The following is a 144,179-nucleotide window of genomic DNA, read 5'->3' as shown; positions in this document are numbered from 1 at the left end:
GTCTGCTTGTGTGTCCATGAAACAGGGCGCTCAGAGCTGTTCAGACCTAAGGAGCGAGGGACCTTGACCGCCAAGAGGGCCTGTGAACAGGCCTTACTCATCTTCCCAGAGGAGAGAAACATGGAAAATTAAACGTGGTCTAGAGAGGAGAATTAACATCTGCTGGGCTTCTACTCTGTCGGCACTGCGTGGTTTCTTAGAATTTGAAGAGGAAGAAGACGAGAAGTCTACTGTCTAGGAGGCAGACAAGTTGCTTAGTTTTTAGAATTTTTTTTTTTTTATGTCTGTCTCCTCCAACTGGAATATTTGCTGCAGGAGAATGGCGATTTCCTGCATCCTGTTCACAAGATGTCCTCTGGAATTGGCAGTGTCCCTTGCACGTGGCAAACAGTCACTAAATATTGATTAATTGAATGGAACAATTGACAATATTTCAGAGTAAGACCGGAAGTGTGATCAAGGTTCTGGGAGAATAGTGGAGAAGGCACAAGCGTGAGAGGTGACAGCTGGACTGACTTTTGAAGAGTTAATAATAGTGGTTCATCAGGGTATGAATGTAACAAAAGGTTGTTTGTTTGTTTTTTCAGTTAGATTTCATGATAAACTTTCTATTGATGATGTTTATGAGCCCCTTAACGTTATGACAGGAGGTGAAGGTGTGAGCCGTAGAGAAATTAGAATAAATGTCTTGAGGTTGCCACAGTGGGGAAAAGAAATTAATAGCATGCCTTTTCTGTGCCCAGTGCTATGCCAGGCACTTAATGCCTGATATCTTGCTTCTTCTAACCCTCCCATGAGGTAGGCATTTGACAAACGGGAGTGCGGGCTCCGGGGGCTTTAGTAACTCACTCTGGGTCTCAGCGCTCACTAGGGCTGGAGGCTGGATGAGACCTAGGGGCTTTCTACCTCCCAGAGCTCCTATTCTTTCCTGGGAAGGCTGGCCCTCCTTCAGAGCAGAGGACCTGGTCATCTTAACCACGGGGTAAATATATCAAATGACCCTCCAGAATTAAAGCCTTGTCTGAAAGCTCTAGGCCCCAAGGCCAGACCTTGAAAATAAACTCTAAGGCTTTGTCATTAAAAAGTTTTTTTGAGCCTGTGGCCTTTCTGCTCTGATCTCTCCCAGGCCACTCCTTTGCCCCCACTGTCTGCCCACCAGCGCAAGGTCTCAGAAACACTCAGAAGCTCCATGAGGAGGCTGGAGAAGCCCCATCCATCAAGACCTTGAAAGGCCCCAGGCAGGTCTGGGGGGGGGGGGGGGAGGCAGGGAGGAGAGAAGGTCGGGTGAGCCTAGTTGTTCCAGAAGGGAATCACAGCCTGGAGGTCCCTAGCCCCATTTCCCTGGAGGGGAGGGCCTAAAGTGTGGGGGTGGAAAGGGAGAGAGGGGCAGAGGAGGAGAGAAGATAAGCCAGTGATCATTTGTCTTTTTAATTGGCTCAAATGCTCAGAGGAGAGCTGTGTTGTTATCCGGGCTGGACCAGGTCCAAGCGCCAGGCTTTGGCCGGCCCGGCGCAGTGCGGAGCCGCAGAGGGAGGCCCTGGTCTGCCCTTTACCCAGGAGGGGCCCCTCGGGCAAGACGGTACAGGAGACAGGGTGGGAGGCAGCAACACGTGGTCAGAGGCGGCTTTTGCTTCTCCGGCATTTCAGAAATTTAAAACAGTAATTCAGTGACTGAAATAGACATATTTTGAAGAATCCATGGCATCTGAAGGCCCCTCCTAATTCACTCTTCTGCCTGTGGATGAAGCCTGTCAGCCAGCTAGATGTCCACGGGAGAGTTTTGGAGCTGGTTGGAACTTAGAGCTTTCTGTTCATAACAATATGACACTGTTAAAGCACCAAGGATAATAAGAGTGCTCCCTCGTATTTGCCAGCTGATTTATGATCGGCACTGCCCTGTGACATTTGTCATCCCATTTGGGTCTCTGACACCGTCTGGGGAGAAAGGCAGGACAGGTACACTGTTTCCTGTGTCCTGATTGAGGGAAGGAACTATAGCTCTGAGTGGCTAGGTGACATATGCAGGGTGGTTCAGCATTGTGGCTGGGACTCAAACACAGGTCATCTAATTCTGTGTCTGGGGGAGGGGCCCCTCAAAGCTGTCCACACCCCAGAGGAACTGCATCGGTGGATGCCTGGTGTGCTGTGATGGTCCCCGATGGTGGTTGTTGGTATAGCCTCTAGGGGATAGATGGCTTGGTTCAAATGTCCGCTCAGAGCACATGTTGGGCATTGTGGCAGAAGGAAGGATGCCCCCAATGCAGGAGGGAAGGGTTCCCGGGAGCATGATTGGTCCGGGGGGGGGGGGGGGGGGGACATGGGCAGGGAGGGGAGGGGGAAGATGGCATGGTCCCAGTTAGTATCAGGGTATTCAGAGACCTGAGATAGCAGATTTAGCTGGGCCTGAGCGGGTGTTTGTGGGTGAGGGCCCTCTGGAAGCTGGAGCCTGCTGTGATACCGGGTCATTCAAGATCTTCCTTCAAGGAGATGCGTTAACCTTCTCTGGTTAACACATACATCCATTGCCTCAATACATATAGGCCCAACGCACCCAGTTCAAATCTTTGAATCCAAAGCAAAGAAGACACTTTTACCTTCACAAGGGCTCCCAGACCCTTGTGAAAAGGTAGCTAAGCTTCAGAATCCTCCAGCTGGTGAGCCGGCAGCTTCAGTGCCTTTGCCCTCTGGTCCCAGCCTCGGCTGGTCTGCCATCACCTGAACAAAACTCCTCCTGACTCCTCTTTTCTTACTGGTCATTGGCTTCCTGCTCCTGCACCTCACCCTCCAGGGCACTGGGTGGGGGCCAGGGGGAGGTGGCTCTCATCTCGCAAGTAGGAAAGTATGTCCCCAGGGAGTGGCCTGGCCCAATAGAGGGCAGGCCGATGCCTTCTGCCCCCAGGGTTCGGGGGGACTGGAGAAGGAGTGAGGAGTGGGAGGAAGCCAGTGGTGAGATGGTCTACACCAGCCTGTTCTCGCCCACGAGGCTCCGAGAGGAGCTGGTGAGGTAGGGAGGGTGACATCATAAGGGCCTGTTCTGCTTCTTGTGGTGCTGTGGGAGGGGCCACCTCTCAGGGTACTGACTGAGGAGCCAGCATGGAGAAGCCACATCAGAGAAAAGCCTCCGGTGGCAGGGATGGTAGTGCAGAGAGGCTCTGGGTTAGTCCTGGGTGGCATGGAAAGGACCCAGACTGGGGGTCAGCTGAAAGCCCTGCTGGGTGGGCCTCTGGAGGTGGCCAGGCTGAGGCTGAGGAAGTGACCCATTAGGTGGATCACTCGGGCAGCACTGAATGGGAGTCAGAGGCAGAGGTGGGGCCACATCAAGCCCTGGCCAAGTCCAAGAACTGATGGCCAGTTTGTCAGCCCCGGATCAACTTCCAGTGTGGACGGGACTCACCAGATCTCACCTCTGTGGTTTCCAATCCAAGGCTGGACCTGACCAGTGCAGACCCGTGTGGAGATAGAGAACCCAGAGGGTTCCAGCCCCTCCTGTAGGTTCAAGGGCCCAGTGCTGTCTCCAGGATGCCACGTGCAAGACACCTCTCTGTGGCCCCTCTGTACTCCTCCCCTCTCCACCTGGCCTGCTCCAGGAGCGGACCTGCGTGCACATTGGCCACCTCTGTGCCCTCAGGCTTCTGATGGGCTAGGATTATGAGGGAAAGTTGCCCACGTCAGGCAAAGTTGTTTGAGAGTTCAGTAGCAGTACAAGGGCAAGATAGGTGCTGAGCAGACCCCACTTCTGTCCTATCTTATTTGCCCTCAATTCCATGCCTTTGCTCCCTCTGAACAGGCCCACTCCATTCCCGTTTTCTCTGGATCTTTCTGGTTCCTGGGCTCCAGGAACATGTCTTCCTCCTCGACCCCCCAGGTGCAGGGTAGTGTCTTCCTGCACTGCTCAGCTCCGGGGACCTTGCTGCCCTTTGTCAGGCTTGTTGCCAATTCCATCATCTGATTAACCAAATCTTCAGTGTAGAAACCCATGGGGCACCTGGGTGGCTCAGTCAGTTAAGTGTCCAGCTCTTGATTTCAGCTCAGGTCATGATCTCAATGGGGATGGAGCCCTGCTGTCAGCGTGGAGCCTGCTTGGGATTCTCTCTCCCTCTCTCTCTGTCTCTCCCCTGCTCACACATGCACTCTCTCTCAAAACAAATAAAGAAACTTAAAAAAAAAGTCCCATGGCTTTAAGTCTCAGAACAGATTTCTTTTTCCAGGTTGGACCCCGACTGATGCATTTCCCGAGGGCAGTTAATGTTGACCCCACCTTACAGATGAGATTAGCCTAAGCTGCGGTGTCCAGTGACTTGATCAAGGTCCCATAACCAGTTGTGGAGAAGTTGGGATTTGAACCTGGATCTGGTGAGTGTGCAGCCCAAGTCCTTGTCATCACAGCCACCAGCAGTGGTTTCATTGCCACCGCTTCACGCTCCTGTGGCTTAGAAGGCTGACAGAGGCTGTTCCACTTGGTCCTCATCGACAGCGAGTGGGCAGGGATTAGCATTGCCACACTCTGCTGAGGACAAGGCAGAGGTGTAGACACGTGGGGTGACTTTCTCTAGGTAAATGCTTGTACCGAGGATTTCAAACTCTGTTTCCGGTACGGACCAGAGAGATGCTTTGTGCCTTTGCTGCACCTCCTGAGTGCTGCCACCACTGGCCTCCAATCTCCAAATACACCTAACTTTTAAAAGAAACCGTGGTGGGGCGCCTGGGTGGCTCAGTCGGTTGAGCGTCCGACTTCGGCTCAGGTCACGATCTCGCGGTCCGTGAGTTCGAGCCCTGCGTCGGGCTCTGTGCTGACAGCTCAGAGCCTGGAGCCTGTTTCAGATTCTGTAGCTCCCTCTCTCTCTGCCCCCTCCCCTGTTCATGCTCTGTCTCTCTCTGTCTCAAAAATAAATAAATGTTAAAAAAAAAAAACTTTAAAAAATAAAAATAAAAAAAAAGAAACCGTGGTAAAATATACATGATCTAAAATGTACCATCTTGATTCTTGTTGAGTGTACAATTCAGTGGCCTGAAGTGCATTTATAGTGTTGTGCAATCATCACCACCATCCATCTCCAGAACTATTTCATCATCCCAAACTGAAACTCTGCACCCATTGAGTGCTAACTCCCCTGTCTGCTTCCCCCGGGCCTCTGGGAACCCCCAATCTACTTTCTGTCTCTCTGAAGTTGACTCATGTGAATCATACAGTGTTTGTTCCTTTGTGCCTGGCTTCTTTCCCTTAGCAAATGTCCTCAAAGTTCATTCATCTTGAGGCACGTGTCAGAATTTCCTTCCTTTTTAAGGCTGAATAATATTCCATTATATGGGTAGACCACCTCTGGTTTATCCACTCGTCTGTTCATGGTACCTCGGATTGCTTTCGCTTCTGCAAATCTACCTACCTTTCGTGGCCCAGCTCAAATGTCATCTCCACGAAAGTGCACTGCACAGAGTTGCTGAAGACGTGCGGGACTGGAGAATGAGAGCACTGGGCAGGCAAGCCCTCTCTCACCCAGCATCCCCAGGTGGCCTGAACAGGATAGACAACAAAGGTCTGCATGTTGTCCAAAGCTTGTGGCTAATCGGGGCATGGTACTGTATTCTTGGCACTGACGGTCATTTCTTTTTTTTTTTTTTTTTTTCAACGTTTATTTATTTTTGGGACAGAGAGAGACAGAGCATGAACGGGGGAGGGTCAGAGAGAGAGAGGGAGACACAGAATCGGAAACAGGCTCCAGGCTCTGAGCCATCAGCCCAGAGCCTGACGCGGGGCTCGAACTCACGGACCGTGAGATTGTGACCTGGTTGAAGTCGGACGCTTAACCGACTGCGCCACCCAGGCGCCCCATTGACGGTCATTTCTTGAAAGCAACTGAATAAATCAGACTGATAGAGTGGCCTTTTCTCCCAAGAAGGAAATGTCTGTATCGAGTCCAGGTCAGATACTCTACTGGGTTGGAAACTACTGGAGGATGGGATTAGGCCTCTTGTCTATACCACATGGATCCCCTGATCAGCCCTTAGAGCCTGAGGGAGTGAGGATGACTGAGTTTCTCTCTCCGGATTGTCCCTCATGGCTCAGGGTTAGAGATTGGTAAAGCTGGCTTATTCTTCAGCAAGATCCATAATTCATTATCTCACCCTCTCCATTCAATCCTGAACGAGGCAGCCGGGGTTCGGGCCCTGGGAATGAGGCATCAGCATAGGAAAGAAGATGAAAAAGGCAGAGTCAAGAAAGCAAAAGGGGGTAAGAACAGAGGCTAAAAGTATCTGGAACTGTGAGATGCTTTCTGAAATTTAGGAGGATTGATCTAGATGCTTCAGAATTTTTTGTTTGTTCTTATAAAATAAATTCAAGAAATCACTTTGGCTTTAGCTTACACATCACCAACCCCCTTTCTGTGCTGAGACTCCTGAGACTTCTTTCTTCTCACATCCCATAGCAAATGGAAGAAAATAGAGAGCCACAGTGCTGTGGGCTGGCAGGAGCAGGGTCCCCAGGAAGTGGGGCGCAGTTCTGTCCACCACACAGGAGCTTGGTGTCGTCTTCCAGCAGGTGGCGGTAATGAGTCTTGGAGAGAGCCGCCACTTTCTAACTCACACAAAGGCCTTGTACGGGTTGGTGGGTGTACCGGGGTTGGGTGAGGGGCAGGACTCAGCATTACCTAATTTTCCTTTGCCATTTGACAGGTGTGGAGTATGACCTGCCAGTGGGTTAGAGACTACTTCACACAGGATTGTGGAGGTAGGTCGCCCTCGTTCCACTCGGCCTCAGAGACAAGGAGGAAGACCAGGGAGTGGATGGTAAGGGAAAGCAAACTTTGGTCCAACACAGAAAGAGCTTTACAATAGTCAAGATTTGTGGTAGTGAGGTGCCCATCACCAGATGTATTCAAGCAGATGATTCTTTCCTAGGGATATTGTAGAAGATCCTCAAACTTTACATAAGGATGGATTCGACAGTCTTTCAGGATCTCTTCCAACCCAGAGAGCCTACACAGTTATTTCACTGAGAAGAAAATGATGACAAAATCTTGAGCTCATTGAAGGAAGGAATGTGCCTTATTCGTCATGGACTCACTATCCCTAGAACATATGGGCACATATAATAAATATGTCAGTAGATACAGTAGCCTTATTCAACAAATGAGGGTCAGAGAATCAGGATTGGGCTGCTGCTTGCTCAGGTGAGCCACATATGAGGTCCCCAGTCACCTGGCTGATCTAGTTAATGAGGCCCCACCCCATCTCTCTGCTGGTTAGTTACCCTATCTATGTTGCCACCTTGAAACTTTGGGTGTGCATTCAAAGAACCCCCACCTCCAAACAGTGGCCCCCAGCATCCACTGGACAAAAGATGGTCAGGGCGACAGTCCCCAGACGCTCTATCGCCCTTCCTTTCTCTCTCAGAGATGGGGCAAAGCAGGAGTGACATTGAGACTTCATAACAGTCTGAAGAGCTGGCCTAAATCTAGCCATGGGCTCCAAGTGTCCTAAAAATACCAGTCCCCAGCCCAGGGTCCCAGCCCGGCCCCCACGTCCGGAAGTCCTGACAGTGACCATATGCCACCGCGGGGTCAGTCAAAGCAACCTTGGCAAATGTCAGCCACAGCTGCTTGTAATCTCCAGGGAGGTAAGGCGGTGCCAGAAGTGATCGGTTTCTTTATCCACATCACCCAGATATAAACAATATCGGGGAATCATGACAGGGAGATCCTTCTAGGCCAGTCTCCCTAAACCATTTCTTCCTGAGTGAAGTTACCCTGTAGCTCAGGGCCCTAATGGCTCCCGGGGATTGCAGCCTGTCGCTCTTATCTGCCGGAGGCAAAAGCACCTCAGTGAAAGACATTTTTGGTGCCCTGTTCTGGATGTCTCGGTAATCCTCTCATTTATGTATGCAGACAAGGAGATCAAAGCCCCCCGGGGGTGCATAAAACATGTCAGGGCTGGGAGTTGTACATCCATTAAAGCTGACAAATGCTTTGTCCAGCTGATGGGCGGCCAGATAGCCACCCTGGGGGACAGGAGAGCGGCAAGCGGTGAAGCAGAGGGTGGCATCCTGTGGGGCGGGGTGTGGTGGGGGGGACAGGGACCAGGAGAGACAGGGGCTGAGAGGACCAGAGCCGAGCTGCGCCAGGACAAGCAGGGGATGCAGATGCCCCAATCTCCACAGGTACCCGCAGGCTCTGAAGCAGCCTTATAAAAAGAACTGTGCGGAAAGTCGGGTTCAAGGTGCCATTCCAAGAACCCAGAGACCCTTCTATGTGGACATTCCAGAATCAACAGGCATGGAATAGGGATGGGAAATCCTGAGTGAAGGGAGGGTAGAGAAAAGAAACAAGAAAGAAAAGATCAGGAAAAAAAACAAAAAACAAAACAACGTCATCGATACTCTTTTTTACAAATCACAAGACCGCAGAGTTCACCTGTCGTCACGCGTGTCACTATTGTAGTCGCCGTCCTGTGCTCTGGTTCTTCCACGGCGGGGCGAGAGTGTGCTCTCTGCAGCCCCGCCGAGAAGAGACTTTCAACTGGCATTGGTTTTCTGGGAGGTCACTCTATGAATGCAGGGGCAGAGTGTCCCTGGGGTGGCTTGTAGCTCTTCTGGCCTTTGGGAGGACACAGGTCACCACCTTCAAGCCCCAAATGAGAGGTCCTAGGTGAGAATATGCTCGCATGCATATGTGTGTGAGTGTGTGTGTGTGTGTGTGTGTGCATGTGAGAGAGACAGAAACAGATATAGACACAGGGACAGACAGGCGGACATTGGCACCCTGCTCCTGCTCTCCCAGGACCAGGAACACAGAAGATGAAATTCATAGTTTTGGGAAACTGCAGTTGGAGCTGCTGAGCTGTACCGGTGCCTGCAAACATTATTCTGGTTTCCTAACTCGTGTGCCTTCCAGGGGAGCCTCCTGGGAACTGCACGGTCTCTTCCGGCTAACCAGACCCGGCTTCCCGCTGCACCTCTCACTTGAAAGTCCCACCTGTGGCCGTGCCTTGCCTTTTGTTCTGAAGCTGCTCTGCCCAGGATGTGAAGACAGCCCAAGTCACTGGGAGAGCAGCCGGTTTTCACAATTGCTCTGGCTTTGCCCTCAGCCCCTGGCTCCCTTTGTCCAGCACGGGTCTTGTGGTAGTATTTCTAGAAAGAGAAGTTCAATCACCGAGTTCTCTGTCTTCTTCATGTGAAGCGGTCAGGATCTGCGGTCCCCCTTGTACCTCCAGCTATCCCCGCAGACCTTGTCTCAACCGCAAAGCTAGTGGAGCGATGGCACAGGCAGCCCCTGCTTTTGGGTGGCTTTATCTGCAAATCGTGACACGCCTCCCTGTAAAAACAACGTAATACTTCCCATCCTCCCAACCCCCTGAATCTATTAAATCCAGGGCCTCAAAGGCCGTATATCTGCAATGAAAAGTGAATGCTATCGCAAATTCATAATTTAAGTGAACAAAAGAACAAGTTTGATAAAGTGGTCAGTTTCCTTCCCCAAATGCTAGTTCCCGAGGAGAGAGAGATTTAATCCGAGGTGGAGACATAGATGGGGCAGTCCTCTGAGGGGGCTTCTGAGCACCAATTAGTGCTGTGCTATGAAGATGGATGACATTGTTCTGTTTTTTAAAATTGTGCTTAGCTTCAAACCTAATACGTTTTCCTTCCATTAATACAGACCCTTCGCTATCTGTTCCCAATTACGATTGGGGTCATTTAAGACAATCTCCTTCTGTCCCAAAACAAAATTCAGAAAAGCACAAGAGAAAACAAGATCAGACATGGGGGAGGGAGCTTTCCTCTGAGATAATTGGGTGAGAGCTAAGGCCGAGATGCAGGAGCTAAGAGAGGATGTGTGTATATGTGAGCATGTGTCTGATCGGGAATGTGCTAAGCTCTGGACGCAGAAACAAAGAACATTGCAAAGAGGTGAGGGCAGAGTGTATGCGTTCCTTCAAGAGAGAAGCGGGAGATGGCCGCCCTGGAGATCTGGTCTCCCAGTTTTTATTGCCAACCACCAGGTGGCAGCATAGACCAGAACAGTTTTGTTGCTTTCTCATCGGCTTGTGGAGGCAAGGTGCAGCTCCTGTCAGGACCTGCCTGCTCTCCAGCTTTCATGAAGCTCCTCCACCTCCCCGCTAAGGCCACTCAATCACTACCTGCACCCTAGGCTTTGAAGCCAGTCTTGATCTTAGTTACCAGAGTTTTAAGGAGCCCTGGTTTTCATGCTTACCCTCTGATCTTACTACTATATCCCCAAAGCTTTTGATTTGTGTCCTTGATACTAACTTCTCATCCCAGTTCCCACCACCCTCTTTTGCCTCTTAACTGCTACTTCCTCTTCTTAAAAAAGCTTCCCTAGGTTACTGTTGTATCTCCATCTCATCTCTCCTCGCTACCCTCAGGACTGGAGTCTTGTCCCCCAGTCTCATGCCGCGGGCCTTACACCTGGTACCAGAACTTCCTGAATGCCACTGCCTATGTAAAGAATGCCATCCATTGTTGATTCCTCTGATGAAAACTGCTTATCTGGATACTGCTCTTGACCAAGATGGTAGGTCTTGTCTGAAATCTCTCCCATCCCCTGTGCTAGGACTGTCTCTTTAGCACCTGTTCTTCCTGATCTGCCCCCCATGCTATTGCAGTTAAAACTCTTGTGCTGGTAATATTGTGAGGCGTGACTGTCGCATGCTTGGAGCCTTGTTGGTGCCACATCGCTTTTAGGATGAAGGACGCACTCTAAGGAATGGAGATGGTAGATTCCACGATCTTTCCGCATCTTCTTCTCCAGCCATCCTTCTCCTCATTCCTTTATGCACTTTGCTCTAGTCATACAGAAACTCCTTTCCATCTCCTGGGTAAGTTCTTTTTGCTTGTGTTTCTGAGTCCTTCATAAGTGTTTCCTTCTTTCTAGGACATTCTCCCAATATAAACCTGGCTAGTTCCTCTACTTGACTGCAGAGCTCAGCTCAAGCAGCACGTTTAACAGGAAGCCTTCCCTAATTGCTTACCTGGCGTAGGTGTCTTCCTCCTTCCTGTGTGTCTCCAGCACCCTATGCTATCCTCTATTCCAACTCCTATTGGACTGTTTTGTGGAATTACACAGCCCCTGCTAAACCAACTGCCCATAGCATCTCTTATGTGGTGTGTTTTCTGGTGGACAAGGACTGCCTCTTCTGCATTTCTGCATTCCTTGTGTCTGGACAGCACAGTCCATCTTTCTGAGTAGGCATCAACTGTTTAATGAATCATGGGGTGTGTTAAGGATATTTGAATGATATACTTAAGCATTTTCCGAAATATATTCCAAGAAATTCTATTTCCATAGAATGATAGATATTGGTAGACAGAGGTTTTTGTATTTATAGAAAATTATTTATAGAAATATTTAGAATTATTTATAGAAAATTATTTATAGAAAATGCTACATCAGGCAAAGTACTTGGGTTAGATTACTTCTTTACTGAAGTCTTTTTCACATTTTAAAATATGCTAATATGTATTGTTCTTTCAAGAGGTTTCATTATATAGGGCTGTAGAGCACATCCTTTGGGAACATCTGACATAATTCCTGTATCAATTCTCACATGAAGCACATTGAGTGGAAGACAACAGTGTGATTATTTTTGTGGGAAAAGTCACATGGCCATAGTGACGTTTATTCTGCTGAAATGTTTAATTAACCATGTGTCCTCTACACATACTGTCGTCATCGTCTTCTTCTCCTTCTCCTCCTCCTCCTCCTTCTTCTTCTTTTTAAAAATATTTTTTAGTGTTTTATTTATTTTTGAGAAACAGAGAGAGACAGAACACGAGTGGGGGAGGCGCAGAGAGAGAGGGAGACACAGAATCTGATTCAGGCTCCAGGCTCTGAGCTGTCAGCACAGAGCCTGACGCAGGGCTCGAACCCACAAACTGAGATCATGACCTAAGCCGAATTCAGACACATACTGACTGAGCCACCCCGGAACCCCTGTCTTCTTATTCTTTTTAATATTTGTTTATTTTTGAGAGAGAAAGAGAGCACACATGAGTGCGCATGAGCGGGGACAGGACAGAGAGAGAAGGGGACAGAGGATCCGAAGCGGGCTCTGCACTGACAGCAGAGAACCTGATTTAGGGCTCAAACTCAGGAGCCCTGAGATTATGACCTGAGCCAAAAATGGACACTTAACAGACTGAGCCACCCAGGTGCCCTTCTTACTGTCTTCTCATACTAGTAATACTGGTTATTCATAATCTTTAAGATCTATGGAAAAGTGATTAAATTTCAAATAAGGTAAGAGAACATTGGGAGATCAGGCCATCTCATCATTTCCTTATATTTTCAACCAGGCCATTGCCTTAGTCAGGGACCTTCTTCCTTCTTGTTGCCAGATATAAATCATTTGCTTAAGTTGTGAGTTTTGACATTACTTGTTTATATTTTCCCGTGGTGCCCTTTTGCTGTACAATTATTTCTCTGGGTTTTCAGTGAGACTCAGCAATCACTAATTGGCCTCCCTTTGGCTCCTGGAAACACACTTATCGGAGAGAGTCTCCAAAATGGCAGCTCACACAAACTGGGGGTCTTCAAAGGTGGCCTCATTTGGCCTCACAGACTCTGAGGGAATTCCATGACGTGGTAAGGGAACTTCCTGAGGCCGTGCAATCCATCTCCAGCCCCAGGGGAGACCTCACCAACCCTCATAACATTTTGTCTGGGCTGATAGTACTTAAAAGGTGGCTGAGTCCTATTCTTATCCAATATCCTCCCTTAGCCAAGCGTGGCACTCCCCTCCCCCACCCCCAACCTGTTTCTTCCAGGAGCCTCTCACGTCTCTTCATCTCTTCAGGGGTATGGGAGGTTTATATCAGAGCAAAAAAAAAAAAAAAAAAAAAAAGTGGAAGAATGTCCCATCAATCAAAGAGTGTTTAAAACATGACCCCGGGGATTAGAGTGACCTCTTCCTTGGAGGCCTTCAAGAACATAGACATTGATTGTCTGAAACATTTATTCCTAGAGGAAGGAGCATGAACAAATGACTTCTGACAGTCCCCTCCACATGGGTCATCAAAACCAAGTCGGCTGACCACCAGTCTCTGACGAGGATGGGGAAAGGAAGGTAGTGGGTGGAGCGGGAGGTAGGAATGAAGGCACACAAGGTTTCCACTACAGCATTCATGCATGCATTCATTGATTCATTCACTATTTGCTGAGGGCCTGCCATGTGCCAGGCATTGCTTAAGGCCCAGAGAATATTTCAGTGAGCATTTTGGCTGGCTCTCTCCAAACATCTGGAGGGCTGTTCCAGATTCTGAAACAAAGATAACTTGTCCGACAAAAATTTTTAGGGCTATTATTTACCAAGTTGGATGCCAACTTTAATTTTCTTTAGCTTTTTTTTTTTTTTACATTGTGGCAAAATACACATAATGTAAAATTTGCCATTTTAACCATTATGGAGTGCACAGTTCTGTGGCATTCACATTTCTGTGCAGTCATCACCACCACCCATCTCCAGAACTCTTCACCATCCCAAACTGCAATTCTGTCCCCATTAAATAGTAACTTCCCGATCGCCCTCCCCCAGCCACTAGAAATCACAGGTACTTTCTGTCTCCAGGGATTTGACGACTACAGGTGGAATTATATATTATTTGTCTTTTTGTGACTGACTCCTTTCACTTCGCATAATGTTCTCAAGGCTCATTCATGCTGTAGCATGTATCAGAATTTCTTTTTTTTTTTTTTTTAAAGGTTGAATGTATCCCACTGTATGGATATACCACATTTTGTTTATCCATTTATCTGTTGATGGACCTCTGGGTCGTTTCCACCTTTTGGCTATTGTGAATAATGCTTTGGTGAACAGGGTGTCCAGCCAACTTTAATTTTACTGTGATGACATAGGCATGCCCCACTTCCATGAAGAGCAAGGGGAAAAGACAGCCTCCTTGAATCACACGAGGCAAATGAGGATGTCATGTATCAAAGCTTCAGTCTCATGCCGGCAGAACTGAGAGGCAGGAAATAGAAGATAAGAGACTTCAAGGCAGATTCTGAACTCCTCTGAAGTGGGTCTTGCAAGTTTTGGTGAAGAGGTGGCCTGAGGAAGGAACTGTGAAACAGAACACGAAATTAGCTTGAGCGTCCCCATATCCCCTCAAGGTGAGCGAGGCCAGATGAGCACAATAAAGAATATGAGCTGACGGGCAAGTGCAAGACCTTCCTTGGAGAGCGTTCTGTAACTGGACAGGCTGAAGAAATGGAACGTCAAGTTTCACCGGGCTCCAGAGTTCTTATATACGACAGTCCACAAACCTACTAGAACAGTCGTTGTGAGTACTGGAAACTCAGTCCTGATTGTTAGTTGGGGATTTTCCAGACCTCCGGTTTTCCCATCCTAGCGTCTCTTGCCACCCCTTTGCTACTTACTCTAAGACATGTGCAGAGGAAAAGAAATGAGGGGAAAAGTAAATCTTTTAACAGAGATTCTTAGGAACAGTTAAAAAATTTTTTTTAATATTTATTTACTTTTGAGAGAGAAAGAGACAAGTGTGAGTGGGGGAAGGGCAGAAAGAGAGAGGGAGACAGAATCTGAAGCAGGTTCTAGGCTCTGAGCTGTCAGCATAGAACCCAACGCCTGGGTTCGAACTCACTAACTGTGAGATCATGACCTGAGCCAAAGTCAGACACTTACCTGACTGAGCCACCCAGGCACCCCTCTTATGAACAGTTTTGACCAAGGTGAATTGATTGAAATAAAAAAGATTGAATTGAGCATGTGAAGATTTTGATTTGTTAAACGATCACTAGAATTCTTTCCTGACTCTCTATCCTCTCAAACAGGAGGAGTCTCGGTCAGTGAACCTGGGATTCTGGGTCTGTACAGGGGACGTTTCAAGGCAGGAGGCAGGAAGCATGAAGCATGAAGAACCCCAGGAAAGCAGGCTAGGCAATGGGGAGAAAGGAGAAGACAAAGTCTGGAGAAAGTCCTTGAGCCACAGGGACCCAGAACAAACATGGCGGAGGGAAACAGGCATAAAGAGTTACAAATTTATTCATTTAGCAAGTATTTGCTGAGAACTTACTATGTGCCAAGCCCTGTTCTAGGCCAGGGAACAAAACCAGCTGCTCTCGCAGAGCTTACATTCAGGTAGCTTGTAAATGTTTAGAAAATGTGTGGTGATTTCTGGAAGCCAAGACGGGTTCCCTCAGACCTCATGGGTCAGAACCTTTCCCTTCCTCCCTCCTTCTCTTTCATGTGTTAACTGTCAACTAGTTAATTGTGGAGTTGTTAAGTAGGTAGAGAAGGGGAATTGTTTCCTCCGTGACACCACTGATTTCCTGTGGGAATTGGAAGGAGAGGCTAGGAATCGAGGAGGCACTGTATTTGGAGAAGGACACTCAGTGGGGGCTGGAGATTGAGCCTCTTTGTCGCCACCAGGACTCTGATCTGGCTCGCCTAGGGCATGGCTGACATGGCATGATTGTTCAGAAGTAAACCCAAGCAGCCTTACTCTGAAAAGACGGTTCAACATTGGTGGTTTAAAAGGAAACAGGGCAAGATTATACAGAGGGCCGGAAAGAATGGCTTAAAGTTTTAGAATCACAAGAGGCTGGAAGATGTGCATGGAACAGAGGCTTAATCCACGGGACTAAGGAGACGGGAAGAGTATTTAGAAAAATGGTAGAAAAAAGGGCAAGAATTCTGAAACCAGAAAGACCCACGCTGTGGTCCCATCTCAACTGATTGTCGGTCTAATTAGTCCTCAGTTTTCTCATCTGTAAAATGGGGATAAGAATCGGCCCCATTGCCAAAGAGCAGAATGAGGTCATAAGACCAACCTTGAGGGGTGTAGTGAGCACTCAAAAACTGGCAGTGACCATCATTTTTGTGGTCACGATTGTGATGAAGTCATATTCTCCTGGTGGGCAGGGTCGTGCCTGACTATGTGTGTGTCCCTTAGCACAACACAATACCCGGCATGTGAGGCACACAGGAAGGCTGGAAGGGAAGTCAGGGCATCTGCATCTTGGGGATGGCGGGAGAAGGACGGATTCACCGGGAAGGTGCAGGGCCTGCACGCAGGATGCAGGCCCCACATGTCAGCTGTTAGTACTGAATTAGGAGCAGCAACGATGGAGCCTGGCTTCGACCCCAGGACTGCACAGCCCAGATCCCCGCACTGGCCACCCCGCCATTTCTGTGGGCCAGGGAAGGGAGGAGGCACGAAGGTCGGGCTGGGGAAGTCTGATCCCAAGCTAAGTTGGGGGAGCACTTAGCTACTTGAACCCCAGAAAACAACACAAATAACTAGTAGGAACTTTAAATTTACGAGGCATTTCCTTTTACCTCATCTCATTTATGTGAGATTGGCAATGCAGACCTTGTTATTACCCCCGAAGTGGAGACAAGGACCCTGGGGCTCGGAGGCTGAGTGCCTGCTTGAAGTCCATACAACTTAAAATCGCAGATCCGACCTGAGCCAGGGGACCTTCATAAAGTAGAAAGATGTGACTGGGCCAGCCCAGCTCTGCAGGGCCTTTCAGCATGAACATTCTGAAATGCCATCATGTTCTCTTTGCTGAGAGACATCACAGGCCAGGCTGCCTCTGTGGCCCATCCCAGGGATCTTAACAACTTGGGAAAGGACTTTTGGAGAGGGCAGAAGCCCCAACAGGAAGGTACTGAATGCTTCTCTGTGCTGGGGACTGCACTGTCCGTGCTTACCGTCACCCCCGGCTAAGTAGAGAGGACACAGTAGCCCCCATTCACAGAAGAAGAGACTGAAGTTCACAGTGGTCCCACAGAATTCAAAGGAGTATAACAGGGAATTTCAGGAGTAAGTGAGCCAGAGGGGCAGTATTTTGGGAAAGGAGGCTTTGGAGACTATCCCTTCACCCACCTTGGGCACACTTGTGGGACACTGGGTCCTTGGCACAGGTGCTCCTGTGCTGGGAGGCTGCCATTCTTGGCCAGGATCTCCTCCCCCTGGCGCCTGTGGCTTCCACCAGAGGGAGAGGTGCTTCCTGGTTCATTCAGATTTGCTGCGGGTGCTGTCGTGTCCCTCTCAGTGTTTACAACGTTGTCTCTGAGACGAGAGCCTCAAGCCTCCAGCACGGTCCCCCAGGAGCAGGGAGCAAGGAGACATCGACGATGCCTGACCAGCTGCTGGCCCCAGGCTGACCCCCATGACCCCAGAGTTATCACAGGGAGACAGTCCTGTGGTGGGCCCAGGACCACCAACGATGCAGCCAGGACAAGGGCAGTGATGGAGCCAAGGGGGAAACTAGGGGAGGATCCCTCAGGCCCTCGGTCCCAGTCCTGGCTCCACACAGGTGCTGAATAAATAAATGCCCACTGCGGTCATGCGCGGTAACCCAGACACTGGCTACCATCTGCCGAGCACTTTACAAATGTTTCCCCACTTATCCTCTCTACAGCTCTTGAGGTAGTTACCTTTACCAGCCAGGTTCTGTGGCTGAGGAAACTGAGGCATGCAGCGGAGGGACCGTTAATACTCCCTGTCACCTGGGAAGTGACAGCAGCAGGATGGTGATCCAGGTGGGCTGGCCTTCAGAGTGCTTATCTCACTCTGCTGCCCTGGACTGAAGCCCACCCGCATTCCCGCCGTGACTTTATTTATATCAGTGTCTGGGGTCAGGAATCCTTGTGGGACACAAGAAACACAGAGAGACAAGTGAGGTAAGGATTGAGTGTTTCCAGCGTTGGTGAGTAGATCACCCCCCAGTGTTCCCACCCCGGCTCCACTCTCCCGTGGGCATCACCATCAACCCACGGCACATTAGCATTAGGGCTCTTCCAGCCACGGGGGAAGGAACTTGCCCAAGACCGGGCACCGCCTCCTCGAGGTGGGGTGGTAATGGTGTAGGCGGTATCTCTTGAGGCCCAGCCATCGTTTCAGCAAGGCTGATCATAATTGCGATTAAACTCCAGGGACAAATCATAGAATCCTTGAGCTGGACAGAGGTCTTTCTTTCCAGTCCCTGTCTCTGTCCTTTTTTTTTTTTTTGCACAATTTTCCCAACTACTATTGGGTGGATCCACATGAAATTGCTAATATTCAATTATTTTTGACCAACAAAAAATGGCAGTTTCATATGGCCCAACTTAATACCTGAGAGAGTCACACTGATCCAAAAAATTTTTTCTGGAAAGCCCCTGATTGGAAGTCTGAAATCAGACTCTACTCTGAGTCTTTGCTCACCCAACTGACTTCTTGACACAGTGTTCTCCAGAGCCAATTGTGTTGTGAGTAGCTGGGTCACGGTCCTAAAGTGGGTACAAGACTGGAAGTCTAAAGCCACAGTGGACAATTCACCCAACCTTCCTGAACCTCAGTTTCTTCATCTGTGCCTTCTCATAGGGTTTCTGTACCATTACGCACAATGAGACATGTGAAGCATCTGGCTCCATGCCAGGCTCCCGGTGAGTGCTCTTCAAGGGTGTGTTGGGTGAATCTGAGTCACCACGAACAATGTTCAACTCAGAAGATGCATGCCCCAGAATGGACATATTGGCATCGATCACCGCCACCCCAACTCTCCAGCTGGGGGACACCTGCAGGTTCCTGAAGCGATTGCTGGTTACTGCCTGTGTCCACTCTAGCCTTTCTCCATCCATCTCCTTTGCCCACTCCGATCTCTTCTACCAGCCTGCATGGATGTCTTGCCAGAGGCCTCACAAACATGTCTGACCTCTGGTGGGGGCTCCAGGTTGAGGAGACTGATGCCCTCTAAGACACACCCCCACGACCCACCCAACCTTCCCTAACGTCCCCCCAAACATCCCCACACCAAGACACCTACACCTCCAACACACCCATCCCTCCATGAGACTCCACTCCCCAAAGCCCACCATGTGCCCATGACACACCCGCCACTCTTTGATCTTCTTCCTGAACCCTGGGACAGGGTTCCCAGCACTTTCAGTCGCCTTGGGAAATGATCCCAGCGGAACGGAGCACAGTCACCAAAGGCCTCTGGGAGAGCCAAGGAGTCGTCCATGTTTCCTCAATCAGTTCCTCTGTCTTGATCGGCATCCTCAGCAGCTAGGGGGCGCTAGGTAAGGACTTTCTCCATGCCGGCCTTGCACTCAGCATTCCCAGTAACCTCAGGAGATGGAGTGGCTACAATTTGCACAAGAGGAAACTGAGGCACAGAGAATCTAGGTAAGTTGCCGGCGATTGCTTGGAGGTTGGGCCCAGGCACAAGAGATTAGGGGAACTCCGCCTTTCCAGCTCTGACGGTCTAAAGGCCCCCTCTATGCTGAAGCCTGCAACAACTTTCCCCATCTGCAAATGACATCACAACCTGTAAGAAAGCTGTAGTTTCATGACCAGGTAGGGATGGAGCTAGGAACAGGGGTCAAGTTTCTGAAAATCCAGGTAACTTTTCCAAATTCCTGCCCCCTGAGCCCATGAAGGGGTTTTGTCCAGAATTTTCCAAAAATTTCCAAAGCTCCCTAAATCCCAAGCTCCCTCACATTTCCCCTAGACACCACACAACAGACTCCTTCTCCTGTTCAGTTATGCCAACCCTTTCTAGTGGGGTAAAGTGAGCTTGACTCACAAAAGCTCTGTGGTGGGAAGTTGATCTTAAAAGTAAGATTTTCCCAGGGCGCCTGGGTGGTTCAGTCGGTTGAGTGTCTGACTTTGACTCGGGTCATGTTAGGCTCTGTGCTGACAGCTCAGAACCTGGAGCTTGCTTCGGATTCTGTGTCTCCCTCTCTCTCTGCCCCACCCTGGCTCTCGCTCTGTCTGTCTCGCTCTCAAAAATGAATTAAAAAAAAAAATAAGTAAGATTGTCCTGATACTTTCAGGGATATAAAGTCACTTGAGGAAGGAGGCTAATGGAATTGCCAGGCAATTGCTTTCCAAGTAGAAAGCACGTTCTACAGTTTTCCAGAGGTTCTTGGAAGACTTAGGCAAGTTGTTGCCTCAAATACTCAAAAGTATCTCCCCTGCAGTCTCGTTACTCTGGTTTGGCCAATCCTATTTTTTTCAAAGAAGGTACCAAAGAAACTTCACCTTGGCTGGCCATGATTATAAATATAGTTGGGAGAACCCTAAAAGATCATCTAACCTTTCCTCTTGACTTTACAAATGAGAAAACTGAGGCTCAGAGATTGGCACAAATGAGGGTGGTAGCGATGGTGGTGATGATGATGATACCACAGTTCTTGACACCCATTTACTTGACACCTAAGGGCATGATGTACATCGATTCCTCCTTTACTCCCACAGGAACTTTTATTATACCTATTTTACAGATGGAAAAACCGAGGCTGGCAAACGGCACGGCTGAGGTTCAGGGAGGCCTGTCAGGTCTCTGATCCTGGGAAGTGTTCTTTTCACCCCCGTCACTCCCTCAAAAATTCTCAATTAGCTGGGCTAAGTTTAATGACATTTGTGTGAGCCACCCCCCATGGAGAGGGTCCCTCACTAACCACCAAGGATAAGGAGGCAGAATGAGTCACTTCCGGGGTGTGAGGCACCTGGGGGCGACCCAAGGCTGGAACCGATGAAGTCCGCTGGGAGCCCCTTTCTGAACAGAAATCCCTTCGGGGGCCCAGGTCCAAATCCTGGTTCTGTCGCATGTTTGTTGGTGGCCTTGGTCACTCATAGGTCTGAGTGTTTCCTCATCTGCCATGTGGGCACTCCGGTACCTGTTAGTGTGGTGTAAATATTAAGAAGAAAACAAAGCATGCTCCGGGCCTAACACAGTGGCTGGTCTGTAGTAGGCATATACGATCAGTGTTAGGTGCTGTTACTGTTATAGCAAGAGAGGGCTGTCTGAAGAATGTCACAGGGATGTCACAGTAGTAGAAGGCGGAGATGCCGGTGGTCGGAAGTGGTTCCCCTACCCCCACCCCATTAGCAAGCCGCCCTGGGCTGAGAGGTGGGGGCTCCTCACCTTCATCAACGGCAGTCTACCGCTTGTGACGCGCAGTCTCTGGACCTCCCACCGGCCTCGCTCAGGGCTGGCCCGATAAGCCGATAAGCCACGTGATGGCACATGAAAGGCGTGGTGCGGGGCTCGGAGGCCGGTGATAACCTGGTGGAGGGTGCTATCTGGAGAGGAAATAGGCTGGGGCTGGGTTGGGGGGCGGGTAGGTAAGTGAGGCCCAACATCAGGAGGCCGCTTACAGCCCCAGGGCGGGACCCAACCCCAGGGGTCATGTCATCCATTCTCTGCCACCAGGCACAATTGCACCGAGCAATCCATCACTGACCTCTGCCTGTCTTTTTTTTTTTTTTTTTTTTTCCTTCCTCCAAATGCATTAATGCATTCTCATACTAAAAGTTTGGAGCAGTTCCGAAGGACAGGACGAAACGCCAAGTTCCCTCCCTTATCCGCCTTTGTCCTATTAACCACACCCCGCCCCTGGAAGGTCACACAGGGCTCTGTTGGGTGGGTACCGCTTGGATCCCCTTGCCACACCTCTACATACACAGAAATGTGTGTGTGATAAATGTAAAATCGTATGTGTGTAAAATCATGCCACGTGTGTTTTCCTCCGCCTCTCTCCCCTCCTTGACGTGTCTTGGACGATTTTCCTTATCGGTGCCTATAGAAGTGCCTTGTTCATTTTGATGACACGACAGTAGTCCACGAAATACATGTGCCGCAATTTACTTACATCTTCCCCACCGTTGTACCTTTACGTGGTTCTCAGTGTTTTGCTGTTGGCAAACCTGTTGCCATGAAGGGGATCGTACGTATATGTTTGGGAACACGAGCGTGTTTGGGAGGTGGATAAACTTTCTGGAAGGACAACTGCTCCATCACGGAGTAGATGCATCTCAGATTTGGGGTGTTACAGCCAAACACACTCCCCAAAAAGGCTTTATCGGATTACACTTCCAGCAACACATGATGAGGGTAACCCTCTCCCCGTGACTTCACCAGCATTATTGGAATTAGCAGTATTTCCATGTTGTCATTCAGAAGGTATTGCACTGCCATTCAAATTGCGTTTTTCCACGTACTGCTGCGGTGGGGCGCATTTTCCTATGCTTATTAGCTGTTTGGAGTTCTCCTTTGGTGCAGTTCCTTCCCGGGTCTTACCATTTGTCCATTTGTTTCCAGTTGTTTAGAATGGGGAGAACTCCTTAAGTTTTCTTTGCAGTAATGCTTTTGATATGGGTACCACAAGTGTTTTCGCCTGCCTAATGCTTGCTTTGAACTCGTTTGCCTGTCCTGCATGAGGTTCTCCTCTGTATCTTACGTTTCTGGATGTTTAACCCACATTTCGTCTGTGGGAATCCGGTAAAATATTAACAGTTACCCTTCTATTGAGTGCCCATTGCATGCAGGCTTCCCATGGAGGGACTGGGGAGCCACCGACTCATCCACTCCAGGCAGGGCCTCTGACTAGTGGATGCACTTGAGCTGGAATCGGCCACCCAGCTGAGCAGGACTTGAGGCTCCAGAGGTTTGACCCTTGTGTTCTTTTCTCCCCAGTCTCAGCCTCCTGGTCAAATATGGCTCAAACCATCCTTGCCTAGCCCAGAGGGAGCATGTTTTGACTTATCCGTTACTATCTATGGGATGTGAGCAAAGAGCAAGATTGCAGCTTGTCCCTGTTCATTCATATATTTGACAAATAACCATTGTGCACTTTCCAATTCCAGGCCCTGTGCCAGGAGCTGGGGACACGATGGGAAAAAGAATAGCCCAGGTCAAGAGAGGGGACAGTCTAGCCAAACCGTTCTTTATTTGGCTTTATCATGTGTTTCCTCACTGAAAAAGTATGTGTGAATCACCTGGGATTCAGGTGCGGTGCATGGGGTGGGTTGGGCCTGCTGTTTAATGCTAAGAACTAGAAATGAGTAAGATGATGTCATCAGACATCACATAGGTGCCTTGGAAGTAAGAAACAACACGGAGAATGATACCAATGATGAAAAGCATGCACAATTCTGTGATTACATCTCCTCCCGGGGGCCCTGGCTTGGTTAGTTACGTGTGTAGGCATGTCCATCCATGAACACACATGGTACACACCCTCATATACACACCTCACCCTCTTGTCCAGCCTCCCGAATGGAAACACACATTCTGTTTGCTGTCTGGAGAGCAGAGGGCATGGCCTAGGCCCTGTCTGTACAAGGTCAGGTCCTGGTGGTTTACGGGAAAAGGCCATTCAGTCCAGAGCAATGAGTAGGAAGCTAATTTTAACCAAGAGATGCAGAGCGACCTTGGCACAGAAGGAAATGCCTCCAAATCTCCAGCAGAGATGCCCCCAAATGGTACCCTTGCCCTCCCAGAAGACATCAGGCTGAGATTAGGGAACTCCTTTACCCTCCTGTCTCCCCATCTTCCCAGGCCGTGCTGTCAGCTCATGGAAGCAGGCCCTCTCCACCTCATCAGTCCTCAGTAATCTGCCTTCAGACCCCTTGGGACTGGCTCCCATCAACCCCTGTCATCCTGTGCTGCCCACAGGGACCTGGTGGCCTAGGGGCCAAGCTGCTGATTGCAGATGGAGGCAAATGGGATGGGGATGGGCAGGCTGGGCTCCCACACTCGCTCTCAGGTGACCCCAGGGAAGATGCTGTCTGGCCTGAGCCTTGACAGGGGGAAGGGAGTGTGCATGTTTTGACATCCTACTGCATGCACGACCCTGTACCCAAAGCTTTATCTATATTATCTCAGTTCATATGTTTGTGGTATGTTTGTGCCATTTTAAGGATGATGACACGGAGGCTCAGAGAGTTTGGATAATTTGTTAGAGGAGTAGAGCCAAGAGGTAAAGTGAACACACTGCCTGATTCCTCCAAAGCCTCTTTGTCTACAACACGATTTGCAACTGGCAAGGAAGAGAGGTCAAAAGGCTATGGGCAAAGCCCCCACCAGTGGGTTCTGGAGCCCGTTCCAGCTCTGCCTTCAGCTTGTGGTGTGGCTGGTGGCCTTCAAAGCCTTAGCTCCCTCCCTCTGCTAGGGAATTCTCGCTGGGGGAGGCTCTGCAGAGAGGCTGATCTGGGCTCGAGTCTCAGCTGTGTGAGCTTGACAACTGACCTCACCCCTCAGAGCCTTGGTTTTCTCATCTACAAAAGGGGACCAGCAGTAGAACCTACTTCCGAGGGTTGTCTTGTGGGTTAAATGAGTTTGTGCGCATAGAGCGTAAGTAGAGCCCCCGACACATAACGAAGGTAGGTGATGTTGCTACCACCATCCTTGGTTGTGAGCATGGGTGATGTGAGATTTCAGCTTCTGTGGACGAGGGCATATTTAAGAGTTCTTTCGGGGTAGGTTCTTGTCCTACTCATCGCCATATCCCTACACGATCAAGAAATGACCTGAGGTCACTAGGTCCCTACAGGTGCCAGTTAGACATTTTCCATGTGCACCCACCCCTCTGCCCACAAAGTCAAACTTTCCCCCATTATCTTCTGGACATTCCCCGATGGCTATTTTTAGGTCTTCGGCTGATGTCAGGCAGAGTTGTTATGCTGTGAATCATCGGCACATTTCCTGACCTCATGCATGGGGACTCTGGCCACCTCACCTCTCCAGGGACGGCAGTTACTGTCACAAGTATGAGAACCCATTAAGCCCAGTGGCCTCATAAGTGCCAGATGTTTCTCTTCCCTGCTTCTTTTCCACCGGACATTCACAAAACCTCCCTGTCATCCTTTCCGAACAGTTTGCTTAACCTTATTAAAAGGATTGCCCCGTGGGGGCCACTCCACAGGCCCTGTTCCCCACTTCTCAAGAGCACTTTCAATCTCAGTGCACTTGCTGGGTCCCTCAAGTGCTGGGCACAGAGCCAGGGGCCCAGGATTTGCGCTCCTGCCCCACCACTCTCTAGTGCTGTGATGGTGAGTGACAGGCCAGCATCGCTGCCTTCCTCCTGTCCTGCACAAAGAGAAACGACAGCAAACACCCAAGGCAACACAGAGACAGGACACCCCTTGGTACAGTGGCAAGTGCTGCACCCGTTCATGCGAGTAACTGTTTTGCAGGCCCTATGCTCTGTTCCATGACATAAGTAACTATTCCGGCATGGCCAAGGAATGCGGTTTTCCAGGGAACCAGGGAACCTGATTTGGAGAATTCTCAGTAAGGGTTTCTAATTTTCAGAAAACCCTGGAGTAAACGAACTTCTGTCTACCAGGAAGCTGAGGGCGTTTGGGTGGACAGAGAAAGGACCTGGCCAAGTGTCTGGAGGGCTGGGCCCTGGTGTACGGGCCCTGTCTGGCTATGGGCCCTTAACGAGGCTTCAGTTTCCATTTGTGAGATGGAGAGGTGGACAGAGCGTTAGACTAGATGACTGATCTGCGAAACAACTTGAGAGCCGCGCTGTGTTCAAACAACCCTTGTAACGCAGCTGAACGGTGAAACAGATGCAAGAGGGGCCAGTGCCTGAAGTGAGTGGGTGGAGCCTTCTCGACTCCCACCTCCATCCCACTGTGAGCTTCCGACTCCTGAGACCCCAGCATAGAACCCCAAGGCCCCAAAAGGGGCACCGCTTGAAACATCTAGACCAGATTCTTTCTGGAAGCACGGTTAAGTGATGAGTCCTCACTCCATCATTTATCAGCTGTGTGGCCTTGGGCCAGTTATTCACCCTCTCCGTGCCCCAGTTTCCTCATCTATGAAATGAGGCTCACAGGACCTACCTTTCCAAGTTGTGATGGTGCTTTAGACCCAATAAATGTTGACTGATCATGAAGGTCTTATTCAGCTAAGATTCTAGACATGGTATCAAGGGGGGCTCTTTATTCCAGAAGAATTTAAGAGCTCAGCTTGGCCACGGGGTGCACCGGCAAAACTTTCAGAGGTCCTGGTGTCCGTCACCTTCCCCGATCTGCCTGGGGTCACGGTGGTGGCTGCCTTCTGCTCTCTCCTCGTCACCTCTGTGCTTGAGCGCCCCAAACTGGACATGGTTCTTTCTGGTGACGACTGAGATGCTGTGTGTCACGCAAATCCTTGTGAGCGCTGCGAGGCAGAGGCCTGAGCACGCGCCCACCAGGGTGCAGGCCCACCTGGGGACGTCTGGTGAGAGCCTTTGACAGGTTCCAGGAGGCCCTGAGGTGGTGCTGTGTGTGTGTTGGGGTGTTGGGGGCGGGGGATCACCCAGGGGGAAAGCTGAAAGACCTTCCTCAGAATAGAGTCCTGCTCCCCGCCCAGGCACCTCCACCCAGCTGGGACCTCTCAGCCAGGCCCACGAAGCCCCTTCACTCCCAGAGCCCAGTGGGAGACAGCAGAAGCATCGGCCTGAAGAAGTTTGTCATGAGCACACGCTGGGGAAAAACACACCCCTAGAAACTCAGAATCCCCTGAGGGTGTCTCAGAGAGCGCTGGGGTTCTGCGGGGCCCAACGTCGGAGGAATTTGGGTTATTGCTGTTAAATGGCACTATTCACCTGACACCCGCTAGGAGGGCGATGTTGAAACAGCGGAAGATATCAGTGCTAGAAAACGGGACCCCTTGTGCGCTGCTGGGAACGCACGGCAGTGCAGCTGCTACTAAAAACAGTAGGGCAGCTCCTCAAAAACTTCAAAATAGAACTGCTCTCTAAAGACCGAAGACAAAACAATACATTAAAAACAGGGGAGGAAAAAAGAAAACTAGAACTGCTCTCTGATCCAGCCCTGCGTCCTGAGCTATTTGTCCACTCACGTTCAGAGCAGCATTACTCGTAACAGCCAAAAGGCAGAAACGGCGCCAGTGTCCCTCCGCAGACGAATGAATGAACAACGTGCGGTATTTACAACACACGGTGGAATAGCATTCAGCCTGAAAAAGGGAGGAAGTCGTGACGCAGCCTACAGTGTGCAGAGATGGCCCTGGGTGAGGTTCTGCTGAGCGAGCTAAGCCGGACACAAAAGGACGCATGCTGTGTGATTCCATTTACGTGAGGGACCTAGAGACAGAAAGGAGAATGGGGGTCGCCAGGGGCTGGGGGAGGGGGAGTGGGGAGTTGGGGTTCACTGGGGACAGAGCTTCAGTTTGGGAAAATGAACAAGTTCGGGAGCCGGGCGGTGGTGACGGCTGCACCACACCTAGTGTGGTTGACGTCTCTGAACGGTTCACTTAGAAAGGTCTACAGGGGTAGGTATATTTTATGCTACGTGTTTTACCACAATTAAAAAAAAAATTGACAGCATGAGCCCTGAGGAGACTTGAATAGCACTTTGAAAGTACCTCAAAGAAATGTGGTAGAAACTTTTATAAAATACATCATTAAGGACAGATTTCTCTTTTGTGGAAATCCGGACTATCGTATATGAGTTTGCTTAAAGCTGGCCCACAGTGGTGGGCCCGGCTGGCTCAGTCGGTAGAGCGTGCAACTCTTAATCTCAGGGTGGTGAGTTCGAGCCCCAGGTTGGGTGGAGAGATCACTTAAAAATAAAACCTTGAAAAAAAAAACCCTGGGGGGCTCAGTCAGTTAAGCGTCCAACTCTTACTCTTGGCTCAGGTCATGATCTCACAGTTCACGTGTTTGAGCCCAGCATGGGGCTCTGCGCTAATGGCATGGAGCCTGCTTGGGATTCTGTCTCTCTCCTTTTCTCTGCCCCTCCCCCACTTGTGCTTTCACTCGAAATAAATAGATAGCTAAATAAATAAATAAATAAAGCTGTTCCACTGGTATTCCAACTTAGCTTTGGATCTTACTTATTTGTAGCTGGGAGTTTATCCATATCAAATATTCCTGATTCTGAAACTGGTCACTAGAATACACTGCATCTACTGTGGGCCTCGTACTGGGTAGGGATAGGAGAACATTCAAAAGAAGAAATAATTATTACCTTTACATGTTACTATTTGATATGGGTTGAATTGTGTTCCTCCCAAATTCCTATGTTGAAGCCTGAACCCCCAGTACCTTAGGATATGACTGTATGGAGGTAGGGCCTCTAAAGAAGTAACTAAATTAAACAAGGTCATTGGGATGGGCTAAGATGACTATTGTCCTTAGAAGAAGGGGAAATTAGGACACACACACACACATAGGGAAGGCCACTGAGGATGCAGGAGACAGTGGCCATGTGCCAGCCCAGGAGAGAGGCCTCAGGAGAAATCAATCTTGCCAACACCTTGATCTTGGAGTTCTTGTCTCCAAAATTATGAGAAAATACATTTCTGTTGTGGAATCCCCTCCAGTCTGTAGTATTTGTTATGGCAGCCCAATATACAATTCCATTTTATTTATTTATTTATTTTATTATTTTTTTTAATTTTTTTTTTCAACGTTTATTTATTTTTGGGACAGAGAGAGACAGAGCATGAACGGGGGAGGGGCAGAGAGAGAGGGAGACACAGAATCGGAAACAGGCTCCAGGCTCTGAGCCATCAGCCCAGAGCCTGACGCGGGGCTCGAACTCACGGGCCGCGAGATCGTGACCTGGCTGAAGTCGGACGCTTAACCGACTGCGCCACCCAGGCGCCCCTACAATTCCATTTTAAAAGTACTCTGTAGGGGTGCGTGGGTGGCTCAGTCAGTTAACATAGGACTTTGGCTCACATCATGATCTCACAGTTCGTGACTTTGAGCCCAATGTGGGCTCTCTGCTGTCAGCACAGAGCCTGCTTCGGATCCTCTGTCCCCCTCTCTCTGCCCCTCCCTCACTCATCCTCTCTCTCTCTCTCTCAAAAATAAACCATTAAAGCACTCTTTATATCCTTAAAATAACCCTGCAGGGGAATCATTGTTCTCTCCTGTTTATAGACAAGGAAGTTGAGGCTCAGAGAACTTGAGTTCTTTGCCCAAGGTCACACAGCTGAAAAGTGCTGGATAAACATAGGTCCTTGACTTCAAATTCTGTGTGCTCTTTTTGCAGTTCTGCTCGAGGGTGGGAGATGCATGAAAGCAAAGAAAAATCAAAGAAACCAATAGAGAAAAACACTGGGGCTACAACTAGAATCCCAAGCCAGGAGACATATCACTGAGGACAGGGGAAACCCAGCTAAGGGTGCTGGACCTTCCTTTGGGGGCTATACTAACAATAATAAGAGCTAACATCTCTCTCTCTTTTTTTAAAAATGTTTATTTTGAGAGCGTGTGTGAGTGAGGGGAGGGGCAGAGAGAGTCAGAGAATCCCAAGCAGGCTCTGCACTGTCAGCACAGACATCAGGGCTTGATCTCAAGAACCATGAGATCATGATCTGAGCTGAAATCAAGAGTCAGACACTCAACGAACTGAGCCACCTGCGGGCCCTTAAGAGCTAACATTTCTGAGCATTTACCAGAAGACAGGCACTGTGATAAATGCCTCACTGTGATAAATACTATTTTGTCTAAACCTTGAGACAAGCCTGTATTTCAGATGTTTTTAGTATGTCCATTTTATAGATGAAGAAACTGAGGCTCAGAGAAATCAAGCAAAGAATCTACGGTTGTATGTCCTGGGAAAGGAAGTGTTTGGATTTGAACCCAGGTCTATCTAACCCCAAGGATGTTGTTGTTCATTTTCTAATAGCGATGCAAATGTGTCCTGGCTGTGAGGAAGGAGAGAGAAGGGAAGACACAGTCTCTATCACGGGCAAGAAGGCATCTGGGGTCTCAGGCTGGGTGTGCTCCTCTCCAGGGCTCTGGGTGAAGGGCAGCCATCAGGCGTCTCAGGCCCTGGCCCCGCTTGCAATCTCCTCACGCATGCGGGTCATGGCAGGGAGAATACGGCCTCCACAGCCATGAGTAAGCTCCCCTTCCACTCAGAAGACAAACTCACAGAGCAGGAAACATTGCTTTTGCACATTCAATACTCTCTCTGTCTCTGTTTCTCTGCGTCTTGTCTCTCTGTCTCTATCTCTGTTTTTATCTCTGTGTTTCTCTCTGTCTTGCTGTATCTCTCTCCACATCCTCTCACACTTCACTTTGTGGCTGGGAATTGAAAGGCTCCTTGTGCTTTATAAACATATGTAAACGCCTAACAAACCCCCCGCGGGGACCCCCCCCCTTCAGTTCTGGGCACCGCCGAGGCAAGTGCGCCCCCTGGTGGGGAAAGGTCTCACGGGTCCTTCAAAGTTTGCCTCCAGTTTGACCCCTAGGAAACTTCTGAGAATGTGCCGATCTTGTGGGCTTCTTTTCCACTTTCTGCAAGTTCTAACTTGCATGTAGAACTGGGAAGAGCCACAGACATGAGCTGGTTCTGCAAATGCAGGACCTGAGCCTCACACTCACACTGGAACCCCAGGTACCTTGCAGCCTGCCCTCCTGGGAAGGATACTTCCAAACTCCACACAGCCTAGCCCGGGGGTTTCCAGTCCTGGCTGAACTGTAGTACCAGCTGGGGACACTTACAACGTGCCACAGGCCTGGCCCCGCTGGGAAATCCGGGCACTGGTATTTCCAGATGTGCCCTCCCCCATGTCCTCGTCTGACCTCCACTGCACTGTGATTTGAACTGCAGCCAGGGTGGAGAACTATAGAATCACTTAGGGTGCTTAGGAAAGATGGGGTTTCCAGATTCTACCTTAGACCTGCTGGATCAGAATCTGAGAGAGGGAGGTCTAGAAACCTGCTTTCTAAAACGAAGACCTGAGGTGATTTTTATAAATCGTGAGGTTGGCAAAGCACTGGGAGACCATCTTCATCTTTAGGGGAAGGTGGTGGGGTCCTGGGAGGTGATGAGCCAGCCCTGGGCCTTGCAGCTCGTGGCCAGCTGGGGCCCAAGTCTTGGGAAAGCACTTCAGAGGGACCATGAGAGGCAGGGTGGTGGTGCCCAGGCTGTAGGTCTAGGCTGCTAAGCCAGAAGGAGGGACTCATTTCTTATCCGAGCTCTTTTCAGTCCTACCTCCAAAGGCACCCTTAGGTCCTCTCAGAGTCCTCCTCATCTGTGAGCCCTGAGGGTCAGATTTGTCTCTGGTTCTCCCCCTGACCCTCCACAGGGGCGGTCTGCTCTCTGGTGCCCTAAATTCCAGCTTAGCTCCCACCGGCCATGCCCCCTCATCCCAGGGTCTGTGTGTGACAGCCCCAATTCCAGAGATTCTGGGGGAGATGGGGTGTGGCCATAAGCCCCCTCCAGGGTGGGAAAGGCCGAGTCACATTTTTCTTTCTTGACAGACTCAGCAGTCACCTCCCCCAAGAGCCCTTGGTTCCTAGCGGGTGGGGGTGGGGGTGGGGGCCTCAATTCTCTGGGGGCCCCCACTGCCCCATGGACAGAGTTCCCTGTTCCTGGAGCCCTCTGCCTCCTAAATACTGGACCGCCCAGGGGAGATCTGCCCAAGCCCCAGTCTGACCACATTGCTGGCTACACACACACACACACAGGTCTCCACGTGAGACTTACTCGGTGATCCTGCCTGATTTACCGGTACAAACACCACCTACTCCTGAGAGTGCTGTGCTCCCTACGTAATAGCTTATGGCAAGGGGCCGGGGGCAAAGAATGGGTTCAAATCTGGGGTCCAGCACTGGCCAGCTAAGAGCCTTGGGACAAGCTGGCGGTGTAGAGTCTCTGCCATTTACTTCTTGTGTGGAGAAGAGTGTAGGCATAATGACAATGGTGATGCCTTCTTCCCAGAGCTGTTCAAGAATCTATAGACAGTTTGGGAATGTACTCTGGAAATCACAAAGACTATACGGACACATGTCCTTCTTTGCCTAGTCACCTCTGTTTCCCTGCAGAGGCAGCCCCCTCTGTGAGGTTCTCCCAGGCCAGCAGCAACACCCTTCCCCTCCCCCAGTACTCTGCTGCCCAGTCCAGCTGGGTCCACATCCCCATCCCAGCACTCATGAGCAGTGTGACCTTGGGAGTACTACCCAGGCTCTTTTGTGTCTGGGTTTCTTCCTCTGTACATGGCATGGTAATAGTCCCACCTTCTTGGGTTATCACAGGATCAGAAGCGTCAAAACATGGCAAAGGGATGGCCAGGGATTCAAAGGGTGGGAGGGAAGAACGAATACCAGCACAAGGGATTTTTAGTGCACTGAAACTACATATGATAGTGTGATACATATAGTGATACATATCATTTATGCATGTATCTAAACCCATAGAACACAACACAAAGAGTGAATCCTAATAATGTATTAATGTAAACTATGGGCTTTAGTTAATAATAATGTGTCGATTTGTTTCATCAGTTGTAACAAACGTACCACACTATTGCAAGATGTTAGTAACAAGGAAAATTGAGGGGTGGGGTGAGGGGTAGATGGGCATTCTTTGTACTTTCCGTGTATTTTTCAGTAAACCTAAAAGCTCAAAAAATCTACAATAATAAATCTATTTCATAATAATCTATTATAATAAATCTATTCTAAATAAAACAAAAAATAAACAGCGAGCCGCCTGAGCAGTGCGAAGCCTTGAACGGTTTTGGTGTTACCATCGCCTGATCATCTGCGCATCGTTAATGCGCCTGGTCCCGAGACTGGAGCCTGGGGCGCTCCCTCCTCTCTCTGCGTGCACCCAGCACCCCTGTAGCTACCGCTGTCGGAGCAAAGCATCCCGGAGGCCAGGATTGCTGAGGTGAGGGCGCCACCTGCTGGCCCTGCTCAAGTCTCCCCGAAAGGCAATGACCGTGGAGTCTTCTTCGGTGTTGTCCTTGGAGCTGGGAGCTCCACCGGAAACCCAGGGCCAACAGCGAGTCCCTTGCTGCGCCACTCATGCAAACCACCTACGTCATGTAGCGATGTCCAGGCTTGTCACCAGTAACGACACGGCAAAGGTCAGATCTTGTGACTTTATTACAGAAGAGTCCCAAAGTGCTGGAGTGCAGTCTAGGTCAGAGCTACCTGCCCAGAGCCGAAGCAGGTGGACACTTCTCGGAGCGGACATCTCGGGGCACCCAGTCCCGCTTCTGGGGTAGTAGAGAGGGAGCCACGCCGGGGCGCGGTCCGCACAGGTGGGAGCAGCGCGATTCCTAGCCACTTGCCGCGGACTTCTCGCTTTGGGCGCCAGCACAGTTGAGTCTTACAACGATGCCAAACACTTAACGGTGTGCCAGGAGTGTGCCAGGCGCTATTCTGAACATCTTACTGGGGTTAACTAATCCTCTTGAGGAACATAAGGAGGTAGGTACTATTATGGTTCTCCCTCACTGTACAAACGAAACAGTGGAGGCACAGAGAGGCTAAATAACTTGCCCAAGGTCACACAGCCCAAGAAGGGTGGGACTGCGATGGGATCTCCGGAGTCCATGCTGCGTGACCCACCTGTGAGGCTGCCTCTCTCTCTCCTTCCCTCATCTAGAAACGGGCCTATCAATTCCTCCCTGCCCTTCCAGTCGGCCTGGGGCTGGGGTAAGAGCCTCGAGGTGAACACGCCTCGTCAGTTCTACAGGTTGGGCGGGGGGCGCGAGCCATCTCCGGGCCCTTCCGCCGCTGGCCAGACCCGTGTCCTCGAGCCGGGCCTAGGGCTGGAGCTCGTACTGCCCTTCGGTGGCCGTGTGGAAGTCCTCGAGCACCGACTGCAGGAACTCGAAGGTCGGCCGCTCCTCCGGCCGGCTCCGCCAGCACTCGGTGATGACACCGTGGTACAGCTGTGGCGGGCACGTGTCGGGCCGCGGCATGCGGTAGCCGCGCTCCAGGCAGCGGATGACCTCGGGGTTGCTCATTCCTGCGGAGGGGATGGAGAGCGAGGCTGAGGGTGCGGCCGAGGTGAGGCGCACAGACCGGCGTCCCCTCCCTGGCAGGCCACCTGGCTGTCTGGCTAGTGCCACCCCTAAACATCCCTCTATTCACTTTCCATCGCTTGGAGGACAGCTGGAGAGGAGGCTGTGGGGCCGGTCCTCCGGTTGGGGAACCCTGCCTTGCTTAGCTGGGACTTCCCCGCCGCGGCCCAAGCCCATCACTCACTGGGGAGGCGCTTCATGAAGGCGCACCAGCCCGCCCAGGGACACGGCTCTTCGGCAGGCGGCTAAGCTGCCCACGCCCTCCAGACATGGGACAGGGAGACTGGGAGATTTCACAGTCAGGAGAGGGCTTTGGGGAATCCACCGAAGGTGGAAGGCCAAGGGGGAGACGACCCGCCCCCAACGGAGAACAAACCAATTCAGGGTAAACTTGAGTTCAGACCCTGACCTGTCCTTACTTCCAGGGTTCGGAGGCTCACTGACCCCTGCTGACCGAAGGGCATGCGGCCCCGTTGCCAGAAGCAACGTTGAGGAAGGAGGCGGAACCTCCGTCCCCAGGGTGACATGCGTGGGTCTCTGTTCCGACTGCGGGGACTCCATTCTGGCACGTGTGTGGGCAGCCCCAGGCACTAAGCATGGGATATCTGTCATCACAGCCATTTCAGGACAGCAGGGAGCCCACCTAGTCCTTACAGGATGAAGCCACCTACCTGGGTAGGGTACACGCCCGTAAGTGACGATTTCCATCAGGAGGATTCCAAATGACCACACGTCTGCTTTGATGGTGAACACCCCGAAATGGATGGCCTCTGGGGCAGTCCACTTGATGGGGAACTTGGCGCCTGTGAGAAAAGCCATGAACAGCTTTGTGAGGCCATGGCTGACTGTCCCTATGCACCTGCTCCCTCCCCTTGGCAGGGCTTGGACCACTGTATGCAACGGAGATGCTCCCAGAGAACCACTAAGCCCCACTAGGACACATGGCCAGGCATGTGCAGACACTACTGGGGCTCCATAGCGCAGAAGGACAACATGACACAAATGCCACCTCCATCACCCCGATTGGGTCATTGCCCAGTGGCTTCAGAGGGCCACCAACATGTGTTTCCACCTGGGACAGAAGAGTCATTCTCCGCCTCATGTGTTTAACAACAGGAATCACGGCCTGGGCAATTCCCCTTAACTCGTCCCTGCCTCAGTTAATCCCTTCCTGCCGAATGGAAACGATGATGGATGACTCATGTCCCACCTAGGGTCACAGGGAGGAGGGGATTCCAATCCTGCTGTCCCAGGAAGCCCTGTGGATGGCTGCAGCCCTGGTCAGCATTCAGAGTAAACTGCGCAGCTCGGCACTGGATTTTCCCTTACCTCGCCTCGCTTTCTTGGTCTCTCCAGCCAGCTTGAAGCTTCCTCAGCTGACGAGCCCTATTGACCCTTCTCCCGTGCCAACTGATTAACATGCTCAGCTAATATTGCTTGCTTGCCAGCTTACTTGATCGATGTATTGGACTGTTTCAAGTCCCCTTGGGAAGAGAAGCCCCACCTCGGGTATACTAAGGAACTAAAGCAGAGTGCTCTGTGGGAACCCTAATTCAGCTATAAGCGTTTGCTGCTCATGCTTCAGAAAAGTGTTTTCCAAAGTGTGTTCTGAGAAAAGCTAGTTCTGTGGGGCATTGACGGAAAAAGTATCTCGGGCTCCAATTCGTTTGGGAGCGACCAGGCGAAGCCCACGTACGCCGTTCCTTGCTGCAAGACTTCTCAGGGCCTTTCGTATGTTGGTGCGCATCAGGAATCTCTGAAGGAGGCCTGGATGGACCATGCAGCATCTCCAAACCTACTTGACCCCAAAACCATTCCTCATAGTGCCCTGCAGAGCGCCTCTAGGGAAACGCTGATCTAGGTGGGTGTAAGGCCAGAACTGTGAAAACCACAAAGCTTCTCAGATCTCTTCACACAAGGCTCTGCCCTGTAGCAACGAGGAGAAGTCCAAGGGGGTTTAGGGAGGTGGGGAAAGTAAGGCCCAAGGTCTCCCTGTAGATGGGGGCTCTCCTCACCTTCTTGGACTGTGTATTCACTGTCAATGATGCGGGCCAGGCCAAAGTCAGCGATTTTGCAACACAGGGACTCAGACACCAGGATGTTGGCCGCCCTCAAGTCGCGGTGGATTGAATTCATTTGCTCGATATACGCCATTCCTTCGGCGATCTGAGGGAACAGGTCACACAGTGAAAGACAGCAGAGGGACCTCCGTGCGAGGATGGAGCCCACCCAGCGTCCCCTGCACAGCCCCTGTCAGCAGAGGAAGGACCCTGTCTGGAAGGCCAGCCTTCATCCTCTCACAGCCTGGAAGGGGCAGGAACGCTTGGGAGTGTGTGTCGGGCTTGTTGGTAGGTGCATAGAGGGCGGTTCTGCTGCTGGGGAAGGAGCAGCTCCCCGAGTGGAGAGGGAAAGTGGCTTCAACCACTCCTCCGTTAGACAAGCCAAGAACTCCAGCCGCCTAAAAGCCCAGCAAGGCATATCCGCTGGTGTCAGAGCCAGAGAGACCTGAACCCCCACCCACCTCTCTCTCCTTGCAAGTGTCTGCAGGGGAGGAAGATAGCAGAATGAAAGCAGGAGAAAATGAAGGTCTCTCAGGGGGCAGGGGAAGAGGACAGGGAAGGAGGGAAGGAAAGGGTCTCATCTCCTTGCCACACTGGACTCCCTGTTCCTGGAGTGGTGAGCCCTGGATTGGAGTCCTTGACCTCCACCCCCGGAAGGTTGCTTAAGCTCTCTGAGGGGTCACTGTCCTGACTAAGAATTGAGCGAAGGGGGCTCCAGGGTACGGAGTTGAGGTGAGCATTAGGTGGCCAAGGCCCTAACCCAGCACCACCCGAGGCAGGCGCTCAGAGCACACGCAGAATCCCAGTGGCACCCAGGCAGTTTCTGTTTCTGTCCCCGATCGCCAGCACTGGGCCCGGACTAGCAGCTTGAGTTGCTCTTGTGTCTTTTAGTGGAGGACACTCATTCGGGTTGTATCCACTGCGCTCCCAGTTGACGGATGAAGACACTGAGAATAGAATGCTGGTTTCCCTCCTCAGACCTGCTATCACCAGGAAGCCAGCACTGGAATTTATCCCACTTCTCCCTATGTGCCTGTTTGCATTGGTTTATTCGTGAAGCCATTCACTTATTTATTCTTTTGCTAAATCATTCCATCAATATACATTTATTAGTATGGTTCTGGCCGGGGGGCTATGAAGCTGAATACCAAATGCCTGGTATCTAGACAGCATTTACTGGTACTCATCCCATTAACAAATATGTATTCAGCAGTACCAGCAATGATTTTTTTTAAAAAGGTTGAGAAAGACCCAGATGTGCTTTCGAGGAGAAGACTATACGGCGCTCAATGCCAACAGAAACGCGTGCACCAAGTGCTCTGTGCCACTTTCCCGTCCAGGGAAATTTAATTTAATTTAACTTACGTCTTGAACACTGATCAGGAGTTTGCCAGATGAGTTTGCCACTGATTAGGAGAATGCCAGGGTTCTGCCCAGGCATTCTGAGCAGAGGGGGAGCCTGAACTCACAGGTGTGACAGCACGTTTGGGGCCTTGGTGACTCTGCCAAGTAGGGCACGTGGGTGGTGGTTGTAGGGGAGGTTTGCATTACATCCTGCAAAGCAAGAAAAGGAGTGCCCAGAAGGGTAGTGTGTGTGTGCACGCATGCATGGTGAGGCGCTAGCATGATGAGAATGTGGTTAGAAGCCGTTTACCTGGAAGGTTCTGATTTTCTGGTTTCCTAACCCTTAGATTCTTGGCCACATCTAGGTCTAAATGCAGGTGGCTTTTCATATCCTTCATCCCTTAGTGATCCAAGATTTCTCCAGGGATTGAGAAAGAGACAGAGGAGAGTGAGAAAAGGAAAAGAAAGAAAAAGGGGTGGACAGGTTTATCACTGTTATGTGGTTTGAAACTGGTTAGCAGCGTGAATTTTCCGAGACCACTCACCAGCCTGCTCAAACCCATCTGTGCTTACCTCAGTGGAAAAAGGGCATCGTGACCTCAGTTCCTGAACTGATACTAACAGCAGATAATACCAGATAAGGTGGAGATGGGGCGGTGTGGGGTGAGGGGGAGGTTTCCTCTCTGTAGCCGGATGTGTGTGTGTGTGTGTGTGTGTGTGTGTGTGTGTGTGTGTGTATGTGTTTATGTGTCTCACAGGCTGACCACAGACCAGAACTTTTCTGCTGAGGGTCCCAGTTTTAACAGACATACACACTCAGGGCCACCAGATGTGTTTTCCTGCCAGTTAGAACCCTCAGCTAACTGAGGAATCCTCGGGGAGGAAAGATGCCTCCTCTCCATTTTACTCTTCACTTCATGAAGTCTGGATTGTGATTCACCTGCTGTAGAAGGCATTTCTGGGCACCATCAGAGGAAGAAGTGAGGTAACAGCAAAACATCTGCCTACAGTGTTAAATGGGATTCATGTGACCGGATGGGCTTCCCACACCATCCATTCTCCCTCTCTAGTAATAGGACTCACCTCATCCCATCCTGGCTGCCCAGAGTAGAGACTACATTTCCCAAGCTCCCTTGCAGCCTAGGTGTGGCCAGGTGACATGGTTGGGGGGGGAAGAGGAGGGTGTTAAAGCAAGTATAGTAGGTGACTTCAGGGACACGTCTCTACAGGGAACATGGTGGGCTTTCTTCCCCCTTACTTCTTCCTGCCTGCCGAGGAGAGGACAAGATGATGAAGTGTGAACAGCCGTCTTGGACAATAAGATGACATATGCTAAGTACCCAGCAAGTGGAAGAATCGTGTGGCTTTGAGGGGCGGACCCACCTACCTGCCCCAGACTGCCCACCTCTGGATGTTTATGCATGTAAACCATTATTGCTTTGGGTTTTCTGTCCTTCACAGCCCAACTTAAATTTAATGGATACAACCTCTAAATAGCTGACTTTGTTAAGCCATAGGGCACAGAGGAGAGGGCCTTGGGTCCTGGGTCCTTTTGGGCATCACGACTCTCGGGGGCCGCTGCCCTCGGTAGCTCACAAACCTGGGCTGACATGTCGATCAGTCTCGGGAGGGACAGTCGGCTACCTTCATCTGTCTTCAGGAAATCCAGTAAGCATCCTAAAGAAAGAGATGTGGCATCTGCCCTTCTGCAAAATGATCCAAACCTGGCTGTGCCAGCCTCTCCCAAGCGTGGCATGCTCCCCACCTGATGTCAGGAAGTACGGGGCGCCCTGTCAGATCTCTAGTACGTCAAAAGAAACTCACCCATCGTTGCAGAGTGCTTTCTGCTTTACAGAAATTCTACCCACAGTCCTCATAACATCCCAGGGGGCAGCAAATGTATTCCCAGCTGCTCAGAGGAGGTTGGGTTTCATCCAGGTTCGGGATCACCCAGCCAGGGAACCAGGCAGGGAACCTGCTCTTTGTAAGTTCAGTGCTTCCTCCTCACGTGATTTTCCAAAGTGTCCCTTGCCCCCTTCATCCTTTGTTGGTAGAGATTCTGCCTCCGAGGACCAAGGGGGCAAGAAAATGCGAATGGAGAGAACTGTCCCTGGGGTTTGGCGCAGGAGACCAATGCAGCTCCTCTTTGGCATCTAACAGCTGGGAGGGACGGTCACCTGAGGTGGGGCTGAGAGGTGAGCAGGGGAGCCATCGTACTCCCAGCTCAATGTGGGGTCCCCTTCACGACGATTTCTAAGGAACTGTGTTATCATGGCACCTTAGGATCCTATAGGAAGCAATAGGCAATCAGGATCACAGGAAGGGTAGGAAGGAGGTCACAGGCTGAGGCCCGACCCCTGGCCCACTGACCTATGAAACCTTGACCCCACCATGGACCTCAATGGCCAGCTGGACCAATTTCTCTTTTCATCCATGTCAAATGCTCATATGGTTGTCAAAGGTCCCACGCCTAGTAAGTGGCAGAACTGGGACCAGAACCCATGTCTGGATGCCCGGCTTGCTACTCTTTGCAATGCCGCGTCCTCCCGAGTGGGCATCAAACAGTGCTGGGCACAGAAGATGCCCTCCAAAAGTGTGGGTTGAAGTGCTCCTGAATGGAGGACACAGCTCTGTAAGAACCACTGACCCATCTTGTTTCTGATCATCTGCCCTCCTGCTCCCCAGGCGCACGGAACAGAGTGGACGTTGGCTAATTGCTCCGGCCCGTGGCCGAGTGATCCCCCATGGAGATCCCTCGCCGGCAGACCCACTGTGGCACACCAGCCTCACCCCTGTCCGCCCCTCCCCACCCCTGTCTGAGGGATGCAGCCCCACGCAGGGCACCACCTCTGGCCATGTACTCGGTCACGATGTAAATGGGTTCCTTGGTGACCACGGCGTAGAGACGAACGAGCCTCTCATGCTGGAGAGTTTTCATCAGGTTGGCCTCACCCAGGAAGGCCTCCGGAGACATGGTCCCCTCCTTTAGAGTCTTGATGGCCACTTTCACGGTGTTTTGGTAATAACCTGAGCGCGGGTAGGAGAGAGAATAAAGAAGCCATTCAGAAGACCCAGAGGTTGTGGAAGGCGATCCCTTAACCAAAATGTACATAAGCTTCCAGGATCCCTCCTCATTCTACAGGTGCGGGACTGAGGCCAAAGCTGTCCCCCTAGGAAGAAGCCCTGGGCTAGAATGTACAGCTTCGAAGGGAGAGCTGGCTTATTTGACAGGATGCCAGCCTGTCTCAGCCTCTCGAGCTCAACTGGAACCTCAGGCAGTTAACCTCAAGAACTTACCCTGCCTGGGAGGGGACCATTTTACCTTTGCCCCGAGGGATAAAATAAAACACGGTCTTTTATAGTCTGATAGTGCCCATGGTGAACAGGGGAGTGATCATCAACTATACACACAGGAACCTGAAAGTTAAGTGACTTGGCCAGAGTCACACAGCCACAAGCAGTGGCTTGGTCTATTATCAGACCCCTGGAGCTCCTGGTTCACTGCTTACTATGTTTAACAGGTCATTTCTGTCTGGCAAACCAAAGCTAAGAGGAGATAGCCTTATGTTCAAGTTCACACACCTGTCAATTGCAAGCTAGCCCTGGGCAGTGAAGAGTGAGTGAGGGAACCAACCAAGGTTTTGGGAGAGCTGGATTCTATTCCTGCTGCATCACCACAGTGTCCTGAGGGCAAGTGACTTCAATGTCCTAGCCTGCCACTCATTATCTCATCTGTAAAATGGGTATCATGGCCTCTGTCCCTCTCCCGAACAAATGTTTTGGGGAAGCATGATGAACTGTGCGTATCTTGAGCCTTCGGTGCTTCGGGACACAGGGCAGGGAGAGAGAGGCTTCTGGCTGCCACATACTCACCCATCCAGACTTCGCCAAATTGCCCAGACCCGAGTTTCCTGACCAGCTTGAGAGACTGCCGGGGGATTTCCCATTCATCTTGGACCCACAGGTCTTGGGAAGCCAGGCTGACACAGGGTTGGGTGAGCCTCTGGCATAAACCATCCCCTTTCTCTGCATTAGGGAAGAAGAGATGGGGCTGGAGGTTACCAGAGCAGCCAGATCACATGTCTCCCTTGGGGACCATGTCTTTCCCAGCTGTGTCCCCTCTCATTTTTGCCAACTATACTCCCATTTCCAAGTACACATGTGCACGGGCACACACATACTACACACACACTCAGCTATTTGCATTCATTTTGTATAAAGTGAGGCATGCTATCATTAACCTGCTCTCTCTAAGATTGAAAATACTTGTTATTCTCCAAGTGGTCACATGCTGAGCCAGTAGAGGGAATTAAGGACATAGACTTTGAGTCATTATGTTGACATTTGTCCAGCCTTGGGATAATCCACCCCCCCACCCCCAAGATGGCACCAGTGAGTCACATGATCGTGAGATCTTAGTGATAGATACAAGGGGTCCTCTGCTCCCCACCCCCATCACATCTTCTTCTCTTACGAGAATAATGTTGCACCAAAGCCTGGAGAGTGGGGAAGGTGATGCGGGGGGAGATGTAATAGCCCCCTTCATCCAGGGAGCGGATCTTGTAGTGTTTGATCACCTCCCCCTGGGTGGTCACATCCTTCACAGTCAAAGAAAAGGCACCTAGACGGGTAATAGAGATACACGCATGAGAAGTAAGGCATACAGAGGGAAAATCAGGATTGGGATTTGGGCTTCATTTCACTGCCACTGGAAATTCTGCTCCCCTTCCACCATAAGTTACCTTTTCTTTCACCTCAATCTCAACCCTCCAAAAAACCTTTACTATCATCTCCACCCAACTCTGACCTTGATATTCCTCCCCCAATTTCCTAAAATTCAGTCATGGGATCACAGAACTCTGGAGCAGAGAGGATATTCTCCCAGCAAACACGATGTCCCTCACATGGGCCCCTGGTCATTCGGGGACACTTTGCCATGGACTACTGAGAAATGTAGAGTTATTGGAGGGACTAGGGGGTTGATTGATTCATTGATTCATTCGTTCATTCATTCTAGCTGAAAAGGCTGACCTTACCTCCACGAGCAATAGCAAATCCCAACCTTGAAGCACTCATGTTTGTGGAGGAGAACATAAGCAGCTATTTACTGGAGTTCTGTACAAATTTATACCCACACCTATGCATTTTGTCGTGTACAAGGGGTAGCAGGTGCTAAAAGTTAAGAACAATTTAGGAAGCAAGAGTTTCCAATGGAGAAACTTCCTTTCACAAACTTGGTGTTTTTATAAAATGCCTCTGTCCAGCTCTCCGGGTACCACACCTGCCACTCTTATGCAGAAGATGAGGAAACTGAGGCCAAGAAGGGGAATGTTGCTTGCTCCTGGTCACTCTGCTGGTTAGCAGCAGGCTTCAGGGCTCCCGATCCTCCCTGAGGACGTGTTTACCGCAAGCAATACCTCTCTGCCCCGCCAGGTGTCAGGCTCGGACACCTCTTTTTCCGGTGTGGACCCTTGATTTTTCACTGTGCTGTTTGTTTCCATCTCAAACCCCCTTTCCCTCTCATCTCCCTTAGGTATCACACCTCTCATCACCTACTTGCAAAAGGATGCAAGATGTGTGCACACCTTGCCGCTGCTAAGCCCATTCTCTGCCCATGACACCAGCCCCAGCCCGAGTGCTGCAAACTGTCTCCCCCATGCCCCTTGGTAAGTGCGACTGTGCCTCAGTATCTAAGAAACCAGAGAGTGGCTCTAGTAAGTTCATTTATCCTCGCGTCACCCTAGCAAGGAAAAGGGTCTTTCTCCTCATTTTTTCAGCTGCACCCTGCGTAGGCTGCATCATAAGTAGCCAAGGAGACCCTGCTTTCATCCACATAGGCCTGCTCTCCAAGCTCGCGATTCGGGGCCTCCCTCTTGCCCCAGTTCATCCAACAGCCCGCCCCTGGTATCTTTTGACAGCTCAGTGTTCTTCTTAAAGGGGACCTCCAGATCCAATCAGCTTCTGGTTCAGGCTTCTTAGAGATTGAGATTTCTTTTTTTTTTTTTTTTTTTAAGTTTATTTATTGAGAGAGAGAAAGAGAGAGTGTGTGTGGGCCCTGCGTGTGGAGGAAGGGCAGAGAGAGAAGGAGAGAGAGACTCCCAAGCAGGCTCCATGCTCTGTGCAGAGCCAGACACGGGGCTCGATCTGATGACCATGAGATCATGACCTGAGCCAAAATAAGGAATTGGATGCTCAACCGACTGAGCCACCCAGGTGCCCCCAGGGATTGAGATTTCTTAATACTGGCAGAACTGCCTGCCTTCAGACAAAGAAACTAGTTGGTCCTCATACAGATATGAATAAACTGAGGCTTGAGAGGTTAAGGGACGTCCTGGAGGCCACAAGGGGCTAGAATTCACTTCCCTTGCTTCTGAGGGCAGCATTCCTTCCCTGTCTGGCATCCCCTGGCTGTGGCTTTCAGATGCACTTGTTTTGGAGTTCTGAGAAGTATGTGTGCACGTGTGTGTGTGTGTGTGTGTGTGTGTGTGTGTACGTGTGTGGGGGTGGTGATGCTGGGATGGTCCTCAGCTCCATCTCTATCTGGCCAATTTCCAGCTTAGACTAGTGTGGACAAGGACAGGAGGGGATACCCCTACCTTTGGAGAACCCCCTCCTCCGTACTGAGGTCATGAGTCCCTTTCTCTCCACTGGGCACCTTAGCAATAGGAAATGATTAAAACATCATTTCCAGGGTGAAATGACACGATTCTGGAACTTGCTTCAACATAATAGGGATGGGTGGGGATATACATGAAGTAAGATTGGCTGAGTGATCATTTGTTGAAACTGAGTGTTGGGTACCAAGGCTTCCATTATACTATTCTCTCTGCTCCTGTATATGTTCGAAATATTCTACAACCACAAAACATTATGTCATCTCCAGTGATTTCCATATTGTTTTTTGGTCATAGGTGCTTTGCTGTTAAAATGGAATAGTGGCAATGTCTTAGTGTGTGTGTGTGTGTGTGTGTGTGTGTGTGTGTGTGTATAATTTAATGCATCCATTGGTGCATTTCCAGAAATTCTGCACAGAGCACCCAACCTACCAATGCACCCCTCCTTCTCCTCAACCTGACCCTGACTCCCTTTTTTTTAAAGTTTGTTTATTTATTTTGAGAGAGAGAGAGAGAGGCAGAGAGAGAGAGGGGGAGATAGAATCCCAAGCAGGCTCCACACCATCAGCGTGGAGTCAGATGTGGGGCTCAAACTCACAGAAGCATGAGATCATGACCTGAGCTGAAACCAAGAGTCGGACACTTAACAGACTGAGCCCCCCAGGCACCCCGGCCCTGACCTTTTGAAGGGCTGGGAGGCCTAGGGATCGCCCCTGAGCCTCACAGGGTGTAATGAGCATCTCTCTTTGTCCAGCTTTTGCAGCTCTGGTGCTTTCACTCGCCGCAGTTCTCAAGCCATGAATGGAGCTGAGGGATGAGTCTGGGGTGGGGATGGGGGGTGGAGGGGCTCCTACTACCCAAACCTGTCTATTCTCATTGCCCAACCACAGGGTATCCACTAACAATCCAGCCATCCTCTCTCGCCTTCCTCCTCTGATGTCACTGTCACCACCTCCTTTCTCTCTAGTTAAAAATTGGCCACGAGGACGTCATAGGTCCTTATGTGCCGTATCCTGATAAACAAATGATTACTTTACACATCTTGGGAAATTCCCTTCCATCACTCCAGGTTAGGCCAGCTTGACACATTTTAGAGCCGTTTTTTCTTTAAAAAATTTTTAAATGTGTACTCATTTTTGGGAAAGAGAGACAGAGAGAGAAAGAGAGAGAGAGGATGTGGGGGAAGGCCAGAGAGACAATCCGAAGTGGGGTTTTCCAGTGACAGCAGAGCCCAATGTGGGGCTCAAACTCACAAACCATGAGATCATGACTTGAGCCAAAGTTGGATGCTAAATCGACTGAGCCACTCAGGCGCCCCACAGTTTAGAGTTTTTGAAGCCTCTTAGATGAGTTGGGATCTGAGCCTTGTTCACTGTAAGCCTCATGTGAGTCACTTCCTCCCTTAGGGACTCATTTTCCTCATCTTCCAAATGGGGGTATTGGCTCAGCATCCCAAAGATGGCAGACATGTGCCAGGAAGCATATATATATTAAGGTTCAGAGCAACATGTTCACAACAGCCCCAGAGTGGAAACAACACATGTCTACCAACATTAGAAAGGAGAAATAGCTTATGGAATATTAACATGCTGGATTCTGGAGAGCAGTGAAGGTGAACAGACTACTGCCATACTCAACAACATGAGTGGACCTGTTATGGGCTAAATTGTGACCCCCCACCCCCACCCCCGAATTCTTATGTTGAACTCCTAACCTCCAGTACTCAGAATGTGACTATATTTGGAGATGGGATCTTTAAAGGGGTGACTACGAGGCCATTGGGGGATTCTAATCCAATATGACTGGTGTCCTTATAAGAAGAAGAGATTAGGACACAGACTGAGGAAAGACCAGGTGAGGACACAGGGACAAGAGGACCATCTACAAGCCAAGGAGGGAGGCCTCGGAAGAAATCAGTCCTGCTGACATCTTGATCCTGGACCTCTGGCCTCCAGCCCTGTAGACAGTACATTTATGTTGTTTAAGCCTCCCAGCCTCTGGTACTTTGTTGTAGCAGCCTGGCAAATTAATAATGAATCTCATGATGCCAAGTGCAAGGAACAAGACACACACACGAAAAAATAGTACTATTCCGCTCTCATAGAGTTGAAGAACAGACGACACAAGGATGGTAAAACTGTAAGGAAAACCAAGGAAGGATTTCCCCAAAGGTTGAGATAGCAGTGACCTCTCTGGGGGGGGGGCGGGGGGAGGGTTGTTGAATACAGAAGGGGCACAAGTGGAGCAGTGAGAGGGGCTATGGATGTCTGGAATGTTCTCTGTCTTGTGGTTGCACAGGCATTTACTTATTACGACTCTGTATGTATAATTATGGGCTCATCTATGATTTATGCAATTTTTATATGTTCTATATTTTATAACAAAAGGAGCTTTAAGATGGAAAGAAGGAGAGAAAATTAAATGAAAGACAGCGAGAAAGTCCAGTGGCCTGCGGATGGTGGCAGAATTGTGTCTCTCAGTCAGCGGGTTTGAATCCACGAGTGCTCCCAGTTCTCTGCAATGGCCACCCCCTTCCTTCATTTCCAGCCACAGGCCATTCTGCAAACTTATGTTATCTTCCAAGCTCCTGGAAGCGTCTGAGGTCACAGCCTTTGGCTGAGATTATTTCTAAGGAGTCTCAGCTCTCAAATCCTTTGATTCCAAATGTGGTTCTGGGTTGTGCCCCTTCTTCAGACCCCACCAGCCTCAGCACCCCCGCTGAGCCAAAGATGGTGCGCAGTGGCCCTGGGTGGAGACAGCTCTCCAACTGCACCTCCTACCTGCACCCTGTACATTTCCAGCCTGGCCAAGGGACACCTGTTGGCACTGAAGCCTCACACTCAACTACTAGGCACTAGATGGGCTGTCCAGGCGGGGCCTGAACTGGAAGGGAGACCAGAGGCCTGGAAGCCACTGGGCTCTCCTGGCTGGTGTCTCCCTCCCATCCTTCCCTCCCAGACGTAGCCTCAGGTCGGGGTTCCCGGGGACCGCACAAGAAGGACATGCTGGGCGCCATGCTTACCTTTGTTGGTTTCACTCTCTCTGATAAGAAAGGAGCCCGCCTTATTGATTGGAGCCAGAAGCTGCCTCTCAGCATCTTTCCGGCTAATTGATCTAAAGAACCACCTGAAAAAGGAAGGCAGACAAACCTCAGAGGCTGGTCATGCTCCGCAGAATATTCTATTCCAAATCTCCCTCCTCAGCCGTATGCCTCACCCCGAGAAATAAAATAGTGTCCTCCTGTTTTCAACTTAACCATGAACTAACAACACTCCTCACATCTTGATTCATGAAATGCCCCTTGGCCCCTGTGCCTCTCTTTTCTTCTCACTTCCCATCAGGGGATGGACTTACTATTTTCTTGAAATGAGAACATTTTGGGGGGTGCCTTTTGTTAATTCTATTCTGAGAAAATGCACCCAACCACCATCCCTCAAAGGACACCCTGAGGTACCTGGGTGGTTCAGTCAGTTGAGCGTCCGACTTCGGCTCAGGTCATGATTTCACAGCTTGTGGCTTTGAGCCCCGCATCAGGCTCTGTGCTGATAGCTCAGAGCCTGGAGCCTGCTTCAGATTCTGTGTCTCCCTCTCTTTCTCTGCCCCGCCCCCATTTGCTTTCTGTTTCTCTCTCTCTCTTAAAAATAAATAAACATTTAAAACGTTTTTTCTAAAAAGCACACCCTCCTCAAGGTCAAGTCTCTGAATTAGACAAAGTGCTGAGACTCTCAGAGCACAGATTCCTGCCTTGTTCCTCTCAAGCCTGGACCAGTCAATGTGGAAGTAAGTGCCCATGGTCCCACATCTTTACAGCTTTCTCAGTCCTTGGGCAGAGTCAGGCTCTGGGTACTGTTTGCTCAGTGCGTGCTGTGTGAGGGAATGAATGACTGAGGCCCTGACTGGCTGAGGTAGACCTTCCTGGTGTCGTGTGGAAGTAGGTTATGAGGACGCTGGGGAGCGCTGCCCTCTGCAACCCAATTCTGAATGAGGTCACCACTCTGTGAGCCCCCCTGAGGTCTGAGCTCCTGAGTCCTGCCCACTGGAGGCTTTGGAGGAGAAGTGCTGATCGCTGTGCCTTGATGTTAGCTTTGCGAGGCCATGGGCCAGGAAAGGGGCCAGGAAAGGTCCCATTTCACAGAGGGGAAGAGTGTGCTCAGCACGGTGGGGTGGCTCCTGAGCACCAGACACCAGACAGCACCAGACACTCAAGATGACCTGAGGGTCATCTTGAATGGTGGACAAGTCTTCCCCAACAATCCCAATTCCCTTTCCCTTTCCTGTCCCCTCCATGCTGGGCTCACAGAGGTTCTCTTTTCACCCCTTTTGGCCCCCTCCCTGCCTAGCAACCCCCAGAGCAGCAGCAGCAGCAGCAGCAGCAAGCAAGCCTCTGCTTTTGAAGGGCCTTCCAATGGTCTACCTACTTTTCCACCTCCAGGGTCTCTACTCGGGCCACAAAGTTGCTGGGCACATAGCCTTCTCTTCCTGTGATGAGAGACCTGGCCAACCACCAGTCTCCAACTCTATGGAGGAGGAGGAAAAACAAAAATGAGATCATGGCTCCTGCGGGCCTCTCCTAGGGGACAGCCCCCAGCCCTCCCCCCCCCCCCCCAGCAGGATCTCATCCCAGAGGCGGAGGATTCAGAGGGCTGGTGAGAGGGAATCTGGGCAAGATGCTCAGGGAGAGAGGGTGCTAACTTGCCGAGCATCGGGCCAGCCCAGGGAGGAAGGAGATGGTGCGGCTTGTCCACACGGCCTGGCCACCCCAGAGGGCCCCTATCTTCCCTGAGTAGCCTTCCTCTGGCTATGGGACAGAGGAAGAATTTAGTGAGTGAGTTGGGACTGGACGGGAAAGCCAAAAGCAGGAGGAGAGCTGTTCAGAGGAAGAGCCGGGCTCCCCGCAGCGTAGACCCAGAAGGCCCGGGTTTTCGTGCTTTTGGTTCAAGGCCATTGCAGAACTTCAAGAACAAAAGCAGACCCCCAGGGCTCCACAGGACAAGCCAGATGTTTGAGAGAGAACCGGCTTTGGAGGAGTTTCTGAGAAGGAAGCCTGGAAATAAAGCTGATTTCACGAGTGGAATCCTGTGTGAGATCTTGTCCAGCAAGGGAGACACACAAAGGTGTGGTGGAGCAGCTAGGCAAGCACTGTCAGAGGGCTGCATGGAGGAGGTGATGTTAGCAGTGGGTTTTGAAGGAAGAGTAGGCTTTTGGCAGTGGAACAGGGGATAGAGAATGGAAACCACCACATGAGGCAGACTTTGGAATGGTAGCTAGAAGGAAGACAATTGGGTCCAGTTAAAAAAAAAAAAAGTGGGTGACTGGGCTGGGGCAGGGCAATGGAGAAGATCCTCTGGACGCAGCCATGGAGGGTGTGGGTGTGGGTAGGGAGGTGGACGGCGGGGTGGGAGTCCTGCCATGACAGGGAGCCACCGAGGCCTCTGACCACAGGACAGCCTTCCAGAAACTTACTCCTTTAATATCTGTAGCTTCTCCCCCTTCAGCATTTGCAGGTCCCTGTCATTCACTGAGGTGTAGTCATACTGGGCCACCACGAAATGCTCCTCTAGAGTGAACAAGGAAGAGATGGGCACCCCCCCCCCCCGGGCCCACCAGGTAAGTCGGTGCAATGGGCCATCTCTGGCTGCTAAGGGGTCAGGATGAGGCAGGGACATAGGGGAGGAGGCTGTGGTGAGCTTTCTTGCTCACCGGTGCAGCACAGGCAATTCCTGTCCGGCAGATTGACCTCCTGACCTTGCTGCTGAGAACAAGGAAAGGGCTGCCCCTCAGAGCCCATCCTGGCTTCTCTTCTGCTCTCCACATAGGAGCCTTAAGGCCTGGACAGGGTACGGTCTAAGGGAAAGGACAACCCAAAGATCTAGGGAGATTGGCCACATGGGTCTGATGGCTGCAGTCCCAAGTCTGGAAACGAGTGTTGGCTGATTCCTTATTGCCTCAGAGAACATGAGCTTCCCTATTCTTCCTCTTCCCCACCTGCCCCTTCCCACCTCTTTTCCAAAGAGGGTAGTGGTCTTGGAACATGGCCACTGTAACCTTGACCTGTAACCATGTCCAACGCCCTGTCCCAGTGCTCTTGGCAGGCAGTCTCTCTGACTTGCCAGTGGTTCCTGGAATGGACGTTCAAATGACCCCTGCCAGTGAGGAGCGCTTTTCGGCAAAGCTCCAGGGAGCCAAGACCCGCCTGGAAAAGGTCAGCTGGAGACTATCTCGTTTACCTGGGAGTAGATCTCCCAGCTTTGTCACCAATGTGTGGTGTGACATTGGGCTCATCACCTCCCCATGGTGGGAAGAGGCAGTTGGAATCGATGACAGTGGCCCCCTCCAGTCCTGAGATTCAAGTTATTGCACCAAAGGCAGTTCATTTATTTTTCGCCCCCTGGGCTTCCTTACTGAAGATATGAAGCTCCCGGCAGGAAGTGAAGGGTAAACCCTGGTAATTAATGGTGAATCATGGTAATTAATCATGATCCCCAGTAGGATACGATGAGGAACACCAGGTAGGAGAACTAATCTCTGTTTAGCATTTTGCTCATGAGTTTGACAGACTCTGAGCTCTTTCAGGGGAGGAGGCACGTCTTACTCAGTTCTACAGTTTCTCCAGGACTCGAACCCGGCCAGTCTCTGGGTACTTACTATTTGCTCTGTGTGTGCCGTGTGAGGGAATGAGTGACTGAGGCCCTGACAGAGCTCTTGGTGCCGTGTGGAAGTGGGTTGTAAGTGCCTGTAAGCTGATTCTGAATGAAGCTACATCCTGTGAGTGCTCCCAAGGTCCAGAGCCCTGACCCAGGAAGGCCAAGGTCACTCATTATGGGACCCCCAACTGTCCTATCCATCAGAGTGGAAGTAGAGACTGGGGGTGAGGGAGGATGGTGTGAGTGGTCAGAAGGTCAGCAGTGGCCTTGAATAGTGGGGAAGAAGTGGGAAAAAAGATGGTGATGGGACGCCTGGGTGGCTCAGTTGGCTGAGCGTCCGACTTTGGCTCAGGTCATGATCTTGAGGTCTGTGAGTTCGAGCCCCGCGTCGGGCTCTGTGCCGACAGCTCATAGCCTGGAGTCTGCTTCAGATTCTGTGTCTCCCTCTCTCTCTGCCTCTATCATCTATCATCTATCTATCTATCCATCTATCTCTATCTCTGTCTCTCGGAGGAAAAAAAAAAAGATGGTGCTTCCATTCACAGAATAGACTGAGGGCAGGGGGGAAGACGCAGACCTATTATAGGCCCTCGCCCTTTGAGGTTAGGAGTTAGAATCTTTGAAAACTTAGGTTTGTTTTTATGCCATTTGTATTTACTGTAATGCTTTTTCTTCTTGTCCCATTTATAGTCTGTAAAGTCCTTTTTTAAAGAAAAGCCACCCAGGCTCAGATACAGGAACTGGTGCTTGGTTCCTGGAGAGGCCCCTACGGGCAGGTGAAGACTGGGGCAGAGCTGTGCCGGGCTCAGCACCCCCAGCCCCAGCCTTCTTTCTGACCCTAGAAGGCCCACCCAGTCCTTTCCAGGAAGTGGCCCCCTACTGGGCCCCTGTGCTGACTGCTCATGGTCGGGAGGGGAAGATGGCTTGTGGAGCCTCAGCTTCCAAAGCAGCCCCTTCTTACCTTGGTCTGGGTGCATGTCCGGAGGTGAAGGAGCCAGGTGGTTAAACAGGACCTGGAGTAGAGACACAGGAACGCTGCATTAGTTCAGCCCCCGAGGCCTGGGCAGGCCTGGTGTGGCAGGAAGGCTGCTGGGTCCGGCAGCTGGGTGGTCTTAGGGGTGCTGCTGTCAGCAGGAGGTTGCACAGGTAAATCGTGCACACGGTGCCACCACTCTCAAGTACCACTGCCATCTCACACAGTCCCTGGACCGTACACAGGGTTAGAGGAGGAGGGTGTGGGGGGCGCCAGCTTATTCATGTTATGAATATTCTTTTTTTGTATTCCATATTTACCGAACATAATTTTGAAGTAGCATTTTGCAAAATGGTATGTATAGTTTGGCCCAATTGAAAATATAAACACATAGGGCTCCTAGGTGGCTCAGTGGGGTAAGTGTCCGACTCTCAATTTCGGCTCAGGTCGTGATCTCCCAGTTGTGAGACGAAGTCCCACATTGGGCTCTGCACTGACAGCACAGAGCCTGTTTAGGATTGTCTCTCACTCCGTCTCTCTCTGCCTTTCCCCTGCTCGTTCTCCCTCTCTCGCTCTCAAAATAAATAAATAAACATCTAAACAAGAAAGAAAACACAAACACATAATATAAATAACACTGAGAAAAAGGGTCTGGCGGCAGGAGCTCTGGAGTGCGAACTCTGGGTATCGTTGGCGAGTCGGATAATGAGTATTTACAACTTTTCTCCATAATTAGTATATATTATGTGACTTTTTAAAGTTAAAAACATTCCAGGTTCTATTACTTATTAGCATAAGTAATATGCTAATATTACTCTATGTAATCTGAGTTTACCCTGCCTTCATCCATTCATTCAACAAACATTTCATTGTTCCGTGCCAAGCCCTGGACTACGTTGGGACACAGATAAAATGCCTAGTGGTCTAAGAAATGAGATTAGCAATCCCCACCCCTCATCAGGTCACTGTTGGAGTAAAGTGATGACCAGCTGAATGTGCTCCTCGAGGCAGAGAGCAAGAAAGCAGGTTCCAGGCATGACTCACCCCTGCCCAAACCAAAAAGGGGTAGGGGGTAAGTGGGGGAGGGGGGTGTCACAAACAATCATCTAAAAACACACTTTTGGAATGCAGTAGCCTCCGTGCAAGGGTGCTAAACGCTTTGTAAACAAGACAGAATTGCATCACCAGCTCCAGGAAGGGGACAATGACCTCCAGGAGCTTCTGGGTAGGAATGGGGCAGCAGATGTTGCTAAATGCCCCAGACCCTTTCCCACCACCCTCCTCTCAAGCTGACCTTTTTGATTTCTTTTTCTCTTCAAGGCTCCCCTTGCGAAATGAAAACTGGGTAAAAATTATTGGAAACTAACCCGATCCCGTGTAAAGGTAATATATAGTGGGATTGCACAGTTGTATAATACATGTACTGTTGCATCCCTGTCAGAAAGGCACTTTCCTTATACCCATTTTACAGATGCAGAAACTGAGGCATTGGGGAGTTAAGTAACCTGCTTCAAAGTACACAGCAAATCCGTGTAAACACTGGCAATCTGGCTGCTAAATGTTCCACTATCCTGCCACACCAACATGAGGTGGGTGCCACGTTTTGGTGGCAGTGACAGGGGGCCGATTTGTCAAAGCCCTGAATTCTCTAGAGGTGGCTCTGGGCTGGCTGGAAACAAGCAGCAGCCCCCAGGGAGCCGCCCTTGCGCCCTGCTCTTCTTCTTCCCCCTCCCTCCCCAGCTGGGAACAGCCATCACTCACCAGGGGAGGCAGTGGTGGGGGATCTTTGCTCTGGGTGCTGACCTTCACAGGGCTCCAGAGGCCCTTACCTTTCTCCTTCACCTGCTTTTTGCTGCTCACCACTCCCATCCTGTCGGAGAGCACACACAGCAGATTGGTGATGTGAGTAGGTCTTCAGAGCCTCAGTACAGAAGAGCTCCCCCAACTCCTTCCAGGTGGCCAATTAGAAAGGCGGGGCGGAAGTGGGAGGGGCAGTGAAGGCCAAAATCAGAACATGAAGCCAGTAAGTGGTTGGGCAGGCTAAGTTTGCATCCATCTTTTTTTCCCAGAGCAGGAAGAGGTAGACCAGAGAGGACAAATGACTGGGTTTAGGACAGAGATCATCCAGGTCTGAGCGAACTGCCAGAAACTGCTGGGGTGAGCCCTAGTGCCTTGGGGATAGGAACCATCTAGAAAGAGTCTGACCAACGTGCCTGGTGGTCCAGGTTTAGCCTTCATTTTGCCACTGGCTGTATTACTTGGGAAGGTCAAGTTCCTCTCTTGGTCCATGTGAGGACATGTCTGAGGTTCTTTCCCACTCAGATTTTCAGATGAGATGCTATAAATTCAGGGCACGCTGATGGTATAGGCGTCTGAGGCCAACAGCGTCTTCTCAGTGATATCAGAGAGTCTTCCATAAGTGAGAGAGATCGGCCAAGATTTTTCTTGGGTAAAGGATCATAGAGTTATAGAAGTGGGAAAGATGCCAGAGACCACAGCCGACACCACCACATCAGCACCGCCCTCATTCCAGGGGCAGCTATTAGGAAGGACTTACTCTTGAACTTCACAAAGCCTATCTCATGTCATCCTTTTAACTCTAAAGTAAGTGTAAGTAGGCTTCATCCCTGTCCCAGGACTGAGCTTTGAGATGTTAAATAGCTGGTTCCTGGTCAAACTAGTAACCAACGAACAGCCAACAGTCAGCCCTGGCTGACCCCAGACCACTACACTCCACCTCACACCCAGCCCATCCCCAAGACACAGACATTTATAGAGGAAAGGACCTTGAGTCCCTGTTCTTGTCAGAAGGGCCGTGTGGTTGATGGAGAGTTCCTGACTGCTTTCACATGTGTTCATATTTCATCGATTCCGGGATGCACCTTTTTTCACTCAACATCTCTTGAAACTGCGATGTGTTTTACACCCGACGATGATTCATAAATAGCAGCATCCTTTTTCCCTCTCTTTTAGTGATACATAGAATAAATGTTAGTCTTCCAAACAGCGGTGTCTTAGATTTACTGAAACGCAGTGATGTTTTCTTCTAGAAAGTTGAAAGCACATGTCTCATATTAATTCTCCTCAAACTCATCTTGAAAAAAAGGAAGACTGGAGTAATTCTAAATATAGGAGAGAGATCCCCAATAACAAATAATCCATAATTCGCTTTTTGAGCGTGCTTCGCGTACAGAACATGTAATACTTCACATTTGTGAAGAACAGCACTTCTCTGTATTCAAGTAGTTTCTTTATGTCAGTTCGCATAAACCTTAGCAGCAAATGAAATGCCAAAGTTACAGGCCAACATTTTACTTTTCAGAGATTTCTTGTTATCAGAATTTTGGAAAAGGGATTATGGATTTCTGTTAAGAATTGATACTAAATCTTATCAGTTACCCTATTTAGTGTCTTTTAATATGATCGTTTTCTTTAATTTGTTGATGTACTAAATTATGTTGATAAATTTTCTGCTACTGAATTCCTTGTGTTCTTAAATAAAAGCTATTTGTTTACAGTTCATTAGTCTTTTAGATACATGGATAGATCCTATTTGCTAATGTTTTATTTCAAATGAGAATCAATATTCCCAAGTGGGGTCTGTCTATGAGGAGTTAACATTAAGATGATGCTGACTTTGTAATATTAGGGGGTTCTCCATCTTTCTTCCTATGGCTTTGAATCATTGAATAACACTGAGACTCTGTTCTTTAAAGGCTGGATAGAACTCAGCCAGTAAGTCATCTGTTCTGGGGTCTTTTTTTTTTTTTTTTAATGTTTATTCAGTTTTGAGACAGAGAGAAACAGAGAATGAGCAGGGGAGGGACAGAGAGAGAGGGAGATACAGAATCCAAAGCAGGCTCCATGCTCTGAGCCATCAGCACAGAGCCCAACGTGGGACTCAAACTCACGAGCTGTGAGATCACAACATGAAGTCAGATGCTTAACCGACTGAACCACCCAGGTGCCCCTGCTCTGAAGTCCTTTTAAAAAGTAGATCTTGGGGCGCCTGGGTGGCACAGTCGGTTAAGCGTCCGACTTCAACCAGGTCACGATCTCGCGGTCCGTGAGTTCGAGCCCCGCGTCGGGCTCTGGGCTGATGGCTCAGAGCCTGGAGCCTGTCTCCGATTCTGTGTCTCCCTCTCTCTCTCTGCCCCTCCCCTGTTCATGCTCTGTCTCTCTCTGTCCCAAAAAATAAATAAATAAACGTTGAAAAAAAAAAAAGTAGATATTATTTTAAGAAACAAAACAGATGAACATAGGGGAAGGGCAGGAAAAATAAAGATAAAAACCTAGAGAGAGGCAAACCATAAAAGACTCTTAAATATAGAGGACAAACTGAGGGTTGATGGAGGCAGGGTGATGGGCATTGAGGAGGGCACTTGTTGGGATGACCACTGGGTGTTGCATGTAAGAGATGAATGACTCAGTTCTCCTGAAACCAATACTACACCGTATGTTAACTAACTTGAATTTTTTTTTTTTTTAAATTTTTTTTTTTCAACGTTTATTTATTTTCGGGACAGAGAGAGACAGAGCATGAACGGGGGAGGGGCAGAGAGAGAGGGAGACACAGAATCGGAAACAGGCTCCAGGCTCTGAGCCATCAGCCCAGAGCCCGACGCGGGGCTCGAAATCACGGACCACGAGATCATGACCTGGCTGAAGTCGGACGCTTAACCGACTGCGCCACCCAGGCGCCCCTAAGTAACTTGAATTTAAATTAAAAAATAAATAGGTAAAATCTTCAAAAAGAAAAAAATGTAAAATAAATTTAAAAAGTTAAAGAAAACCAAAAAGTAGATCTTCAAGTGCATTTCCAATTCTTCTACAGGAATTTGTTGATTCCCATTTTTCCTCCTCTTTGCACCATTCTGATGATTATATGATTTATTAGGAGACCATTGATTTCCTCTACATTTTCTAATTTGTTGCCATAAAGTTTTAGGTAGTATTGTCTTGTAATTATTTTAATCTCTTCTCTTTCTTGATTATGTCCTCTTCCTCATTCCTAAGATAAATTAAATGTACTTTCAATAATAATTACAATTTTTAATTGGATAAAATCATCTGAAGTTTTCTATGGCCAAATACAATTTTAATCTAGCTTTAAAACTATGAAAAAGAACACTGTAATCAAAATAGCATACAGTTGGAATAAGAATAGAGATATAATCAGTGGAGCAGAATAATAAGTATGTAAACAGATTCTAGTACATTTGGAACTGCATATATGAAAAAGGTAGCATTTTACTTCAATGGAGAACTGATAGTTTATTTTTAATAAATGGTATTAGGAAAATGGTTGTCTACCTAGAAGAAAATATAATCAGACCCCTACCTCACACCATATTAAAAAATAAACTCCATGTGTACTAAAAAAATATTATTTTTTTTTAAATTTAATTGAAAGAAAATTTAGGAGACTATACATATGATCCAGAGTTCAGAGATAGCAATTAACAAAGACGGAATAGCCAGAAGCTAAGGAGGACAAAAAGACATGTTGATAACATAAAGACAAATTTACAAACACAAAAGGTATTATATGCTAAAAAAAACAAAAAACAAAAAACAACAACATTATGAAATCAGTGCATAAGCAACAGATTGGGGAAAAGATTTGCAAACCATACCACAGATAAATGTCTATTTATAATATACACAGAGCTCATGAAAATTAACAAGAAGTATGGGTCTAGCATACAATCTACTTGATAGAAAAATGAGTAAAGTTTCGGGGCGCCTGGGTGGCGCAGTCGGTTAAGCGTCCGACTTCAGCCAGGTCACGATCTCGCGGTCCGTGAGTTCGAGCCCCGCGTCGGGCTCTGGGCTGATGGCTCAGAGCCTGGGGCCTGTTTCCGATTCTGTGTCTCCCTCTCTCTCTGCCCCTCCCCCGTTCATGCTCTGTCTCTCTCTGTCCCAAAAATAAATAAACGTCGAAAAAAAAAATTAAAAAAAAAAAAAAAAAAAAAAAAAAAAGAAAAATGAGTAAAGTTTATATAAATAGGCAGTTTATCCAACACAAATTCATATAGCTAAATAAACATGTGAAAATGTTAAAATTACTTACTAGTTGGAAAATGCAAAATAAGATAATAAAATATCACATTCTATCAATAAGTTTGGGGAAAAAAGAAAAGGAGTGATAATGTCAGTTGCTGATGGTAAATCAAAGGAGAATTGTGTTTTCATACATTTCTGTAATTAAAGTATTTATTATAGTTATGGTTATTTCATTTCTTCTTCTCCACTGTATTTCTCGGATGAGCCTTCCATGAGGGCTGGGATCTTTGTCTTACTCATTGTTGAATCCAAATTGTTAAAACAGTACCAGGCAAGGGGTAAGGGCATAATAAATAGTTATTAGAAAAATAAAATATGAAATGTTACCAACCATGTAGAAATTTTTAAAATTCTATTAAAACTTAAAAATACAGGAGCGCCTGGGTGGCTCAGTCGGTTGAGCATCTGACTCTTGATTTTGGCTCAGGTCATGGTCTCATGATTTGTGGGATCAAGCCCCGAGTTGGGCTCTGTGCTGTCAGCGCGGAGTCTGCTTAGGATTCTCTCTCCCCCTCTCTCTCTGTCCCTCCCCCACTTGTGCTTGCTCTCTCACTCTCTCAGTCTCTCTCAAAATAAATAAACTTAAAAAACTTAAAAAATGCATATACCTTTCAGTTTACAATCCCACTTCTGGGAATCTCACAGAGTAACAAAACATCATTATATACGAATGTATGAGATATAAAAATGTTTATTGCAGTAATATTTATAGCTGCAAAAAACAAAACAAAATTTTGTAACTGCTCACCATTTGAATAAATCTGCATTCTAAAAGTGACTAAAATATTATGCAATTCTAAAAAAGAATATGCTAGATCTTTACAGGTAAAGCTAAAAGGAATTTCTGGGGCGCCTGGGTGACTCGGTTAACCGTCAGACTTCAGTTTAGGTCATGATCTCGTGGTTCGTGATTTGAGCCTCGTGTTGGGCTTTGTGCTGACAGCTCAGAGCCTGGAGCTTGCTTCGGATTCTGTGTATGTCTCTCTCTCTCTGCCCCTCCCCTGCTTATACTCTCTCTCTCTCTCTCTCAAAAGTAAATAAACATTAAAAAAAATTTTAAGAGGAATTTCTACAACATGCTGTTACATGAGAAAAGCAAGATTCAAAAAAGTGCATGAAGTTATCCCATATTTGGAAATACCAAAGAATGAGAAAAGAAACCTCTATAGGTAGGCATATGCATATGTTTTTATGTTATGTGGAGAGACGTTTGGGGGATAAACGCAAACTTGTTTACTTTCGTTATTGGTGGGGGAGGTAGAAACAGACAAGGGAGGTGGAAGGGTAAAAAAACAAAAAACAAAAAACAAAAGTGAATTACAAAAACCATGTGTGTGTGTGTGTGTGTGTGTGTGTGCGCGCATGCGTGTTGTAGGTGTCGATGCAAAGCAGTGCCCCCAAAAGATCTTTCCGAAAATATTAATGTTGTTTATCAGGCGACAGGACTTCATGCAACTTTTACCTTCTTTCTTATAATTTCATATGTTCCATGAAGTTTTTAATAGTAAGCATATATTGTCGTTACAAGCAGAAAAATCAAGAGAATGTGGACGACTTGCCCAGCCACAGAGAGTCATGAGGCACCTGTTCTCAAGAATGGCCACTGAGCAGCCCCCAGGGCTGCCTGAGACTCACGCCTTTTCCGACCTCTCCCAGCCTCCTGGCCTAATGAAGTGTCAGCAGGCAACAGCTTCTAGAATTTTCCCAGCTTGGACTACATATTGACACCAATTTTAAACTTCCTGAGCAAACATTTATGTCCACTTAAACAACACAACTGATCATCTAAATAACTTGACACGCAGTAAAATTCCTAAAATGAAATCACCCGCTACTCACACTTCTTTGTCCTTTGACTCCTTAGCAGTATATATACGGATGCTTTTCCATGGTTTTTATAAATACATAGGTTCGCTATGGGTCCCTCCACCCCAGTGGTTCTGACTGGAGACTAGAGTTACTCAGAAGGCCATTTGATCACCAGAGCCGCGTCTGGGTGCTGGGCTGCCACCCTGCTGTGATATTTTAGCAGTTTCAGGCTGGGTGGAGCCAGCAAATGCAGAAGTCCTTGCAAAACTGAAGTGTGACATGTGCAGGTCCTCAGTGGTTCCAGATGGCTTTGCTGCACTGAGAAGGCACTGGTCTCCTTTCCAGTGGTGAAGGACAGATGAGAGAAGGGTGTGAGTTTGTGTGTGTGTGTGTGTGTGTGTGAGAGAGAGAGAGAGAGAGGGGAGAAAGAGAAAGAGAGAGGGAAGGGGGAGAAGGAGGGAAAAGGAGAGGGGTGGGGGGGAGAGCGCGCACTTGTGCACCTGTGTGTGTGCATGACAGAGCAAGCATGAGCACGTACCCATGTGTGTGTGCTTGTGGGTGTGTGTGTAGTGGGGTGGGGGGTGGCAAGAGGTGAGGAAGATGAGGGAAGGGGGCTTCTATTTGTTTATTTGGCGTGGAGTCATCCCCGCTGTGCAGACTTTGACCAGAGCGGGGAGATCAGTGTTTGCCCCAGGGGAGATGCTCAAAGCCCGACACACAGCCGCAGCCTGACAGAGGATGTGGTGGAACAGCAACTAAAAATAGACAAACTAGAAACCCTTTATTTACAGTTGCCCAGCAGTTCACAGGTAGAAAAGCACTTGGCATATACGATTTATGTGATATTCAGGAAGGCATCCATAGTTTGATTACGATTATCCTCATTTTACGGCTGAAGATAAAAGCGGCGAGGTGGCTTGCTAAGGTCACACTGAGGGTGGCAGAACCAGGAGCCGGAGGGTGTTCTCTGCCCCAGTGCTGCCTGGAACTTGCTGCTCGAAGCAGGTGCACAGGTATCCCTGCCTAAGGTTCCATCCCCCTTGACCCACAGTTCAGGTTCAGGTTCAGATACCCAGTCCTCTCCTCTGTGGGGGCTGCCACCTGCCTCAGAAGCCCTCCATCCGGAGGAGAGACTGGGAGGAGAGACCTCGGGGGTTGCTGCTGGAGCCGGGAGGCCTGTGGGCCGCTCTGGAGTTCAGGCACACTCAAGCACATTTCTCCCTTCCCTGGTGCAGTGGGGGGAAGACAGCGGGTCAAGGAACCTGGACTCGAAAGCAAGCTAGGCATTGGCCGTGTGAACTTGGGCAAGTCCCTTAATGTCTCTGAGTCTCAGTCTCCTCTACAAAAATGGGGAGGTATGAAACTGTTCCTCGTTTTTGTACATAAAGCCTTCCCGCAAAAGCATACTCAAAGGTGAATGCCAAAAACAGCAAAACGATCGACTTTGCTGTTTTGTGGGGAGGGAGCAGTTTTCTACAGAATTAAACCACGTTACGAAATTCTCAGTTACGTCTCGCCCATTTGGCAAATCTTCACAATCTATTTTCAGTCTTTCACAGATGTTTTTTTAATGATGCACTCACCCATCATTGTGGGCATCAGTTCAATGACTATTTGACTAATTTGTGTAAAATTAGAGAAAAATGCACCAAAACATTAAAACAGTTGTGCAAACACTACTACCCAGGCGAAAATGGTTGTCCTGCCAAGACCGAGCTGCTGGCAGGCGGTTGCAGGCCCCCGTGAGGCTGGGAATGTTCATTCACCAGCTGACGTGCTCAGGTTCAAATGCAGCATACGGAAAATATTTTGGGATATTGACACACAAAGATGTATGTTTTATAAAGGTCAAGACCGACAGCCTGTACATAATTCTCACCGCTGTCATGCAAACTAGCAAGATGAGGGAGAGAAAGGAACAGAGCATAGAGAGTGGTAAATAAACGTTAACTAGAGGCCACTCAGAGCAACTTGGGTGACATTTTCCCTTCCCAGGGCTTCATGATGCCCAAAGGTGGCCCTGGGATCCATTGGGATTTCCTACCTTTTTTTTAGGAGGAGGGTGCCGCGGGCCTGGTGTTGGAAGTCAGGGTGTTTGGTGGTGGAGGTAGGCAGGGGGACAAAGGCCAATGTGGATGGTGGCCCAGAAAAGTATTGATGGCTCTGAGTCCCTTTATCCGCATTGGCTATTCCAGGCATGTTATTTTAGAGGCAGGGAGATGATTTGGTTGGAAAAAAAGTCTCATGCATGAAGTTAGCTGTGAAGTGCATATAATCTTACGACAGAAAACTCAGGTAAACTCTGGTTTACCTTTTATTTCAAAGTTTATTTATTCATTTTGAGAAAGACAGAGACAGGGCTAGTGGCGGAGGGGCAGAGAGAGAGAATCCCAAGCAGGCTCTGGGCTGAGGTGGGGCTCAAACTCAAAAACCATGAGATCGTGACCTACGTGAAACCAAGAGTCGGACGCTTAACTGAGTGAGCCATCCAGGTGCCCCTCTAGTTTACTTTTTTAAAGAGCAGGTGCTGTAACGTGTTGAGTGTTCCCCATGTGCCACACCCAAAGCCAGACATGCTACATACACTGTCATGTTGGAGAGACACCACATGGCACACTAGATAAGGATGCTGAGCTCTGGATCCTGGTTCTGCTATTATCTACTTGGGTACCCTCGGGCGAGTTGCTTAACTTGCTAACTTCTGTCTCTTAGTCTTGAGATAACAGTTTACAACAGAGTGTGGTAAAGGTTAAATTAGTTATTACAGGCTATTAGGGCATCTTGGAATGGTGCCTGGACCACAGTAAGTATTCAATAAAGGTTTTACTATTATTCCACATTTACGAATTATCAGTAATGATTTCTTCAGTAACTGTGTGAGATAGGTGTTACTACCTTCTTTCTACAGATGAGATGAACTTGGGACATGAAGTGTCTGTCCAGGTCAAACAGCTAGTAATTTGTGCGGATGGCCTTACCTCCAGTTTTGACTAGCTCCTAAGTCTGCAATCTGGAAACACCTTGCCTTGTTATTAGCTGAAAGCTTTATCTTTCTGACTTGACCTGTCAGACATGGAAGGGAGGCATTGAGGTGGAACAGCATTGAGCCTATTAGCAAAGCCAGGTCTCACCCGGGGTGCTGGCTGCCATGCTGAGATAGTGTCTTCCCTTCAGTGAGTTCTCTCGTGGAGTCCTCACGGAGTGTTTGCCAACGTCTTGGCATTCCAAGTCCTGCCCACCTCCTAGATGAGAAAACTGTAGTAATGGCCCTGCGACTCTTAATCAAAGAAGAAGCCAAAGAACTTGAATTGAAACCCATTTTTTGAGTCTCAAGTTCAGGATAGCTCAACTTGAATAATATGGATTGCTCCACAAGCGAACATAAAACAGTAGCAGTGCTGGCTCTTAGAACTCTATATCGCTGTGTTCATTCAGTCGCTGCCAACTATGTACTGTGTCAGGCAAAGACAGAGAGAGGAAACAAGGAAGGAATCTGCCCTCGTGGTAGGATAAAGAGGTGAGACGTATACGCAACTCACAGCAATTCAACGTAGGCAGGATTATATAAAGAAGAGAGGTTTTGTGAACTCAGCAAGAATAAATCACTTCCACCTGGGAGGAAACACTAGCTAGACCATAAAGGACAATTCAGATACAGTTTTTTGGGTGAAAACTATTTTCAATGAAAAATTTCAAAATATAAAAATAAAGAGTATAACGAACACCTGCATACTCATCACCTGTATTCAATAATTATCTTTAAAAATTATTTTCTTGTTTGAAATATTTGAGGACAAATAATTTTCTAAAAAAAGGATTGGAGCTTTTTGAAACGAAATGAAACGAATGGCTTGAAACATGCCATGTTACCTCCGCATATTTTGCACGTGTCTCTAAAATGTGAGGGGGCGGGGCGCCTGGGTGGCGCAGTCGGTTAAGCGTCAGACTTCAGCCAGGTCACGATCTCGCGGTCCGTGAGTTCGAGCCCCGCGTCGGGCTCTGGGCTGATGGCTCAGAGCCCGGAGCCTGTTTCCGATTCTGTGTCTCCCTCTCTCTCTGCCCCTCCCCCGTTCATGCTCTGTCTCTCTCTGTCCCAAAAATAAATAAACGTTGAAAAAAAAAATTAAAACAATAAAAAATAAAATGTGGAGACGGTTTCTTACATAACCACAATGTTGTTATCACACCTAAAAAAGCTAGTAATAATTCCATGGCATTATCTAACATCCAGTCTATATTCAGATTCCCCCAATTGTCTCACAAGTGGTTTCTTGTTGGTTTGTCCAATTCGGGATTCAAACAAGCTTCCTACATCACATATGATTGTTATGTCTCTCCCTCAACTGGAGTAGCCTGCACCCTCTACTTGGGTTAGTTTCGTGCCATCAATTTGAAAAAAACACGTCGGTGGTCCTATAGAAGGTTCTACATTCTAGATTTTGCTTCCTTGTGTTGACTTGTTTCTCTATCTCCCTATTCATAGTACATAGAATTAACTCTATGGGCTCCATAGACCTAGATTCATCTTTTTCTCATGGGGATGTCTTATGGAGGGAGCACGTGCTCAATATCGCATACTATCAGGAGGCTCACACCGTCTGGCTGCACCACTTTAGTGATGCTAAGACAGATCTGGGTTCAAGTGATGCTGGTCTGACGTCTCCATTGACAAGCTTCTCATCAACACTTCAATTAATGTTTCCATTAGGGGGGTTACTAATATTACTAAATACTGATGTTCTCATTCCATCATTCTTTCCACGTTTGTTAGTTGAGAAAGTAAAAGATCAGAAAGAAAAAATGCCATGCGTAATTCCACCAGGGTTGAATAGTTTTTGGATATAGAGAAACAGTGCTTTCCCAGAGACGTGGTGATAGGAACCTAATTCAGGAAACAGAGTTTTTCCATTGGCTGGATTGTAGAGTGTATGATAAAATTATTCAAGAAACCTCAGTCAACACCTTGTGTGATACTTTTAAATACCAGTAGCATATTTGCCCACCACTGGTATAGGACCTGATACAGAGCTGTAACTCCTGGCTGAGTAGGTGGAGCCCCTGGGCACATACAAACCCCTGCCAGGGGGCAAGCTAGCAGTGACACCTTGCGACGTGGTTGTGCTCTTGGTCAAAGTGGCTGCCAATTTAGGCACAGTGAGGAGGAGACACACATATGGCTATTTCAGTTTTGTAGAGTGAAAATTTTTCCACTGTGGAAATTTGCTCTGCACCATGGTAAAATTCATAAAGAAGATTTTCAAGTGGTAAAAAGTTTGAGGGTGCTGAGCAAAGCTTCAGGAAGGAAGACAGCACTCTTGTGAAGCTGTGTTAAGTAAACTACAGACACGTGTTTACTGAGTCACTGACATTTGATTCTGCTGACAGAGAAGCTTGAAATCTGGTAGGCAATTATGAGGAAAAATGGCACCGTGTTGATGTCTAAGTTCTTGTTATAATTACTAACCTGTGAATAAAACTATTTTTTTTGGAGGCACCATGCAAATTTATATTTTCAAAACACTCACAGTAGTGATAATTAAAACATGCCACCAATATGGCAAGACATAAATACAACTACAGTTGTGCTTTGTATTCATGGCACTATGAGCCTTAATCTACTTTGTAATTTCTAAATTTCTTTGTATTGTTTTCCTTTAAAAAAAAATTAACCAAAAAAAGCAAATCATGAGTTCACTACTGTCTAATGGAGTCCATTATGCTTCCTTAGCCTGTTCTCAAATCTCAGTTTGCATTACAAACATTTGGGAGTTTGCAAATTCCTGAGGCCCAGGCCTAGCAGTTCTGATATTGGGGCCAAGGTGGGGTTCCAAGGTCTCCATTTTTAACAAGTGTCCCCAATGATGCTGATGCAGACAGGCTCACCAACCCTGCTTCATGAAGACCCTTTCTTTCTTTTTTTTTTAAATTTTATTTATTTATTGAGAGAGAGAGAGAGAGAGAGAGCAAAGGAGGGTCAGAGAGAGGGGGAGATGAAGAATACCAAGCAGGCTCCACACTGTCAGCATAGAGCCTGACGCAGGACTCAATCTCAGAAAGTCAGATCATGGCCTGAGCTGAAATCAAGAGTTGTACACTTAACTGACTGAACCACTCAGGGGTCCCACGGAGACCTTTTCTTAATTTGGCTGCACTTTTGGAGTATTACTTGTAAAAAGGATTAGAAGTATTGCCGAGCTTGGGTATTTCTTCATATGAGTGCCTCATAAATAATGCTTATAGTTTTCCTGCCAGTGATCTGCTTGTCTTTAAATGAAATGAATTTCTTCTATCCTCCCTACATACATTCCTTACATATTAATATATTTCTACAAGATTTTGACAAGGGGGAAATAACTTCCCTTTCTGTAATACTAGCTGGCATCTCTATGATACTTGGCAATTTGCAATTGACTTTCACACACTGTATCTCAGAAACCTCAAAATGAGCCTATGAGCTAAACAGACTCACCATCATCCTCCTCGTCCTCAGACAGAAGACTGAAGAAAGAGGTACAGAAACTAAAGTGCAGAGCAAAGATTTGAGTCTCATCTCTGCCTTCAAAGCCTTGCTCTCTCCCACTGAGCTCACAGGTATCTTTTCAGATCTATATGTTCACGACTTGAACTTCTTTAAAAAGACACTATCCATTATTCAGGCTTTTCGAGCCACCTCCCCCACGTTGATTAAGCACAGCCCAGAGACGGAATTTGTAAAAAGAAGGCAGGCTTGTGCAGAGAAACACCTCTATCTACCAGGTTTGGGGGGTAGGGTGTGCACACTTGGACTGGAAACATTGACTCTATTTTATACTTTCAAAGATGAGGCTGGAAAAGGTTAGAGACAGAAAAAGAAAAGAGGACAAGGGTCTCAGGCCTCTGACATCTTTGGGTTAATCGTGATTATTGAATGGATCTAGAGACACAGATATCCAGCTAGAGATACAGAGAGTTAGAATTAACGTATAAAAGTCTTTGTTGCAGGATTTGCCAATACATGAAAATACGAATGCTAATGATGACTAGCACAGTGCCTTGTACTCTTTCCTACTCAAGGCTAGACACTGTGCTGTGTTCTTTACGTACAGTATGTCTATGCCTGACAGCAGATGCAGTCCCTCCCATTTTACATGCAAAGAAACCAAAGCTCAGTGAGGTGTAAGGACTTGCTCAAGACCACACAGGGAGCCATAGATTTAAAAACCAATTCTATCTGTCTTTAAAGTCTGGTTGACCCACTCTGTTCCAAAGTATGGGAAGTAATGAAAATAAGACACTTATGATGACATCTGTGAAAAACATGAAACTGATTAGAAAGTTATGTATGAGTGTTAGACAAGAGAAGGTAGATTCTGGTAGGATTTTAGGATAGGAAGGGCATCTTGGTGGGGAGCCTGGGTGGCTCAGTCAGTTAAGTATCTGACTTCAGCTCAGGTCATGGTCTCATGGTTCATGGGTTTGAGCCCCGTGTCGGGCTCTGTGCTGACAGCTCAGGGCCTGGGGCCTGCTTCAGATTCTGTGTCTCCCTCTCTTTCTCTCTGCCCCTCCCGTGCTTGTGTTCTCTCCCTCTCCCTCTCTCTCTCTCTCAAAAATAAATAAACATTAAAAAAAATTTTAAAGGAAGAGCATCTTGGAGAATTTCAAGAGATTCATTTATTTATAATTACTGTTGTAAGTCTCATTTTGGGCCAGGTTTGTTATCCCAGGGTCAGGCGATTGTGTCTGAGTGAGCCACCCTACTGAGTAGTGCTAAAGGATAGATTGATCTCACATTGAGGAAGGACTATAGTGGCATGCTTCAGAGTTCTATCTTCAGCCTCTCTTAGTTAATATTTTATTAGCAATTTGTGTGCAGACTCAAAAATTCTGTTCATTAGATTTTCGGAAGACATAAAATGAGAGGAAAAACTAACAGAGCCAGATTTAAAAAAAAAAAAAAAACCCTCAAGAATGATTGCCTGAAGCTAACAAGTTGAATTAAAATAAGAGTAAAAATGCATGCAGTTTAAGCTCAAAAATATCAGCCAGCGAGGTGTCATAGCACAGAGGCCTGACTCCTTAATAGTGTGTGAAGGACAATGTGGTGGGTGTGATGCGGAAAGTACTTCCCGACTTTGGAAACTCACAGAATTGTGTGGACTCCTGGATTTGCTGCTTAATAGCCATTTGGTAGAATGATGTGATTTATTAATCCAAACCTCTGTTTCCTTGCCTGCATAATGGAAATAGTATGCTAACCTTGAGGAATTATTGCAAGGAATAAAGATCGTATACACAAGAGGCTGGCATGTAGTTTGTGCTTCATAAAAGTAGCACTTTTTGACTGGAAAGGACTTAGAAGTGCCAGCAGGCATTAAGTTTACAAATCTGGGTACAACCACCGTCATGACGACCATGGACAGTTATAGTAACTAACATGAATATTGGTGCCAAGCATTATGATTAGCTTTACAAACCTTATATGGCTTTTTTAGAATACAATCTTATTGCCTTCTTATTTCTCACACCTTCGGGAGGTCCCATACAATTTATGCAAGATGCATACAGACTGTCATTCCATTCAGGGAAGGGGCCTGTGGGGAACTAGTCTTGCACAGCTGCAGAGTAAATCCATATCAACTACCAATACAGAACAAAGTCCTTTATCCATAAATATAAACAGCAACCCAAGTGTCAAAAGAATCAGAAGAAAATGAGCAATATTAAAGATAAGGTTAAAAATAAACAAGTAGAATAGTTCAGGAGAAAGCAGAGACAGAATGCAGAAAGTGACTTTTAAGAAAACCTCTAATTAGTGTCCTTAGAGAGATTATACAGGATAGTGTATAAATTTAAGAGGAATATGTTGATGTGAGAAAACAAAAATTATTGTTAGAAAAGAGGAATTATTGTAAATTAAAAATGTGATTGAAAAATATTAAGATGGATACAATGGACGTTCCAAGTTAATGATCTAGAATATAAAGTCAAGCAATATCCTAGAAAATAACATAAAAAGACCAATGTATAATATCGGGAACAATCAAGAATGTTCATTGTCACCATTCCTATTCAATACCATACTGGAGGTCTGAGATAATGCAATAACACAAGAAAAGGAAATAAAAGGTATAAAGATTGGGAAGGAAGAAAAAAAACTGTTTGTTCACAGACGACATGATTGTCTATGTAGAAAATCCCAGAGAATCAACAACAACAACAACAAACCCTCTTGGAGCTAATCAATGATTATAGGAAGGTTGCAGAATAAAGGTTAATATAGAAAAGTCAATTGCTTTCTTATATACCAGCAATAAATAATTGAAATTTAAAATTAAAAACGCAATACTATTTACACCAAACAAATGAAATTATAAACTATAAATTAAACAAAATATGAACAAGAAGAAAACTATGAAACTCTGATAAAAGAAATCAAAGAAGACCTAAATAAAAGAAAAAATATTCCATGTACGTTGATGGGAAGATTCAAAATTATTAAGATGTCAGATTTTCCAACTTGATCTACACTTTTCAAGCAATCCCAATTAAGATCCCAGCAAGTTATTTTGTGAATATTAATAAACTGGTTCTAAAGTTTATTTAGAGAGGCAAAAGATCCAGGATAACCAATACAAAATTGAGGAACAAAGTCAGAAGACTCAACTTTAAGATTTAATATAAAGCTAGAGTCATCAAGACACTGTGGTATTGATGAACAAATAGATACAGAGATCAATGGAACAGAACAGAAGGCACAGAAATAGATTCCCCACAAATATAGAAAGGAGCACAGGCAATTCAATGAAGAAAGTATATTCTCTTCAACAGATAGTGCTAGAACAAGTGGACATCCACATGCCAGAATATGAATATGAACACACACACACACACACACACACACACACACAGACCTTATACCTTTCACTAAAATTAACTAAAAATGGATCATAGACTTAAATGTAAAACATGAAGTTATAAACTCTTAAAAGATAATAGAGAAGAAAACTTAGTTGACCTTGCTTGGTGATGACTCTCTTTTTTTTTGTTTGTTTCAAATTAATGATTTTATTTCTATGTTTAATGCAAGCAGAGGGGTCCAAAACAGACTAATGTACACGGATATAGTTTAAATGTAACAACAACAAAAATATTTGAACTACATATACCAAAGAAGGGAAAGGGATTCTTCCATAGCAGCCTTGTCCTATTTTGCAGTTTCTAAATAAGTAGAAACTAAACACACATTTCATCCAACTTAACTCAGGGTGAAGTAATACAACTTTTTTGATCAACTACTGAAGACTTCTTTAAGCATAAAACTTAAGAGACTTTGAAATGGAAGTCAGTGTATTTTTTTAGTCAATTAGATAAATGGCCTCCTTGGCTCCTGAAGTCTGATTAACAAAAAAATCTTTCCATGAAGCTCAGAAGGAACTCAATGGCAATGAGGTCCAGTTAGGGGATGGACACTCTACACATCATGCTAATGAAAGCTGAGATGCTTCTGTCCTCCTTGATGCCAAGTGGAAAAACGTTATTTTTTTTCCAAACTAACAGGGAATGGAGCCAAAAAGTTAAAAAGTCAGAATGAATACAATTTTTCTTTTTACTCAGAGAAGAGGGACACTTTTTCATTCCCTTTTGTTATTATTATTATTACTATTTTAATTTAATTTTAATTTTCTAAATATATTTATTTATTTTTGAGAGACAGAGTGAGACAAAGTGAGAGTGGGGGAGGGGCAGAGAGAGAGGGAGACACAGGATTGGAAACAGGCTCCAGGCTCTGAGCTGTCAGCACAGAGCCCGATGCGGGGCTTGAACCCACAGACCATGAGATCATGACCTGAGCTGAAGTTGGACGCCCAACCGACTGAGCCACCCAGGCACCCCATTATTATTTTAATTTTAGAGAAAGAACATGAACAAGGGAGAGGGGCAGAAGGAGAGGGGGAGAGAGAACCTTAAGCAGGCTTCATGCTCAGTGCAGAGCCCAACGTGGAGCTCAATCCCATGACCCTGGGATTATGACCTGAGTTGACACCAAGAGTCAGGTACTTAACCAGCTGAGCCATGCAGGTATCCCTTTCATTCCCCTTTAAAACGAATTCCATGCTGAGTCCTTGCTCCTTTAGAACTGTAATCTAAAGGTCAGTTATTGTTAGCAAAGTCAGATGTGCCTCTTTGCCAAACTTGAAAATGATTCACATGAAGAAACTATTGGTTCAGATCTGATTTCTTTACTATAATACTTGTAGCCTGATAATGTGTAATATCGGGAACAATCAAGAATGTTCATTGTCACCATTCCTATTCAATACCATACTGGAGTTCTGCGATAATGCAATAATACAAGAAAAGGAAATAAAAGGTATACAGATTGGGAAGGAAGAAAAAAAACTGTTCACAGATGACATGATTGTACATGAAAGAAAAAAATTGATAAATTGGACTTCATTAAAATCAATAATTTCTGCTCTGTGAAGGATCCTATTGAGAGAATGAAATGACAAGCCACATTCTGTGAGAAAATATTTGCAAAACATATTTGATAAAGAACTGGTACTCAAAGTAGGCAAAGAACTCTTAAAACTCAACAGTAAGAAAACAACCCAACTTAAAAATGGGCAAAAGTTCTGAACAGACACCTCACCACAAAAAGATATACAGATGGCAAACCAGAATATGAAAAGATACTCAATATCATATGTTGTTAGAGGACTGCAAATTAAAACAACAGTAAGATACTAATAAAATGGCTAAAATCCAAAACACTGACAATACCAAATGCTGGTGAGGATGTGGTCAGAATGCAAACGGTCAGAATGCAAAATGATACAGCTACTTTGGAAGACAGTTTGACAGTTTTTACAAAGCTAACCATACTCTTACATATGATTGAACAAATATACTTCTCAGAATTTACCCAAGGAATTGAAAACTTAGGTCTGTACAAACACCTGCATGTGCATGTTGATAGCATGCTGATGTTGATGTGCATGTTGTGCATGCAACATGATGTGCATGTTGATGTGCATGTTGATAGCATGTTTATTCATAGTTGCCAAAACTTGAAAGCACCCAAGATTTCCCTCAATGACATGAAACTATGGTACAGATGATGTAAAGTTATTCAACATTAAAAAAAAAGTGAGCTATCAAGCAATGAAAAGACATAGAGGAAACTTACATGTATATTGCTAAGTGAAAGAAGCCAATCTGAAAGGTTACATACTGTATGATTCTAGCTTGATGACTTTCTTAGAAAGGCAAAATGATAGAAACAATAAAAGATCAGTAATTGCCAGGGATTCAGGAGGGGAAGAGAGAGGTAAATAGAGCACAAGGGATTTTTAGGGCAGTGAAATTATTCTTTATGATAGTGTAATAGTAGATACATGTTATGCATTTATCAAAACCTATAGAATGAACAACACCAAGAGTGAACCCTAATATAAACTATAGACTTTAGATAATAAGAATGTATCAATATTGTCCATCATCTGTAACAAATGTACCACATGAATGTAAGATATTAATAATGGAGGATAATGGAGAGAGCAAGGGAGGTATATGATAACTCTCCCTACTTTCCATTCATCTTTCTGTAAACCTAAAGCTACAAAAAGTAAAGTCTACTGACTAAAAAAAAAAAAAGATGAATATATGATCAACTCATATAAGAGAAATTAAGAAATAATCATTAGGAAAATAACACTAAGAGTTCCACTCATACAAGGAGAGAATCAGAACAGGAATAAAAACTATAGAAAATAAATAATGTAAAAATAATAAAAGAAATTTACAAGAATTAAAAAAATAAGTCTTAAAATGGAAAGATCCCTCTGATAACTGAAAATATTTTTAAAATATATAAACATATTTGATAAAAATGTTAGAGCTCCTAGAATACATATGAGGCCCTACAAGTTTCTATTTCTCTCTCTAGAAAAAGAGTTTTCCTATAAGGGAACGTGCATCAAATGATCATTAGATTTGATGCTAGAAATGGAGTCAGGCTTTGAAGATTCCTCATGGGAAATATTTCAAGCCTAGAATTTCATACCTAGTAAAATGATCAACCCAGTTTGAAGATAAGGACAGTTTTGAAAATGCAAGAATTCAGAAAAATCATCAAGACTACATCGTATATATCCCAAGAGATTTCTGCCTCCACTCATGAGTAGTTAACTCTACAGGAATTGCTGTATCCCCCAAAATGAGTAGAAAATTAGACAGAAAACTATTTTCCGATATTGAACAACAGGCAGCATGGAATTATGATCCCTGGGAAAGGGAGAACTAATGAGGTCCTATAATTGCCCCAATTACTGCCAGAAAGCAGTTCCTAAGCCAGAGATTTGAGGAACCCAGGGGTTTCACTGAGTTGAGGGAACAGAGATCAGAGTGTGAAGAGGCCACGTTGTCTAGAATTCGCCGGCAGAAGGGGGAAAAAGAGCTGCTCACAAAGAGAGCACACAAGCCACAGATCACAGAGGGGTGCACTCTTTGACCTTCTCTTGAATATCAATTTATGCATGCATGCAACCATCAGAAAGAACCACTAGCAAATAGTAGTCTTATCAATTCTCAGAGTTTACACAGGGCTGGAAATAGTTCAACTTCCCACCATCCCGAGTAGAGAGACTTTACAGTACATACAGCATTGGATAAAGTCATTTGAAAGGTCTTGCATTAATAGTGGTGCTAAATTGGCTGTAAAATAAAGGCTCTGAACAGGCCCTAAAAGAGCTTAAAATCAAGCCTTGGAATGATCAAATTGGTCCACAAAAGACTTAATAGTGTGCCATAATAAAGCCTAATACTCTTTAAAGAAACACCAATATTCAACACTCATAAAATTCAGTGCCTGGCATCCAATAAAAATTAGTAGGCATGCCATTTGCAACAACATGGATGGACGTAGAGGGCATAATGCTAAGTGAAATAAGTCAATCAGGGAAAGACAAATATCATGTGATGTCCATCATATGTGGAATTTTAGAAACAAAGGAAAAGAGAAACAAACAAACAAACAAATCAGACTCTTAAATACAGAGAACAAACTGATGGTTACCAGAGGGGAGGTGAGTGGGGGATGGGTGAAATAGGTGATGGGGATTAAGAGTACACTTATCTTGATGAGCACAGAGTAATGTATAGAATTGTTGTATCACTATAGTGTACACCTGAAACTAATATAACACGGTAGGTTAATTATACAATTTTTAAAAAAGAGAAGAAAAATTACTAGTCATGCCAAAAAAAACCCCAGAAAAACATAACGTGTAACCAGCAGGAACATGAATCAACAGGAACAGAACTAGAAATTACAGACTGTATAATTAGTAGACGAGAACCTTAAGACAGTCATTACAAATTATATAAATAGGCTCAAGAATATAACTGAAAATAATGAATTATAATGAGAAGAGAAAAGAAAGACCTAAAGACCTAAATCGACCTTTAAAAATACGATCTGTAAAACAAACAGACCAAAAATCACCTCTAGAGGGGATTAATAGCACATTAGACCCATAGAAGAAATGTCAGTGAGCTTGTATGGTAGTAGAAATTATCCACCGCGAAGCACAGAGGAAGAAAACAATACTGGGAAAAAGGAACAGCACTGGTGAGCTGTGAGACAGTATTACGTGGCCAAAAAAAACCCATGTAATTGGACTATCAGAAAGAGGCTGGAAGCGAAAAAGAAATATTTGAAGAAATGAAAGGTGGAAATTCCAAATGTGTTGAAAACTATAAACCTAAAGATTCAAAAAAGTCAATCAACCTCATGTATGCAGAAAACTATATTAAGTTATATCATAATCAAATTGCTGAAACCCAGTCATAAAGGAAAAGAAAATCTTAAAAGGTGCTAAAAAATATATACATTATATTTCTAGAAAAAAATATACCAGAAAATCTTTTTGATTTTAGCTTAGGTAAAAAAATCTTTTAGAATATAAAACCATGCACTATAAAAGAAATATCGATAGACTTTTTCAAAATGGAAAATGTTGGCCCTTTATTTATTTTATTTATTTATTTTAACGTTTATTTATTTTTGAGAGAGAGACAGAGAGACAGAGTGTGAGTGGCAGAGGAGCAGAGAGAGAGGGAGACATGGAATCTGAAGCAGTTTCCAGGCTCTGAGCTGTCAGCACAGAGCCCGATGTGTGGCTAGAACTCACAAACCATGAGATCATGACCTGAGTTGAAGTCGGAGGCTTAACCAATTGAGCCACCCAGGAGTCCTAAAAATGTCAGCCCTTTAAAAGACACTGCTATGGAAACCCCAGATAGGGAAAAAAAATATTTGAAAAACATATATCTGATATAAGAATATATAAATACATTTTATAACTTCATAAAAGAAGACAAAAATTCAATTTGAACAAATACTTGAGCAAAGCAGATACATGAGTGGCAAACAAGCACATGAAAAGATGCTCAAGGGTATCGATTTTTAGCAAAAGGACTTTTAAAATCACAATGAGATATCCCAACACACCACTTGAATGGCTAGAATTGAAGATTGATCATACCAAGTGCTGGCAAGGCTGCGAAGAAACCGCCATTCTCTTACAATGTTGATGCAAAGGTAAAATGGAACAGAAACTTTAGATAACAGGTTCAGAACTCATGCTGTGACCTAGATATTTCATTTCTGGTATTTATCAAAGAAAAATGAAACCATATGACCACAGAGAGACTTGTATGCTTCTGTTTATGAGTTTTACTCATATTAGCTCCCAAGTGAAATTGATGAATGAATTTAAAAAATTGTGTCTGGGGGCACCTGGGTGGCTCAATCGGTTGAGTGTGGGACTCTTGGTTTTGGATCAGGTCATGATCCCAGGGTCATAGGATCAAGCCCCCAGTCAGGTTTCAAACTGAGCGTGGAGTCTGCTTGAGATTCTCTCTCTCTCTCTCTCTCTCTCTCTCTCTCTCTCTCTCTCCCTGCCCCTCTCCCCGATTTTCTCTCTCTCCAAATATTTTTAAAATTGTGGCTGTAACAGACTACTGATACTATAACAACATAGGTGAATCTCAAGAGCATTGTGCTAAGAGAAAGAAATCAAACGTAAAAGAAAACACATTGTATGACTCCATATAGATGAAACTCTGTATAAGGCAAAACTATAGTAACAGGAAGCAGATCAGTGGTTCCCAGGGGCAAAGGGATGGGGTAAGGGGATTGAACCAAAAGAGGCTTAAGGAAACTGGGAGGGGCGATGGAAATATTTCACATTTGATTGTGGTGTTGATCCAAGTGAATATATTTGTAAAACTCATAATTGTACACTTAAAATGGGTGAATTTTATGAAACATGATCTAGACCTTATTAAAGCTGACTTTTTTAAAAAAGAGCATTTAGAATCTATTGAAGGGTGTTGAGCATTGCGTATTCTGGGTTGGGGGGGGGGAGTGAGTTCATAGCATGGCAGAAAAGACTTACTCCTGTCCAGGCATCTTAAATGAAGCCTTGATAACAATGAAATCTCCCCTCGCATACATGTACAAGCCCACACATACACAGGGGAAAACCAATGACACTATGATATGAAATAGATGACTCTAGAAAAAATGGGGGAAAAAAGTTTCGAAGACAGAGGATGGTGTGTGAGATATAAGAAATAGCGGCAGCCGAGTGTGACTCCAGATACATAAAGGAAAACAAAAGAGGCTTCATTAAACCTTGATATTTGGAAAATTCCTCCTCAAATGACAAATTTTAATAACAGGGTGTCATAGGTCCTTCTCTGTGTTTCCAATTATTGGGCTTGATTCTACAGAAATGATTCACATAATCAAATTGTTATAATGCCTGGTTTTCAATTTTTAAAATTTTGAGTATTAACCTCAATAAGGTACTATAAAGTTGATAAAGGCACAGAATAGAATATACACATTGGGAACCTATGTAAAAATAGGAACAGAACAAAAAGTAGGATGTGAAGTTGAAAGGAGGACGTGTATGTGTTGGGAGGGAGGGGTCAGTAGATACAGTTTAAAGTTGATGAATCAAGGTATAAAGACTTAAATATATTAGTTTAAATCATAAAGTCAATCATGAGAAGGATGAAACATAACTGATAAAAGCTTAGGGGTAGGAGAGGAGAGGATACAGGCAGAAGGAAGGTAAAGGAAGTGCCCTCTGCATCTTTCATGGTGGAAATCGATATAATTAGCCCAGAGATATATTTAAAAGTGTTAGTATTCTTTAAAGTTGTAAAGGTAATGAAAAAAGAGATTCAGCCACAAAAACTATTCTCTCTCCTTTTTTTTTAATGTTTGTTTACTCTCGAGACAGAGGGGGACAGAGGACAAACAAGGGAGGGGCAGGGAGAGAGGGAGACACAGAATCTGAAAACAGGCTCCAGGCTCTGAGATGTCAGCACAGAGCCGGTCCGGGGCTCAAACTCACCAACCGTGAGATCATGACCTGAGCCAAAGTCCGACGCTGAACTGACTGAGCCACCCAGGCGCCCCAGCCATAAGAACTATCCTCGTTGCTGATTTTTGTGGTGATGGCAGGGGAGGCAAACTTCTACTCTTCAATTGAGACCTTTTGGGGCTGTTCCCATTTTGAAAAACAATTCTCATGGATAACTTATATAATAATAAAATCTAACTCAGTAAATGAGTGGGTAGATAAATTAGTAAAAGAAGAAGAGATCTAATGAGCCAAGGCAAATGTCCAGAATACGTTACTGTGAAGTGAAAGACTAGGATTGCAGGATGTTTTGTATGGTATGATCCTTGTATAAAAGAAAAACGAGGCGTGGTGGGGGGCGGGGGTTGGCAGGGAGGTGTATAAATCTATTTGCAAATGAAAATGTCTGGAATCCCTTTGTATAAATGAAACTGCTACCAGAGCCACTTCTTGAGAATGAAATTCACAAGCCAAAGGACTGGAGGACTTTATGTTTTTGCTTTACATACCTCAGTGGGGTTTGGCTTAAACACACTTAACACAGGATACATGTTACACACACGTATGTATTAAATACACTCAAAAACGTGATACCATTAAATATCATCTTAAAATGTGAAGTTAAGAAACAAAGAAACTAGCCAATTACCTAAAAATACATGGGGACGTGTGTCCTTGAGTGACGTCAGAAAGGATGAACGAGGGGACAGAATTCTATCCTTTATGTGTTCCACCTCTGCTTGGAGGACACAGCCTCCTCCTAAGAATCACGTTAAATATGCTTTCCTCTCTACACAAATAATTTGCTTTTGTTACAGGAAATCCAGAAGGCAGAGAGGAAGGTAAAAATTGCCTACAACACCATCATCCAGAGATCACCACTATCAGCATTCTGGTATGTAATTTTCCATCGCCAGTTTTTTTTAAAAAAGCAAAGCTGGGATCATTATCTACATCCTGTTTTGTGACCTGCTTTTAAAAGAGTGTATCGTGGCCATCTGTTCATGTCAGGACCCATTTTTCCTGTAACCTAGCAGGCAAGGCTGCAAGGCGTCTTATTGGAAAGTGGCACTCATACTTCTTGTACCATTCCTTTTGGAAACGCGCAAGCTGTTTCCATCTTTTTAGTATCAGAAATAGAGCTGCAAGGATGCCCTTTGCTCATGTCCTCTATTAATCCGGGTTGAGGTTAAAAGTCCTAAAAGTGGAATTGGTAAGCCCAAGACCATAACATGTTAGTTTTCTGACAGATTTTGACAAATCAGCCTTCAGGTATTTCATATCACAGGATGTGAGTATGTCCTTCCCTGTACTTTCTCTGATAAAGGTTATTATTCTGTTTATACTCACAAAGTTAATTTCTTTTTAAGAAGTTGTCTTTTACTTTTTTTAAAAGTTTTTGTTTATTTATTTTATTTGGGAGAGAGAGAGCACGAATGAGCAGGAGAAAGGGGCAGAGAGAGAGATGGAGAGGGAATCCTAAACAGGCTCCATGCTAAGCACGAAGCCTGATGCAAGGCTTGATCCCATGACCCTGGGATCATTACTTGAGCCGAAATCAAGAGTTGGATGCTCAACCAACTGAACCACCCAGGTGCCTCTGTATTTTACTTTTTAACCTAGTTTTTCATAAGCAAGTAATACATGCATGTTGAAAGTCAGAAAAATTCAGATCCATGCAAAGAACAAAATAAAAATCATCTGTAATCCTACCACGTGTAGAGAACCACTATGAACGCTTTGGTGATGAATTTCCAGAGTTTTTACAGATGCATATACACTTTTTAAAAAACGGGGCCAAATTTCAGTAAGCAGTATAGTAAACTATATATAAATAAATACAATTTTCAAGCCAATATTATTAACTGTATGCCACTGTATAGACTCAACATTAATTTATTTAACCACTATTGGTCAAATAAGTTATTTGCACCCTTCAACTATTACAAATAAACCTGTAATAAACATCCTTATAAAATATATATTTAGTTGTTGGTCTAACATTTTTAAAGCTGTATTTCTATAAGTGGAATTACTAAGTCAAAGAAGATGCACATACATAAGGATCTTCGTCTCTGATGGTGGGTTGATTTCTACAAAAGTAATGCTGATTTACATTCTCACAGTGAGGAAAGAAGCCCTCATTTATCTGGCCCTTCGTCAATGGCTTTTATCAAGTTCTCAAGAAATCTTTGTCAATCTGCTCAACTAAAATGGTAACATAGTTGTAATTTCATTTTCTAATAATATTTATGCTGTATTTGTCAACCACTTGTATTTCTCAGGTGATGAACTGGCTGTCCGTATCCTTGACTCATTTTTACATTGCGGTGTTTATCATTTTCTTGATGATGTACAGGGCCTCTTTAGACAATAAATATATTTAATTCCTACATTAATTTGTCACATATATTGTAAATATTTTTCTCAACGTATCTTTCGCTTCTTAATTTTATGGGACTTGTTGTTCACAAAAGATTATCATCTTATGTCAATTTATTAATCTTTCTTACCAAGTTTTGCCTCTGCTGTCCACACTTAGGAATATCTTCCCCATCCCAATATGACAGGAATATACAAGCAGTCTAAAATTTTTTCACTATTAATTATGAATATTTTATATGTATGAAAAGAACAGAAGCTAATGTAACAGCACTAATGTCAAACAGATATTTATATTTTGTACATTTACTTCAATTCCCTTTTTCTTCTTCCCCTCTTTTTTTTTAAAAACATAATTTATTGCCAAATTGGTTTCCATACAACACCCAGTGCTCATCCCAACAAGTGCCCTCCTCAATGCCCATCACCCACTTTCCCCTCTCCCCCGCTCCCCATCAACACTTAGTTTGTTCTCAGTCCTTAAGAGTTTCTTGTGGTTTGCCTCCCTCCCTCTCTGTAACTCCCTCCCCCCCGTTCCCCTCCCCCATGGTCTTCTGTTAAGTTTCTCAAGATCCCCATATGAATGAAAACATATGGTATCTGTCTCTCTCTGCCTGACTTATTTCACTTAGCATAATACCCTCTAGTTCCATCCACATTGCTGCAAATGGCCAGATTTCATGGTTTCTCATTGCCAAGTAGTATTCCATTGTATATATAAACCACATCTTCTTTATTCATTTGTCAGATGATGGATATGTAGGCTCTTTCCATAATTTGGCTATTGTTGAAAGTGCTGCTATAAACATTGGGGTACATGTGCCCCTAGCATCAGCACTCCTGTATCCCTTGGGTAAATCCCTAGCAGTGCTATTGCTGGGTCATAGGGTATTTTTATTTTTAATTTTTTGAGGGACCTCCACACTGTTTTCCAGGGCAGCCGCACCAGTTTGCATTCCCACCAGCAGTGCAAGAGGGTTCCCATTTCTCCACATCCTCGCCAGCATCTATAATCTCCTGATTTGTTCATTTTAGCCACTCTGACCGGTGTGAGGTGATATCTCATTGTAGTTTTGATTTGTATTTCCCTGATGAGGAGTGACATTGAGTATCTTTTCATGTGACTGTTGGTCATCTAGATGTCTTCTTTGAAAAAGTGTCTATTCATGTCTTCTGCCCATTTCTTCACTGGATTATTTGTTTTTCGGGTGTGGAGTTTGTTGAGTTCTTTATAGATTTTAGATACTAGCCATTTATCTGATATGTCATTTGCAACTATCTTTTCCCATTCCATCGGTTGCCTTTTAGTTTTGTTGATTGTTTCCTTTGCAGTGCAGAAGCTTTTTATCTTCATGAAGTCCTAATAGTTCATTTTTGCTTTTAATTCCCTTGCCTTTGGAGATGTGTTGAGTAAGAAATTGCTGTGGCTGAGGTCAAAAAAGTTTTTTCCTGTTTTCTCCTCTAGGGTTTTGAGGGTTTCCTGTCTCACATTCGGGTCCTTCATCCATTTTGAGTAGTTTATTTTTGTGTATGGTGTAAGAAAGTGGTCTAGTTTCATTCTTCTGTATGTTGCTGTCCAGTTCTCCCAGCACCATTTGTTAAAGAGATTGTCTTTTTTCCATTGGATGTTCTTTCCTGCTTTGTCAAAGATTAGTTGGCCATACTTTTGTGGGTCTAGTTCTGGGGTTTCTATTCTATTCCATTGGTCTATGTGTCTGTTTTTGTGCCAATACCATGCTTTCTTGATGATTACAGCTTTGTAGTAGAGGCTAAAGTCTGGGATTGTGATGTCTCCCATTTGGGTCTTCTTCTTCAATGTTACTTTGGCTATTCGGGGTCTTTTGTGGTTCCATACAAATTTTAGGATTGTTTGTTCTAGCTTTGAGAAAAATGCTGGTGCAATTTTGATTGGTATTGCATTGAATGTGTAGATTGCTTTGGGTAGTATTGACATTTTAACAATATTTATTCTTCCAATCCATGAGCATGGAATGTTTTTCCATTTCATTGTATCTTCTTCAATTTCCTTCATAAACTTTCTATAGTTTTCAGCATACAGATCTTTTACATCTTTGGTTAGGTTTATTCCTAGGCATTTTATGGTTCTTGGTGCAATTGTGAATGGGATCAGTTTCTTTATTTCTCTTTCTGTTGCTTCATTATTGGTGTATAAAAATGCAACTGGTTTCTGTACATTAATTTTGTGCCCTGCAACTTTGCTGAATTCATGTATCAGTTCTAGCAGACTTTTGGTGGAGTCTGTCAGGTTTTCCACATAGAGTATCATGTCATCTGTGAAAAGTGAAAGTTTGACTTCATCTTTGCCAATTTTGATGCCTTTGATTTCATTTTGTTTTCTGACTGCTGAGGCTAGGACTTCCAATACTATATTAAACAACAGTGGTCAGAGTGGACATCCCTGTCACGTTCCTGATCTCAGGGGGATCTGTGTTCCTGTGTCTTTATGTCACAGACAGAACTAAGGCTTGATCGTTATTTTCTCCCCTTTGTATCCAAAAGTAATCATTACCTTGAAGTTAGTGAGTGCTATTACCATGTACGGGTTTGTACATTAGTGACATCTGTATAAACAGCCACAAACAATATATATATATACTCTTGCTCAGTATGGTTTTGCAAAAATGGCTTCATAATGCATGTAACCTTTTTGCAACTTGCTTTAAAAAAAACGGTGTTTTTAAGATTTGCTCATCTTACTACATAGATCTCTGGTTCTTCTATTTTTGTGTGATTTGATTCCAGTAAGTGGATAAACCTCATTTTATTTATCCATTCATTCATTTTTTACAAATTGCCGCGTGATGAGCATGTCCTCTTGTGCACATCTATGAGAGTTTTGCTCACCAATGTGGCTTTAATTTACTTTGTAGACTTAAGGGCAGTAGGGCGAGCTCTTTCAGCGCTACTGTGAATTCCCAAAATGGTCTCCAAAGTACCAATTTATGCTCCCACCAGCAATACCTAACAATTCTCATTTCCTCCATATTCCCACCAAACCTGGTGTTATCAGACCAGGGTTTTTTTTTTTACTTTTAACTAATTGGATGGGTAATAAATGGAATTTTTTTTTTGTTTTAATTTCTTTTTCCCTAATTACTTTTGAGATGTTTTTTGATTATATGGGTTTTCCCTCTGTGTATGACCTTCATATCCTTTGACCATTTAGGAAAGTGCAATTTAAAAAAAAAAAAAAAAGATCTCATTTCTAATACCAACTAAAAATAGAATTGCTTAGAAATATATGTAACAAAAATGTGCAAGTTTACATGATGATATAAATTTAATTGAAATACATTAAAGAAGTATCCTAAGGAAAAGGGGAGATATACGTTGATCAAGATTAGGAAGACTCCTATCTTAAAGATGTACATTCTCCCCAAATCACTCAAAAATTGAATTTATTTTCAACCAATATTCCACCTGTTGTTTTTGAGGAACTTTATAAATTGGTTCTAAAATTTTACCCAAGAGCAAAGGCCCAAGAATGGAAAATATATTCCTGAGGAAAAAGAATAAGATAGGAGACCCCTATGAGATACCAACAGTTATTAAAAACTGTAGCAATTAAGAGTGGAGATACACAGGTAAAACAGGGAAACTAGACCCTCACCCACATGGGCAATAGTACATTCCAGAAGAGACATGGAAGATCACCAGGAAAATAATGAGCCATTCAATGAATGATGCTGGGACAACTGGTTTTCTATGTAGAAAAACATGAAACTGTATCCTTACTTTATAATCACTCTCAACTGTCCTATCCAAACTGATGGAAGAATTAAATATCAAAAGCAAGAATTAAAACTTTTTAAAAAATGTATAGAATATCTCAAGAATAAAGAGAAATTTTTTGTTGACAAATCAAGTATTATATAATAATTTTTTTTTAATCCATCTTTCTCAATGATTTGAAAGGCTTCCCTTATCACATATTAAATTTCCACATATTCATGGGCCTATTTCTGGACTCTGTTCCTAAATATTAATTACTCCAGTTTATAATACAGTTCAATTTCTTCCTTTAAGGCTTTCTTTATTGGGGTGCCTGGGTGGTTCAGTTGGTGAAGCATCTCACTCTTGATTTTGGCTCAGGTCATGATTTTATAGTTCGTGGGATCAAGCCCTACATAGGGCTCTGCGCTGACAGTATGGAGCCTGCTTGGGATTCTCTCTCTCCCTCCCTCTCTCTCTTTCTAAATAAATAAATAAATTTAAAAGAAGACTTCTAAAAAAAAGACTTTATTATTCTTTCTTGCTCATTTTTCTAATATAATTTAAGAATAATTTTGACAAGTTGGGATGCCTGGGTGGCTCAGTTGTTTAAGCGTCTGACTTCGGCTCAGGTCATGATCTCATGGTTGGTTAGTTTGAGCCCCGCAACGGGCTCTGGGCTGATAGCTCGGAGCCTGGAGCCTGCTTCGGATTCTGTGTCTCCCTGTCTCTCTGCCCTTCCCTCCCTTACACTCTGTCACTCTCTCCCTCAAAATAAATAAACATTAAAGAAAATTTTTAAAAAAGAATAATTTTGACAACTTAAAAATGACTGTGCTAGTTTTTGTTGGTATTACATTTAAGTCCATGTTTTATTTTAAAAAAATTGGTTTGCTAATGTTAATATTAGAAAAAGAAACCTATTGGTTTTTGTATATTTGAGTTATTTTTATTAGTTCTGATAGTTTTTGAGTTACTTGTCTTAGATTTCTCAGGAAGAAGAGATATCATCTGTTACGTCTTTTCCTTATATATGTAGTTTTACTGCTTTTTCTTGTTATGTTACACAGGCTAAATTTCCAAAACAAAGTTAAATAATATCAGTGTTAGGCACATCTCATTTATCTTGAATTTGTCTGTTGGCTTTCAGTAGATAATCTGGAAAGTTTTCCTTTTCGCTGGGTTACAAGAAGCTTTTACAAGAATGTCACTGAATTCTGTTGAATGTCTCTTAAAATACCTACCAGGACAGTTGTCAACAATTACCTTTCTATTTTGACTTGCTGGTGTGACAAATTACACTAATACTTTTCTTAATGTTGAATTCTCCTTTCACGATGGGATGAATTCTACTTAGTCACAATATATCAAATATCATATTTGACTCAAATTGATTTTAAAAAATACTTTTGCTTCTGTATTGATAAACCGAATTTACCTATAGATATGTGTGTGACAATTTATTTTAAAATAAAACTCAAAACTTTGTATAAAAATAACATGTACTCATGATAGAAAAAAATTTAAATGTAAGTAGTTACAAAGAAGATCATTTCCTATAATCCCAACACTCAGAGGCAACCTCTGTGAATATTTTGGCGTGTTTCTTCTTAGTCTTTTTTGGGGTATGGGGGAGGGAGCTTTTCCAAAGCTGACATCAGTAGGGACCATGGTTGAATGTGGAATTTTTGAAATGGACTTAAATCCTGACTTTATGATTTATAAACTACACCACACTCATCAATATCCCTGATCTTTTGAAATCTCACTTTCCCAGCCAGTTAAATAATAATAACTGCCTCACAAGCATTGTTGAGAGAAGCAGAAAAATATAAGTAAAGTCCTTGGCATGACGTCTGGTACAAATAGCCTCTAAATACATATTAGTTCTTATCGGGCTGTATGTACACTTTTGTCTTCCTCTTATCACCGAACACTACATCATAGGCTTTTGTTCATATCATTCAAACTTACAATAAACACAATTTAAAATTTTCCTCTTCCTGTATGTGTGTGCACACATGTACACACACACACACACACACACACACACACATAGAGCTTTATCTAATATTTGTGTATAAAATTGCTGCCTACATTTCAGATTCCCGCCCCCAACCCTGGTTTTGGCTCTCAGAAGGAAAACTGGTTGGGACAAATACTGTATGGAACTGTTTCAGGATTCCTGATCCAAACTATCAAATTGCTTTCCAGAAAGACTGTGGACTCCCAGCAGCCGCGTGTGAGAATGAGCATGGTCCTCTGGCACCCAGCGCAGGCTAGAATTATCTCATTCCTCCCCAAGAGCACCTCATTCTCCCCCACCCCCGCCCCAGCAAATACTTTTGAGCACAGACCCCAGGGCACTCTGGGGTGAGCATCAGACACGAGTGAGAACAAGACAGACCAGGTTCCTGCTCCTGCTCCAGAGCTCGCTTTCTAGTTGACTGATGGCCAGTAGAGCAAATAAGCAAAAGTAAATGGCCAATCACTTTCCAAAAGAGGTAAGCGCTGTGCAGAGAGTAGAGGACAGTGTGATAGAATCACCGCAGAGGCATGGGGTTATTCAGAGGATCAGGAAAGACCTCTCCCAGGGGTGGTGGCCTTAAACTGAGGTGGCAGCTCTTGCAAGGTCAGGAAGGCCAGGGGAGGTGAAGGCAAAGGAGGGAGGCAGGCGAAGAGTTGGGCTTTCTTTTGAAATGCCCCATTTAACTATTGTAAGCAAGGCTGACTTACCTTTTAGAAAGATCACTGTGGCTGTTGTGTGGATGAGGCTGTGGGGCGTGAGCCGGAAGCAGGGTCGCTAGGCAGGAGACCTTGGCAGGAGGCCCAGTGAGAAGTGATGGGACAGGGTATTGTCAGTGGAAATGGAGGAAATGCATAGAAAGCGTGAGGTGCTAATGACAAGGTGGGGCTGACCTTCACTTGTGGAGGGGCGGGGAGAGGAAAGAGATACCCCTCAATCCTCCAGAAGAATTAAAACCTTCCGCTGCACTCCCAGCCCCCTGCTGCGGGGCCTCTGCATTCAGAATTCAGAAACCAGCATCCAGCAGGGATTTGACAGATCCATTTGTGAAAATTGAACACGCTGCATAAATACACACGCAAGTGGGTATTTGATCTGGGAAGCCAAGCTCTGCCGGGAGCACCCACCATCTAAAGCCTTAGCTGGAGCCCAAATTTGAAAGTTGGTCTGTACCTAATGGATGAAGGGCCCCCAAGATCTGTGTGAAGCCACAGGGCTGCTCAGTGGGGGCAACCAGGAAAACCGGGTTCTAGGCCTGATCCCACCTTCGACCTGCTGTGGATCCTGCACATTCCTTTGCCCTCTCCTGGCCTCAGTTTCCTCTTCTGTAAAGTGAGTTTTGAGAGCCTGGCATCCATGGCGCTCACTGACAGCCAGCCATCTGAGGATGCTGGCTCCCACATCTTTCTGATGACTCTTCCTGGAGCTCCCCCCATTGTGGGCACAGAGCTGGGCTACTCTCAGCGCAGGGAAAGGGTATTTCTCTGGCTTTCCAGAAGCCCCTCTCAGCTCTGAGAAGGGGCCCTTGACTCAGGGCCCAATTCTCGGGGTATAGGACGCCACCGTGTCACAGGGCCAAGAGCCCAGACTGCAGAACTCGGGCTGCAAGCGCTCGGCTGGGCTAGGAGCATGGTCTTGAGGAGCTGGGCAGCTAGCTTCTGCCCCCACACGGTGCCACTCACCCCCACATGCCCAAAAGAAGCTCTCTCTCAAATATGACTCCAAAAGCAGGTGAGGCACAGAGGAGCAAGGTGTAAGGTGCAACGGCAGGAGGCCGTCCGAAGTCTAGAGGTGTCTGGAAGGTCCACGTGTGCCTGGAAGCTGGGAGGTCCATGGCAGTCATGGATCACACAACAGTGTGAATGTGCTTAGTGTCACTGAACTGTGCACTTAAAATGGTCAATGTTATGTATATCTTACCACTCACAGACATACACACACACACACACACACACACACACACTCCAGAGTCGTTAGGAGCCACACCCTTCTCTTCTCCCTCCTTGTCTCCTTCCACTCTCCCTGTTGCCCACTCTGCTCTCAGCCCACTGGCTTCCTTACTGGCCGTTCAACAAGCAAACACGCTCCCACCTTAGGGTATTTGTTCTTGTTCTTCCTCCGCCTGGAACATTCTTCCCCAGGTATTGCCAGCCCCTTCACCTCCTTCAGGCCTCTGCTCAAATGTCACCTGAGTAGCAGAGGGACCTTCCTTGACCTCTGAAGATAACACAAGCCCCATCTACTCCCATCCCAGGCACTTCACTCTGATTTATTTTACTCCGTAGTCCGGATCACCACCTGACACCTTGCACTTACTAATCCGTTCAGTTTCTGTCTTCCCCCAGTAGAGGGTGAGCCCCGTGAGGCTAGACCTCATTGGGTATAACTGCAGTGCCCGCACCACGTAGTAAAAGCACACAGATGTCTTTGAGTCACTGAATGGATGGCGCCTCTTCTAACATGGCCTCCGTCCTCTATGTGGCTGGCAAGTGAGTGTGTCATGAAACGTGGTCTTTGCAACAGCCTTGGGGGGCTTGGGGGGTGAGTCCCATGTGTGAGGATGGGAATCTCATCCCTTCACTGGGTCCATTGCCATTGCCTTTTCGCTTCTCCTCGTGGCCCAGAGCCACTGTTGTCACTTTCCAGGGGGTAGCAGGAGGAGTAGGGATTTAAATCACGGTGAAGGCCTTGAAGTCCCAGCTCTGCCTCTGCCTCGTGGAACTGCACTCTCTTCACCTGGGCCACTCTGGGGGTGGGGGTGGGGGAGCTCTTGGCATCTTCCGTGCACAGCACTTTCCGGGAGTTATAAACCCGGTGCTAATGGTAGCTGCTTTACTAAACACGCCAGACACTTTCACTTTCAATCGGTCCCCCTCCATAATTGCTAGAGAGAGAGAATGCTTCCCTTTGGGCATGCCTGTAGGGCAGTTCTCAGCCACTTCTCCTTCCCCAAAAGGAGAGCTAGGGGGTACTCCCTGAACACCCAGCAGAATGGGGTGCTTCTCCTCGTTGCTCCTACAGACCAAGCCTGAGATTTCCGGACCCCTGTTCAAGCCTCGGGACGGCTTCCAATGAGCCTCTTAGCTTCCTGAGGTTACAGAGGGTTTACGTAAAATCTGCGTACCTGAGAGATCTGGACCAGTCCATCTTTATTCCCATCTATCTCCTTCCTTCTGCGATTCCCCCCCTCCGTTCCTCCATCCTTTCCTTCCTTCCTTCCCTCCCTCCGTCCACAGTTACTGAGTGTGCTAGATACTTGTCATTTCTTTTCCCCTTCCACATCCGTTGAGTTTTCAGGCTTTAGTTCTTGGGAAAAATGGAAGAAGGTGGAGGATGTATAAATCCTACTAGATCATCTCTTTCTCAATAGACACCAATAAGTGTTTCTTGAGATCAGGAAGACTCCTGGGAAGTAACAATAGGTCACCAGCAGCCACTCTGCTGAAGGCTCTGTGCCCGCACCACACCAGGAAGGGAGGTCTCCCTACGCAGATTGCAGGTGTCCTCCCTGCGCTGTGTGCTCTGGGGTTGACCACTGCAGTGTTTATCAAAATTCTTCGCCTTTTTCACAGTGACCCTCAATAAGAAATACTGTACATCTGTAAGACAGCACATACCCAGGTACACATATACACACCCTCACCCCCGCCATGAAACAAAGGTTCATGATTTTTTTTTACCCTTACTTCAAGCAATGCACTTGGATATATTCTATTCTACTTAAAAATATTAATTTATTTTGAGAGAGACAGAGAGTACACGCATGTGTACGTAGGGAGCAGGGAGGGGCAGAGAGAGAAGGAGAGAGAGAGAATCCCTTGGAGGTTCCCCACTCTTAGTGCAGAGCCTGACACGAGGTTTGAACCCACGAACCATGAGATCATGACCTAAGCCGAAATCAAGAATCAGACACTGAACCTACTGAGCCACCCAGGTGCCCCTATTCTACTTATTTTTTTGTTTTTAAGTTTTCATTGTGGTAAAATACACAGAACATAAAATTTACTATCTTAATTTTTAAGTGTGACAGTTCAATGATGTTAAGTATATTCACGTTGTTGTGTAACCAATTCCAGAACTTTTTCATCTTGCAAAATTAAAAACTCTATGTCCATTAAAGAATAACTCCCCCTCCCCCTCCATCAGCCTCCAGCAACCACCACTCTACTATCTGTCTTTATGAATTTGACAATTGCAGATGCCTCAGGTAAGTGGAATCATTCAGAATTTGTCCTTTTGTGACTGGCTCATTTCATTTGGCATAATGTTCTCAAGGTTCATCTCAGGTTGTGGCACGTGTTTGAATTTCCTTCCTTTTTTTTTTTTTTATTTTTTTTAACGTTTTATTTATTTTTGAGACAGAGAGAGACAGAGCATGAACGGGGGAGGGGCAGAGAGAGAGGGAGACACAGAATCGGAAGCAGGCTCCAGGCTCTGAGCCATCAGCCCAGAGCCTGACGCGGAGCTCGAACTCACGGACCGCGAGATCCTGACCTGAGCTGAAGTCGGACGCTCAACCGACTGAGCCACCCAGGTGCCCCAGAATTTCCTTCCTTTTAAGGCCGAATAACATTCCATTGCGTGGATATGCAAGAATTTATCTGTCCATTGTTTATCCCATGTGGTTTATCCAACCATGGCTACTGTGAACAATGGCACTATGAAAATGAATATGCAAATTTTCTTTGAGACTCGCTTTCAATTCTTAGGGGCATATACTTAGAAGTGGAATTATTGCATCATAAGGTGGTTCTATTTTTAAGTTTTTGAGGAACTGCCATACTGTTTTCCATAGTGGCCACACCAGTTTGCATTCCCAACAGCAGCGCATGGGGGTTCCAATTTTTCCACACCCTTGCCAAAACTTGTTCTCTTCCTTCCTTCCTTCTTTTCTTCTTTCGTTCTTTCTTCTTTCTTTCTTTCTTTCTTTCTTTCTTTCTTTCTTTCTTCTTTCTTTCTTTCATTAGTAGCCATCCTAAAGAGTGGGAGGTGATATCTCATTGTGCTGTTAATTTGCATTTCCCGCAACAAGTAGTGATGTTGAACATCTTTCATATGCTTGTTGGGCATTTGTATTTCTTCTATGGGAACATGTCTATTTAAGTCCTTTGCTCATTTTTGAAAAAAATGTTTATTTATTTACTTTGAGAGCGAAAGCAAGCAGGGGAGGAGCAGAGAGAGTGGGAGAGAGAATCTCAAGAGCTCCATGCTCAGCCTGACTGTGAGATCGTGACCTGAGCTGAAATCAAAAGTCAGACGCTTAATCAACTGAGCCACTCAGGTGCCCCTGTCCATTTTTTAATCAGGTTATTTGTTTTTTAGTTTTGAATTGTAGGAGTTCTTTATATATTCTGGATATTAATCCCTTATGAGATATATGATTTGCAAATACTTTCTCCTCTTCTGTAGGCTGTCTTTTCACTCAGTTTATGTCATTTTTGAAAGGCTCATGACAATCCACTAAGTTGATTTTATGAATAACTAAAGGTCCATGATTCCCCATTTGAAACCACTGCTCTGAAGAAAACAGAGGTAAATGAAGCAGCTCAGGGACTTGATGTCCCCTGCAAGCTCCCTGCCTCTTTCAACATGACTATGTAGGATACGAGGTAGAAAGGAGTGCCAAGGGCTAAAATTGTACTTCTGAGAAAAGTTACATTTTATATTTTTTTAATGTTTATGTATTTTTGAGAGAGAGAGAGAGAGCAGGTGAGGGGCAGAGAGAGAGGGAGACACAGAATCTGAAGCAGGCTCCAGGCCCTGAGGTGTCAACACAGAGACCAATGTGGGGCTTGAACTCATGAACCATGAGATCATGATCTGAGCTGAAGTCGGATGCTGAACCGACTGACCCAGGCAGCCCGGAAAAGTTTTATTTTAAATGCATATACTACTATTAGAAAAGGCAAGAACCTGAACATGAATGGGCTGACTGAGAAGAATGAAGTCAAAGAAAATGGAGGGGAGGTGAAAACAAAGTGCACATATTAGGGCAACAACAAACAAAGAAAGGAGAGGAAAGTAATGTTGTGAGAAATATGCCAAATTAAAAGCAGCAAGGGAAGAACCAATGGGTACCAGGTGCCCACTTGTTCCGGGCACTCCACCAGACCCTGGGGGCATAGAGTGAAGTCACAGACATGCTCCCTGGCCTTTCGGCACTGTGTTCTAGCTCCCATTTAATCTTCACCACCACCCCCCATCCAGGAGGCAGGCATCGATTACCCTACTTTACAAATTAAAAACTGAGGATGACAGAGGCAAAATTTGCTTGAGATCCCTCAGCCAGATGTGGAGTCGAGCAGGGCCGCAAACCAGGGCTTGTCCACCATCATTCCTCTGCTATGGCCACCTCCACTGCCCAACCAGGGAGGAATCCCATCCTCATGTTGCCTACTGGCAAGACAGCAAAACCCTGAAGACGTGTGCATAGGACTGTGGGTGTTTGTGGGGACTGCTGGGCCCATATGGGAGAAGCAGGGGAAGGATTCCCAGAAAAGACACCTGATCAGGGAGCGGTGGGAGGATTCCAAAGAAGGTTGAGGCCATGTGTGACTGACCCTGGAACAGGAGGTGGCCAGGAGGGGGCAGAGGTGAGGCCAGTGGGTCCCTATTCCTGTGCAGAGAGAGCACCCTGGCTGCTTGTGTTAGGTACCATCCGGGACTGTAACAGATTCCTGCGCTCCTCACACGATGCAGAAAGTCTGAGGTGGGGCCAAGAATCTGTATTTTCAAAGTCCTCCCGGCTCCCCCAACCCTATGTGTGGCCAGCTCCACAGGCACATTCACCAGCAAAGCCGCCAGGAGACGGCGGTCTAGGGGTTACCCTAGCTCAGAGGTGGCAGATGGGAAGGTCGCGGGGGTTGGGTGGGCAGAGAAGGCCCACAGGGGCAGGGCAGCCAGGAGTGTCTCCGCACAGGCTTGTTTCCCACCCCACTTCTCCCCCGACACACTTCTCCCCTCTCCACCTCCCACCCCTCAGAGCTCAGCATTCACAAAGGGCCTTCACTCTGCTCTTCAAGTCTTGGCAGAACTGAAGGGGCCTGCTGGGCCTCAGACACCCTCAAAACACCCTTGCAGGTCTCTTCCCTAAGGCACCCAGACACACTTGTCCCCACATTTAGTTCGGCTTATGACTATGACTTCGGAGCGGAACTGAGACATGAATGCCTCCTTCACAAAGGGACAACTGGGCTTTCTCATCACCGAGCTGTGATGGGAGAACCGCGTGGATAGACCGTGGCCCTATTACTTAATTGTGTTTTTCGGCCGAGCTGGAATGACCACTTTGGTAAACTCTGAAATTCACCTTGGCTGGGTGGTGGCTTGTTCTGGTTACCCAAAGTCTTGTTCATGCAACGCCTCCATATACAACACAGGGTATGTGGCCAGCCAACTGACCAAGTTCAAATAACTTGGCATTTAATAAATGCTCCCAACTTGTTCCAAGCATGTCCTACCTCTTTCTGAGTGTGCAAAAGGCAACTTTGCATCTTGTAATGCCTTCAGGGCCTCACTGGGTCATTCAGTATCAACTTAGTAGCCCATGGTGTATCTCTGGCCAGTCACCGCACCTCCTTGCTTCCCCCTCTTCGTCTGTATGACGAGGGCTCTGGAAGGATGATCACCACGTGGCCCCCAGCCCTAATGTGGTGGGCCCATAATTCCCTTGCAGATTTCTGGAGGTGCAGAGGAACAGTGGGGTCTAGGGGGTAACCTGGGTTCTGCTGAGGGCTCCCTAGAATGACAATGGAATACAGAGATGGTCTAGCCCCCACATTCTCATTGCCCAAAGGAGCCCAAGGTGGTGACTCCGAGGTCCCACAGAATGGTTCTCTGGTTTCTCTTCCCTTTTCAATCCCCTCTCTGCTCTCATCACGTCGGTCCGTGAATCACTCCGTGTTTATTTCTGCCACCCTCAGGCTGTTCCCCTGCCTCTGGCATCTCTATCTCCCAACCTGCTGTGACACTCGCTTTAACATCCAGGGTCCTGGTTCCCGAACCAGCCACAGAGTGACATCAGCAGTGTTAGCCAGACCCAGGATGCGGACGTGCACTGGAAGGGTTCGACTCCAGGGCAAATCCAGGCGGAGGGTATGGAGGCAAATTATGATAAAACATGAAAATAAATATTCTATCAAGGGCCAAAAAATGTTGAGAGAAACTCACTTCAGCCTTCCTTGAAGAAATAACCAATTTTTTAGAAAGGCAGTCATGTTATGCTGCCCAGAAAACCTTGAAAGTGAATAATCTGGATTCATCTGTAAGATGGGGCAAGGACTGAAAAGCCAAAAATGCTTTCATGAAGGGAAGTTCCTCAATGATTTTATATAAAATAAGATGAAATATGTAAAGTACTTAGAATAGTGCTTTACCACATAGTAAGCATTAAATAAATGTCAGTTATTGTTATTATAGCATGGCACAACAATATATTATAGTGGTGACCCCAAATCATCAAGAAATCATATTTATTTATTTGGAAGCCTGTGTGATTTGGGACAAGATTTTTAAATCGCTCTGAGCCTCCGTTGCTTTGTCTATAAAATGGGGCTAAGACTAGGTTTCCCAATTGCCTTAAAGGATCAAATGAAATCATTAAGGCAACTTGTAAACTATAAAGTACTATCTAAAAAATCTCTGTCGAGACCACAGTTAAAAAGCCCAAAAGTTTAGAACCATCAGTCTTCCAGACTATCCACATTTCTGTCGGGTAACTGACATGTTATCAGGTTGATTTCAGTGAGGATTTTTGCATGCTAACAATCTTGATTAGGCCACGTTAAGAAATGATAATAGGTTCTGGAAAAGAGCTAAAGAACACCTAACATGATTTTCTTGGGTGTCGTTCCCTGGGTCTGATTGAACAATAGTCTTTTTTTTTTTTTTTTTAAAGTACTTATTTATTTTTGAGAGAGACACAGAGACAGAGCATGAGCAGGGGAGGGGCAGAGAGAGAGGGAGACAGAATCCCAAGCAGGCTCCAGGCTCCGAGCTGTCAGCACAGAACCGGACACGAGGCTCGAATTCACAAACCGTGAGACCATGACCTGAGCCGAAGTCAGACACTTAACCGACTGAGCCACCCAGGGGCCCCTGAAGAACTAATCTTAAGACTTAGTCCAGATATCAGCAGCTCTGGGGAGGCTTTCCTGGCACTCTGTATCCAGTCACCCCTCCCCTGTGCCCACAGAACTTCTTACACCACCAACCACAGTATATTAGGCCCTTGATTTAATGCCTGTCTCCTAACTTACACTCCTGTGAGTGTCTCAAGGGAAGGGGGTATTTTTTTTTTTTTAACCTTTGTATCTTCGGGGCCATTGACAGGATTTAGAACATATTAGATATGCAGTGATTCTTTCTCTTGTTTTGAATAAATGGATGAATTAATTAATCAGAGAAGCCCAGACATAAGAATATGCCTTTTGGGGAGCTTACGTGGCTCAGTCGGTTAAGCGTCTGTCTGTGCTGACGGTGCGGAGCCTGCTTGGGATTCTCTCTCTCCTCTCTCTCTGCCCCTCCCCCGCTCTCAAAAATAAATAAACATCAAAAAAAAAAAAAAAAGAAAGAAAGAAAGAAATGCCTTTTTATCCATCTCCCCCCAGTACTCCATTGCCATAAAACATAGTTTAATTTACCTGGACAATGACAGAAAGGTGTCATTTATACTAAAGCCAGTATTATTCTAAATACCGATTATTGATCATTAGCCAATATTTTGGGGCCAAGAAAGCACATTGATTTAATGTTTAATGTTGTATTACATCTAAGATGCCCAAAATTAAATTATAATTTCCTTTCTTTTATCCCATAATTATTTTCCATATTTCAGGAAGTCTTCCGCTCACCTTTTTTTTTTATTTTTTTTTTAACGTTTTTTTTAAATTTATTTTTGAGAAGGGAGAGACAGAACATGAACAGGGGAAGGTCAGAGAGAGGGAGACACAGAATCTGAAACAGGCTCCAGGCTCTGAGCTGTCAGCACAGAGCCCGACACGGGGCTCGAACTCACGGACTGCGAGATCATGCCCTGAGCCAAAGTTGGCCGCTTAACCGACTGAGCCACCCAGGCGCCCCTCACATTTTTTTTTAATTGAGGTGTAGTTGACACACATATTACACTACTTTCAGGTGTATCACATAGTGATTTGACAAATCTATACGGTCCCCTTCGCTTACCACAGGTGGAGCTACCGTCTGTCACCACACAAACCATTAAGGAAGCCTTTCCCCTTTAAGGGCTGTCATTGCAGTAGTAATGAGTGGCTCATTTAGCAGAGATTCCCAGAAGAAGCAAGGAGAGTGAAGTTGAATTATGCCCCATCTACACCTATCCAGGTATGTGCTGGAGTTTAAGAAGATGTAGCCCAGGAATACCAAGAGAAAAGAAATCAACACATTTAGGAAGCCAAACTCACTTACTGGTGCCAAATGCTTTGTTGTTAATAAAAACGTTTGTTCAAAAAGGCCCAGTGACATTCAGGGAATCACGAGCTGAAACCTCCCACCGTTGGCTTTGGTCTCTTGAATTTCAAAGTTTCTTTGGCCCCTTAAGCCTTGAGTGACATTTCAGTTTGATAAACAACAGCTCACCTCCTATGGTTAATGCTTGTAGCAGGAAAGAACAATTAGCCAGCCACAAATATTTCTGTACCCGCCTGCCTCCCTGGAGAAAAATGCAAGGCTTTCAAAAATGCCAAAACATTTCCTTTAGTTAAGCACCATGGATGGCCATAATCATAGCAGAGTCTCTCACTCTAAATGCATTAGCAATTAGCTTTGGTTAAAGAAATAAAAACAGAAACAATTCTTTTAACCATAGGACACTTTAGTAAAATGAGTATGCACATACAGACTTGCTAGTGAAACAGACTTGGGTTCAGAACCAAGGCTCCCTGCATGCTAGTTCTAGGACTTTGAAGTATTTTATTTTTTTGTAAAAACTTTTTTTAATGTTTATTTATTTTTGAGAGAGAGACAGAGTGCGAGTGGGGAAGGGGCAGACAGAGACAGAGACCGAATCTGAAACAGGCTCCAAGCTCTGAGCTATCAGCACAGAGCTCAAAGCCGGGCTGAAACTCACGAACTGTGAGATCTTGACCAGAGCCCAGGTCAGACACTTAACCGACTGAACCACCCAGGCACCCTGACCCTAGAAGTATTTCTGAGCCTCAATTTCCTCATCCTTAAAATGGGGATAATAGGTTCTCCATACCATGACTGGACCTCTGTATATAGACATAGATCATTAGGGTTCTTTCGTTTCAATCCCAGACTCCCAAAAGGAGCAGTAGTTGGGGTAGAAGGGGGGGGGGAGAGAGAGAGAGAGATCAGTTGTCTTTTAAAGCATTTTTGGCATCGGGATGCCTGGGTGGCTCAGTTGGTTGAGCACCCAACTCTTGATTTCAGCTCAGGTCATGATCTCAAAATTGTGGGATCGAGCCCTGTGTCAGGCTCTGCACTGAGGGTGGAGGTTGCTTGGGATTCTCTCTCTCTGTCTGCCCCTTTCCCTTCCCCCATTCTCTCTCTCTCTCAACTAAATAAATAAAACATTTTTGGGGTCGCAGCCTTCTTTGAGAATCTAGTGAAAGTACAGATTTTCCCCAGAAAATACACTTTCGTACATACATATTATATTTTGTGCCCAATTTCAGCACCCTTCCCCCTAAAAACTCTCACAGCACTTCACAGACCTCTGATTAAGAACCTTGGGACAGATGAGGCCAAAGCCTTGGGTTTTCTTTCTTCATGAGTCATTTCATTTCATAGAGAGAAAAGTCTGTTCTCTGGCCAAAGACCACATCGGTCACCCTGGCCAGCAAATATGGTTGCTGACAACAAGGAATTGATGGCAGAGGATGAACTCAGGCCACTATCACCATGACGTAAAATGCAATCCCAAATCCACCCGACTCCACCCTCAAAATGAGCATTTGGGCTCCCTGTGTAATTGTCTGTCCGTCCTTGGAGGGATTAGGAAAGAATAGCCTTCAGCTGTGTCATGGGGTTCAGCATGGCTTTGCAAACTACATGTTATTTCGTTTTTAATCAAAGCCCTCTATGATGTTAAAAAAAAAAAAAAAAAAGCAAGCCAACGTCCAGTTGAAATGGTGAAATTAGAGTTAACACAGTGAAATGAAATTATGCAGCCATAGAAACGATCATTGTGAAGACATACAGCCACGGAAAAGACGCGTTTCCAAAGAATCCAAGAATCCAAACTGCCACGTCCCTTGTGATTCTGGCCGTTAAAAACCGTATCATGTGAACCAAGACAAGTAGCTCTTGGGTAAAAATGTGAGGTGAGTAGAATTATTGATGGTTTGTAGCTGCTTTCAATTTTCTTTTTTGGTGTTACATAAAGTTTACAGTTGTGAGGTAAGGAGATAAATGATAAATCTGTACAAAATTTGCCTGTTCTTCCAAATGGCCGTGGCACTGTCCCGCCTCCAAGCAGCCGGCTCTTTCTGTGGCTTCCCTTCTCAGCTGGCTGAGAAGGCAGGCAGGGTGGGCAGACCCCGTCAGAGCTCCGCCAGACCCTCCTACACACAAAACCAAGCGAGGGACTGAAAGAGCAGTGAGAGCACGTTCATTGTTCCCGCCTTCCATCACCCACCCTGGCGGACCCTCCATGCGTTAGGTCCTTGGCATCTGAGTCCAGCCAATGGGGAGACTGGTTCGTACAAGCAGCCTGAGGACATCCGTGTCTAAATCCATGTGAGCCTCTCTGGTGTTCAGATTCATGCCACGCACAAGTGGACTGACCCACAGAGTCAGAGGTAAATGACTTGTCTGATGTTTGCTGATGCTGTAAACAGGCATGGAGTCCCCAAGGGGTCCCAGTGGGCGCTGGGAGGTTGGCTGCTCTCAAACAGACACGAAGAGAAAATTACAGAAAAGCTTCCTGCAGTGCAACTTGCTGGAGGGGCAGCAGCTTCGGGCGTCAGGAGGCCACTTGACCTTCTTAAAGGTCGTGGTCAGCATACTAGTCATTAGCACAGAGCCTCCCACGTAAAAGCGGTCTGCGCTCTGGCTCACTTCCCCCGGGCTGAACCCCAAACTGCCTCCCTCTCCTCTGGGCGCTTACCGCTGGGGAATGCTAACAGTAGGGGGCGGTAGTCCCCGCCCCAGAGCTGCACGCAGTGGTATTGGGCCCTGCGAAACCCCTCCTCCTGCAGCTCCTCTATCATAGTTCTTCTGGCCCCTGGATAAATGAGTGGCTTCCTCATCTGATGTCCTCAAAGCGTGTGGCAGGACCTCGGCGACAGCCCCTTCACAGACGGATGGGGGTGGGGAGGATGGCTATTCACGTCTGACTTAGCGACTCTCATTTCTGTGTCCTCGGGGCCTAGCATGTATCTGGCTTAACGCATGTCACAATAAGTAACAATGGACAACTGACAGTTCCAGGGCAGGGAGACAATGGGGCAGGAGGAATTTCAGGAGATGACTGATCCCTAAGGGTGGCCAGATGTGGGGAGAAACGGAGAAATGAAAGGTGATGTCACGGAGGCTGGAGCTCCTGGGTAGACAGGAGCCATGCTCAGCCAGCAAGGGAAAAGGCAAGTTGACAGGTGCTGACCTAGCCCACAGGACAAGAGAGGCATTCTCTGGACAGCAAGCTTGTGCTGGATGCCCCCTCGGGCAGAGGTTTCCCAGATGCCAAGTGAGCATGATGCTGCGCTCCTCCATGCTTGGCGGCCCATTTCTGCTCAGTTGCTGTGTGTGGCTGGGCCAGCTGCAATTTCACAGCAGGGTTTGGCCTCTGCCTCGATACGGACGGTAGGCTTCTCTTGCCCTTACTGTTGGCCTGGGTCAGTGCTCTGCACACAGTGGGCAGTTGATAGACTGAATAATTGAAAGCGAAGAGCACCGGTTTTGGAGTCACACAGACCTGAGTCTGCATCTGGGCTCTGGCCTTCTGGCCCCGGAGCCCTCGGTGGGTTCCTGATGACAACACGGGACTGTTGCAGGAATTAAAGGAGTTCATTGCACAAAGCACCTGGCACATTTCTTGGCGCTCAAGTACCGGCAGCTATTCCACATTTGATCGATATGCATTATGTGCCCGGTAGACCCAGCAAAGGGTTGACTGGATGGAATGCCCAGAGCCCACTTAGCCTACCCCCTCGTTGGCAGGGTCGGAACCTGAAGACCAGAGAGAGGAAGTCCCCCAGCCAAGATGGCAAGACCAGTGCCCAGCTGTAGAAACGCAGCCTCAGGGACAGAACCAGCTTGGCACAGGCTGGCATTCTTGGGCATCCTCATCTCAGCTCTCCCAATTTCTTCCCCCACTGGTTTCAGGCTCCTCCTCCAGTCCTAACTTGAGGTCACTATCCTGTCTTACTAAAGTCATTTGTCCCCCTCATGCCTGGTTGATCTTTGGCACCCATTCTGCTTTACCTCCACACGAACCCTCGGATCTCCCCCTCCCCAAACTCTCAAGTCTGCCCACTGGAATTCTCTGGCCCCTTCTAGATTCCGAGTACTATCTGGCTTCCTGAGCTGGATCCTTTATCTCCACTGGGATCACTAGGCTCCTGTCTCTTTAAAGTTCCTTTAGAGTATTGTTTCCCTTCCTCTGATGGCTCCCAGAAGCTGAGGTGGGTGGTACCTTCCCTTCCAATCAGGGCAATCTGTCCTCCTCAGAGGCAGCGACAGGCCCCCACCTCAGCAGGAGCCATCAGTGCCCACCTGCATCTCGATATCCTCCTGGCGGTCCAGGCTGGACTCACTGGATCGAGGATCACTCCTGGGGGTGGGATGGTCTACCCCAGCTAGGAAGCTGGGTGCTCTGCTTTCTTTCCAAGTTCTCGTGTCCATTCCTCCCACAGCTGGAGCTGGTTGGCAAACCATCCGTCCTCCCTTGTCTGCCTCAGTCCCCTTCCTCTACTCGTCCTGATCCGTGGGCACTCTCACAGTTCCCTAAGTTTGTAGACACAGTTTGGAAACAAGATTTACATTTGTACTCTATGTTGGAAAAAAAAAATCAAAGCAACAAGTCCAGTGTTGCTTACCCGGGGTTTCTGTCAGCAGAACGTTTTTGTGAGATGTGAATGGATTTTTTTCTTCTTCTATTCATTTATTATTTTCCTCCTCGCCCACGTTTAAGCCACTGCCACAGGGAAACAGAAAGGAGAAACAAGAGAACTCTCCTGGCTCAGATTGAGAGAAATGAGGTGAGTTGGTCTGGGCAATACGGGGACCCAGGTGGTCTCACCAGAGTCCCTTGGTCCAAAGTTGGAGGGGAGCAGCGTGATGACTGCTGGACCCATGATGTGGCACAGAAGTCCTGGAGGAGGGCTTGACCCAGGTCAGAGGCCGGAACTAGACATCCTAGAAGTGGCCTGTGTGGATTGATGATGAAGACCAGATGTGTTGCACTGCCCCAAAGTCCTAAGACTCATTAGCACCCCTCCCCCCCCCCCGAGAACTGGGGCCCAGCCCTGGAGAAAGGGAGAGAGCACTGAGCTCACTGGGGCTATTTTCCACTACCAGCAGAAATCAAGATGTTCAGACTAGATATTCTATTTTTGCTCACCAAGTGTGGACTCAAGTCTACACTCACTCCACGTGAATTTACTCTGTCATGACTTCACTGAGCCCTCCAGATGTTCTTCCAGAGGCCAGGACCACCTTCGTAACAGACTCACTCAACCTACTCTTCCACTTTCTCTGAAGTCGGTGTCCTTATCAACAATTCCAAAGATTCCCCCTTAGCCTCATTGTTCTCACAATCAGCACCTTTTTCTTCTTCTTCTTCTTCTTCTTCTTCTTCTTCTTCTTCTTCTTCTTCTTAAATGAATGACAAATGAGCGAAATACATATTTCTGAGTGTTGACCTTAGGAAGGTAAAAAGGGAATAAAGCAAAGGCACAAATTCAGCCATGCATTGTCTACCCCTTAGATTTGCAAAGGGGTCATGGGAGAGTTTCAGGGTGGTTTGAAGGCTGTGTTAGAGACACCCTATGGTGTGACCAGACAGAGTGAGGAGCTAGGAGGTCCAGCCTGAGGGTCAGGCTGGTCACTGATTATCTGTGTGACCTCAGAAAAGGAACTCTGCTCTCCAGGTGTGCCACTGGGAACTGATGATACAGTGGGGTTGTGCAAACAGGGAATGAGGGTGTGTCCTTGTGTGTGCATGTGCCTGGCATGAGGCCCTTGCTACCCTAGCCCCCTGCTGCACTCATTAGAAGAAGCCATCAGCCATGCCTGCTGGTGCCTGGGCCAGGGTGGCACAGTTATAGGAAGACTTGTGGAGGCTGAGACCTTGGGATTGGAACTTCAAGGATGCACAGGAGCTTTCCTCACGGAGATGGGCATGTCAAGTGGAGAAGAGGGCTCAGCACAAGCTCTGAGGTGTGATGGGCAACAGGGAGTCACTGGGGACAGGACTGCTGGGCCCAACGTGCCTAAAGAAGAACACCAGGAGAGAAGCTGGAACAGGAGACTAAGACATCTGGTCCCAGGAGGCCTGGGTTTTGTTCTCAGGCACTGAGGAGTCAACAGAGGTGTTCCTCTGGGGGTGCCAGGGCCACATTTGAGCTTCAGAGAGACCTTGCCAGCCACAGAGAGGATGGACTGCAGTGCAAATCACTGCGGAGAAGACAGGAGCTCTATGGATGTGGCAGTCATCTAGTCTAGAGGCAGGAAGGGCCTTCGTTAAAGCAGCGGAGATCCAGGGACAAATTTGAGAAAGGAGGAGACAGATATTATCACAGATGTTATCACAGCATTGCCCTCAGTCAGGGAAACCAGTGAGTGTTCTAGCCCACCCTCTGGCCTTTGCTAAGGCTCCCGCTTTCCCCACACTTTAGGTTTCTTCCGCAGGGAACAGAGCCTCCTCCAGAAGATGCTGGGGTAAAGGTTGGGATGGGGGGTGGGGCAGGGGGGACTCAGTCACCCTTAGCAGGGCAGTGGAAGATGAGGCAAATATCCTGAGGATTTCAGACCCTGCCTCTTCAGCGTGGAGTCGGGTGAAGGAAGGCCAGCCCCAGAGAAAGAAGGAGATGGGGCCCCTGCTGTGACCCCCATCCCAGCATCCCCATGGAGCTGCTGGCCGCCAACACACCATTCTGGGCTCTGAGCTGAGGGGAGGAGGAGGAGAATGCTCCCTCCCTTCTCAAGACCCACTCAGACTAGAAGACAGGCACTTCTTGCCGCTTGGCAGCAGAGAACTTTGCATGATGAGAGCAACAAAAGAGAAGAACTTTAGGGAGGAAGGTGCTTTAGCAATAGGATTGCTACAAAATGGATGAAGCTTGGAAACCTCTTTACGGGGCAGACTTTATTCCTTACTCTGTCACAATGGCCTTGGCAACAATGGGTTTGGGCATGTTTTGTTGTTGTTGGTAGGTATGTGTGTCACCTCTGTGTGTGTGCCTCCGTGTATCTGTGCATGTGCTTGTGTGTGCATGAGCCTGTGTGGCTGTGTGTGTTCGTGTGTGTGTGAGATGGAGAGAGAGCATATCCTACATCAATAACCTCTTCCCCTGGAGAGATTTTCTTTTTTGTTTTTCCAGTTATAACATCTTTAAAACAGGGTCCAAAATGGACAACTTCCCCTAAACACCACATGCCAGAGAGCTCCAGGACATCCCAGGCTGGAAGCAGAAGCACTCCCTTCTCAGACTGAATCTCAGGTGGGGCAGGTGGGAGGTGGGGGACACCCTCAGTCACTCGGGCAATCTCCAACAGCAAACCACCACACTGGAGACATTTTTGAGCACGTGCTCAGTGGAGGCTGGCTGGCGGCCATTCCCACGTGCAAGGAACTAAACGCATGGAACCATGAAGATTCACAGAAGTCCATTTAAGATTCACTGATCTTTTTTTTTTTTTTAATTTTTTTTTTTCAACGTTTATTTATTTTTGGGACAGAGAGAGACAGAGCATGAACGGGGGAGGGGCAGAGAGAGAGGGAGACACAGAATCGGAAACAGGCTCCAGGCTCTGAGCCATCAGCCCAGAGCCCGACGCGGGGCTCGAACTCACGGACCGCGAGATCGTGACCTGGCTGAAGTCGGACGCTTAACCGACTGCGCCACCCAGGCGCCCCTAAGATTCATTGATCTTAAATATCAAACTTATGACAACATTCTATAGGGACAGAGTCAGCTCCCCAGAGCCCACAGTTCTTCCCCATTCTTTTTCATGCCTTTTCTTCATTCAGTTTCCAACAGGCTTTCCAATTCGACAGGAAAGGAAGGACCAAACATGGAGATGTCAACTTTCTTCCATACAGGCTGTCTCTCCATGGCGGTTTGGAAAGCACACAAATAAATAGGAGGGGGGAGCTGGCAGGAAGGTGGAGCACACGTCATCAGAGAGTGGCTTTATGTGCAGGCAGCAATTAGAGGAACCCGATTTGAAAACAGAAGGCTCCAGACCCACTGGGATGAATGTCGCAGTCATTTTGCAGGAATCCAATGAACGTTGCATTGCAAGTCATGTGCACCCTAATCAAGGGGCCTCATGGAGAAAGATTTTAAACCCTTTTTCCTATGCCACAAAGGAGTATGACCTTTCCGTGAGGAAACTATTGTGCAAGCAAATGAGATCTCTCTAAAGGCCAGAGTCCCAGCTCTGAAGAAGACATCCGTCACAGGGCCTGTCCTTTGTCTCTGAGCCAGAAGCCTCTCTGGGGGTGTCACTTTCACTTCCCATTTGCTCGTTCTCAGAGGCTGCTTGTCTGAGTGACAACATGGAGCAAAGGAGCCTCGGAAGATTTATTTGACCAGGAGGAGAGTTTGGGAGCTGGCTCCTTTCTCTGACAGCCCAAGAGGCTAGCAGCTTCAGCTGAAGTAAGGTCCCAGCAGAAACATGGGTACAAGTGACACCCCACCCTTGCCTCCTCCACACCTGTGACAGAGCCACCAGGTCTGGTTGTTAAGGCCGACATGAGCAGGTATCTCCTTGCCAATCTCAGCCTCAGACAGTTGCCAACAACAAGCACTCTGTACCTCACAGAGCCCTGTTTCCACTTGAGGAAACGTCTCTGCTTTCTATGTCTAACTGACGCTGGTGGCAAAGGCCTCCCAGGAGTGATTCTTGGAGCAGGAAGAGAATCCCATGTTGACTCAAGAGCATATGGGAAAGCCACGTTCCCCCCAGCAATTAACCAGAAGTCAATTATTTCTGTACCAGCAAGTCCCAAACCCTCCTGGATGGATGAAATCTGATGAAAGCTCTTTGTAGAGGGTTGCCTGTGTCCACAAAAGTTTACATGCAAGTTAAAGAAGCTTATAAGCTCCATGAAACGCCTCAAGAGGCTATGGTCTCCCAAAGTTAGGTCACCAGCACCAGCAACTGGTGCAGGGGCATGACCATTGTGGGAAGAAAGTCTCTATCCAGGGCCATACACTTCCCCCTCTTTCCCTGCCACCAAGCAGACAGCAGGACCCTCTGGGTACCTGGGCCTCTTTTGCAAGGCTCAGGACTCAGGAAAGCCCAGGTGGCAAGCTATTCTCCACTGGTCCCTGCTTCGCAAAGCCAGATGCAGACAGGACGCTGATCTGTGGTTTGAAACTGAGGTATCCTGCTTCTCATCAGCAATGTGCTGGGGCCAACTCGTGCAGGTTTGTAAGAGCCAGTTGTTAAATTCGGGGGAACTTTACGAGCCATTTGTTAAGCACCTCATTATTCAACACCAAACCATATAAAATGAAAATGATCTAAAATCAAAATTAATTTATATAAAATACAATTAATTGAGTTATATTAAAAACGAAGATAGTAAACACCCAAATGTCATCATTTCCCAGTTATTTCACAACATTTCACTATTATCACTGAGGTCATTTACAGCAGTTGTGTGTGCAGTGGAAATGCTGTATAATGGTGCACTGTTGCACATCTCTTCCCGGCCCCATGTCCAGCCAGGTCACTTTGGCAGCTTGAAATTGGCCATCTAGGAGTGTTTACACCACAGGAATAGGAAAGGGCTTCTGGGGTTGATTTGCTTTTTTGTTGATTTTTCAGACCTAATACCGTGATGGAGGAAATGTTAAAATAATGTAGGTAATCCTTTAAAATGTGCCCTATTTATATCTGTTAATAGCACAAAGGACTTGAGAAAAGTGTTTTGAGTAATTAAAAACTGTTAGCCAATGTAACAAAGAAGCCAGTGACATCACTGCCTCATGAGTGCAATTCCAACATGTCTTTGTCACACTGGTCTACTTAACATAAGTGAAAATACCAATGGATGTTCATGCCAACACTATATTTGTGCATCAGTTGCAGCGCATGGATATGAGAATTTGGCAAAAGTCAACAAAAACATTCTGTGGAGAATCGATCGCTCTATGGTATTTATAATGAATATTTTCTTAAAATTGTTTTCATGTTTATTTATTTTTGAGAGAGAGAGAGAGAAAGAGACAGAGTACAAGCAGGGAAGGGGCAGAGGGAGAGGGAGACACAGAATTCGAAACAGGCTCCAGGCTCTGAGCTGTCAGCACAGAGCCCGACATGAAGCTTGAACTCACAAACCGGGAGATCATGATCTGAGCCGAAGTCAGAAGCTTAACCGACTGAACCACCCGGGGCCCCAAGAACGTTACATATTTTATTTGTAAATTATGCGTTACATATTCTTTATACCAGTACAATGTTTAATGAACTTATGTGTGTATATATGTGTGTGCATTTGTTTCCCGGAAAGCTGGTTGTTGAATATTTACCAGCATCTGACCGCTCTCAGTCTAGGAGATACCTATCTTAACCTAATCTCCCCCTGCTGTACTGGCAGATGGCAGGATGTCCATCAGACAGACAGACACCACAAGGGGGAAATGATTCCTTTCCATGTCAACACATGGGAAAAAGGGATTTGAGCCTTTCCCATAAAGCTACCCAAATAAAACCATGAAATGGGTTATTGTTTTTGATCCCATCTTCAAATGAAATAGGTTTTTTTGTTTGTTTATTTACTTTGAGAAAGAGAGAGAGCAAGGGAGGGGCAGAGAGAGAGAGAGAGAGAATCCCAAACAGGCTCTGCACCACCATCACAGAGCTTGTTGCAGGGCTCGAACTCATGGACCGTGAGATCATGACCTGAGCCAAAATCAAGAGTGAGACGTCGCTCAACTGACTGAGCCACCCAGGCACCCCTCAAGTGAAATAGTTTTTTTTTTTAAATAAACATCTTTTTAAAAATCTGATTCTACTATAGAAATGGTAGGAATTAACAGACTCTTCCCATGGAATAACTACATCTAATCTTTGTAGCAGTACCAAGAGGAATATCTGTAAGAATAGGCAGTGAGACAAGCTGCTTGTGTATGTCTAACAGACCCACAGCTGAATATCTCACCATAGGTGGCACCCTTGTAGAAACAAAACAAGCCAAACAAAAAACACAAAGAATTGGTCTATATTTTGTACACAGAAAGGAAACTAATTCTTATCGAGCACCCATACCATGCATCAAGCGCTTTCAAAAATGCTGTTCTGGGGGCGCCTGGGTGGCGCAGTCGGTTAAGCGTCCGACTTCAGCCAGGTCACGATCTCGCGGTCCGTGAGTTCGAGCCCCGCGTCGGGCTCTGGGCTGATGGCTCAGAGCCTAGAGCCTGTTTCCGATTCTGTGTCTCCCTCTCTCTCTGCCCCTCCCCCGTTCATGCTCTGTCTCTCTCTGTCCCAAAAATAAATAAACGTTGAAAAAAAAAATGCTGTTCTGTTTTTGTTTATTGACTTATTCATTTTCTGGTGCGTCCAAAAAGATTTGAAGCCACTTATAAAAATACGTATGAAATGATAGCAGAGGAAAACAAATGAAGAAATCAAGACCAAAGGACAAATTCGGGCAGGAAAACAAATCTGAGCGTCAAGCTTGTACACAGGAATACAGACCATGAGATGCGCTGCCCAATTGCTAGTGGTTGGATGCAAATTAGGCTCTCAGTGTCCTAGAGTCCAAAGCACAGAGTGGGAAATCATCGGTTTGAAGAGTCAGTGTCTTTAAGACATCCTTTGCTCCGGAGAAGCGTGGATTTTCCAGGTTTGGAGCCTGAGAGTAATCATCCTGCAGCCGTTCGTAGGGTGATCCTGAGTGTCATGGTGGACAGCAGTCTCAGTGGCATCCCAGCAATGATGACACAGTGAGGTCCCTACCTTGTGTCTTATAGCAGCCTTCAGCTGGAGCCTAGGATGGCATACCCTCACCAGGAAAGGGTGCAAAGCCTGATTCTGGAATGCAATTCCCTGAACACTCCAAGCATTGAGATCCAGACACACAGCTCTCAGACTGACTAGCTTCATGGTAGGGGGAGAGGGGTGAGGAACACCCCAAATATCTAGATTTATGTTTCTCAATCATATTGACCTCATGGCCTCTTTGAGAAACATAACAAAGCCATGGTCTCCCTTTGGCAGATTTCAAGATAAATATCGTGCATAAAAATAAATGTTAAAAGTTACGATGTGAACTGTGCTTTTTCTTTTTTTTTAATTTTTTTTAAAAACATTTATTTATTTTTGAGAGACAGAGAGAGGCAGAGCATGAGGAGGGGAGGGGGAGAGAGAGAGAGACACCCACAGAATCCGAAGGAGGCTCCAGGCTCTGAGCTGTTTGTTAGCACAGAGCCCGACGCGGGGCCCGAACTCACGAACTGCAAGACCATGACCTGAGCCGAAGCCGGACACTCAACCGACTGAGCCAGCCAGGCGCCCCTGAAATGAGCTTTTCCAAATTATAAGGACTCCTCTGGTGGTTCTCACACAGCGAACTGAATAGAATCTAGGTGGAAACTCTTCAGTTTCAACTCACCTAAGAGGGCATTGAGAGTTTATTCTTATAACCCTATGATGGGCTGCTACCAACAAGTAAAGAGCTAAGACTCCAGGGCAAAAGTAACCTACCTGAGTTATGCCAGTAGAGAGTGAGGTCAAACTATTATTATTTCAGAAAGACATTCAGTGACTTGTCCAAGGTCACAGCAGGGCTAAACATTGAACCAAGCCTTCTGGCTCACAGGCTGGCCATCCACTCTCTATGCAAGAGAACCTCTCAGCCACACCTGCTTTGTCATACTCCTATGCCCAAGTTCTTTCTAATTCTGGGATCCACAACACATTGAGAGATAAAATTAAATTATCATTACTAAATATTTGACTTGGTGATTCCAAATATTTTGGGTTGGCAGATGCTTTCAGGACTGTGATAGAAGCCAGGAGCACTCTGTGGAGAAGAGTGAAGAGTGTGAATGTCCACAAAAACTTGCAGACAACTTCACAGCGCTCATAGACCCCATGGAACTCATCAGGTTTCCATGATCTTGGAGGTCAGAATTCCTGACCCATTAAGCACAAATCATCTCATATCTTTGTAGGCCCTACACAAACATGCACAAACATTTCCTGCACTTGAGCACCCCTGAGGGTGAGGGCCTCCTTAAATTCTGCCTCCCAGGTGCCTTGCTTGCCTCACCCTTGTCCTAGCCCAGCAGCCCAGGTATCAAGGTATACAAAGAAGCCAGAAGAAAGTGGTGATGACAAGGCACCCAAAGGAGCCTCCTTCTACCACATGGCTTGGGAAACATCAGCCCTTTGGTGTACACAGTGGCCTGTTGTGAGTGAAGGTCATGCAGGGTCAGCAGGGACCATGGCATAGCCTCTTCTATGCCTCCGTCTCTGGCTCCAATCATCTGGTTCAATTTAATTCTCATATCTGTGCTTGAAGCTGGGTGCACCCTTACAGAGAACTGGGCCATTTGCTCACACCCCCCAGCTGGAAGGGGCAGAGCCAGGTCCTGGTGCAGAACTGGCTGGCCCCAAGGCCCAGCATCTTCCTCTGGCCAGCACCGCCTTGCAGACACCTGCTGACAGGCATCTTCTTCTTCAGGGGCCCCTATTAAAACCCCAGCATGACCATGGCACTGGAGTTCATTGGGCTAAGGGCGATCATTAAATCTTACACGTTTTTCCTCCTTTGAGCTTTCTTCCTCATAGTTTAATCTTCACTTGCATTCAAAAACTTGTCCTTGTTTCTTTCACTCAAGGACCATTTTGCAGGGTACCTGCCCTGAGCCAGACATTGTCCTGAGTGCTAGGACCCAAAGAGGGATGAAAGGGAGACAGCTCCCTGTCCTGGAGGAGCTCAGATCCAGAACTCTTACAAACAAGTAGCCCTAAGCATGTTGCTGGAGGTTCACGGGGACAAGGAATGGATTTGGACACTGGTGACAGAAGAGAAGGAGGTGGGATCGGTCAAGAGAATTAGAACAGGTGGGCCTTGTCCAGATGAGAAAGTGGGGAGGAGGTCCCAGGCCAAGAGAGCAGCAGGAGCAGGTGCCACCCGCCCTGTCCCCCCACCCTGGGCCCCCACGCATTTCAGAGAAGCGAGTGACCGGCCCAGTCAAAGTGCATATAGGTTAGCAGTGGGGGCAGCAGGAGATATGACAGGAAAGGTACTTTAGGCCCAGTGGTAATCACTGTTCTTGGTTTCGATCTTCATCTGAGTGTTGTGATTTTTATCTAGGTGCTGTCTTCCTACAGCTTCACGATTCTGTCTTCTTTCTCACCTGCTTTCCCTAATCTGGCTGGGACATCACCCCAGAACAAGGGCACACCTGCTCTACTGGGCCTGGTGGAGGGGGGCATGTGTGGGGGTGGGGTGGGATAAAGGTTTCTCAGTCTCCTCTGTTACCTCCCCACACACCTGAACTTTCCAAACAAGGATGCTGGCCCCTGATGGCTCTGTCCAGCTGCTACAGATTCTAGGGCAACACGGTGAGCTCCCAAGGCCATGGCGTCACTCCATCAGGAGCTGGTTCTACATTCCTCAGGCCACAGCTTAGTTCAGGGAATTATTTTCCAGCACAGCTCATGGCTGCTTGGCTGGCCACATGTTCTGTGGGGATAGTTGGGACCAGAGGATGGCAGATTGCATCCTGGTATTCCACACGGGGTTGGGGCTCTCACCTGCCTCCATTCTGGCCTTCTCCTTCCTCACCGAGGAGAGGTCAGGTTTGGGTCTCTGGGCATGCAGTCGGAGGCCGGAGAACCTGACCCAGCACAGTGAGCTCTGCTGGGCAAACAGAGGATGGGGTACTTAATCCTGAAGCCCCTGACATAGAGTGAGGGCTCAACACATGTGTGCTGAATGAAAGAATAAATGAGTGGTAAGGAATGCCACAAAGAGAAATATAGAAATTGCTAGGACTAAGGTTGGGAGAGACAATGGTAAAAAAAAAAAAGCAAAAGGCCTGCTATGTTCCAGAAACTTCAAAGTGAGCGTAGAGACCACTGGACCATGCTCGGTTTCTCCAAGCATGTTCACATTTTGACCATGTCTGCTTTAGGGCAGGAGCATAATTTTTTTTAGCTTTTTATTTTGGAATAATTTTAGGTTTATAGAAAAGTTACAAAGATAGTGTAGAGACTTCCCATATACCCTGCACTCAGCTTCCCTTAATGTTATCATCTTACCTAACCATGGTACAGTTGGCAGAACTAAGAAATTCACATTGGCACAATGGTATTAATTAAACTCCAGGCTTTATTTAGATTTCACCTATTTTCATTAAGGACTTTTCACAAAGACATTTGGTGACTTGTCCAAGGTCACACCGCCAGGAAGCATCCAATCCCATCCCAGATGTTAATTCCAGATTTCGTCGTCAGGTCTCCTTACTCTCCTCTGATGTGTGACAGTTTCCCCATCTTTCCTCATTTTCCATGACCTTGACAATTGTGAAGGTCAAAGGTTCTGCAGATTGTCCCTCCCTTTGGATTTGTCTCATGATGAGACCAGGGTTAAATGTTTGGGGGAAGAACAGCGCAGATGGGAAGTACTTTTCTCCTTTCACCGCAGCCAAAGTTACACAATGTAACACGACATCCCTCGAGACGTTAACCTTGACCACCTGCTTAAGGTGGCGTCTGCTGATGTTCTCCACTACAGAGTTACTGTTTTTCCCTTTCCATACTTCATTCTAAGTCCCTTCCGCATTCAAGGTGAGCAGAGTCAAGCTCCATCTAGAGAGGAGAGGCATCTACACATATCATGTGGAATTTTTCTCTATAACAATGGAAGCACAATGGCAATAATTCTTTTTTTAATGTTTGTTTATTTATTTTTGAGAGAGAGAGAGAGAGAGAGAGAGTCCCAAGCATACTCAGTGCTGACAGCACAGAGCCCCACACAGGGCTCGAACTCACAAACCATGAGATTGTGACCTAAGCCAAAATCAAGAGTTGGACACTTAATGGACTGAGCCACCCAGGCGCCCCGATGACAAAAATTATTTAGTTTCTTGGTAATGTGGATAGTTGAAAGCAGTGGTCAATTATGAAATGACTAGAACAGTTGTCAAAACCTAAGAATTGGGGGTGTGGGTTAAATGGGTGATGGGCATTAAGGAGGGCACTTTTTGGGATGAGCACTGGGTGTCACATGTAAGAGATGAATCACTGGGTTCTACTCCTAAAAACCAAGACTACACTGTATGTTAACTAACTTGAATACAAAAAAGCAAAAACAGACCCCAAAAAACCCAACAACTTAGAATTTTAAAAATCCTCTCAAAATATGTTATCAACTGTTCTTTCCTTCTCAGAAATGGCTCTCTTAGCCAAAAAAGTCATCATTAAACCTATTTCATCACCCAACCCCTGATGTCTGAGAAATGGATAAACTTATTTAAAAACAACATTTAGAAAGGGCAACAACCAATCATTTACGTTGAGCCAAACTGACACTCCCCTTCCATCACTGCTAATCTCTATCATGTCTGCCTCTTAGGTACAATTACCCTGGTTTATAGAGAGGCCGAGTAACTTGCTTGGAGCCCCACAGCTGGCATGTGTGTGCCCACCCATATTCCCACCCCTCAGTCTTCTCCTAACTTTCCTGTGGCACATTCACTGACTTTTCCAGCTTAGAAAACCCAAGAAGCAGAATCTACCTGGATGGATAAGCTTTTATTTAAAAAAAAAGAGAGAGAGAGAGAAAGAAAAAGAAAATGAGGAGCTCCTGGGTGGCTCACTCGGTTAAACATCTGACTTCAGCCCAGGTCATGATCTCACAGTTCATAAGTTCAAGCTCAGCGTTGGGCTCTGAGCAGATAGTACATAGCCTGGAGCCTGCTTCGCATTCTGTCTGTCTGTCTCTCTCTCTCTCTGCCCCTTCCATACTTGTGTGCTCTCTCTCTCAAAAATAAATAAACATAGAAAAATATGGGGAAAAAAAGAAAGAAAGATAAAGAAACACATAAACACACACAACTAAAAAACTCTCCAAAGTAGAAACCAACAAATGATCGGACAATCTATTCATAGCTATGGCTCAGATCATGTTAATGTCTTCTCTCTCTGTAACATCCAAAGTGATATTCCTGACCACTCTCCCAACCACAGGCCTCAGAACACTGTTTGCACAGTTTAAAAGAATAAGATGGTCAAAAACGTAGAAGATGCAGTCTTACCTTGACAAATGCTCAGTAGCTTTTCACCATGGCTTTTTAAAGCCCGGCACCCTTGTGATGCAACAGCTTTCTAGCTATAACCAGCAACTCTTGATGCAATCCCAAAGAAAAAACCCATGCCTGTTGTCTCAATCGGTTCACGTAGCTTGTGGCTTCCTGCTGGCAGCGAGCACCAGGCAGAGGTGGCCGGCTCCTGGGTTTGTGGTCAGAGCTTCACCAGCTTCCCCCAAGGAGCCCCGCCCCTCTCGCTGAGCTCTTTGAAGGCTTCTGTGGGTTCACTAGGTCCAGTGGGCACTGCTGACCCAGAAAAACCTGTGAGGAAGGACCGCAAGCAGCTGGTCTTTCTCAGGCCCTGGGCTCCACTGGTCCCGATGACTCTCTGCCACTAAAGTTTTCTCATGGGGTTTTGGTTTAGTGACATGGGTGGTGCCTTCCTACACCAAACTGGGCAGAGTTAGTAAACCTCCAAGCTAACTCTACAGGGTATTTAGCTCTGCCTAGCAGTATTTATCCGCAAGACAAGAAAGAGCTTGGTCTCTGCTGCCTTGTGCCATCTGTATGAGCCTGGGCAGCTGTTCTCTAGCCTTGTTCGTTTTGTTTTGTCTTCCAAATAGTGCCGATGATACCCAGCCCAGAGATACTATGGGCACAAATGATAGAATGGGCGGGAGTGACGGGCACAGAATGGGCTCTCAATAAATGTGAATTCTCATTTCTAAAACAAGTGGCCCTCGAGCCAGTCATTGGTTCCGACTGCAGAATCCTTTCAGTAGTGCCACTTCACTTGACTCGGAACACTCAGGGGAGCAGAGAATGATGGACCTAACAATCTGGAATGGTGAGGTGGTGCCTGTCCTGTACTATACCAGCTAAGGGACCAACAGGGCCAAGTTGCTGAGACAACCTCAGGAGGCTCGGGGGTCCAGCCAGACATGGTAAGCCACTGGTCACCTGCTTTGTGATCCAGGGACAGAAGGGAGCCCAGGGGCAAGCTCCTTTCCTGCCTTTATGTCTGGGAACCTTGGCAGGGATGGAATTCAGATAGGCTTGCTTTATTCCTGGCCTGGGACCACAGTCCAGATCTCAGTTTCCTCATGGATTTTAAGACGAAGACAATAAGTTGCTGTGAGTTTTCAGTAAGAAAGAGCTTTTTGACAGATATTCATAGCAACAGCAGCAGCAACACAGAGGTTTTGGGTTCTAAGCCTCCTTGGAAGCAATCTTCTTAATTTCTCCAAAAAGTTTTTGTGACAGTAAGTGGATTAACGCATAAAACATTATATCTGTGACAGTATTTAGCAATAGTAAACTCCAAATAACCAGTAGCTGATGTGAATACACCTAATCTAAGTTCCAAATCTAATCCTTATCACCGCTTTGTCTTCTATTCTTGGTAGTGAAGAGTCCCAAACAGCGTCCAGAACCACTTGTGCTCAGTGCATCATAGCTCTTATTAATTTATTACTTATTCATCTCCTGACACCTGAGAGTTGGATCTAAGCGTTAAATGCAAGTTGAAAGGATCCCAAACTCCTTAAGCATATGATTTAAAAAATTGCTGACTTGAGATGAGATTATTTAGTCTTTTTATTTCAATTCAATTAACACAACAAATTTTGTGAATGTTTGCTCTGTGATAAGCACACGCCAGAGGCTAGGGGTAGAGATATAAATAAACATGACCTTCCTCTGAGGCAGTCAGCCTAGGGAACCTGGGAAGGGTGTCTGGTAGACAGACATTATAATGGGGTATGATAAGTGTGGCTATAGAAGCCCAACAGGGCAGAGTAGTAGAACAGAGGCAGGAGCTATAGAAGCATCAGGGCTTATTGGGGGGAGTTAACAAGGAGATGGTTTTGAACATGATTTGTGACTAAGAATCCTTCAAACTCTCAGAGGCAGATACCTAGCTTGAGTCTTCTACTGAGCAAGGACTCAGTGACGCCGAGTTATGTCCAATTATGTATAATTAAAGAAATGACTAAATAAGTGATTTGGGGACAAAATTTTATATTGAGAGCATAGTGGGGAATAGGAGATGCATCTTCCTAAGGAAAAAAAATCTATGTTCCTCTGACTCTGGGCCATCCATTCAAGATTGGAGTGCAAGGGGATGTGAGTGTTTGCAGGGAAGGGAGGATAAGCTGATGTTTTTGTGGTCTGGAAAAAAAATTGTCACCTTTCTATCCACCTCCAAGAGACAGGGGTTCAAAAAAACCAAAAATGGATTCTAGCAGCCACTCAGAAAAGAACGAGGAAATGACCTTGCTCTTGGGTTTCACATGTCTGAGCAGAAGTGAAAATTAATTTCAGCCATTTTCACCCTCACAGAGTCATAGAATCCACCAGAAAGGCAGAGGGGAGGCAGGGGCAGGACCCAGGGGAGAAGATAGGAAGCAGTGAAACGTGTCAGGTGAGACTAAGAGTGTCCTTATTAGACATGTTTGTTAGAGAACCTCAGAGAGGGCTTTTATGGCTGCACTGAGACTAGACTCTGAAACCCCCATTTAGTGTTCAGCCTCACTGCCTCCCCCATTTATTTTTGCACTTTTGAGATGACTCATGCAAAATTTCCTCTCCTTCCATGGATCTATACCAGTCTCCTGACACCAGTACATTTCTGATCAAAATCAAAAGCTGTGTGCAATAAAATATTTGAGTAGAAGAAACATTAAAATAATCCAGTCCACGATTCACTGCAGGAATAGTGGTGTGAGAAGTTGGGCGATCTCCCTTTCAAGAAAACAAGTATAAAACTAGACACAGTTGTTGAAACCAACCATCTCAGAGCACTGGAAAATGAGCAGAGGCAGATAACAAATTAAGAAGGTTTAATCTTGGGGTGTCTGGGTAGCTCAGTTGGTTAAGCGTCTGACTCTTTTTTTTTTTTTTAATTTTTTTTTTTTAACGTTTATTTATTTTTGAGACAGAGAGAGACAGAGCATGAACAGGGGAGGGTCAGAGAGAGAGGGAGACACAGAATCTGAAACAGGCTCCAGGCTCCGAGCTGTCAGCACAGAGCCCGACGCGCGGCTCGAACTCACGGACCGCGAGATCATGACCTGAGCCGAAGTCGGCTCAGCCGACTGAGCCACCCAGGCGCCCCGCGTCTGACTCTTGATTGCTGCTCAGGTCATGGTCTCACAGTTCATGACATCGAGCGCCACGTAGGGCTCCGCATTGACAGTGTGGAGCCTGCTTCGGATTCTCTCTGTCCTCTCTGTCCCTTCCCTGTGCACATGTGTGCTCTCTCTTTCTCTCTCAAAATAAATAAACATTAAAAAAAGAGAAGAAACTTGAAAAGAAGCTTGAAGAACTTGAAGAAAAGAAACTCAAGAAACTTGAAAAACTGCTACTACATTAGAATGGCTGTGAGTCTGCGGTCTTCTTGCTTATGTGTTCTACTGCTTTTCTAGTGGGAATGAATGGTGGGCTTGGTTTGAGGGCTGTTAGTTAGTGATACCAGTGGCTTTACCAGCTAGTGGTGACAGATGCGGTCTGTGATGGGGAGATGAAAATTGGTAGTTTTATGGGTTAAAGGTCATGGAATCAGTTCTAGACAGGAAATGAAAATCTGCAGCTTTACTTGCTTGAGTTTATATCCTCTGTTCAGAGTGGGCAGAAAATCACCCAGAAATGTAAGCGGGAGGTTCTGGAAGTAAGAGAGCCATGAAAGGGCTGAGCTAATAAACACCCCATACATATTTGACTGACTGCTATAATATGCATGAGTTGGGGAGAACTGAGAGAGTGAAGCAAAAAGTGAAAGTCAAGGGAAACCTAAGGACTTTCTGTAGATTTGAATTTTTTCCTCCAACCACACACAGCTGGGGCAGCAGAAGGTGGAAGGTTTACATATTCAAGGTGTCTGAGAATAACTTCTGTCCAAATAATTGCCTGACCATTAAACAATGCAGAAGCAGGGGTTACCCTTAGAAAGCTAGACTAAAAAACAAAATAAAACACTAAAAATAAAAACGCACAGTGGTGCCAGTGGCTGCACATCATGGAGGGAAAAAAACTTCACAATTTAGGGGTAGTTAACTTAGTAAAACAAACAAAAAAAATCAACAGCTTTCAGGAAAATAAAATAGAATTCAGAGTCACTACAATTTTCCAATTTTCCAACTAAAAATTACCATACATGCAAAGAAATAGGAAATTGTGACCAGAAAAAAAAAAAAAAAAAAACAGTCTAATTCCAAATGGGCCTAGATGTTGGATTTAGCAGACAAACTTCAGAGCAAGTATTATATTTATGTTCAGGGAATTAAAGAGCAATATTCTTGGGGTGCCTGGGTGGCTCAGTTGATTAGAATCAGACTCTTGATTTCACCTTAGGTCATGATCTTACAATCATGACCTTGAGTGCATGTCAGGTTCCATCCATGTCATGGAGCCTCCTTAAGATTCTTTCTTCCTCTACCCCTCTCCCCTGCTTGAACTTTCTCCCTCTCTCTCTCTCTCTAAAGAAATAAAACTAAAATAAATAAATAAATAAATAAAGTTCAAAAGAACAATGTGCTCAAAAAGTGAAAATAATTTATGTTAAAGAGCCAAGAAAAAGGGATTCACAACAGAGAAACGGAAATTATAAAAACAGAATCAAATGGATTTTCTAGAGCTGAAAATTACAAAAACTAATTGAAAATTCACTAGATAGGTTCACTAGCAGATCTGAGATGGCAGAAGAAGCTGTGAATTTGATGACAGAGCAATACAACTTATCCAATCCAAATAACAATCGCAAAAGAAAGACAAGAAAAGTTAAAACAAATGAACAGAGCTTTAGAGATCTGCCAGACAATGTAAAGGGTTCAAGTATAAATTTAATAGAAGCTCCAAAGGAGAGGAAAAAGAAAAAGACCCAGAAAAATTATTTGAAGAAAACATAGCTGAAAATACCTCAGTGTTAATAAATAACATTAACTTAGGGGCGCCTGGGTGGCGCAGTCGGTTAAGCGTCCGACTTCAGCCAGGTCATGATCTTGCGGTCCGTGAGTTCGAGCCCCGCGTCGGGCTCTGGGCTGATGGCTCAGAGCCTGGAGCCTGTTTCCGATTCTGTGTCTCCCTCTCTCTCTGCCCCTCCCCCGTTCATGCTCTGTCTCTCTCTGTCCCAAAAATAAATAAACGTTGAAAAAAAAAATAAAAAAAAAAAACAACAACATTAACTTAAAGAGTTAATGCTATCATCTGAATGCTTGTGTCTCTCCAAAATTCGTATGTTGAAACCTAATGCCCAGTGTGGTGGTATTCAAAGATGGGTCGTTTGGGAAATAATCAGGTCATGAAAGTGGAGCTTCATATAAGTTGGATAGAATCAAATTCCCTCAGTAGTATTTACCTGGAAAAGAATGAAAATCAATGCCATTATACCCCAGGAGAGCCCCTTCCTCCCTTCCACCATGTGAGGTTACAGAGAAAACATAACCACTTATGAAGTAGGCCCTCACTAGACACCAAATCTACTAGCACCTTGATCTTGGACCTCCTAGCTTGTAGAACAGTGGGAAATAAGTTTATGTTGCTTATAAGCCACCTAGTCTATGGTATTTTGTTATAACAGCCCAAACAGACAAGGACAAGCAAGAAACTGAGTGAACTAGGGGCGCCTGGGTGGCTCAGTCAGTTAAGCATCTGACTTTGGCTCAGGTCATGACCTGCACTGGGCTCTGTGCTGATAGCTCAGAGCCTGGAGTCTGCTTTAGATTCTGTGTTTCCCTTTCTCTGCCCCTCCTCCACTCGTGCTCTGTCTCTTTCTCTCTCAAAAATAAACATTAAAAAAAAAAAGAAAGGAAAGAAACTGAGGGAACCTAATATAACATAAACACAAAGAGAACCACACCCAAACACCATGGTTAAAATACAGAAAACCAAAGAAAAAAGATAGTCTTTCAAGAAAGAAGAGGAAAAATAATGCATCACATATATGTCAACAATAATACAACTCATAGTTTACTTCTTATTGGAAATAATGGAGGCTGGAAGGCAGTGGAATGACATATTTAAAATGCTAAAGGAGGGGCACCTGGGTGGTTCAGTCAGTTCAGTGTCCAACTGTTGATTTCAGCTCAGGTCACAATCCCAGAGTTGTGGAATCGAACCCTACATTGGGCTCCACGCTGAGCATGGAGACTGCTTAAGACTCTTTCTCTCTTTGGGGCGCCTGGGTGGCGCAGTCGGTTAAGCGTCCGACTTCAGCCAGGTCACGATCTCACGGTCCGTGAGTTCGAGCCCCGCGTCGGGCTATGGGCTGATGGCTCAGAGCCTGGAGCCTGTTTCCGATTCTGTGTCTCCCTCTCTCTCTGCCCCTCCCCCGTTCATGCTTTGTCTCTCTCTGTCCCAAAAATAAATAAACGTTGAAAAAAAAAAAATTTTAAAAAAAGACTCTTTCTCTCTTTCCCTCTGCCCCTCTCCTTCACTCATGTGCTCTCTGTCACTCTCTCTATAATAAAAAATAAATAAAAGCTAAAAAAAAAAGTTGCCACCTAAGAATTTATTATCTAATAAAACTATCTCTAAAAATGGAGGTGAAATAAATCCTTTTCCAGATGAAGAAAACTGAGAGAATTTGTTTTTATCTAACTTAAACTACAAAAAAAAAAAACCTAAAAGAAATTCTTCTAGCTGAAAGAAACCAGATGGTAACCAGTTCACAAAAAGGAAATGAAAGTTACTGGGAATGGCAAGCATGAAGGTAAATAAAAAATAACATATACAATAATATAAACACATATTATGTTTTCTTCTCTTAACTTTTTAAAAACACATAGGATTTTTCAAAGCAGGAATGATAACATCACTGGGGGTTTATAACACCTATACATGAATATGACAATAATAACATGGGGGGGAATGAGAAATGGAGCTAGACTAATGCCAAGTTTCTTTTTTCACCAAAAAAAAAAAAAAAAATCAGTTTTAATTTAAAGTAGATTGTGATAAATTGAAGATGCATATTGTAATCCCCAGGGCAGCGACCAAAGGAAAAAAATTCAAAGAAACTTAGTTAAAAGTAAATCAAGAAGTGATCTTAGCAAATTAGCACACTAGGACATCTCAGTGTGTATCCTTCCCGTAAAAGACAACATCCACAAAAGTATAGAGTAAAGAATTACAAACAGATGAAAATAGCACTGGGAGAAGTCTGGAATACAATGAAGAATTTGCAGCAACTTGGTGGAGCACAAATCCAAAAATGGTTGCATAGAAAAGCATAGAAAGTATCTTATCTAGACTACTCTATGCTCCAGTCTGACATAACTCAGTACCAAGAGAGGTTCCCTCAACATGACCTCCCCACATTGGGGGAAAAGAGATCAAGAGGATCCCAGCACCCCTTACCACTGCTGCAGACACTCAAAGCTTTCACCATCAAAGACTCCCACAGTATTTATTGGTGCTGCCTTCAGATGATGAAGCTGCCTGGAGTTGATACTGTTGATACTGCTGTGCCCCCCACCCAGAGAAGAAGCCACTGCTATGCCCCTCCCCACCAAGAGAACCACTGCCATGCTCCCTTCCCTGAGAAGGTGCTACTGCTGTATCCCCCACTCCCCCTACCCAACAGTAACACACATGCCTCAGACCTTAGCTCAGCAGCTGCTCCATGTATAGTCGTGCCTCAGACAATGGCATGACCACTACAACAACTGCACCTGTGTCCTTGATCCCAGAGCCACGGTCAGTTGACATGTGCTTACATCTTAGACACCAGAACTCCTGCTGCAAAAGCATGTCTGCATCTCAGACCCTGGAGCTACAGTGGCCCTGCACATCCTCACGCACCACACCTGGCACTATGATCACTTGAATGTGCATCAGACACTGGTACCATCACTGTAGAGAGCATGACTGCACGTCAAATCCAGCACCAAGAAAGATCTTCTGGGCCACAACATTGCCCTGTGGGGAATAAAAAGAACAGGAGGACCCCAACAACCTTTGCCAAGATGGACCCCAATACATAAAGACCTATCACCATCACTGTGAACACCTGCCACCTTGGCTGCTAAGAACCTCCACAGTCTTTGGTGATGTTGACTGCAGCTTCCAGAGCCACACAGAGACTACACCACTGTGTCTTCCCCAGATCTGGAGCTAAAACTATGCCCCCAGAGCTGGAGCCATAGCACCTCACCCAGCCAGTGCCCTAGAACCCACCCAGAGGTGAAGTTCTTTCCCCACTAAAGCCAGTTTGTAAAGTGTGGAAGAGGTTATGGCTTCCTTAAATGTGCAGACATCAACATAAGGCTCTAAGGAAAATGAAATATCAAGGAAACATGGCACGATGAAAGGAACACAAAAACTTCTTAATAACTGACCTCAAAGAAATGGAAATCTATGAATCTATGATAACAAAATAATTGTTTAAAAATTTTTTTTTCAACGTTTATTTATTTTTTTGGGGACAGAGAGACAGAGCATGAACGGGGGAGGGGCAGAGAGAGAGGGAGACACAGAATCGGAAACAGGCTCCAGGCTCTGAGCCATCAGCCCAGAGCCCGACGTGGGGCTCGAACTCACGGACCACGAGATCGTGACCTGGCTGAAGTCGGACGCTTAACCGACTGTGCCACCCAGGCGCCCCCAAAATAATTGTTTTAAGGAAGCTTAGAAGCTATGAGAGAATACAGACACATAACTCAGTGAAATCAGGAAAACAATACATAAATAAAATGACAAGTTTAACAAAGAGATAGAAATCATTGAAAAGAACTCAGCAGCTGAAGAATATAATTAACAAAATGAAAAATTCAATAGACAGTGTCAACCACAGACTTGATCAAGCAAGAATAATCTGCAAACTCAAAGACTTGATAGTTTGACATTATCTAGTTAGAGAAGAAAAAGGAATACAAAAGTGAAGGAAACTTATGCAGTTTACAGTAAGCTAGCAAATAAATCAATTTATGCATTATGGGATTTCTGGAAGGAGGAGAGAGAGAACTTATTTTTAAACATAGTGGCTGAAAAATTCTCAAATCTTGGGAGGAGAAAGGACATCCAGATTCATGAAGCTCAAAAGTCCCTAAGTAAGATTAACCTAAAAAGGACTACATCAAGAAATATTATAATCAAATTGTTTAAAGTCAAGGACAAAAAGAACTTTGAAAGCAGCAAGAGAAAAGAGACTCATCTCATATAAGGAAATCCCCATAAGACTATCAGTGGATTTCTTAGCAGAAATCTTGCATTCCCAGAGAGACCTGGATAATATATTTGAAGTACTGAAAGAAAAATATGCCAACCAAGAATACTATAACCAGTATAGTATCCATTAAAAGTGAAAGAGAGATAAAGTTTTTCCCAGAGAAACAAAAACTGAGAGAGTTCATCATCACTAGACATGACTTAACAATAATGCTCAGGTTCTTCAGATTGAAACAAAACATGCTAAATAGGATTGTATCAAATGAAAAAAGCTTCTGCACAGCAAAGGAAAAAATCAATGAAGTGAAAAGACAGTCTATGGGATGGATGAAAATATTCACAAGCCATGTCTGATAAGGAATAATATCCAAAATATATAAGGATCTCATACAACTCAATAACAAAACAAAACAAAACAAGAAAACAAAAAACAAATGGGCAAAGACCTGAATAGACATTTCACAAAAGAAGACACACAAATGGCCAACAGGTACATGCAAAGGTGCTCAACTTCACTAGTCATCACAAAAATGCAAATCAAAACCACAACGAAGTATCACTTCACATTTTTTAAAATGGTTATTATCAGAGGGACTAAAGATAACAAGTTGGCAAGGATGTGGTGAAAAAGGAATCTTTGTACACTGTTGGTGAGACAGTAAATTGGTACAGGCATTATGTAAAACATTGTGGAGTTTCCTTAAAAAATAAAAGAAAATTAAATTACATTACGATCCCACTTCTGAGTGTATATCTAAAGAAAATGAAATCGGTATTTCAAAGAGATCTTCATTCCCATGTTGATTTCAGCATTAAAAAATCACAATAGCCAGGATATGGAAACAATGTGTTTGTTGAATCGATGAGTGGATAAAGAAAAGTTTAATATATATTAAAAAGAAGGAAATCCTGCCATTTGTAACAACATGATAATAAATAAATGAACAGCTAAATAAAGCTGAGGGAAAAGTAAAGAGGTATTAAAATGGTATACCAAAAATATTTTTTCATACAAAAGCAGGCAATAAAGGACGAACAAAAGAACAAAATGGAGATGACACAAGTAGAAAACAAACAGTAAAGTCATAGCTCTAAATACAAATAATTGCATCAAATATAAATGGATTAAACACTTCAATCAAAAGGCAAAGGTCATTTAAGACTGAAAAAAAATAGCAAGCTAGCTACAAAACATGCACTTTAAATTCAGACCAACATTAAAGATAGACCAACAAGTAAATTAAAAGATATAAAAATGTATATGAGCAAACAATAAATATAACTGGAATGTCTATGTTAATATCAGACAAAATGGACTTTAAGGCAGGGGCTATCACTGACAAAAGAGGTTTAGTTTATAGTAACAAAATGTCAGTAAAGCTAGAAGGTGTACAAAATTATAAACGTGTATGCACTTATACAACAACAACAACAACACCCTGAAGCGTATGAAGTAAAAACTGACAGAATGAAAAAATGTAGTGTAGGGGTGCCTGGGTGGCTCAGTAGGTTAAGTGTCCAACTTCAGCTCAGGTCACAATCTCATGGTTCGTGGGTTTGAATCCTGCATTGGACTCTGTGCTCACAGCTCAGAGCCTGGAGCCTGTCTCAGATTCTGTGTCTCCCTTGCTCTCTGCCCCTTCCCCACTCACTCTCTCTCTCTCTCTTTCTCTCTCTCTCAAAACTAAATAAACATTAAAAAAAATTAATGTAGTTTATAATACAAAAATTATAGTGAAAATTTTGATAGTGTTCTTTCAGGAATTGATAGAATAAGTAGAAAGAATATCAGTAAGGTTAAGATCTGAGAAATGCTATCAACTAACTCAATTTAACTGATGTGTATAAACACTCCACCCAGCAACATCAGAATACCTATTCTTTTTAAGTCAGCATGAGGCATTTATCAGGAGACTCTATGCTAGGCCATAAAACAAGCCTGCAGTGACTGTGAAAAGATTAAAATTATACAAAGTACATTCTCCAACCATAAGAGGTATTACATTAGATATCAATAATAGAAATAAATCTGGCAAATCTCCAAATATGTGGAAATTGAACAACACATTTCTAAATAACTTCAAAAAAAGAGAAATTAGAAGGGAAATTAGGAAATATCTTGACCTGAATCAAAATTTTAAAAATGCACATCGAACTTTATGGCCACAACAAAAATTTATAGCTTTAAATGTCAACATAAGAGAAGAAAAGAAATATCTAAAATCAATGAAAAAGAAGAGTAAGTCAAACCTGATGTAAGCAGAAAATAGGAAATAATAAACATCAGAGTAGGAATCAGTGAAATAGAAGGCAAACTAACAAAAAGAGAAAATCAATGAAACCAAAAGGTAGTTTTGATAAGCCTTTAGCTAGAGCAATTAGTAAAGAAAAGACCCCATTTTCAATACAGAATCTCCAGAAGATTCAGAAATTTAAAATGAGGGTAAAAGTATACTAAAGAAAAAATAATTAATGAAAGTTTATTTAAAAAGCAGTTAGACTCCACCCTCTTGCTTTTTCTGTCCTACTCAGCACACCTTGGCCTTTGCCTCTCCTCATCCCAGCAAAAGACTGGAGGTTTATTCTCTGTTGAGGTTACAACAAAGAGACTCTGTACTGGCAAACTCCAGGCACAACTGAAGACACAACTTATATACTGATCTTAGAGGGATTAAGTGAAAATTTGCTTACTGAAGATTGAGAACTGCCAACCTCAGCTTTCTTCCCAACCCTGTATGCAGAGCACAGGCATCCAGACCTGTGCTTCCAAGCTGGAGAGTAGAAAGGTCTTCTTTGGGTACTCTGACCAGCCCAGAGTCTAAAGATGCTATCATGAAGAGTTTTCATGGAAACATCCCAAGTCCTATCATTCTATATTGAGAACAATCCCCCTGCCCCCACCCATGGGCTCAGTGCTTCCAAAGAGGTTTTTGGGTATACCACTCTGAAATATGAGCAACCAATCAAGAATAAGTATTTGAAAAAAAGCATCTACTCACTACATCAGACAAAAACAAAGCAAACAGGAGGGGAAAGAAAACAACTTGGAGGAAACAGAGCCTATGCAGGAAGGGGCAACTTTGAAAAGACTATTACTGATATTCTTAGAGAGTTAGCAGATAATACTGAACCATGAAACCAGAAAAAACAGGATGTTTAAAAAAAGGAGAAACAGAGACTTTAAAAATAAAAAGAGTCTTAGGAATCAACAAAGAAATGGAAGGGCTGAAAGATAAAGCTGAAGAAATCTCAGAGAAAGAAGATAGAGAAAAGTGAAAATTAAAGAACCATAAGGAGGTCCAACTTTCAAATAACAACAAGAACAAAAACCCCACAAAGATAGAAAAATAAAACAGAAACGTGGAAATTATCAAAGAACTAGTTAAAGAAAATGTCTGAGTTGAAAGACGTAAATTTCCAGATTGAAAAGGCCCATTGAATGTTCAGCTCAGTGGATAAAGATAAACCTACACCGGCACTGCATCACAAAATCTCAGAACAATGAAGTAAAAGGAATATCCACACATTTCCAGAGAGAAAATCAGTGAACAGAGGACCAATGGCCAAAATACCTCCAGACTCCTCAAAGTAACACTAGAAGCTAGAAAGTACCATAATGTCTTCAAAATTCCAAGGGAAAGCTATTTCCAACTTAGAATTCTGTCTTAAGCCAAACTATTAATTAGGGTGAGAGTAGAATAAAGACATTTGGGGGCATGCAACACCTTAAAATGTTGATTCTCAGGTGAGGTGCAGGGAAATCTCAAGAAAACAGCTGTGAAACAGGCTTAGGAAGAAACCCATACATTTTGGAGCAGGTCAGAGGCCTCTGGGGGATTTCTCCAGTAAGGCGATATTACCATATTGCTTTGTCATGTTTGAACGTGTTGAGAAGAGATTTACACAACTAGTGACAATTAATTTGGAGGGGGCTAAATTAGTGATAAGCACATAGATAATTAAGCAAATGAAAAATCAAGTCAGTTATATCCAGGGAAAACTTAATATTGTGCTTTAAAAAAATAAGCATAGTATACTATATCTTTCAACTGTGAGTAGGGTTTATATAATCATAATACAAACAATGAATATTTATCTAATAAAAATTATTATATAGCTATACTGGAAAGATGGTGCTATAAACAGGGTGTCTCAGACAGACTAAGAGCTAAATTTATTTCATAGTAAGAAGTAAAAAGATCTTGTCTGAAACTGAAAAATCAAGAAATAACAGTCTAAGCATGCTGTTTGGCAAAATGGAGGTAAATGTCACACGTATCAGTTGGAAATGCTAAGACTAGGAAGCAGAAAATGGCAGGCAGTTGGCAGAGGCAAAAAAAAAAAAAAAAAAAAAGGCTTTTGTTTTCATAGCAAGCCTCTCTTGAGTCTTTAAACCACATACATGTATTACCCTGATAGACACTAAAACTAGATTTTTTTAAAAGAAGAATCAAAAGAGAGATGACCCAGAACATGGGGAGGAAATGTTCTCTGCCCACAGGTGGACTAGTGCCCAGACACAAAGGGAGATTCTGGGACTGTGGCTCTGAGAAAAATTGCAGAGCACTGGATGCAAAAGGCAGCAAGGGAATGTGTTTTTTAGGAGCTATCCTGAAGTTGACCAAATTGGTAGTCTTGTCCCTAATCCTTGGGAATTCCAACAGGAAATGAACTTGTTGTTTCAGAAATAGCTCAATTCAAAACTGGAGAGGGTTCGGGGACTATCATAAATATCATAACTCCTGGGTCCTAGAGAAGGTGCCTGCAACCAAATGGTCAGAAGAGCACAGAGCAGTGGCTTCCAATTTTTTTTTAGTGTGACTCAGTTTACATTACAGCTCAGTATCTAAATGTGAATAACTAAATGCAAAGTTTTACCAAAAAACACTTCTTTTTATGTCTTTTATTTTATTCTACTGTACTCTATTTTTATCTCTTCTTTCTTCTCCGTGCTTTATTCTTTTCCGAGCTATTTCATTTTTTAAAAGGCTGGTTTTGACATACTAAATTGATTCTCACTACCATTCAGTCATCGAGTCCCAAGGAGCCAAAAACACTGGCATGAAGGACCGTGAAGGGACTTTTGCTAGCCTGGGAAGCAGCTGGATCCGGAGTGAAGAGCACAGGCTTTACTACCACACAGTTTGGAGCTGAAATCCCAGTTTTATAAACTTACTGGCTGTGTCACTTAACTGCCCCCAGCTACAACTTTGTCGTCTCTAAAACTAACATAACGAAACCCAGCTCTGAGGGTTCTTGAGCAGCAGATATGCAAAGTGCCTAGCCCTCAATAGGCACTCAGAAAATGTCCATTATCTTCTCTTTTAAATCAAAAGCATAATGCCCCCAAGAATGTGGGTCCTTACAAGTAAGTCCTCACATATCCCTGAAACAGCTTAAGGGTTAAGACCTTGGAATCTGGAACAAGACTACCTGGGTCAGACCCTGCCCTAGATACTTAACAGCCCCAAGAACTTGGGCAAATGTCTAACCTAGCTGGGGTTAGTTTCCTTGCCTTAAAATGGGGACAATAATAATGCCTTAGGATCTCTTAGGGTTTTGTGAAGATTCAATGAGCCAATATATACAAAGCATTGAGAATGATTCCTGACATATGAATACCATGCACATATTTACTATCATCATTATAATGACACATGAATGCTATGTAGACATTTATCATCACCACAGTAACAACACTTGAAGGTTGTGCAGAAGTTTACCATCATCACCACGATTGTGTTGGCTGGGAAAATAAATAAATAAACTAAAAAAAAAAACTGTACTTGTACCTATTTGCTTAGAAAGGCCTCGCAACCCCCTCAAACTGCCCTCCCTGCCAGGGATGAGAAAGCTGAACATGAGGTAGAATCCAGTTTGGAGTAATATGCAAAAACAAGGATGGGCAGAGCCTTGATATGGTTGTTTAGGATTTTCTAAGCACTCGGATTGTCCTAGGATCTGAACTATAGTATGGATTTGGGCAGTTGGCCCACTCATCCATCAGAACCAGGCAAGAAATGAGTGGCAGATGTAGAGTATATATAAGAAAGTCATCAAAGATATCTGCTAGGGAAAATTGAGAAGGGTTTGGAGCAAAGTATGCACTTGTAACTTTCTCATGCCCAAAAGACAGAGGTGAGAGGACCCCCATCATTGCCTAACTACCAGGAGTGGGCAGCTGAGAGGGTTGGAAAATGTCATAATATCTGTGGTTGCCTAGCTAATGTCCATTCTCCTTCCCCCTTCTAATAAAACTCATTTTTGTGCAGGAATCCTCTTCTCTCCTTCAAGACCAAGTAATCTGAGGAAATCTGGCCCCAAACTACCCATGAACCAATCAGTATATTTCATCCCTGAGACCATAGCTATCAGTTAAATGGTGGAAATTGTTTTAAGTGGATCCAACCAGGGTGAAAAACAGAGTTCTTGCTTGGAATTATATGATAGGAGGGCTTGACTTGAACTTCCTACTTTCACTAATTCCCCCTCTCTGTGCAATGTGGGAGCTCATGGTAGCTACCTTAGGATCATAGAGGAGTAGGATTAGAGTAAAGCTAACAGTGCAGATGGAAGAGAAGAGAAGTGTAAAGGAATCAGTCCTTTTTGATGTTGTTGGCTTGCTGGATTAAACCAAGCTTGAAGTCTTCCCTACTTCAAGACTTTCCAGTTTTGCGAGACTGTAAATTCCCTCTAGTTGAGTTTTTAGTTATTTGCAGCAGAAAGTCTTGATTGAAAAACAAAACAAGCATAACAGGGGTTGCTGGGAGTGGGGGCGGGCAGGGCAGAAGTCGACACAGGATAAAGATGGCTGGCAAATGTTCAAGTCTTCATGTGATATTGTGAAATATATATTTGATCTTTGTTCCAGTTTCTAACACAGGCTCCTAAAATCCTTAGAATTTCTTAAGTGGTGAGATGACAAAGGTGTCTTTTGTTATGCTAATGAGGTGGCTTTTGGAAAACCCCTAGGTAGCCTAAGGATGGGGGCTGGTTGCCGGGGAAACCAACACGTGATTTTACCGTGTGATTACAGCTTTAGAACTTTCAGTCCCACCCCCCAAACTCTGGGGTGTGGAGAGCTGAAGATTGAGTTCAATCACCAATGGCCAATGATTTACTTAATCATGCCTACGTAACGAAGTCTCCTTAAAAAAAACGGAAGGACAGGCTTCTGAGAGCTTCCAGGTAGATGAAGACATGGAGATTTGGGCATGGAAGCTCCAACCCCTTTCACCTTACTGTGCCCTATGCATCTCCTCCATCTGACTGCTCTTGAGATCCTGTTGGTGATTTCCGAAAACCTCCTAAAGTCTGTATTCTGTACATTCCAGAATTCTGTGCAAGGAATTAGTCCTGGGCTGAACTGCATCCTCCTCAAAATACATATGTTGAAACTCTAATATCCAGAACCTCAGAATGTGACAGTATTTGGAGACAGGGCCTTTAAGGAGGTGATTAAGTTAAGAAGAGGCCATTGAGGTGGGCCCTACTCTAATCTGACTAGTATCTTTATTAGAAATAGAAATTTAAACTCACAAAAGAGACTCAGGACATGCAAATGAACAAAGAAAAGGCCATGTGAAGACACAGGGTGAAGGTAGCCATCTGCAAGCCAAAAAGAGAGGCCTCAGAACTAAACCTGCTGACCTTCATCTTGGACTTCCAGCTTCCAGAACAATGAGACAATAGATGTCTGTTATGTAAACCATCCAGTGTGTGGTATTTTGTTATGACAGCTCTAGCCAACCAATACAAAGTTCCATGACACTCAACTCTAGATGGCCACAGGCTAAGTGCTCCTGAGATATCCATTTAAGTTGACTACTATTGTCTAAGACAGTAGACAAAACAGTTTGGAGCAACTGTGGATGACGTAGAGGTTGTTGTTTTTACTTTTGCTTTGGTTTTCGTTTTGTTTTGTTGACTTTTTCTAACTGCCTCTCAAAATTTCCCATCTCTCTACCTCTGGTAAGAGACATATTCCCTAGTCACAGGGGAGGGCAACAACCCAGGGCCTGACCAGCCATAATACCTTACCTCTCTGACAACAAGGATTGGTTTTAGATCCCAGCATGGCCAACAAGAGCTCCTTGATTGCTGTATAGATAATGGTAATAACAGCTGACTTTGATTGCACCTTACTATAGCCACCTTTTTTACACCCTTTAGTTCTCAAATAACTCTACAAGATGGTTTCTTTCACTATTCCCTGAGAGATTGAGTGACTTACCCAAAGTCACTGGGTTAGTAAAAGGCTGAGCTGAATAAATACCCAGAGAGTCTGGCCTTAGTACCCATCTCTCTGCTGAGGACACTAGGCTAGAGCCACTGGATGGGTGTTTTTCCCACAAGGCAGAACACAAAGAAGCTAGGTCCCCGAGCATGAACTGTTCTCTGCTGGACCCTTGGGTAAGTCAGAGCTCATCTGCCCTCTTGCCAAGATCCCAGACCTTGTCCTGGAGATGCGGTAAAGATCCCAACTTGGCTGACAGTCGCAGGTCCCTCCTTAATCAGCCATCCTGCCCCTCAATTGCAAATGGAGATGCCAGTATCTATTCGATAGACTGATTGTGGGCTTTAAAAGGAACTGACAGGGAAAAGGATCTCATACTGGGCAAGGAACAGATGCTCATTAGGACCCCGTTCACTTTAGTATCAACCTGGAGCAAATGGAGCTTATCTGTACAGCTGCTAAGATGTTTCTGTATCCCAGAGTGCACTGACCTTAGCTGTGTCACCAGAACACAAACCTATAATTTCCATGCCTGATGCAAGGATAAGAGCTGCCATGTGGGGTCTTTGGGGCACCCCTTTACCAGAAGCCAGCATCCTATTTGTCTTCTAAAGTTCTCTCAGGACAAAAGGCTTTCCCCTGTCCAAGAAAGCTCCTCACATGGGGATCCTAAGGCCTCAGAGGGTTCTGAACTGCTCAAAGCCAGGCCCCAACCTAACACACCCCAACAACTTCCCAATACCTTTGGATCGGGACATTGTTCCTTTGCGCCTACATGAACCCTCTCCCTATCCCCAAAAAAGAGAAGGAAAAATACACCACCAGAGAAAAAGAGGCCCAGTGTCACTGATACCTCAGTGAAAGGTAGTCTGTGCCTGCTTTCCTACTTGTCAGCTAACTGGGAAATGTGCCCAAGGGCCCAGGATGTAACTGGTGTGGATTTTGTGCCGAGAAGTGGGAACAGCCCCAGAGCCACCCATGGAGGAAGTTTGGGACCAGCACTGGGATACTTGAGGCACTGGGAGAGGGGGCCAGTTAGAGGACGTTCGAAAGGGGATGGAGTGGGTGGAACATGTGTAAAGTGCCCTGGAAAGCTGCATCCACACTTCTGCTACCTCTTCACCATGTGTGAGCCCTTTGAGTCTGCTCTATAGTTCTAGGCCACACTTTGAAACAGGGTGCCCAACTGCCTTCATCTTATCCCCACTTGAGTGTCAACCTAGGATCTCAGACTTGACGTGTCCATGACCAATCTCTCAATTTTCCCTCCCAGACTTATTTCTTCCCCAATTCAATGAATCAACACTGCCATTGGCTCTTACTCACTCTAAAATGCCCACTAGTCATCCTCTTGATCCCAATCAGCAAATCCTTTGGGCTCTATCTCCAACGTGATCTAGAATCTGCTCATTTATCTCCACTCCCATGGCTGTCACTTCAGCACAAGGCATCTGTGGCCTTCTCTGGCACTTTTAACTCCCCTCTCCCTAGTATTTTCCTTTGAGTCACCATTTTATTTGCTTGATGGTATTTATCAAAAGCTCAAGTTACCTTGTTCATTGGTTTATTAGGTTGCTACTGACAGTCTTTGCTCACACTAGAGTACAGATAAGCCCCACAAGAAGGGGGCTTATCTTCTCATCCATCACTGTATCCACAGCCCCTTGAACAGTCCTTAGCACGTTGAAGGTGCTAGGTCATTGTTATTGAATAATTGAAGGAATCCCCATCTGGGTCTTATCCCCATTTTACAGAGTTCAGAGAAGCAAAGAGATCTGCTCAGGGCTGCAAGCTGGCAAGCAGTAACAGCAGGACTGGATTCCAGGTCTCCTGACCCACAGTCCAGTCCTCTTTTCTCTCCAACATTTCACTGCTTAGAAAACTCTTCCCAGATTTCCATTCCACAATCCCACTAATTACTGGTTTGAGTTGAGAGCAGATGTTCCGGGAGCTTCAAACCCTGAAGGCTGAGCTGCCACAAATCAAACTTTCTCAGTAGTTTAGAGAGGTCAGCAACATCTCCAGCTTGGCAACTCTAGGCCTTCCCCAGACCACCCCCCGGAGGCCGCCAGGCCTGCTGGGGGCCCACTGCTGGTGAGTCATGGCTGAGTCAGTGGAAGCTCTTTCAGGGATGAGTGCCCAGAAGGGTCCTGGCCTCTCGCAGGGCAGTAGGAGAAGCTGAGACTGAGACAGGCAACTCAGTGGAACACAGACCAAGCCCCAGAAGCATGGAGAAACAGGCCACTGCTGGGGCTGAGGCTTGGGAGACACAGTGGCTATAGGGGATGGAATCTGGGGAATTCTCCCCATTGAGGTGGGAGAGGCCCCCACACAACTTGGGAACCTTCTAACTCACAGGGATCAGGCCCCAAATAGCTCCTACCACTATCTGAAATGCTTTAACTTTTCACTTATATCACCAAAAATCTTTTCATTTATATTACCAAAAAAAAAAAAAAAAAAAAAAGACTGAAGTCTAAGTAAAAAGATACACATCAACAATACACTAAAATAAAACATTTTAAAAGTAGATGAGGGAAGAATGAGTCAAAGGATAGAATGAGTAGAAAAGTAAGACAGAGCCAAGAATGAAGACAGTAAGCCCAAAGCCTGCTATGAAGTCCTCTCTACTTGCTAAGGAGGGCCACACACCTGGCTCTGAGTTTTCTAGAACCCAGAGTGAAGAGGGCCCAGAATAAAGAGCACCACAGCTCAAGAATCACAGTGTCCAAAAGAGAAAACCAAATCAGTTGCTCAAAGAACCTCAGTTCTTCTGAGGCTGAGGTTACAAATAGTCCATTCATGCTCCGGAGTTATCCAGCGGGTCCCCTTGGGGAGGGAGGGGGCGATGGGACACTATGTCATATAGGACATAACTCCTCAGTGCTCCTCACAAAATCTCAGGGATGAGGCTGTTTTCTGCAGTGCACCATGGTCAGTTCAGGTCACATCAAAGAGTGGCAAGGCCAAGGAAAACAAAACAGGCAGAGTAATCAACAGAATCCCATCTGAAGGCCCTTTCAGCCTTTGGTACTGGGTGAGACAGGGCATGGACAAATCATTTTAACTCTTTGGGCATCAATTTCCTCATCTTTAAAAAGAGAATAATAATTACCTTCACAGAATTTCTATGAGGATTAGCAAACTAATATTGGCCCTGTAATGGGCTAAATGTTTGTTCCCCACCCCCACCCCCCCACACACAAATTCATATGTTGAAATCCTAACCTCCAAAGAGATGGTGTTTGGATATGGAAGCTTTGGGAGATGATTAGGCAAGAGGGTGGAGCTCTCATGAATGGGATTAGTGCCCTTATAATAAGAAACAAGAGAGAGATCATTTCTGTCTCCATCAAATGAGGACATAAAAAGAAGGTGGTCACCTACAAACCAGGAAGAAAGCTCTCAATAGACACCAGATCTACACCACTTTGTCCTTGGACTTCACAGCATCTAGAGCTGTGAGAAATAAATGTTTGTTGTTAAGCCATCCAATCTATGGTATTCTGTTATAGCATCCCAGAATGACAGACAGATACCGATATATAATAAAGCTATAATAATTAAAACAGTGCAGTATTGACTGATTCAGGAATAGACAACTTGATCAGTAGAACTGAGTAGGATGATCTGTGCATATGTGAACATAAAATATATTAAAATGTTGGCATTTAAACCAGTGGGAAGAGGATAAATGATTCAATAAATTATGGAGTATTTGGGCATCCATATAGGAAAAAAATATATATGCTCAACCTCAGAGGCAACCACAGAAACAAAAAGTAAAAGCAAGATACCATTCTTCCATATCATTGAAAATATCAGACAATATCAGGAGCTGGCTGGGTTAATGGGTAAATGGGTCCTACCAGTTGGGATGCAAAGGACTACATCTCCATATGGAGGGGAATCTGTTAGTATATAGCAAAAAGGAAAAAGGCTTAGTCCCCCACAATTTCACCCCCAGGAACCTATGTTGGAGAAGCACAGGTAGATGAGGATGATACTGCCCTCCTGTGACTGGGAACAATGGAAATATATCCATCAGGAAGGGAGTGGATCCAAGTGGCTCAGATCAATCTATATTAGCGTCAAATCCTATTGGGGAGGTAAAAGGTAAATGGAGTCAGTGGCTCTTGAAATTCGCTTTGATATACAAGTGCTTTAGGTTATAAGCATTTCTGGAACGAATCATGCTCACAAACCAAGGTTTTACTGTACTCTCCACCTCCCAGAGGTCTGAGCCCCTCTTTCTGTGGCCACTGCTCCTCCAACCTACCTCAGAAAGGCCTTTAACCTCCCAGACCACTCCGCTTCCTTCAGGATCTGCTCGGTTCCCAGTGCCACTCAAGTTACAGAATGCATCGCACAGAGGAGCATGGGTGGCTCAGTCAGTTAAGCATCCAACTCTTGATTGCAGCTCAGGTCATGATCTCACGGTTCGTGGCATCGAGCCCTGTGTTGGGTCCCACTCCACACTGACATCATGGAGCCTGCATGGCTTCTCTCTCTCCCTCTCTCTTTGCTCCTCCCCTGCGTGGGCTTTCTTCTCTCAAAACAAATAAACTTAAAAGAAAAAAAGAATGCGGGGTGCCTGGGTGGCTCAGTCGGTTGGGCATCCAACTTTGGCTCAGGTCATGATCTCGGCGGTTTGTGAGTTCTAGCCCCGCATCAGGCTCTGTGCTGACAGCTCAGAGCCTGGAGCCTATTTCAGATTCTGTGTCTCCCCCTCTCTCTGCTCCTCCCCTGCTCATGCTCTGTGTTTCTCTGTCTCTCAATAATAAACGTTAATTTTTTTTTTTTTTTAAATAACAGGGAAGAGATCCTTCCCTGTCTTTCTGTAAGTCAGAGTGGGTGAGGCAGGTGATGGCCAGGCCACACCTGAAGTGAACTAAGGGAGTCCCATCAAGCTCATTTCCAGGTGGGAGAGGACAAATGTCCTAGCTTTCAAACCGCCCACCCCATAGCCAGCTGCCCATCCAGAACATTGCTGGCATCCCTGATTTAGCTCATTTCCCTCCTATAAGAATACATGCTCGTTCATTCATTCATTTGTTCACTTAGACAAGCATCACTGATTAGGGGCCCATCAAATTTCAGCCCTGTCCCAGGCACTGGGAACAGAAGTAGGACACCATCCTTCACCTCACAGGGTTTGGAATCTAGTAGGAGAGACAGACAAGAGACCAGTGACCTCCCAGTGAAGTGTTAAGTAGCTGTTTGCCTCGGGGGACAGGGAAGCATAGATGAGGGGCACCAATTCCAGTTAGAGGAGTGGCTACTGGGAGAAGGGGAGAGAGAGACAGGATTAATATCCTTGGGGAAAGATTGGAAAACCTATGTATTCTAGGATCCGCAAATAGGTACATCTGAACAGATTTATTAAACATTTATTAAACATCTCTACTCCCTTCTAACACTTAAGGTAGATCACACAAGTATAAATAGCCCAGAACCTCATATTTTGCAGGTACAGGATATATTTGCATAGACATGTTTATATGTGAGTGGGCTTTAAAAATCTTGGTTCTGGGGCGCCTGAGTGGCTCAGTCAGTTGAGCATCCAACTTTGGGTCAGGTCATAATCTCACGGTTCATGAGTTCGAGCCCCACATCGGGCTCACTGCTGTCAACTTGTCAGTGCAGGGCCTGGAGCCTGCTTCAGATTCTGTGTCTACCTCTCTCTCCGCCCCTCCCCTACTTGCGCTCTGTCTCTCTCTGTCTCTCGAAAATAAACGTTGAAAAAATTTTAAAATCTGATGGCAAGAAGTCTTTTGTAAAGACATAGTTCAGAAGTACTATGATATTTAAAGTTTGGTTCTTATTTTAAACTTGAGACTCTGAGATTGCACAGGCCTGAGTCCTTTGCACAGCTGGACTTCAGGGTAAGAAGGGCCAGTGAGGGGTGGGATGGGGTTGAGAGGATTCTGTGCAGTCGCTCTAAGCTGCTCTTCTCTCCCTACTGCCAACAGGTCATTTTTCCCCCTTGGTAAAATTCAAAGAGAATCCAACTCTTCAGCACCATAAGCCCTGACTTGCAAGGATGCAGAAATGCCTATGTAGGGAACTGGCTCTGGAAATGGAGGTCAGGTTCAAGGAGAACAGAGTGGGTCCTACAGAGAGAAGGTATGTTGGGGCTGTCTTGAGGTGCGGTACACCATGGGTAAGGCTTCGCTGCACAACTCTTGGCCCCAGGCTGACCCGGCCCTTCCTACAACAGTTAGACTACCTGGGCCTGCATGGACCAAGATCTTCATCGGAGGGGCGAGGGGGAAAATCAGGAGGAAGGTCATTAGTTCATTAGTTCATTCTGGCTGTGTCGTGTTCACTTACACAGGCTCCTGACTCCAGAAGACCAGGCCACTGAGGAAGAAAGTGTCCCACTGTCTTAGTTTTTTGGGCTGCTGTAACAAAATACCCGACTGGGTGGCTTATAAACAACAGAAATTTATTTCTTACAGTTCTGGAGGCTGGGAGTCTAAGATCAAGGCAGCAACAGATTGGGTATCTGATGAGAGCCCACTTCTTGGTTCATAGCTGGTCGTCTTCCCACTGTGTCCCTACATGGCGGGTGCAGAGAGGGAGCTCTCTGGGGTCTCTATAAGGACACTAATCCCATTCGTGAGGGCTCCACCCTCATGACCTAATTACCTCCCAAGGCCCCACCTCCTCATACCATCACAGTTGCAACATAATGAATTTTGGGGGGACACATGCAGACCGTAGTACCATTCTGAACATCTTCCTTTTCTTTACCTCCTCTCTCCTTCTCCTTCTCTCCCTCCCCCTCTCTCTCTTCTCCCTCCCTCCTTCCTTCCTCCCTCCTCCTGTTTCTCTGTCTCTCTCTTATTCTGTCTTTCCTTCTTACAGCTTATGACATCATCACAACCAACCATAGTCAAGGAGGGCTGATTCTGTTTGCGAAACATTTTTTTTTTTTTTAATTTTTTTTTTTTTTCAACGTTTATTTATTTTTGGGACAGAGAGAGACAGAGCATGAACGGGGGAGGGGCAGAGAGAGAGGGAGACACAGAATCAGAAACAGGCTCCGGGCTCTGAGCCATCAGCCCAGAGCCCGACGCGGGGCTCGAACTCACGGACCGCGAGATCGTGACCTGGCTGAAGTCGGACGCCCAACCGACTGCGCCACCCAGGCGCCCCATGTTTGCGAAACATTTTGAGCCGATCATGAAACATTAACCTGAAAGTGATTTATCAGGGGATCCTGCCGAGGTGATTTCTCTGTGTTCATCCATCTGTCAGTTGCACCTTGGCCTTCTCCCATCCCTGAGTGCAGTATAAGCCCATCTTTGTGTGCTATTCTGTGTCCACTGCCAGTTCTCTCTGTGAATCAGGAGCAGTCCTAGTCATGAGCTGTTAGCAGAATGGCAGCCGACCATGCCGAGCTCAGGCTTGCTACCTACATTCCCCACCAGAAAGTGCTCTGAGTCTGTGCCTAAAACCCGTGGCCCAACCACGGGGCATATTTGTCTGCCCCATGCTCCGTCCTATTTTCCTGGTGTCAGATTCCAAACAGAGCTACCTCATGTGCACAGACAAACAAGGCAGCTAAGATATTCGGGAGTACTGCCAGCCTGGTTGTTTAACATTTGCTCACGCTGTGCGTTGGACTACAAAGAGCAACAGGCACACCTCGTTTCAGATGGTACACAATCGAAGAATCAGTTGGCACACAGACAACAGAAAAAACATCATTTATTAGGTGCCTACTCTGTGCCAAGTGCTTTGTCAGGCATTTTATAGGCGTTAATTCTAATCTTCATACTAACCCACTGTGGAAGATACTGTTACCCCCAATGTGTAAGTGAGAAACTGAGGCTCAGAAGCCCAACCACAAGTGACAGAGTCAGGACTAGACCCAAGGTCCCCGAAGTCTGAAGTGTGCACTACAATATACTTGCTTCCAACCTCACTGGTCAGGATGGGGTGCAAGAAAAAGTGTGTATCCCACTTGCTTTAGCATCTATGGGGACAGCTGGTTTGAACTGATGTTAGGAAAGCAGTGAAGTATAAGGGGGATTCTGTCCCCAAGTAGGGAGTTCTGTCTTCTGGCTAGGATTCCTGGAAAAGGGGCTGAATATGAAGATCCACAGACAGGCTTCTCCTAGAATCCCTCCCCAGTGCTCTGTGACAGATGACCAGGACTCTGTTATCTTTTGTGACCAGGTCTTGATCTGCCTGTAAAACCCATGCTTATGGCCTAGGTTTTCTTAGTGATAGAATGATTAAGTTGGACTTCATGCCTGTGTGTGACACCATCTCCTCCTGACACCCACCCCTGACCTCTGGTATCATCAGATGTTGGCTGATGGAAATGAGAAGAATAAACTCAATTAGCAGTAGCTGTTGGATTGGCCTCTAGGAGCGCTGTTCAGTTTGTGAAGCAATTGGGCATCTCCGTGCTCTCTTCCTTAGAGGGAGAGTTCTATGGCAGGCTCTAGGGACTTCTTCATCCTGCCTGTGGCTCTGTGACCACCTCATTACCCACCCCACCCCCAATTGGTTTAAAGCAGGGCAGAGAATAAGCAGGCTCTCCTCCAGGATATGGGAGTACAGCTGTTCATGTATGTCTTACCTGCTAGCTCTCATCCCAGCCTCTGTCTAGCTGGCTTTGACCTCTTACTGGCCCAGTATCTGCCAGACCCTCCCACTTTGCAGTTTCTGGTCCTGCTCCCTGCCACTGCCCAGCATGACAGATGGGTAGGAAGTATCATGGAATCATGGGTCAGAAGATGCCAGAGCTTGAACCCCTCATTTTGGTGAGAAGGAAACCAACCAAGGGGGAAAGTGATTTGACACAGGTCTAATTTGCCACAGAGCCAGGATGAGAACCTGGTTCTCCTGGTTCTTTTCCAGGGCTCTTTCGATCATTCAAAGGAACCAGGCTCGTTGGGTGAGGTAATGCTACTAAGAATCTAGAAAGCTCTCCCCTACCCATCAGGGCTGTTTCACTGCCATCATTAGTGGAATCATTTCTGGTTTCCATCAAATGCTGCCCATGCCCAGGGATGCCTTCTTCCATTGTCACTAGAATGTGCTGGTTCGGTGCCTGGAAATACTCTCTGCAGCATCTTCTAGATGATGATTCTTACAAGTGTCCACAAGATAAAGGGACAAACTCTGCAGGAGATACCGTGATTCCACGATGGGGGAGAGAGTGCTCCCAACAGCAGTGGCTCCTGTTTGAGTGCAGGATGCAATTTGCTTTGCATCTTAAACAAACCAGAGAGGTAGCCCTGTAATCAGGCCCACTGCTAACATTTGAGAGGTCCAAAGCAAATGTATAAATGGAGGCCCACATGCCATGTGTCTAAATATTTGAGAGTTATAAACCAGGCTAACAAACTATTAGATAATATTTGTTCTTTCCTCTTGCCTTGACAAATGTACCTTTATAACAACCTCAAAGGCAGGTTCTAATTCTACACCCTTGGATTCCTGGAACAAGGTGGGCTGGGGGCTGGGGGCTGCCCACCCATGGCCCTCCCTCTTTCTTTTCCTACATGAGGGCCCTTATGCTTAAGCAGGGGACACCGCAACCCTCTCCCACATTCCACAGACCAGGAAAGAGGCCTGCACAGACTCAAATTTGGGCAGGAAATTCCTGGGTCCTGGATACTTAGAGCTCTGGGTAGAAGGGAAGGTGTGGACCTTGAGAGGGCATGTCCCTGGCCCCATGGCCACCTTACTTGGAGCAGGCCCAGAGCAGGGCTCTCTAAAGCACATGATCCAAGGCAGGCCCTCTTGCCCATTATAAGGACAGGACTATTAAAATTATTTCCATTTTAGGGGCACCTGGGTGGCTCAGTCAGTTAAGTGTCTGACTCTTGGTTTTGACTCAGGTCATGATTTTGTGGTTCATGAGTTCGACCCCCACATCAGGCTCTGCACTGATAGCACAGAGCCTGCTTGGGATTCTCTGTCTCCCTCTCTCTGCCCTTCCCCCACTCACCCTCTCTCTGTCTCTGTCTCTCAAAAATAAATAAATAAACATTAAAAAAAATATTTCAATATTGTAGATGAAGGAAGTGCCGCTCAGAAAACTTGAGTGACTTTTTACAGGCACACATCAGCAACCAGAAAATCCAGGGCTTGAACCTGACTCTGCCTGCTTCCAGACACCTGCTGTTGCCCTTCACCACGCTCCTTTCCCCCCCACCCATCCTCACCCGGGAAAGGCAGTGAGCCACTCCCTGCCATGGGTCTAGACTTTCATGGCCTCTTACCACCAGTAAAATGGAAACAACCTCTTTATTGGTATCCTTGCCTCCTGCCTTGTCCCCACATCCATCCAGTCTCTCTGAGATATAAAAGCCATGACATGCTCCCTTCTTAACCTCTTGCCTTCAGGATCACATCCAAAGGCCTTATCTGGCCCATCATGCCCTTTTGTAGTCTGCTCAAGTGCATTCCTGTCCGGTCCACACTATTCCCTCTATTGCCTCACTCCACCTCCGGCCTCCCCCAAACCTCTCCCACCCAGCTCCCACTCATCTTGCTCATCTGGGCTTAGATGACAGCCATCAGCTCCCTGACTCCAGTTCTCAGGTCAATGCTTTGCTAATTACCGGCCTACACTAATGAGCTGCAGGTGCTGTACCCCAGTGCCTAGCACCAGGTGACACGGTGAGCTGCCCACATATGCTCATTGAACTAATGAGTTCCCCACAAGAGGGGAAGCTGGTCTCCATCTCCCTCCTGTGCTTCAGCCTGAATGATCCCCTCCTGAGGGATACGGGCAGGAAGAAGCCATTATTGTTGTAGCACCAATGCCAAATGACCAACACTTCCTGGATCCTCTTGAAACACTGGGCCCCTGGCTGGAAAAGTCTCTCCTAAAGGCCAGTGGTGGAGCCTAGTGGACTCTGGCCCACGCCTACAAATCCTAATCGCTCCCTGGAGCAGCAGAGTGTCCTCCGTGCACCTCGGCCAAACAAATTTCTTCCTTCCTTCCTGCTCTCATTCAGTGAACGGGCACCAAATTTCAATCACCAAGAGGGATACATAGGAGCCTCAGACAATGGAGTTTGCCCTGGAGTAGCTTAGAAACTCCAGTGGGAACCGGTGAGACTAATTTAGATAAAGCTTTGTGATGTGGGAGAGCCAAGAAGGCAGAGGCCCTGCCCAGCTGTGCAATCTGTACAGTCCCTTGGGGGAAAGGCGAGGCCTGGCGATGGTCCGGATCTGGCCCAGCACCTCCACCCTGTCACCTCCCTGGTGTCGTCTCCCACAGCCCTTGTGACCCTCCCCCATCACTGCACTCCAGCGTGAAGCCCCCTTGCTCTTCCTTGACTGTGTCAGACATGTTTGCTCAGCAGGCACCTTTGCCCTGGCTGTTCCCTCTGCTAGTTCCCCAGATACCTCATGACCAACCCCCTCATCTCCTTCAAATCTTTCTTCTAAAGTTACCTTATTGGGGGGTGCCTGGGTGGCTCAGTTGGTTGAGCGTCCGACTTCAGCTCAGGTCACGATCTCACAGTTCGTGAGTTCGAGCCCCGCATCAGGCTCTGGGCTGATGGCTCAGAGCCTGGAGCCTGCTTCCGATTCTGTGTCTCCCTCTCTCTCTGCCCCTCCCCCATTCATGCTCTGTCTCTCTCTGTCTCAAAAATAAATAAACATTAAAAAAAATAAAATAAAAAATAAAATAAAGTTACCTTATTGGGGCACCTGGGTGTCTCAGTCAGTTAAGCGTCCAGCTCTTGATTTCAGCTCAGGCCATGATCTCGTGACTCAATGAGTTCGGGCCCCGCATTGGGCTCTGTGCTGGCGGTATGGAGCCTGCTTGAGATTCTCTCCCTTTCTCTCTCTGCCCCTCCCCAGCTCGTGCTTTCTCTCTCTCAAAATAAATAAGTAAACATCAGAAAAAAAATAAATAAATCAAGTTACCTTATTAATGAAGTCATCCCTGCGTGCTGCGCTCAGCTGTGGTCACTGAGGCGGCCTTGCCGTTTGCGTCCAGGGACTGGTGCAGTGGCATGAAGTGCCCTAGGCTGGGGTCAGACCGTTCTGGGAGCACTGCCACTACCGGCTGTGTGACTTTGAGTAAGTCCCCTAACCTTTCCAAGCTTGGCACCCTTGCAGGTAAGAGGGAGACTATTTCTTGACCCTACCTTATAGCACAGGTTTTCTGTAAAAACAGGAGAGATGACGTCTCACCCATTCTGGGACTGCTGGAAAGGAAGCTGCTCGATAACCTGTAAAGTGCTGTGCTAATGTCAGCGAGGCTGCTGTCCGCCAACACACACACTCACCAAGGCGGTGCAGACTTCCCACACATCATTACGCCTTGCCCCTTGAAGGTCAAATTGGATACCTGGACCGACCCACAAGGCAGCCCTAGACCCAGCGTGCTGTCTCAGAGTCCGGACTCGTCCTCCCAGGCTTGGCCCAGTGTTCCCTGGTCCGCACGGCCAACTGGAGGGGAAGAGCCCCCAGATGGCCCTGCTGCTCTGGGCATGGGGATCCCCCGCCCATCACTGGACTCCAGCCCAGCCTCACAGGACCCCACATAAAAGGCATAAAAGGAGACACCGGGTACCCCGAACACAGGACCATTTTTAGTCTGTAGTAATATTTCCTGATGTTGCCATTCACAAAAACTATGCACTGCAGCCAACAAAGAAAATTAATGCAAGTGTATAGAAGATATTTGAAAGCCTGTTTTTTCTACCACCCAGAGATAACCACAGCCAGTATATGCATATATCCTCCCAGTCTTTTTTTTTTTTTCTACACATATAAAAAAACTAGACATTAGATATTAGAATTAAAGCTTTCATAATGTCTCATTTACTTAGACATTTGGTACTCCTATCGTATTTACTTGGCGTGAAATCAGCAGCATTTTCCCACATCAGTATATTTTTTGAAAATATTTTTTATGCCTACTTACTACCCTATGCTGGAGCTCTACACATAAACTCATTTGACCACCACATATGGTTAGACATTAGGGTTAAGACTGTTCCAACAGAGACCTGGTTCCTTCTCCTTCTCCTCTCTCCCCACTCACTGACTGTCCTGGTCTTCAGCACTGACTGACCACCCTCCTGCCCAGGCATGTGCCAGGCAGAGTGGCAGGCACAGGGGAAAGACCCCATCCCTGCCCTGGACAGGCTGCCTGTGTACGTGAAGACAGAAACAGTGCACTCACAAAAAAGCAGAACAGGAGCCCCATGCCGAATGACGGGTTGATAGGGTGAAGAAAGTTGAAAGCATTTCCAGATGGGATGGGACGGCCCCACCAAGAAGACATCGGAGCACTTACCACATGCCGGGGCCAGAATACACTGGCGGCCAACAGGGCAGATGATCAGTATCCAGCACAGGGCCGTGTGGTCAGGTCCGGCCAGCCCAAGAGAATGCTGAGTCTGGACCAAGCCGTCTCCCTGCAAACATGGTTCCTGCCCCTTTGAGCCTACAGCCTCAGAAGGAGAGAGATATTAATCAAATAACTTCACAAATAAAGATCACATTACAACTGGTCCACAAGGGAGAGGTAGGTAGGGCTAGAGGACATGTAACCTGGGGCTCCCTCGGGAGGCAGAGGTGTGGCCAGCCCCATGTGGAAAGAGCAGGTGCGGAGAAGGACCTGGAAGAGTGTCTGTCTGGAGAGCAGAGCAGCAACACAGGATGGACCCCAAGGGGTGGGCAGAGCCAGGCCCGGTGGGCCATGCTGGGCTTTAATCTTGGGAGGAATGGGGGTTGTTGGAGGGAACAGAGAGGAGCGGGGCTTGGATTTCCCTTTGGAAGAGTTTGCTCCGGCTGTGGACGAGTAACTGGCCAAGGGGTGGGGGCAAGAGTGGACGCAGCACAACCAGTTAAGAGGCCTGCTGCAGGAGCTGGGGCAAGCTGATGGCGACCTGCGCCAGGGTAATGGCCAAGGGGATGGGAAGAAAGGGAAGGACCGGATTGATATCTCTAAGATCAAGAGGTTGGGTCGATGACAGGACTCTCCTAAAAAATGCCCATTCAAATACACTTGCTAGCTTAGAAGCATGAACCTGTGAGCATGGTGCTCGCATTAGCAGGACGTCTCTGTGGACAAAGTCCCTCTGCAGACGTCCTAGCGAAGGCAGAAAGGAAGAAGTGGGATGGAGCCCAGATGGGGAACCGCAATGAAGGACAGAGCACCAGGGGGCAGCACCAGGGGCTGGGCATCTGTGGGGACTGAGTTGTCCCAAGCAGCCCAGCCCATGGGACCTGGGGCAAGTCACTGTGCAGCCCCACACCTCTGTGCGTGGGCACATCTGTCCATGGAGGAAACAACACCCGCCTTGCACCCCCAGTATGAGTGTGATGGCAGATTAGATCACTTTGGAGGATCCTGCCAACCTCAAGTGTCTTAGGAAAGGAACTTGGCCATGTCCCAGACTGCCCTAAGAATGAAGCCAACTTCCAGTAATCAGCCCTGAGGTCAGGGGTTCCAGAAGGAAGTGGAACCCTTCCGCTCTGGACTGGAGCCCTGTGTCTCCAGTCAGGACTGACCCCAAAGGCCAGGATGGGGCAGCCGAGCTGCTGTCCTGTATGTGTTGTAGGTGCCTGGACCTGTAGACTCTGGTGGAGCACAGACTGGTTCTTAGACCATAACTCTCTCCAGTGGTTGACAAGGCACATAGTAGTTAGTACGTGTCATCAGGCACCCTGTGGTTTGTGGGGAAAACACGTGCTCTGGGGCAGGTCTGGGAGACAGACCTGGAAGACGTCTGTTTCTACTTAACCTCTGG

The 144,179-nt window shown here is 46.0% G+C and overlaps 1 protein-coding gene and 1 long non-coding RNA gene across 5 annotated transcripts; one reads left to right on the top strand and one right to left on the bottom strand.

Annotated features, from left to right (window-relative positions):
• Positions 1-32,601: 32,601 nt before the first annotated feature.
• Positions 32,602-112,418, bottom strand: BLK (BLK proto-oncogene, Src family tyrosine kinase). Of its 4 annotated transcripts, none has more exons than XM_045462378.1 (13): positions 112,044-112,418; positions 52,942-53,050; positions 51,169-51,220; positions 49,027-49,120; positions 47,982-48,080; positions 46,586-46,689; positions 41,424-41,570; positions 40,823-40,975; positions 39,797-39,976; positions 38,550-38,626; positions 35,561-35,711; positions 34,217-34,348; positions 32,602-33,490 (listed from the first exon to the last, which is right to left on the bottom strand). In XM_045462378.1, the coding sequence occupies exons 2-13, from the start codon at positions 53,047-53,049 to the stop codon at positions 33,285-33,287; spliced, it is 1,503 nt and encodes a 500-aa protein (XP_045318334.1). In that variant the 5' UTR covers position 53,050; positions 112,044-112,418; the 3' UTR covers positions 32,602-33,284. The 4 variants fall into 4 exon arrangements, with proteins under 4 accessions (XP_045318334.1, XP_045318365.1, XP_045318354.1 ...); XM_045462409.1 differs by lacking the exon at positions 112,044-112,418 and adding an exon at positions 85,326-85,634; XM_045462398.1 differs by lacking the exon at positions 112,044-112,418 and adding an exon at positions 59,086-59,370.
• A 476-nt stretch (positions 112,419-112,894) lies between these two features.
• On the top strand, positions 112,895-136,364 carry LOC123589794. Its single transcript, XR_006708463.1, has 3 exons — positions 112,895-112,978; positions 135,405-135,558; positions 136,303-136,364. It is a non-coding gene; the product is annotated as an uncharacterized LOC123589794 (long non-coding RNA).
• Positions 136,365-144,179: the final 7,815 nt, after the last annotated feature.

This window comes from Leopardus geoffroyi, chromosome B1 (genome assembly GCF_018350155.1).
Source record: "Leopardus geoffroyi isolate Oge1 chromosome B1, O.geoffroyi_Oge1_pat1.0, whole genome shotgun sequence".
Lineage (NCBI taxonomy): Eukaryota > Metazoa > Chordata > Mammalia > Carnivora > Felidae > Leopardus > Leopardus geoffroyi.
This window is presented reverse-complemented; position numbering and strand designations above follow the sequence as displayed.

Coding starts and splice junctions, on each gene's coding strand:
- BLK (XM_045462378.1), bottom strand. CDS start 53,049: ATGGGAGTGGTGAGCAGCAAAAAGCAGGTGAAGGAGAAAGGTAAGGGC. Junction 51,221..52,941: donor CCCCACCACTGCCTCCCCTG/GTGAGTGATGGC, acceptor TCTCTACTCCAG/GTCCTGTTTAACCACCTGGC. Junction 46,690..47,981: donor GAGACCCTGGAGGTGGAAAA/GTAGGTAGACCA, acceptor TTCCTTTTTCAG/GTGGTTCTTTAGATCAATTA.